Source organism: Pongo pygmaeus, chromosome 1, assembly GCF_028885625.2.
Source record: "Pongo pygmaeus isolate AG05252 chromosome 1, NHGRI_mPonPyg2-v2.0_pri, whole genome shotgun sequence".
Classification (NCBI taxonomy): Eukaryota; Metazoa; Chordata; class Mammalia; order Primates; family Hominidae; genus Pongo; species Pongo pygmaeus.
The window spans coordinates 187,437,218-187,581,396 of NC_072373.2; the positions used below are offsets into that span (position 1 = coordinate 187,437,218).

At 44.0% G+C, this 144,179-nt stretch overlaps 1 protein-coding gene and 1 long non-coding RNA gene across 2 annotated transcripts; one reads left to right on the forward strand and one right to left on the reverse strand.

Annotated features, from left to right (window-relative positions):
- Positions 1 to 8,552: 8,552 nt before the first annotated feature.
- Positions 8,553 to 64,347, reverse strand: LOC134740164 (uncharacterized). The gene is made up of 3 exons (XR_010127430.1): positions 64,110 to 64,347; positions 56,528 to 56,649; positions 8,553 to 8,644 (listed from the first exon to the last, which is right to left on the reverse strand). It is a non-coding gene; the product is annotated as an uncharacterized LOC134740164 (long non-coding RNA).
- Positions 9,346 to 10,281, forward strand: LOC129006050 (olfactory receptor 2A12-like). Its single transcript, XM_054435287.1, has one exon. The coding sequence runs from the start codon at positions 9,346 to 9,348 to the stop codon at positions 10,279 to 10,281; it is 936 nt and encodes a 311-aa protein (XP_054291262.1).
- Positions 64,348 to 144,179: the final 79,832 nt, after the last annotated feature.

Sequence of the window (144,179 nt, forward strand, 5' to 3'; positions counted from 1 at the left end):
AGAGACTCAGGTGTTACTCCCAGCATGTTACTCTCCCCACCTCGCAAGCAGAGTACAGTCAAGGTACTTTACAAAATCGGTCAGACCTAGATGAGATCTCAGCTACCTTGAACAGCTAGAATAACAGCTTTGACTTGGAGTAACCATTTCACCTCTCTGATCTTCAATGTCCTCACCTATTAAGTGGAAATAATACGTTTCTCTCACAGAGCACAGAGTTGTTGGAAAATTGAATGAAACGGTGCGTGTGAAGTGCCTGGCGTGGCACACTAAAAATGTTCAATAAATATTGGTCCCATTTATCTTTTCCTTCCAGATTCCCAGGAGAGTATGTATTTAGCAAAAGCCCTAGAAGAAACTTCTGCCTTCACAGATTTCTGCTCTTAGGTCTCGAGTTTGTTTAGTCAACCGCCTCCTACTCCTGGACATTTCCACATGTGATTCTGTCCTTCCTACCCAGGAGCCCTGGTGGCTCCTGTCTCTGGCCTGGCTTGTAGTGGATCATGACACTGGATTAAGTATTGGTTAAGGGCACAGCCTGTGTGGTCAGACAAAACTGTGTGCATAATCCCAGCTCCACACAGACCACTTGATGCTCCAAGTTTCCAGCTCTGTATCTGTAAAATTAAAACAATGCCACAGGATGTAGTACATATTCAATGTCTGGTCTGTAATGACAATATTAAAAACAAAACAAAAACAAAAATGAATTGCAGGTATGATTATGACATAGGGAACATGGGTCCATTTTATAGAGGAAACAGGGGCTCTGGGAAGCTCCATGACTTCCCAGGACACAGTGACCAAGTCTGACTACAAATCCCCTGGTCTTATGCCACACCAATCACTTCCCCAGAGGTTGATTTTCAGAGCTCTTAGCTGTTGAGGAGAGGGTGTGGGGATCCCTGTGGCTGTCAGTGGTAACTGTCTGCTGGGTCTGCTGCCTGACCCTAGAGACATTACGTGGAGGCAAGGATGCAGCTCGGGAATTATGGGTGGAATCAGGACAAGTAATGTAACCCAGGAATCCCACATCCCTCCTAAGGAAAGGCAGGAGTATGTAGGCGTCATTGCATTGTAACACAGACTGGGGATTCTGGAGGAGAGAGGAGAGTGTGGTTAGAGGTGAGAGGGTGGAGCAGAGTATGGGGGTGTGGGGTGCTTTAGAGAACTCATCATTGAAGTCAGAAGGGACCAGTACTTACTTTTAGCTCAGTACAATAAAGGATTTTATGAAAGGCAGAGTCACGGCCACCTAAGCGGCCTTGAGAGAGGGAAACTCCTGTCCCTGGAAGGATGTGAACAGCAGCTGGAACATCCTTGCCAGGGAGGCAGCAGAGAAGTTAGGGGCTTGAGTATGGGCTGGGTTTTTCAAGACTGCCACCAGCCCCAAGGTTTGGTGAATTCCTGAGGTTATCCAGAGCAGATTTGTGGGTGCTGCTAAGGTGTCAGCAAGGGGCTTGCAACCCAGAGCAGATGACAGCAAGATTCAGAGCCTGCTGGCTCAGGACCACTGCCCAGGTCTGGCCACCTTGGATGCAGAGCCCTCCCAGACACCGAGGCTCTGTGGAGGACTGTGGCTGCCCTCCTCACCTGGGAGGAGAAGACCAGAGTTGGGGGATGATGGGCTGGGGCAGCATCTTACTCTGAAGGCAACATTTGCTTGTGATGTCCAAGGAGGCTGCAGGTTTCAGGCAGCTTTGCAAGGTATACTCCTGCAGGAAGGGCATGAGAATGTGGCAGCTGCTCCAGCCCAGTTGACAGGGGACCCTGGGGCCAACACTTGCTCCCTGGGGCCAGGCTCCAGGCTCCTCTCTGACCTTCTGATTCTCTCTGTTTTCAACTCTTTACAGTCTACTGAGTCTCTTTCCTGCCTCTGTGTCTCCTGTCTGCCCATCTGTGTATGTTGATTCTTTCCAGCTCTGCCTCCATGTCTCCATTCTGTCCAGCCTGGATCTCTGGCTTGTACCCTGGTCCATTCTTGCTGCCCTTGGGTGGTGACCTGCCGCCTTAGCCCTCTCCACATTGCTCTACGTTTTGTCTCCTAGGACAGTGCCGGGCTCCTATAACTCACCCCTATCACTTGGTATAGCAGACCCCCTTCCCTTGGAGAAGGGTACTCCCCACTTACCCTTATGCCCCTGAAGCAGTCCTCTATCCTCTTCCCAGACAGCTCTGAGGCTTCCTGGGGCTGCCTGGACATGGCAGGAGGAGGACATGTGGGAAGGACCAGCTCTAGCATTGCCCTCCTAGCCTCTGACCTTTCATCGGGATGCCCATTTCTACCACATGCAGCCCATTAGGAAGATCATGGTATGAAGGGCTGGGGGACAGAGGTGGACACACAGGTTCGGATAGAACCAGCATATGGCCATTCCCCTGTGTGCAGAAGCAGCACCAGCAATAAGCCTGGTATTGTCTCCTCCCTGCATCTGCTTGGCTTGATCAACTGTTTGCCCTGGCTTCACTCGTCCTGCTTTTGGGTTATGCTTTCTGTTCCTTCTGACTCCTTTCATTCAGCTCCTACCTGGGAGGAGGCAGGGAATGAGCAGGCAAGTGAGTGAGTAAGTGGTGTGGGGGGACAAGGACCTGTTTTCTAGCAGGTCAGCCCAGCCATTCTTGCTATAGATGCTCAGGGAGGTTTTGCTGCCTGTGATCATGAGTACAGGCTCTGCAGAGCTGCGGCCCTCGGCAAGGTGTGCCACCTCTTTCCTTATCTGTAAAATGGGTATAATAATGCTGCTCACTATACATGGTGGCATGCACGGGTGTCCTGTTCAGCTCACAGGCAGGCTGCTACAGCTTTCCCTGCTTCCTGCGGCAGGGGTCTGCTCTGATTGGATGGTGCCTGTACTCGTTGGTAAATCTTTCACCTATCACCCAGTTATGGGGATAAAACACAATAATGAATGTAAAGCACATATTGCAGTGCCTGGCACACAATAAACTGCTATCACTAGAATTATTAATATTAGCTGGGACAGGGACATAGTAGAAAAATTCACAGCATTCAGCACCAGTTCTCGCAGTGCCCCATCCACCATTGACTTGTGCCCTGGTTTCTCCTGAGGGGCTTCTCAGACACAGGTGATTCTTTCCTGACCTCCAGGGAAAGGAGAGAAAAGTGTAGGGAGAGAGAGAAGGTAATAATTCCTTTCTCCTTTGTTCTGGCTTCCCAGGGTCTTCCGGTATGCACATCACTCTGCAAACATTTATTGGGTCTTATGATGCACCAGGCTATGTATTAAGTAAGAAGGTTACAGAGGGCAGCAATAAAGCCATGCATAAAGTGGAGCTGTGCTGCTTGGTGAGGATGTGTCTGACCTGCAGACTTTTCTTTCTCCCTTTCTTTCCTTTCTCTTTTCTTTCTTCCTTTCTTTCTTTCTTTTTCTTTTCCTTCCTTCCTGTCTTTCTTTCTTTCTTTTTTTTTTTAATATTATATCATATTTATTTGGGAATGGGCATTGCAATGGGAATACACATGCCATAGTAAACGTGCATATTCAGGGAGGTAAAGGAAGATAAAGATTTTTAAAGGATAAAAGAGGGGGATTACATAATTGTTTTGAATCAATTATCCTTGGCTACAAGGATCAATCACACTAGTGGCACCAGTCCCAAGTTGAACAGGCAGTTGTTGGCAGATGTCCTCACAAAAGTATTTTTTTGTGTAAGTTTGCGATGACCTTTGTAAAAGATTGTGGTTTTTGCAGATTCTTTTCTAATAGTTCTCGTTATCAGGCATTTGTGCATGAGAACCTTCCCCAGCTCCATTTGTGAGAATTTTTAACACGAGTGATTCAATTTTGATTCTTTTTTTTTTTTTTGAGACAGAGTCTCACTCTGTAACCCAGGCTGGAGTGCAGTGGCATGATCTCAGCTCACCGCAACCGCCGCCTCCCAGGCTCAAGCAATTCTCCTGCCTCAGCCCCCCAAGTAGCTGGGACCACAGGCAGGTGCCATCACGTCCAGCTAATCTTTTGTATTTTTAGTAGAGACAGGGTTTCACCATGTTAGCCAGGATGGTCTCGATCTCCTGACCTCATGATCTGCCCGCCTCGGCCTCCCGAAGTGCTAGAACCGCAGGTGTGAGCCACCACGCCCGGCCTCAATTTTGCTTTTTTTTTTTTTTTTTATTAAGTATTTATTGATCATTCCTGGGTGTTTCTCGGAGAGGGGGATATGGCAGGGTCATAGGATGATAGTGGAGAGAAGGTCAGGAGATAAACACATGAACAAAGGTCTCTGGTTTTCCTAGGCAGAGGTCCCTGCGGCCTTCTGCAGTGTTTGTGCCCCTGGGTACTTGAGATTAGGGAGTGGTGATGACTCTTAAAGAGCATGCTGCCTTCAAGCATGTGTTTAACAAAGCACATCTTGCACCGCCCTTAATCCATTTAACCCTGAGTTGACACAGCACATGTTTCAGAGAGCACGGGGCTGGGGGAAAGGCCATAGATCAACAGCATCCCAAGGCAGAAGAATTTCTCCTAGTCAGAACAAAATGGAGTCTCCTATGCCCACCTCTTTCTACACAGACACAGCAACAATCTGATCTCTCCTTCCTTTCCCCACACTTCCCCCCCTTCTTTTCAACAAAACTGCCATCGTCCTCATGGCCTGCTCCGGATGGTCGCTGTCTCTTCGGAGCTGTTGAGTACACCCCCCAGACAGGGCGGCCGGGCAGAGGCGCTCCTCACTGTGCAGACGGGGCGGCCGGGCAGAGGCGCTCCTCACAGTCCAGACGGGGCGGCCGGGCAGAGGCGCTCCTCACCTCCCAGACGGGGCGGCCGGGCAGAGGCGCTCCTCACTGTGCAGACGGGGCGGCCGGGCAGAGGCGCTCCTCACAGTCCAGACGGGGCGGCCGGGCAGAGGCGCTCCTCACTTCCCAGACGGGGCGGCTGGGCAGAGGCGCTCCTCACCTCCCAGACGGGGCGGCCGGGCAGAGGCGCTCCTCACTTCCCCGACGGGGCCGCCCGGGCAGAGGCGCTCCTCGCTTCCCAGACGGGGCGGCTGGGCAGAGGCGCTCCTCACATCCCAGACGATGGGCGGCCAGGCAGAGACACTCCTCACTTCCTAGACGGGGTGGCGGCAGGGCAGAGGCTGTAATCTTAGCACTTTAGGAGGCCAAGGCAGGCGGTTGGGAGGTGGAGGTTGTAGCGAGCCGAGATCACGCCACTGCACTCCAGCTTGAGCAACATTGAGCACTGAGTGAGCGAGACTCCGTCTGCAATTCCAGCACCTCAGGAGGCCGAGGCGGGCAGATCACTCGAGGCCAGGAGCTGGAGACCAGCCTGGTCAACGCCGCGAAACCCTGTCTCCACCAAAAATACAAAAACCAGTCAGGCGTGGCGGCGTGCGCCTGCAATCCCAGGCACTCGGCAGGCGGAGGCAGTAGAATCACAGGAGCCCGAGGCAGGGAGGTTGCAGCGAGCCGAGATCACGGCAGTACAGTCCAGCTTTGGCAACAGAGGGAGACCGAAAAAAGGAGAGGGAGACCAAAGAAAGGGGAGAGAAGGAGAGGGAGAGGGAGAGGGAGAGCTTTCTTTCTTTTCTTTTTCTTTCTTTCTTTCTTTCTTTCTTTTTCTTTTTCTCTCTTCCTTCTCTTCCTTCCTTTCTCTCCTTCTCTTTTCTTTTCCTTCCTTTCTTTCTTTCTCTTTCTTTCTTTTTCTTTCTCTCTCTCTTCCTTCTCTTCCTTTCTCTTCCTTCCTTTCTCTTTCTTCTTTTTCTTTCTTTCTCTCTCCCTTCCTTTCTCTTCCTTCCTTTCTTTCTTTCTTTTTTTCTTTCTTCTTTCTTTCTCTCCCTTTCTTTCTTTCTTCTTTCCTCCCTCTCCCTTCCCCTTCCCCTCCCCTCCTCTTCCCTCCTCTTCTCTTCTCTTTCTTTCAACAGGGTCTCACTTTTTTGCCCAGGCTGGAGTGCAGTGGCACAATCATACCTCATTGCAACCTTGACCTCCAGGGCTCAAATGATCCTCTTGCCTTGCCCTCCCAAGTAGCTGGGACTACAGGCATGCACCACCTTGCCCGGCTATTTTGTTTTTATTTTTTATGGAGATGAGGTTTCACTATATTACCCAGGCTGGTCTCAAACTCCTGGGCTCAAGTGATCCTCCCACCTTGGCCTCCCAAAGTGTTGGGATTACAGGCATGAGCCACAATGCCCACCTATGACCTGCAAAATTTCTAAGTTAGCTTGGGCTTTACTTGAGCTAAGACTGAGCCTGAGGAGCTGACCAGCTGGGAGCCAGGAGTTCTGGATCCTAGTCTCAACTCTGACACAAACTCCCACTGTGACCTAGAAGACAGCTCCTTCCTGCAGTAAATCCGTCTTCACACCTCCTCTCTGGAGATGACCTCCAGGGCTTCTGGGATGCTTTCTATGTCAGCTCTAGAGCAGCAGATGATCTCTGTAAAGTGTCAAGCCCCTCAACCTTCCTTGGAGCCTGGGAACCAAAACTAAGTCTGGCTTTAAGGAGTGAAGCCAGGGAATTGGCTTAAATTTGTTAGACGTTTCCCTGCAGACAAGGGAGTCGTGAAGAAGTGGCCCAATCAGATTTTTGTTTTACGAAGAACACTCTGAAGGACAGGGCAGAGAATGGGTTGGGAAACGGTCCAGTGGGAGGACTGAGATGTGACAGATGCTGAGTGTCTGAGCTGATCATTGCAGCGGGATTGGAGAGAGACAAGATGGGTGGGAGAGGCATTTTGAAGGTGGCAGCGATGGAACCAGGGGACAGATAGGATGTAGAGACAAGAGCTGAAGGATTTTCCAAGATTCTGACTGGTCTGACTGGATTGATCTGACAAATGACATTGATTACTGTGTGTGCATGTGTGGGTGTGCATACGTGCATGGTGTGTGCGTGCATGGTTATATACACGTGTGTGTGTGTGTATATATATGTATATATATATATATGAATATATAAATATAATCAAACCAAAGCCAACTCAAGACTCTTTTCCCTTAAGATTTGGCTTTTTTATCCTAAGAATCAAGGACAGAAAGTTTCAGTAAGTTGATGACTCAGATTAGTTGAGCTCTGGCTAGCTCTGGTTTTGCTGCACATGGGAAACCCTATGGCTGTTGAAGAATGAATGAGATTCAGTTTCTTCTATATATTCCCTCTCTGAGCCTCAGTTTCTCCACCTGTGAGATGATGATAATAATCCCTCCCCTATGCTTCTCACAGAGTCATCAGGAGGCTCAAAGCGAGAATGAATGTCAAAGCATTTCGCAAGGCACAGCTCAAAAGGTGAATTCTATATTTTTGGCCCAAATGGAGGCACAGAGGCTGGGCTCATCATGATAGATGATGTCGCTCCTGGGTCTCCCTCACATGGGCTTTCTGCTTACAATATCTGAGAGTCAGGCAGTTTTTTCCCAAGTACTTTGCAGAGCCTATTGTACACCCTCAGGAGAGTTAGGGAGAAGTGATGGGGACTCTGGGGTTCAGGAAACCAAGGTCCTGGCTGTAGAATGGCATCTGCAAGCATACTTCACTGGTTTATAGACAGCTTGTCCCAACTGACCACAGCCTGCCTTCATGGTTTGACCAGGTTAAACACTCTTTAATACCAGAGGCTAAAGAAAAATCCCATTCATTGGCTTCATGTAAATAATAAATAGTGAGAAACGGCGGCACATTTCCCCACACAATGCCCAAGGTGGAATAGTCCAACCTCTTTGGGCTGCTTCTCCACAAGAAGAATGTGGCTTTCAAAGTAGGTATTTTGAATACGATTTTATAGCTGAGGAAATAGAGGCCTAGAAAAGTGAACTAACAGCCCAGGTCACACAGCAAGTCAAGTCAAAGCCAGAATCCAAGCAGAACTAGCTGTCTCTTAAACCCCATGCCCATTCCACCCTGTCATGTGGTTTCTCTCCCTTCAGGACCACCTGGCCCCAGCACCATTATCTTTTGTTCAGAGGAAGAAACTCAGGCCAACCTAGGGAGACAACGTGGCCTGCAACAGCTCTTTGGTGAAAGGTAGATTTTGATAAAAATAGTTGTCTGCCAGCTATGTGACATCTATCAGATTAACATCAGTGAAGGTCCTGGAAAGGTGCCTAGCACAGAGGAAAGTCAAACTGTGCAGTCCTTTTGACCAAAATTAATAAACCATCTAATGGATTGAAGGTAGGCACAGGTTCTTGTGAAGACTCGTTCATGGCACTCTGAAGGAGAGCAAGCAAACTGGGGAACACATAGGTTGAGATCAGACGAATTGGTGCCAGGAGGAGTAACACTGAGAGCATCAAGATAGCTCCATTTCCTAAGTGCTGATGATGCTTATGATATCTCTTCAGAGAAGCTTCCCTTTCCCTGTTCCCATGGAGAAACTGAGGCTCAGGGAGACAGAGCTAGGGGTCAGCAAGAAGACAAAAGTGTTAACAGAATGTTGACTTTTGTGGGGAGAAGGAACAGAGGGTAGATATCTGGGGCGGTGAAAATTGATGCTGGGCATCAAGGATGATGGAGTGACTTCTCAAGACATCTGCTTGCACAGCTTGGACCTGAATACCAGTCTTGTGTATGGAAAGCCATGCAGAAATGCAGTTAAGATTTATTGAACACATATCACATGTTAGGCCTTCTTCTGTGATAATTTCCATGCCAAAATATTATTCAATCTTCACAGCAAACCTGTAACAGAGAGACAATTATTCTCATTTTGCACTCGTGGAAGCAATCTCAAAGAGGTGGGGGGAAGGGTAAATGGCTTGTTCAAGGTCATTCACTCAGCAAATTGTACTGGCCGGATTTAGAAGTCAGTGTTCTTTCTAATACACCGTGGCCTGAGATCGGGTGGGTGGGTAATCAGAGAGCTGTCCTGGCCTGTAGACAGACTGAGGGTAAAATTAAAGTGGTAAAAAAAAATAGACATCTTCAAAGGATAATGTGGGTATTCTCATTGTTACAGGCCTCTGAAATTTTCCAACTTGCATAGAGTCAATACACCAATATTTATCTCAAAACACCTGGTGGCATGAAGGAACTCCAAGTGCCTCACTAAGGAGAGGATGATGCTAAGGGGAATTAGAGATGGGCTAGTCCAATGCTTTCATTTCACAACTGGAGAAACTGAGGCTGAGACGGGTAAGTGTTGGTGGTTTGGAGGTACAGCCAGTGTTAGATGTGACTCCTCTTCATAAATCTCCTGGGAGTGATGGCAGTGGACAAGAGCAGGAAAAATGGGCTGTATTGTTGGGGATTACCACATTGTTTCATCTGAACTGGGCATTGACCATTACCCAACCCCACCAGTGACTCCAGCTCGAGTGCAAACCTTAGCTAGTTCCCTGTCTGAATTGGTGCCTTTCTTTTTTGTTGAGAGGTGGAACATAATGCAGGAGCCCAACCAGTCCTTTGTGACTGAATTCATCCTTCTGGGCTTCTCCCTCAGCCCCAGGACCACTCCTCTGCTCTTCTCAGCCTTTCTGATGATCTACCTGTTGATTATTCTGGGCAATGGCTTGATTGCCATCCTCATCTGCCTGGATTCACACCTTCATACTCCCATGTACTTCTTTATTGGCATCCTGTCCATGTTGGACCTGGGCTACACTACTACAACTGTGCCCCAGATGTTGGCACATCTGGCCAGTGAGAAGAAGACAATCCCTTTCGCTAGCTGTGTGGCCCAAATGTACATTTTCTTGGTGCTAGGCATCACTGAGTCCTGGCTCTTTGCCATCATGTCTATAGACAGGTATGTGGCCATCTGCCACCCACTCAGGTACAAGGTCATCATGAGCCCATGGCTCTGTGGGGTAATGGTCATTTTTTGTGAACTCTGGGGTGTCATCTCTGCCCTTGTCCACACCATCTTTGCCATGCAACTGCCCTACTGTGGCCCCAACAGGATCAACCACTTCTTCTGTGAAGTCCCTGCAGTCTTAAAGCTAGCTTGTGCGGACACCTCAGTCAATGACCGAGTAAATTTCATTCTCGGTTTCAGTGTCATCCTGATCCCACTTTCCCTCATTCTTGTAATTTATGTCAACATTTTCATTGCCATCTTAAAGATCCGTTCAGCACAGGGGCGGCTAAAGGCGTTCTCCACCTGTGCCTCCCATATCATTGTGGTCACCATGTTCTCTGTGCCAGCCATGGTCATGTACATGAAGCCTGGCTCTAAGGCCTCCCCAGAAGAGGACAAGAAGCTGGCTCTGTTCTACAATGTCATCTCTGCCTTCCTCAACCCCATCATCTATAGCCTCCGGAACAAGGACGTGAAGAGGGCTTTCCTCAAGGCGACAGGCTGGGGAAGGGCCTTATAATGAGTCCCTGGAATGATAGCTGGGGGTCAGAGAAATAAGACTCATGGTGCACAGTCACTGCCTCACACACTCATCACATGACCAGCAGCACCAGTGGACACTCCTACTCAGCTCCCAATCTCAACTCCACACAGGTCTGTGGGAGACAGCCCACTGTTTGGCAGACTAGACCCTGAAATGTCTTCCAGGAACACCAGGAACAGTGTTAAGCCACTTCACATGTACTATTTCAATTAACCATCAGGACAATCCTTTGAAATAAGTACTATTATTATCACTGGTTTCTAGAAGAGGATGTAGGCACACAAAGCTTAGATAACCTGCCCTTGGGGTACATAGTAAGTGTATATTTAAAAAAAATAAAATAAAAGATAACTTGCCCAACGTCACTCTGCTAATTAGCAGTAGATTTGAGACTGGAGCCCAGGCCTGATTCTAGTGCCCATGCTCTTAACCATTATCCTGTCTTTGATGTAAAGTAATGGGTCCATGGTAAGTGCTCAATGAAAATGCATTCTATTCCTGCCCCATTTCCCACTGTAATGCCATTTCAAGTGACACAGACTAAGACTGAAAGAGAAGCACATTTGAGGAAGATAATTTAAGAACTGTTCATGTGTTCTTTATTTAATTTGTCCTGCTTTCCATTTAACTTTGTTCATTTCAGTTAACAAATTGCCAAAGAGAGGACTGTGGTTGTGGTGGAGTAGACAACCTGGGTAGAAGTCCTCAAGGAGTAAGACCTTAAGAGTAGTTCTGAGAGATAAAGTGATAGAGAAGCCATTGTACTAAAAAATCATCTTTGCAATAAACTCACTCTCATATGATTGGCATAACTTCATAAAGTCATTAATCAAGTATTTATTAACCCCTACCCATACCCTGTGCTAAGGATTGAAGAAAGGTAGGACATTGTTCTCCTCTTTAAGGAATTCCACAAACAAGAGTATGCACCAGTATAGGTATGAGAAGTAATAGAAGCACCTTCAAGGAAGACTTTTATGATTAGAATTTTATCAAGAGGAGAAAACAGCGTAGAGAATTACAACCAGAGGAGTAATTTAATAATAGTAGTAAAAGTAAATTATGTTTGTTACTATAGTGTTACATACATCTAAAGTCTCATTTAATCTTCACAAAAAACTTCAAGGTATGTGTTATTCCCCCAGTTTTACAGACGATAAATTGGAGGCTTGTTAAGGTTAACACCTCTCTAGTTTGTGCTGTTGGTTAGTGGCAAGACTGAAGTTGAATTTTCTTTGACCCCAGAGCCTCTACTGCCTCCTTGATACAGTCTGCCTCATAGATCACACCTTTGTGAAAGTATCTGGAGTATTTGGAGTATGGGAATGAGTTGGTTTGTCTTGAGCTGCAGTCAGTAAACCTTTCTTATAAGGGGCCAAATAGTAAATATTTTTGGCTTTGTGGGATACATATATAGTCTCTATCACAACTTGTCAACTCTTGTTGGAGGGCAAAAGCAGACAAAGACATAATGAATAGTATTTGCAACCATATCAAAATTCAAAAAACCATTCCAAGCTAGAAATCCATATAAAAACATGAGCATTGAGCAGGTCTTGCTGAGAAGGCAGAAGAGTAAACCTTTCTAGGTACCAAGTATAGCCCCCAAGGGTGCTCCATATTTGCAAAAATAAAATAAGACAGTAGAAACTTCAAATTTTCATTACAATTGACCAATATGTTATTTCAGGCTTACTCAGTTCCCATTATTACCATATTACTTTGTTTTGTCTCTAGATTCCACTATGAGGTTGGGAACCTACTGAGAAGTCACCCCTAAAATTATAAATTCTGTGAATCTTCATGTCATCGGGCTTTAGAAATTCAGGATGTTTGTGGTAAATGGGACTTTTAAAGTCATCCGGCCTAACTTTACATCCAAAATAATGATAGTACTTTTGAATAATATGGCCCTGTAGCTTATTCTTGGACACCTCTAAAAGTGGAGAGCTCACTATTTCACTCTCTTCCCAACAGCAAAATGTTCCATTATTAGACAGTGTGAATCACCAGGGGTATTTTTTTTCATAAGTTGAGCTTACAGTTTGCCTCCCTGCAACTTTTACAAATCATTTGTAATTTTTCCCTCTGGACATGTACAATACACGTCTCCCTTTTTTGCATGACAAACTTTGAAATATTTGATGAGATCTCTCAAGTTCTTCATAAGTCTCCATGTTCAAATTTCTCAGTCTCTTTTCTCTTCTTTAAATAACATGGTTTCATGGGTCCTTTATTGATAAGCTCTCTTCTCTGGATAGGCAAACTCTAGCTTGTCATTTTTACTTTTAAATTATAGGTACAAGAATCAAAACAGTACTCTGGGCACCATTGGGCTCTTTGCCTAACATTAATTAAATCTCACTTTCATCAGTTGTAAGATGCAGTCAGGAGTGGGTATTGACTTTTTTGGCTTTATGGGATGACTATGGAAAATGTATGTAAATGGCATGGGCTAGTTCCTGTTTAGAAATCTGGTAAGAGCTATATAAATCTAAGGAAAAGCCCCAAAATGAGGTCCGCACAATGGGAAGTTGCATAAGAAGTAAGGTTCAGCATCAAGGATAACTCCACCACAAGAAACGCCAGTGCTTGCGCCTTGGGGCACAGCTCAGTTCCGTTGGCTCATTTATCCAACGTGTATTTTTCCAATGTGCACTGTCCTAGCATCTGGTAACACACAATGAATCAAGAAGACAGAATCTTTCTATTCTTGTGAGGGAAACTGATCATTTAGAACCTATATAGTACATTGGAAGATGCTAATTGCTATCTTTATGAAAGATTAAACAGGAGATAGGTATAGGGAGTATGAGATGTTTCCACATGCAGAATGGTCAAGTCTTCCCTAAGAAGATGACATTTGAGCAAACACTTGAAGGAGGTGAGAGTATGAACCACAAAGATATCTTGGGAAACAGAATTTCCAGCAGTGGGAACAGAAAGTGCAAAAGCTCTGAAATAGGATCATGTCTTGTGTGAGGAGCAACAAAAGACTGCATGGAGAACAGGCAGTGAGGCAGGAGAACCAGGTTCGGAGGCAGGGAACCTAAAGCCGATTCTTGCTGGCTTCCTAAAACTAAATCAAAAGGAAAAACCCCATTTTTCCATGCGGAAGTAACAAAAGGATCAGAGGCTACTCCTTTTGCAACCCCCTTCCCCTTTCCATTTCCTGGCAGAGAAAACATGGAAAGTACCTCTGATTGGTCCCCTCCCACAACCAATCAGACTGGTCACAATCCTAGTCTTCATTTGTATATTGATGTAACTTTGTAACTTCACTTCAGCCTCTGATTGTTCACCTCCTACAACCAATCAGACTAGTTGGGGGCCACTACTTCATTTACATAGGGTGTGACCAAGTAACCAATGGGAAACCTCTAGAGGGCATTTAAACCCCAGAAAGTTTTGTAACCAGGACTCTTGAGCCATATGCTCAAGCCCGCTCCCACTCTGTGAAGTGTATTAATACATTCAGTTCAACAAACCTGTGCTTTTGTTGCTTCATTCTTTGTTGCTTTGTGAGTTTTGTCCAATACTTTGTTCAAAACGCCAAGAACCTGGACGACTGATAGTCAAGACCCTCCACCAGTAACAACAGGGTGAGAAGTGAGAGGTAGGAGGTGAGGACAAGGAGGTGACACATCAGGACTTTGGCTTTTCCTGAGTGGTACAAAAAGCCACTGGAGGGTTTTGATAAGAGAATGTACATTTTCTGGCCTATATTTAATAGGATCACTCTAGTAACTCTTCTAAGAATAGACTGTGAGGAAAGAGAGTTGATGCTATGGGACTATTTGGAGGATATTGCAATATTTCTGACAAGATGGCAATTTGGACTGGTGGCAATGGTGGAGATGGAGAGGTGATTTTTCCTGGGATATATCTTTGAAAAGGAACCAATAATATTTGCTGATGTATTGGCATGGGAGTGGTGGGTATGGGAGCAAGGGAAAAGTTCAAAAGACTCTGAGGTGCTTTTTTTTTGTTTTCATTTTAGCCACTGCAGGGGATAAAATTGCCATTAACTGTGCTGAAGAAGACTGTAAGAGGAGCAGGTTTATAGGGGAAGACTTGAAATCTGATTTTAGAAAATGTTTAACTCACCTGTTAGATGTTCCAATGGAGATAGATATCAAGTAGGCAGTTGAATAGATGAGTTTAAAGAAAAGATCTAGAATGGAGGTATAGTTCAGATTTATCAGCACACAGTTAGCATTCAAAGTCTAGGTTGTATCCATAATTAGAGTGAGAATTCAAACTCAGATCCTGCTAATTCTTATGCTATGGCATACTGCCTCTAACATGAGCATTAAATCATTTTCCTCATCCATCTGAGCTGGTGTCCTGTCCCAGACTTTATGAGGTATTATTTTAACTCAAATTGATAGCTATCAGCCTTTCAGTTTCTGTGTAATATTTCGGATATTGAAATTCTGATCCAAGGTTTGTGGGTTTTCTATGGAAAAAACTGATACTCTGCAATGCTGTGCAATATGTACTTTCTGTCCTCTAAAACTGTGACTACACAAGTCACTTTTCTCAAATAATGTCACCTAAAGTGGGCCTATTTTGTGTTTTGTCCTGCTAAACCCTACATGAAATTTGATGGTGTGAGAGACACATTTCATCTTAATGTGGTGGTGAGAACATGGGACTTGGAGTTTAAATCTGAGGTCTATCACTTACTATAATATCTATCTGAACTTGGATGGCTGATTTTGAAATTTTCATTTCTGAAAATGATAATAGTGGTACTGACCTCCATGGGTTGTGGTAATAATCTAACGGGATCACATTTACTAAAACATTTTATAAATGACCATTTCTTCCTTAGGATAAGGAAAATGTGGCATATCCAGATGATAGAACTCTGTTAGAGCCACTTAAGGACTAGGGGAAGGATAAAGAAAAAAAGGACTGGTCAGTAACATGCCCTGTTGTCCGGGCTGCCAACCTAGGATCAAGGACTGAGTCCAGATCAGTCTGAAGATACATTCTCACCCATCACTCAGCTCTATCCTGTGAACAACATGGCCGTGGAAGATTCCTTACTCGGCTTTACAAAAAGCTTCCAGACACGCAGTGATATGGTTTGGCTGTGTCCCCACCCAAATCTCATCTTGAATTCCCACATGTTGTGGGAGGGACCCAGTGGGAGGTAATTGAATCATGGGGGGCAAGTCTTTCCCTTGCTGTCCTTGTGATAGTGAATAAATGTCATGAGATCTGATGGTTTTAAAAAGAGGAGTTTCCCTGCACGAGCTCTCTCTTTGCCTGCTGACATCTATGTAAGACGTGACTTGTTCTTCCTTGCCTTCCACCATGATTGTGAGGCTTCCCCAGCCACACGGAACTGTAAGTCCAATTAAACCTCTTTCTTTTGTGAATTGCCCAGTCTTGGGTATGTCTTTATTAGCAGCATGAAAATAGACTAATACACACAGGTATCTCATTTCCAGGAAAATGTGTTTCACCGTTTTGAGCAATACCAAGGGCACATAAATTTTCTCTATGTTTAAATTCTTGAGTCTCTGAGACAACTTTACATGTCAATTTGTTATTTACAGTTGTAATCACTGCAGGTAGGACTGGGAAAGTGTGGATGAGAGGATAAAGGTTCTAGGAAAAAGATTCCTTTCTCTTCCCAAAAACATTTATTTAAAGTTTCCCTTTTTTTCTGAAAATTTATAGTGTGTGAGAAGGGTACAGCATTAGAGAGAAAGCAAACAAAGTGAAGAAACTGGATTTTCTATTTGCTTGTTTTTTATTTACTGTCGTTTGTAGCACCTATAGTCTTGATACTTGAAAGAATGACTTTAAAAACTACAGATAGGTCTGAACTTTCTGGCTTGCTATAAAACATTTTGTATGTTCCTAGCCTCCTCACTTTGACTGATTTATGCTGTGTGTGTGTGTGTGTGTGTGTGTGTGTGTGTGTTCTTCAAAGTAAGACTTCTCTGTACAACTCTCACAACAGAGCCATTGGAATTTTATTGGAGTTAGTCAGTTAGACAAACCAGCAAGTATTAATAGAATTCCTACTAAGTGCCTAGAGCTATGCTAGGCCAATTTGGAGAAAACATTCTCCTAGTGTGGAGGTAGGTATTTTGGCTGCAGTCCTTGCTTCTATGATCTTACACAGTGTTCTCCCATTGCAACTGCAAGGGCATCAGGAATATGTCCTCTTCTTTCCTCAGAAGGAAAGTCATGCATAGTGAAGTCTGGAGAAATCATGGCTCTGTAACTGAGTTGATCCTCCTGGGCTTCTCCAGAAATCCCAGGACCAACTGGATTCTTTTTCTTTCTCTTCCTCTATTTATTTACAGTCCTGGGCAATGGGCTCATTGTTATCCCGATCAGAGTAGACGCATGCCTCCACATCCCCATGTATTTCTTCTGGATCTCAGCTATGCCACCACCACAGTGCCACAGATGTTGGTCCATTTTGTAAGTGATAATCAAGCCATCTCCTATGTTGAGTATGTGGTCCAGATGTACATTTTCCTGACCGTAGGCATCACTGAGACCTAGATTTTTGCAGCCATGGCCTTTGACAGGTACATTGCCATATGCTATCCACCCAATTATGGGGTCCAGATGAGCCAAGCCCTGTGTATACTCCTGGCAGTCAGCTCTGCCTTTTGTGGTCTCTTCTTCTGTGACCTTGTACACAGACTTTGCAGTGAATCTGCTCCAATGAGATCAACCACTTAAAAAAAAATTCCTGCTGTCTTGAAGTTGGTCTGTGCAGACACATCCCTCAATGACCAAATAGACTTTATCTTTGGTTTCATATTGCTCCTAATCCCATTATCCCTCATCCTGGCCTCATATGTTTGTATCTTCATGCTGTTCTAAGGATTCACTCCACCAAGGGCCGATTATGGCTTTCTCCACCTGTGCCTCACATATCACTGTGGTCACCATGTTCTGTATTTCATGCATGCTTGTGTACATGAAGCCTGGCTCTGAAGCCTCTCAGAGGATGACAAGAAGCTGACTGACTGTTCTACAATGTCGTCTTTGCCTTCCTTGACCCCATTATCTACAGCCTCTGGAAGAAGGATACAGAGAGGGCTTTCTTCAAGTTAATCCAAATGAGTGAGGACATTCAATAGATCATGGATAAGACTGTCTGCAGTGCTTCTGGTCTCTTCTCTACACCCCTCACACTTTCATCGAAGTCATTAGAGTGAATAAGGACTCTCTGGATCAGCAAGATATTTAGAAAAAAAAAAACACTTTCATATTAACTTGCCAATGAAAACATCAAGGAAGGACTTAGAGAATTCTGTTCAAGGTCATTGACCTTCTGTGGCTTTGAAAATTTATCTAACTTCTCTGGGATTGAGTTTCCATATCTGTAAAATGTGTTTTATGAAATTCATTGTGCCTAAATAATAATAGCTAACTTTATTGAGCTTTTCTATATGACAGACACTGTCTAAGTGCTTTATATGTACTTATTTTCATTCTTATAATAACTCTAGGCAGGGTGCAGTGGCTCACGCCTGTAACCCCAGCACTTTGGGAGTTAAAGAAGCAATGTATACAGTGCTCCATTTCCAAGACTAAGTGCCTTGAATTGGCTTAGGTCAAAAAACTACAGAAGAAATAGGATATACTAAGCCTCTACTTGGATAGTTGATGCCTGCTTGTCAGTGCCCCCTTCTTAGTTGCCATCACTTGAACCAAAGAAGTTTAGTCTAAGATGAAAGTTTACTAGCCTGCAAAATAGCTCACTTTGTCTGTTCTTATCAGCCTGCCCAGCTACTTAGGTCATAAGTCAAATACTTGAAGAGCCCCTGAGCTGACTAGGATTGCAATGTATTGTAGGTTGCAACAAAATGCAGCAGGACAACCCTAAAGAAAAACACCTAAAGTCCCAATAACCAATAGGTGATGTCTGGGAAGATTATGACCCTATGGTATGCAGCCTATGAGGAACCAGGGGAGGGACCTGCACACTAGGGGATAAATTGCTTGTTGAAACCATGCTGGCTGTGCCTGACCATCAGACACTGATCTTGCAAGATCGGGTCCCATCAAAAGTCTCACTTTTGCTGTTCTCTGGGTCTCTGAGTCCATTCTTTGGGTTTGTATGGGTGAGTTTGTTTCTTACAACTTGGTGGCCCATACAGGGATCTCTGTGCCTGTGTGGAGGGAGACTCCAGCTGAGAGGGGACACGTGTCCCACCCGATTTAGGTGGCCCACTATGTCCAGGTGTCCCAGCACCCCACAGAAGCCACAGACAAACCCAAGACTGTTATTCAGGAGACAATGGAAGTGACACAGGGAGAAAAGCAGGCACCCTGACAACCAGGCAGCCTCGTGCATGAGCCAAGTTAGGAAAATTGGACGATAAGTACTGCCTTGGTGGTTGGGCATTTTCAGAGGTTGAGTGTGTGTGGCTGAGACGTATCTTAGATACAGAGCTAGTGTGAAGTCCCAATCCGTGGTTCTCCTGTGAGGGAAATGGCCGGAGATGGATGAAGCTATTCTCAGGGTGTGCAAGAAACCTCCAGTAGGGGGGAGCTGAGTACTCAGGGAAAAGTTCAGACACGGAGACTAACTGAAAATGGGAAATAAGAATTATAGGCCTAGGGAACAAAGGAAAGAGGGAGCTAAAGAGACTCCCTCTGAAGTTCCCCCAGATAGTCCATTGGGGAGAATGCTGCAGGTTTGGAGGGATAATGCTCAAACCAGAGACAAGGAAAAGCAAAAGATGATTAAGTATTGCTGTTTTATCTGGCCCAAAGTGCCCATTTATCAGCCTTCAGTCTTTTGGCCTAAGTTTGGCTCAGATGAGGATTGGGTGTGCCAAGATTTAATTCTCTAGGTGAATGATAAAATCCCATCCTCACAAGAGAAGATGGATTAGGCTCTTTGTTGGATTAGTGAATTAACCCCTATGTTCCCACTTAAGGAGAAAGAAAAAGAGCATAGTAAAGAGCCCTCACTGATCAAAAAGCCCTGGGATCCCCTAACATTCTTGCCCCCCCATACATCTCATAATGTAGAGGACAGGGAGATGGAAGGGGCAACCGGAATCTGGGGATCATGAAAGAGCTAAACCCAATGCTCCCTTAAATCCTTACCCAAACTTGAGGAAAGAATTAGAACAATGTAAGGACATTGATAATTTCCCTATTCCTTCTAAACAGCAGGTGTCTAACATGTACCCGCTTAGAGAAGTCCCTACGGGACAGGGAGAAGTTGGATTTGTGAGTGCGCCCCTAACAAGTACTGAGATTAGGAATTTTAAAAAGGAAACGAGGCCATTCTTGGAAGATACCTTTGGTTTAGCAGAGCAGCTAGATCAATTTTTAGGACCCAATTTTAATACTTGGGCTGAGATGATGTCAATCATGAATATTCTGTTTACTGGGGAAGACAGGAGAATGATTAGAAGGGCAGCCATGACCATTTGGGAGAGATAGCATCCTCCTGGGAAAGGAGTCCTGCCAGCTGAGCAGAAATTCCCAAATGCAGATCCAGATGGGATAATAAGGACCCCAGGGATCGGGTCCAAATGCAAGACCTTAGGGAGCTAATAATTAGAGGGATTAAAGAGTCCACTCCTAGGACACAGAATGTCTCAAAAGCATTCAAGATTCAACAATAACAACAACAACAACAAAAAAAAAAAAAAAAAAGAGAAGACTCCCTCTGCATTTCTGCAGAGCCTCAGAAATCAAATGAAAAAATATTTAGCTCTCCCTCTCCCTCTCCCTCTCCCTCTCCCTCTCCCTCTCCCTCATCCCCCTCCGCTTTCTTCGGTCTCCCTCTCCTTCTTTTTTCGGTCTCCCACTGTTATCGAAGCTGGACTGTACTGCCATGATCTCGGCTCGCTGCAACCTCCCTGCCTCGGGCTCCTGTGACTCTCCTGCCTCGGCCTGCCGAGTGACTGGGATTGCAGGCGCGCGCCGCCACGCCTGAATGGTTTTTGTATTTTTGGTGGAGACGGAGTTTCCCCGTGTTGATCGGGCTGGTCTCCAGCTCCTGGCCTCGAGTGATCTGCCTGCCTCGGCCTCCCGAGGTGCTGGGATTGCAGACGGAGTCTCGCTAACTCAATGCTCAATGGTGCTCAGGCTGGAGTGCAGTGGTGTGATCTCGGCTGGCTGCAACCTCCACCTACCAGCCTCCTGCCTTGGCCTCTTAAAGTGCTAAGATTACAGCCTCTGCCCCGCCGCCACCCCGTCTAGGAAGTGAGGAGCATCTCTGCCTGGCCGCCCATCGTCTGGGATGTGAGGAGCCCCTCTGCCCGGCGGCTCTATCTGGGAAGTGAGGAGCGCCTCTGCCCGGCCGCCCATCGTCTGGGATGTGAGGAGCGCCTCTGCCCGGCCGCCCATCGTCTGGGATGTGAGGAGCGCCTCTGCCCGGCTGCCACCCCATCTGGGAGGAAGTGAGGAGCGCCTCTGCCTGGCTGCCCCGTCTGGGAGATGAGGAGCACCTCTGCCCGGCCGCCCCGTCTGGGAGGTGAGGAGCGCCTCTGCCTGGCCGCCACCCCGTCTGGGAGGAAGTGAGGAGCGCCTCTGCCCGGTTGCCCCATCTGGGAAGTGAGGAGCGCCTCTGCCTGGCCGCCACCCCATCTGGGAAGTGAGGAGCGCCTCTGCCCGGCTGCCACCCCATATGGGAAGTGAGGAGCTCCTCTGCCCAGCCACCCCTTCTGGGAGGTGAGGAGCGCCTCTGCCCAGCCGCCCCATCTGGGAGGTGAGGAGCGCCTCTGCCTGGCCGCCACCCCGTCTGGGAGGAAGTGAGGAGCGCCTCTGCCCAGCTGCTCCATCTGGGAAGTGAGGAGCGCCTCTGCCCGGCTGCCACCCTCTATGGGAAGTGAGGAGCGCCTCTGCCCGGCCGCCCACTCTGGGAAGTGAGGAGCGCCTCTGCCCGGCCGCCCCATCTGGGAAGTGAGGAGCACCTCTGCCTGGCCGCCACCCCGTCTGGGAGGAAGTGAGGAGCGCCTCTGCCCGGCCGCCCATCGTCTGGGATGTGAGGAGCCCCTCTGCCCGGCCGCCCTATCTGGGAAGTGAGGAGCGCCTCTGCCCGGCCGCCACCCCGTCTGGGAGGAAGTGAGGAGCGCCTCTGCCTGGCCGCCCATCGTCTGGGATGTGAGGAGCCCCTCTGCCCGGCCGCCCATCGTCTGGGATGTGAGGAGCGCCTCTGCCCGGCTGCCACCCCGTCTGGGAGGAAGTGAGGAGCGCCTCTGCCCGGCCGCCCCGTCTGGGAGATGAGGAGCACCTCTGCCCGGCCGCCCCGTCTGGGAGGTGAGGAGCGCCTCTGCCCGGCCGCCACCCCGTCTGGGAGGAAGTGAGGAGCACCTCTGCCCGGCCGCCCCGTCTGGGAAGTGAGGAGCGCCTCTGCCTGGCTGCCACCCCGTCTGGGAGGAAGTGAGGAGCGCCTCTGCCTGGCCGCCCATCGTCTGGGATGTGAGGAGCGCCTCTGCCCGGCCGCCCTATCTGGGAAGTGAGGAGCGCCTCTGCCCGGCTGCCCCATCTGGGAAGTGAGGAGCGCCTCTGCCCGGCCTCCACCCCATATGGGAAGTGAGGAGAGCCTCTGCCTGACCACTCCGTCTGGGAGGTGAGGAGCGCCTCTGCCCGGCCGCCCCGTCTGGGAGATGAGGAGCGCCTCTGCCCGGCCGCCCCGTCTGGGAGATGAGGAGCACCTCTGCCCGGCTGCCCCGTCTGGGAGATGAGGAGCACCTCTGCCCGGCCGCCCCATCTGGGAGGTGAAGAGCACCTCTGCCTGGCCGCCACCCCCTCTGGGAGGAAGTGAGGAGCGCCTCTGCCTGGCTGCCCCATCTGGGAAGTGAGGAGCGCCTCTGCCCGGCTGCCACCCCATATGGGAAGTGAGGAGCGCCTCTGCCCGGCTGCCACCCCATATGGGAAGTGAGGAGCGCCTCTGCCTGGCCACTCCGTCTGGGAGGTGAGGAGCGCCTCTGCCCGGCCGCCCCGTCTGGGAGGTGAGGAGTGCCTCTGCCCGGCCGTCACCCCGTCTGGGAGGAAGTGAGGAGCACCTTTGCCCGGCTGCCCCGTCTGGGAGATGAGGAGCACCTCTGCCCGGCCGCCCCGTCTGGGAGGTGAGGAGCGCCTCTGCCCGGCTGCCACCCCGTCTGGGAGGAAGTGAGGAGCACCTCTGCCCGGCCGCCCCCTCTGGGAAGTGAGGAGCGCCTCTGCCTGGCCGCCACCCCGTCTGGGAGGAAGAGGTGAGGAGTGCCTCTGCCCGGCCGCCCTGTCTGGGAGGTGAGGAGCGCCTCTGCCTGGCCGCCACCCCGTCTGGGAGGAAGTGAGGAGCGTCTCTGCCCGGCCGCCCCGTCTGGGAAGTGAGGAGCGCCTCTGCCCGGCCGCCCTGTCTGGGAGGTGAAGAGCGCCTCTGCCCGGCTGCCCTGTCTGGGAGGTGTACCTAACAGCTCCGAAGAGACAGCGACCATCGGGAGCGGGCCATGAGGACGATGGCGGTTTTGTTGAAGAGAAGGGGAGGAAGTGTGGGGAAAGGAAGGAGAGATCAGATTGTTGCTGTGTCTGTGTAGAAAGAGGTGGGCATAGGAGACTCCATTTTGTTCTGACTAGGAGAAATTCTTCTGCCTTGGGATGCTGTTGATCTATGGCCTTTCCCCCAGCCCCATGCTCTCTGAAACATATGCTGTGTCAACTCAGGGTTAAATGGATTAAGGGCGGTGCAAGATGTGCTTTGTTAAACACATGCTTGAAGGCAGCATGCTCTTTAAGAGTCATCACCACTCCCTAATCTCAAGTACTCAGGGACACAAACACTGCAGAAGGCCACAGGGTCCTCTGCCTAGGAAAACCAGAGACCTTTGTTCATGTGTTTATCTCCTGACCTTCTCTCCACTATCATCCTATGACCCTGCCATATCCCCCTCTCCGAGAAACACCCAAGAATCATCAATAAATACTTCATAAATTAAAAAAATATAATTAAAAAAAAGAAAAAAAAAAAAAAGAAAAAATATTTAGGATTAGATCCGGAGGACCCAGTAGGGCAGGGCCTTTAAAAGGTTAATTTTGTGACTAAAAGCTAGCCTGATATTACTTAAAAAACTGCAAAAGATTGATGGATGGAATGAGAAACCAATTGAGGAATTACTGAGGGAAGCTCAGAAGGTTTTTGTAAGAAGAGAGAAAGAGTTAAGCTGCTGACCCTGAAGGCAGGGGAGAGCCGGAGGTGCAGCAATGTGTGGGAGCTGGTTGCTGAAAGCTGTTGATGAAAGCTGTGGCTAAATCTTTGTTGTTTTGGCAGAGCTGTCCATCTTTGCAGAGGACAGGAGGAGCCAGGGCACAGGACAGCTCAGCTCTTGCTCAGAGAGAGAAAGGGGAAGAAACTGAGTGTGAGGGAGAAAGGAAACGGGATGACAGAGAGATAGAAAAAGAAAATTAGCAAGAGAGAGACTGGAAAAGACAGAGATCAAAGAGTGATACAGAAGGTGAGACTAGGGAGAGATAATGTAAAAGGAAGAAAGAGTGTGTGAGAGAGAGAGAGAGAGATACCATAAAAAATGGGAGAAAAAGAGACAAAAGTGCAAATAACCAGTAGGTGCCACGGCCCTGCTGGTAGAGAAGAGTTGGAAGTTGACCTTTGGTGGGGCCCTGGTAGTGAGCACCCCACATCAGGTTAGGAATATATTAAATCAAAGAGCTGGGAGATGGTTGACTGATTTCCAAATTTTAAAATATGAAGCCATATTGCTAAAAAAATTTAATAGTTTGGTCTTAGCAACAGATATTTGCTTGAATCCAGCCAGTTTCTTATGGAAAAAAGAGGAGAATAAGAAGCCATCATTGTTTAGTTTACAGATCACAGAATATCAAACTAAAATTAGACCAGACCTTACAGAAATTCCACTACATGATGGGATAAGGCTGTTTGTGGATGGGTCATCCCAAGTAATAGATGGTAAAAGACACAATGGCTATGCTGTCATTAATGGAAACAAACAATCCTTATGTAAAAAAGGTAAATTACCCAATAACTTGTCAGCCCAAACCAGTGAATTATATGCTCTTAACCAGGCCCTAAACCTCCTAGAAGGCCAAGAAGGCACCATATATACTAATTCCAAATATGCCTGTGGACTAGTACACACCTTTGGAAAGATCTGGACAGAGCAGGGCTTAATAAATAGCAGGCGGAAAGAATTGGTACATAGGGAACTTGTTAAACAAGTTTTAGAAAGCCTCCTGCTTCCAGCAGAGGTAGCCATAGTTGATGTAAGTGGCCATCAGAAAGGAAACACTATAGAAGCTGTAGGGAACAGGCTTGCAGATAAAGCTGCTAAGCAAGCATCTCCCTGAAGGAAGAAGTTAAACTGTTTAGCCTAACCCCAGATATCCCTAAGGTGGTATTAAGACCCCAATTTTCTAAAGAGGAGGAGGAAGAGCTGGGCAAGATAGGGGCCACTCAAACTGAGGATGGGAGGTGGGTGCTCCCTGATGAGGGGGAAATGATAAGCAAACTTATAATGAAAGAACTGATGTCCATACTGCATAAGGGAAGTCACTGGGGTTCCCAGGCCATGTGTGATGCAATACTCAAAAATTATGGGTGTATAAAACTTTATACCCTTGCTAAACAAGTGTGTGGGAGTTGGGTGACTTGCCAGAGAATAAACAAAAATGTAGTTAAAAAACAGACTACCAGAGGGAGACCTCCTAGGTTAAGGCCATTTCAAAGCATTCAAGTAGATTTTACAGAAATGCCCCAAATAGGGAGACTAAAGTATCTACTGGTAATGGCAAACCACCTCTTCGGCTAGGCAGAGGCCTTCTGCCTCCCAACTGCCACCACCAGGAATGTGGTCAAAATAATCTTAGAACAAATTATACCAAAATTTGGCTTGGTAGAAAATATTCATTCAAACAATGGGAGCCACTTTACCTCAAGGGTGCTAAGGGGAATTATGGAAGGTTTACACATTAGATGGAATGACCACACCCCTTGGCATCCCCTTCCTCTGGGAGAGTAGAAAGAATGAATCAGACTCTCAAAAAGCATATTACTACACTAATCTTAGAAACTAAAATGTCTTGGACCAAATGTCTCCCAATAGCACTCCTTAGGGTTAGGACAGTCCCAAGGAAAGACCTGGGATTGTCCCCTTATGAGTTATTATGACTCTGGTATTTAGATAGGACTACTGACCCTCTTACTATGGAAACCAAAGACCAATTTTTAGAAATTATATACTGACCGTATCCTCCACCCTGTTATCCCTTAGGTTGAAAGGACTTCTGTCTCAAACCCTGCCTTTTGAGTTCATGGTTCACCACTTTCAGCCTGGTGAGTTGGTGCTAATTAAGACTTGGGAAAAAAAGCTCCACCCAAGCTGGGAAAGTCCCTATCAAGTGCTCCTGATCACTGAGACAACCATCCGAACAGCTGAACAGGGGTTGACACATTACACTAGGGTCAAGAGACTGGTAAAAGAACCCCCGAAAGGAACGGAAAAGGGTGAATGGGAAGTGTATAGATCACCTAAGGAACCCTTAAAGCTAACTCCAAGGAAAACCTAGAAGGAAGCTATAAGCAGGCTCCATCATTGGGGGTGGATGTGGTTAGGATTAATCCTACTACCAGGGGTGACAGGGTACACAATTATTGGATGGAGCCCGGTAGAAGAAGAATATCCAATCAAACTAATAGTCAACATAACTAGAACCTCCACCCCCAGACCATGAAGTTCGATGCCTGCCAAGTCTTACATTGTGGGAATTTAGAGAACCAAAGGCAGCTGTCACGAGCAGACAAATATCTATGTTCTGAAACAAGTCGCTATTAGGGAAAGCCCTGTGCTAGCTGAAATAACATCTGGGGGACCACACAATTTCAAGGCTGGGTGAGCCATTCTTCTAAAACAAGCTTTTAAAGAATAAAATACATTTGTATAAAGGCCCCACACCACATAAATGTAGAAATTTATAATGCAATCCTATATTAATTACCATAAATAACCCAGCTGCTCTAGACCAGGAACCTTGGAGGTATGGATTAGGAATAGGTATCTCAGGAAGGGATCCCATAGGATGGTTAGCTGTTAGACTAGTCACCAACTCCACCCTGAGACCACCCAGGATTACTATAACTCTCAGTCCCAATACTGCTTTTAACCCATCAGACAATGACCCTAAGAGAGTAAAAATAATTATGGTAACTGACTTGAATCTGACTTTAGAAATTAAGACTGAATATGGGGATGTAAATGCCTGGGTTGAATGGGCCAAATTTTCAGTACTAGTCTTAATAAGAGAGACTGTAATGCATGCTCTGCTGGGCAGCCTCAGGCACAAGTGGTTCCATTTCCCCTAGGATGGGATACCAATCCTGATGGAATGTGTTGCATGTTGGCTATATACCAGGATAGGCATGCATGGGGAAACGAGACTTGCAAAAGTCTATCATTGCTCTTTCTCACCTTGCGGAGATCAGACCCTAGAGCAATCCCCTCATTCTCCATAGGCAATATGAACCACTCCTCTTGCCTCTATAGGCAGGGGGTAGAGTTCAATAAGCCCGTAGGAGAACTCTCAACTTTTACCCACATACTAAATGTTACTGGTGAGTCAAACAAAGGCGACTACTCGGCTATTCATATACCCTGGGCTGATGTCTGCTGGTATTGTGGAAAGAGGAACCTCCATGACCTATTACCATCCAATTGGACCAGGACTTGTGCCTTAGTTCAATTGGTCATTCCATTCACCCTGGCATTCCATAAGATCCTCGAGAATCCACGTGGCCACTGAAGTCGGAGAGATCTAAAAATTCTTTTGATCCCAACATTTATATTGACTTAATAGGAGTCCCTAAAGGAGTACCTAATAAATATAAGGCCCAAAGCCAAACAACTGCTGGGTTTAAATCAGCAATCTTCTGGTGGTCAACTACTAATAAAAATGTGAATTGGATTAATTACCTCTATTATAATCAACAAAGATTCATCAACTATACTTGAGATGTTCTCAAAGGAGTGGCTAGTCAGTTCGATGCCACCAGCCAAATGGCCTGGGAGAACAGACTTGCACTAGACATGATCTTAGCAGAAAAAGGGAACGTATGCATCATGCTGGGTGGAAAAGTGTTGCACTTTCATTCCTAACCATACTCCCCCAGATAAAACCATCACAAAGACATTATAAGGGTTAAGAACTTTAGCCAATGAATTGGCAGAAAATGCCAGAATTAATGACCCATTTACTGATTGGCTAGAGAGTTGGTTCGCGAAATGGGAAGGAATGTTACCCTCCATTCTAACATTCCTTATAATAGTGGCTAGAGTCCTAACAGCTGTAGGGTGTTGCATTATCCCGTGTTAGAGGGTTAACCCAAAAATTAATCGAAACAGTCATCAACAGACAAATGCCCATAACATATCAACTATTATTAGAAACTAAATCAGATCTACTCTCTTGTAATGAAGAGAGTCAACAGCTCTTGAAATGATTTCAGGACCAAAGGACTCAAAAATAAAGGTGGAAATGGGACCAATAGGAGTAAAAAGAAAAAGAGGAGGGAATCGAAGGAAATAATGTACACAGTGGTCCACTGTCATGATAAAGTGCCTTTCTCACAGGAGGACAAGACAGGCAGATCTCCTGAACCCAGGAATTCAAGACCAGCCTGAGCAACATAGTGAGACCCTGTCTCTACAAAAAATATTTTTAAAAATTAACTGGGCATGGTGGCACATGCCTGTAGTCCCAGCTACTCAGGAGGCTGAGGTGGGAGGATCATTTGAGCCTGGGAGGCAGAGGTTGCAGTGAGCCGAGATCGTACCACTGCACTCCAACCTCGGTGACAGAGTGAGCCCTTGTCCCAAAAAAGAAAAGAAAAGAAAAAAACCCAAAAGCCCAAAACTCTAGAGGTAGATACTATTATCTCCTTTATACGGATAAAGAAATAGAGGCATGAGAAGATCGAATAAATTTCCAAATGTGCCCCAGCTAGAAAGTTACATGGGTGAGAGTTGAACCCAGGTAGAATAGTTCCAAGGCCCAGGCTCTTATCTATTATATTGTGCCACATCCCAAGTAGCCAACTGAGATTTCTGAAACTTAGCTGGCATAATGGATGGGATACTACTGAGGAAAGTTGAAAAGACTTAGGATTATTATTCTAAGTCACAACTATTGGGCCAGATTCTTGACATTCAGATGTGTTTCTTGGGAACTTGTTAAGAAAGTTGCTCTGATGGGTGCTTTAGATCATCCTCACCAGCATTCTGTAGCCTAAACAAACAGCACTGTAGAATGGAACATTAACTTCACAATAAATGTTTGTTGAGTGATTTTTCCCCAGCTCCACCCCCATTCTTAGTCTGCAGTCTCCCAAACTCTTCTTTCAGATCTATTTCACTTTCATGAGCTCCTCTCCTGTTTCCATTATGTCTACCCCAACTGTGATTTCCAGTAACTCAGACTTTTATTTACAAGGAGAGTGTCTTGGTTTCCACAAATGACTTAGCCTTAAACTTTCTCTGCTACCAGAAATCTTGAAGACAGTGGGAAATGCCCTGAAATTTAGCCTTGACTTAATTTGTGAAGATCTTAGAAAAAACACCTTATCTCTTTGGAGCGCAGTTCTCCCATATTTAAAATGGAGTTAATGACCATATCTGACTTTGGAGGTGACAGAGCAGGAGCATCGCCATCTTGGACAAGCCCCTTATTTTAAAATTCGCCTTAATAAATAACCGCCTAAATCTAAAGGGCATCTGCCTAATGGCTAAGGTCAGCACAGCCATAAACCACAAATAACATCTCCAACCAGAAACATTCCAAACTCCTCCCTGACCAGAGACATGCTAGCCGAGATAACTCCCCTCTGAGCTGGAAAGATATCTGCCCCAAGATAACCTCCCCTTCTCCCAGAGAGATTCCAACCCCGCCATAAACTTCTCCACACACATAAACATTCCAAGCTTCTGATAAGCCCCCTCACCCTAAAACCAATGTATACTCTTAGTCTATAAGAGAAAGTGCTCTTGACTGAAATCAACCAGGAGCACCTCTCAGGTTTTATCTAAAGAAAACCTGGCTTTAACTGACAGCCCTGTTTCATGTTTCTTTTCCTCTTTCTTTAACTCTTACAGGAGGTATAATAAAATTATTTTTAAGCTCAAAAGGTAACAGGACTTAAAAGTTAAATAATTGTATATGTTATCATCAAAGACTCACTAACTTCAAACTATTATCTTAGAAAATGTTCATTATTGATAGTAGCTTGTATTTGTCAACTTCACATGTTAAGATCAGGCTTATTGGGAAGTCAGGAGGTATGGGTTGGATACTCATGGTGACAATTGACTGCATATCCAGAGAGTCATGTCTTCAACACACAACACACATACACACACACACCCAAATTAGTGAGACACAATCACATCAGATGCCACATTAACCAGGAACTAAACTATTTCTACTGCTGTTAAAGCAAATCAAATTTCTATAGCTCAAGTTTCAGATATTAAATTGCTTTGCAAAAGGTGACACAGGGTGAATCTTTTAAATTAGTTTAGTCTTTACATGTTTTTCTGATAGGATTCTGTTTTTTAAATATTCCAGTTGTTTTTAACTGCTTTGAAAGAAGTTTTATCTGAAAACCCAGAATGATCTGAATGTGAAGAAAACCCAAAAGATTAATAAATGCTAAGACTGTAGTTTGTTCATTAACAATTTTCTTCAGAAGATAAATTTAGGGAAATTGCCAGCCTAGAGAACTCTTAGCATTCCCCAAGCATTAGAGGAATACAAGTTATAAGAGTGATGTGTAATTTTGAGAAGGGAAGAGTCTCCAGTGCCAGAGTTTCCTGCCTGAACACCACAGCCCCTAAGGAGATAAGCCCTAGGGTAAAAAGAGCCTTGATTTTCTGAAGACAGAATTGTCAGCAAATCATGCTGATTGTGTTTCTTGGGGGCTTGTTAAGAAAATTGCCCTAGGGTCATTAGCGGAGGCATATGAGAATCATTTGCTAGAACTAATGGGGTTTCCTTCTTAGAGCTCTGAGAGCAGTAGAAACCCACAGCAGGCCCACCTAATTTTCCCACCTCCCAACATGATCGTTCTACTCCAGCCAGTCCTGACTTTTCAGGTCTTTGTACAGGCTGTTCCACGTGGAATGCCCTCTCCTCCCACTTCCCAACTGTCTCCTTACTCATTCACAAATGTCTCATAAAGGTCTCTTCTTCAAGATGTTTTCTAACTATGTTTAGTTCAGATGAAAGCTTTTGCATCCCCATGAACTCTCGGCACCTAACTCTGGCCTCAGAAACAAACAGAATACCAGACTGGAAGAGATCTTCTACAGCCCAGTCCACATCTTGGCCTTGAGTCCCCTCGAAAAAAAGAACTGCTAACTTGTCATTCAAATATATTTGCATAAGGCTATTTCAAATGCTTGTGGCTTGGACTGTGCATTCTGTCATTCATGATAAACACACACAAAAAAACTCCATAAACTGGGTATAGAAAGAAACTTCTTCACTCTGATAAAGACCATCTACAAAAATTTCCCGCAAACTCACACATTATGATGAAAGACTGAACGCTCTCCCCCTAAATCAGTATGCAGACAAAGATGTTTGCTGTCATTGACCTTTATTCAAAACAGTACTGGAAATTCTAACCAGTGCAATAAGGCAAGAAAAGAGATTGAAAAGGAAGAAGTAAAACTCTTTCTATTTGTTTGCAGCTAACCTAATTGTCAACGTAAAACAAAAACAAACACAAAAAATCTACATAAACACTCCTGGAGTTAATGTAGCAATGTAACTTACCAAAACTTATGAAAAAGTCTGAATCTCAAACTTTTTGTTTATGTAGTTGCAAGCTATCTATCCACTAAAGATTTATTGATTATAAAGGTTAAAAATAGTAGATCTATAATAGAGAAACTGGACAACATCTAAACTTAGTGATCACAACAGCACCAGCAAGGAATAAATAGATACAGTGTATGTCCAGATGTGGAATCCTAAGAAGAGTACACCATTTATATTTAGCCAAAAATGTAAAACCTGAATCTAATCATGAAGAAACATCAAAGAAACCCAAATTGAGGAATGTTCCATAAAATAACTAGTTTCTAATCTTAAAAAAGTCATGAAAAACAAAGAAATGTTGAGAATCAATAATAGAGACTAAAAGAAAAATCACTAGTGCAATATATAATCTTGGAAGAGAGGGATGCTATAAATGACATTATTATGACAATAGACAAAATTGGAATATAAATTAGATATTAGATTATATAAATATATTATTTCAATATTTAACTTCCTGATTTTGATAACTCCTATATAAGAGAGTATTTTTGTTTTTAGGAAATATTCACTGAAGTATTAAAAGGTAAAGGAGCATGATATTTGCAAATTACTCTAGAATGGTGCTGAAAATTATAAAAACAACAATAATATGTTTATATAGATAGAATGATAAAGTAAATGTTATAAAATGTTAAAAATTAATAACTCTAGGTATGGGGCATACAGGATTGCTTTGTACTATTCTTTCAACTTTTCCGTAAGTTTGAAGTTATTTCAGAATAAAAATTATTTTAAATTACAATGTTTTAAATGTGAAATAAAAATTTTTCCAGACAAACAAAAAGCGTGATAATTTAAAGGAAGTTCTTCAGGCAGAAAAAAAAGGAAGAAACACAAAAATGCAAAAAAGAATAAAGATTACCTCGGGGGCAGGGAAAATATGTATGTGGATATAAATTAATAATAATTACAACATAATAATAAGATCTTGTGGGACTTAAAACTATTGAAAATGAAAGATTATGACAAAAATAGCATGAAAAATAAAGACAGTAAATGAAGTTAGAGTAACCTAATTATTTATCAAAATTAGAAAAGTATAAAACTAATCATTTGTGTTGAACTGTGCTAAGTCAAAGATTTACGTTTTAATATCTAGAGAAATCATTAAAAAAATGTTTAACAAGCTAAAATAAGATACATGAACTGATAATGCATTTTACCCCAAAATAATGCTCTTTTGAGAGAAGGAGAAACCAAACATAAAACAAGTAGTTCAAATAGAAAATAGAAAGATGGCAAATATGACTTCAGTATATAATTACTTTAAGTGCAAATAAACTAAGTATTTTAATTAAAAAAACACATTTCCAGATGGAGTTTTTAAAATCCCTACAAATTACCCACAAAAAGCACATTTTAATATTAAGGACATAAGCACTTTGGGAAGATAGTATGGGAGAAAATACACCATGTACATACTAATTAAAAGAAACATGTAGGCTGGGCGCGGTGGCTCATGCCTGTAATCCCAGCACTTTGGGAGGCAGAGGTGGGTGAATCACCAGGTCAGGAGTTCAAGACCAGCCTGGCCAATATGGTGAAACCCTGTCACTAGTAAAAATACAAAAAAATTAGCCGGGTGCGGTGGCAGGCGCCTGTAATCCCAGCTACCTGGGAGGCTGAGGCAGAGAATTGCTTGAATCCGAGAGGCAGAGGTTGCAGTGAGCCGAGATAGCACCACTGCACTCCAGCCCAGGCAACAGAGTGAGACTCCATCTCAAAAAAAAAACAAAAAAAAAAACCATGTAGCTTCATAAACATTTGCCAAAATTGGTCATATGCTGCATCATAAATGTGAGCTCAAAAAAAAAAATTCGAAAAAGAGAAATCATTTGGAATAGATTTTCTGATTATAATGAAATTACCCAGAAATCAAGGTTACACTAAATATAATGGGAAAGTACCTCACTCCTTTGAAATTAGTGATACACTTCTAAATAATTTATGGAATAAAGAAAAATCAAAATGGAAATTAGTACATTGACCTAAATGATTATACATTATTAATGCTGAGCAGGTATCCCTGCTCTCTTGGGGGCCAGCTTTTGCAGATTCAGAAATGCCTGCTCCCACTGCCTGGCTTCTCCCTGCTATTGGCCTCCACTCTGATCATGGAGCAAAGTTGGAGCTGAACCCCAGCACTGTCACAGCCCAGCTGGGTGTGCACATGCTTGCGGCAGGGCTGACACACCAGCTCCCTGCCGCCTCAGCCCCTCTGACTTTGGGCACAAACAAGCATAGAAGGGAAGCCAATGGGGGGGCTGAAGGAAGCTCAGCACTGGCCTGTAGGTGACCCTTGGCACCTACAACCTGGGTGCCATGAATGACAGGAGGAAGCAGACAGACTCCTGGGTGGAAGGGGGCAGATCTCTGGTGAGGCCCCATCAACAGGCCAGGGAGGGCCTGAAGGCTGGTGGCTGGGCTGCCACTCCTCCAGATGGAATAGGAACTTGTGGTGCTTTTTCCTGGCCCACCCATGACTGTCCATAAACCAATCGGCATGCCCTTCCTCCCCTCTGAGGCCCATAAAAACCCTGGGCTCAGCCAGAGGTGAGCAGACAATGGAGCAACCAGCTGCAGAGAGGATCTACCCAGTGTAGGGCCTCCTGTCTGCTGAGAGTTGTGCAGACAATGGAATGACCAGCTACAGAGAGGAGCTACCCTCTCTGCTGATAGCTGAACACTTGTCAGGATGACTTGCCTAGCAGAGAGGACCTACCCTATCCACTAGGAGCTGAACACTCATCAAGACACCCTGGCTGTGGAAAGGAACTACCACCTGCAGGTCTCCTGTGAGCAGTTCCATTGTTCAATAAAGCTGCTCTTCATCTTGCTCACCCTCCACTTGTCTGAGTACCTCATTCTTCCTGGTTGCAGGACAGGAACTCAGGACCCACCGAATGGTGAGGCTAAAAGAGCTGTAACACAAACAGGCCTGAGACATGCTCCTTACTCACCACATTGCAGGTGGAGAGAAGGAAAGAAGAGCTGCAGCCCTTCAGGGAGCCCAGACCTGGAGGCTCTGCTCTGCAGTTCCTGGCATCTCCAAGCTTCCAGGTGCCACTGTGTTCCCCAGTGCCAGCTACGGAAGCTGTTTGTGGTACACCTGGGCTGTCCACAGCCTCACAGAGAGCCAGCACTCATGCTGGCACCTGGAGCTGCCCACCCTGCTACAGCAGCTGGCATGTCTGACTGTGCGCAGTAGTGGGACCCCGTGCTCACTCACACACCCCTCACCATTCCACCCCTGACTCACCCTTGGCAGGTGTGGGACCCAGGCCAGTAGTGTGAGCTGAGCACAGCCTGCCAGGCCAAGTGAGCAAAATGACCCCAGCAAGCCTGAGCAAAACTTGGGCAAAGGCACCACCAGCCACAGAGGTTTCTGGCCAGAAAAATGACACCCCAAGGATCCTGCAACAATACCTTGTCTACGCAGGCCCTGTACAGTTTCCTGACCTGTGGCAAGAATGTCACTTTCTGACAGGCCCAGGAGCCCAAAGTTTTCTTGGGATCTCAAAGTGAGGAATTCACCCAATTAATACAGGTATTTGCAGGCACAGGCTGGGCTTAAGGCATTGAAGTTGAATCTGAGATTTCTTATGAAATAAAGTTCCAGCAAAGCCAATTTAAAAAAATGAGCTGCCGGGCGTGGTGGCTCACAACTGTAATCCCAGCACTTTGGGAGGCCGAGGCAGGTGGATCACGAGGTCAGGAGATCGAGACCATCCTGGCTAACACGGTGAAACCCCGTCTCTACTAAAAATACAAAAAATTAGCTAGGCATGGTGGCGGGCGCCTGTAGTCCCAGCACTTTGAGAGGCTGAGGCAGATGGATCACAAGATCAGGAGATTGAGACCATCCTGGCGAACACGGTGAAACCCTGTCTCTACTAAAAATACAAAAAATTAGCCAGGCGTGGCGGCGTGCACCTGTAGTCCCAGCTACTAGGGAGGCTGAGGCAAGAGGATGGCGTGAACCCAGGAGGCAGAACTTGCAGTGAGCCAAGATCACGTCACTGCACTCCAGCCTGGGCAACAGAGTGAGACTCTGACTCAAAAAAAAAAAAAAAAAAAAGCCTATTTGGCAAATGATTATTCTTTCTGACTTTATGCAAATACTCAGGCCAAGTATAATAAGACTAAAACTTATTTTGCAAATGAATTTGTACTACAACTTGTCTTTAGTGAAAATGGAAAATGGAGAGAGAAAAATGATGCTTCAAAATAAACTATAGTAGATCTGTTATTAGATTCGAGTTTTGCTTAATGTTTTCCAATTTTTGTTATTTTCTACAACTTTGACTGAATTCTAAAATTTTTCCTGGCTACAAGTCTCTAAAACAATGTTTTCCATTTTTTTTCTTCTTCTTTTCCTTCCCCCCTCCCCCCCACCATTATTCCTAATTTGAAATCACTGAAAACTAAGCTTTGCTTTCTTAAAATCCTGCAAACTGATGCCAGACATCTTAAACTTCAAAGAAAATAACCACAACCTATTTACATACACAAGCTACTTTCATACCTGCCTACTGATGTATGGGCTTCAGAGTAACATGGCCTATATTGATTTTCCAGAATTGTTCTTTTTGTTTGTTTGTTTGCTGCTGTTTTTTCCCTTCCTTTCTCTATTTCTCTTCATAGGATGTGGGACTTCACAATCTGCTGAAAATAAGCTTTCCTGATAACATGGGAACCTCCTATCTATGAATAAACTGTCCTAGCTATGAGAGATCAGATGAAACCTGAGACCAGAGACTTATTTTCTTCTAAGATGCTTTCTCCAAAAGATTTTAAAAAGAAAAAAGGAGATATGCGAAAGAAAATAAATCTTGAGACCCCAAAATCACTAAGCTAAAGAGAAAAGTCAAGCTGGGAACTGCTTAGGGCAAATCTGCCTCCCACTCTATTCAAAGTCGTCCCTCTGCTCATTGAAATAAATGCATATCTGATTGCTTCTTTTGCAAAAGCTAATCAGAAACTCAAATGAATTTGTCTCTTATCTACTTACGGCCTGGAAGCCCTTTCTCCGCTTCAATTTGTCCTGCCTTTCTGGACCAAGCCAATGTACATCTTACATATATTGATTGATGTCTCATGTCTCCCCAAAATGTATCAAAACCAAGCTGTATCCCAATCACCTTGGGCATATGTCATCAGGACCTCCTGAGGCTGGGTCATGGGCGCGTCCTTTAACCTTGGCTAAATAAACTTTCTAAATTGACTGAGATCTGACTTAGATATTTTGGGTTAACAGTATCTTAGACTTTCAAACTCTCGATAAACTATTTCATTACCCTAGACAGTTGCCAGCTAAATAACCCTAAATTTGCATATTAAAGGAAACAACTCTTAGGTGAAAAATCAGGTAGCAAAATTTACATCTCAAAGTACAGAGAGAAAAAGTCTGGCGTGCTAGAGGGAAATTAAAATTGGTTTAATTGTCAGTTAAACAAAATTATAGAAATCTCTCATAAAGGTCTTTTAAATACACACACAGGGATGGTCACAGTGGCTCATGCCTGTAATCCCAGCACTTTGGGAGGCTGAGGCAGGCAGATCACCTGAGATCAGGAGTTCATGACCAGCCTGGCCAACATGGTGAAACCCCATCTGTACTAAAAATACAAAAATTAGCTGTGTATGGTGGCGGGCACCTGTAATCCCAGCTACTCGGGAGGTTGAGACAGGAGAATCGTTTGAACCCAGGAGGCGGAGGTTGCAGTGAGCCAAGATCGTGCCATTGCACTCCAGCCTGGGTGACAGAGTGAGACTCCATCTCAAAAAAAAAAAAAAAAAAAAATTATTAGACGTGATAACAGCATTATCATTATGTAGAAGAATATTCTTGTTCTTGGGAAATAACATGACAGAAAATCTAGGTGTAAAATACTATGACTTTTGCAACTTACTTTAAACTGGTCCAACAAAATAGGAGCAATGAAATAAATTTGGCAAAATATTAAGAGTTGGTAAATCTAATTTACCATGCCCAGGTGAAAGGTGGGGAATATGCAGGTGTCCCCTGTATTATTCATTCAACTTTTTCATTGGTTTGACATTTTTCAAAGTCAAAAGTTCTAGAAAATTTTAATATACAAGTAAACAGTCTGACTTAAAAAAAAAAAAGACATTTACATTTTGATATATTGGCTCTGTAAAGAAAAATTGTGTCCAGATTGGCAGATGACAATCATTAAGTCAGACATGAGGTTGCAACAACTGGCAGGGCTTGAGCTGCTCCCACCAACCTGCTCAGCATTGTTAGGGGGAAAAAAAATGTAATTAATTGCCAGCATTTAAGTATCAGATTTCACAAAGAAAAATACTGTGATTTCTATCCTCTCTTGAAAACTAAGAAGACCTGGCAGCATTGGGTCTGCTTTACTGCCTGAAACCAATCAGCTTAGGACTGAGCAAAGCCTTGGTCCACTTCAGTTGGCAGCTCTCCCTGTGGCCGACGCCTGGCCAGGGTCATTCATCGTCTGCATTAGGCTGTTGGGGTCTTATTCCTGTGTGCACTGAGGTCATTAAGGTTTATGGTTTCAAACAGTAATTATTTGCTAAACACAACCTACTACCCATGTACACAACTACTGTATACACAAGCAAATACTTCCTGATGAGGAAAAGCAGAAATGTTTCCCAAAAAGGAAAAGAAAAAAAGTCACAAAGAAACTTTTCTGGCTGGGCTTGGTGGCTCCTGTCTGTGATCTCAGCTACTCAGGAAGCTGAGATGGGAGGATGGCTTGAAGCCAGAAGTTGGAGACCAGCCTGGGCAACATAGCAAGATCCCCATCTCTAAAAAGAAAAAAAAAATAAAGGAAGAAACTTTTCCAAATTCTAGGGAACCTAATCCTGAAATTTTTTTTCAAACTTTGTAATAATTTTAACTCTTTTTTCCCCACTTCTAACACAGGAAGGATACAAGAATTCTTAGAGGGAAAAAAAAAAACATTTTTCTCATAAGGTCAAAAGGCTCTGGATCAAAAGTTACTCTCCTTTAATCAGATAATATCAATTATCTGGTTAAAACAATTATCTCTTAATATCATATAAAGACCCCAAATGAGCAAGATAAACTTTGAAAATTCTATGATAAGGTAAATAAGCAAAGAAAAGGCAATATTTTACTCACTTTGAACTCACAAACCTGACAACATGAGGAAATTCAGTTACTAATTACATGTAGAAATTTGAGAGCCAAACTTAACAAACAACTTGAGAAAACACTGAAAACAAAAATCAACTATCTTTTGCTTCTGCTAGTCTGCCAGATTCCAAAACATCAGCCTGATGAAGCCAAGGCTAACGGTTCATCAGAAAATGTATGATTATTCTTGGAATAATCACAGGAGAGGGAATCAGGGAAATTTGGTAGAAAGCAGGCTTTGCGACGTACATGTAAAAAGGTCTGGAACTAGGAAGACCTAGATTTGATTGCTATCATCATCATCACTCACCAATCCTGTGATGAAGAGCAAGTGTCTGATCCTGAATCCATTTTCTTATCTGTAAAATGTAAATAGCACCTCCTGGCAAGGATACTAGGGGACAATGTAAAGTTCAGTCTGTTCTGCTCTAAAACATGTGTCTGTAAATTAAGTTGGCTTAATCTGACTAACATACATATAGGAAAACGAAGCCATAGTTATGCAGAAGTTACACTGGTTCATATATTATTTTTCCGGAATGTTAATGCTTTGTACCACCAACAAACAGCATCTGAATTGAAGCACTAACATGACTGAATGTAGCAAGCTAAGGAGTAATTGTATACGACGCACCATGTACATCATACTCACTCACTCCACATTCTTCCTTTTGGCCACAGCTCTGTCATGAAAGTAACTGATGTGAAGTTTCCCCTAGTATTTGTGCGTTTTGCCTTTATCTCCATAAGTCAGCACCTACATCCCTTCTTTACATCCTCTTCATCAAGCTACCTTCACCTTTTTAATAAGCTGAAGTCCTAAATTCAGTCATTTCTTTGTTCAACAGAAGTTTAACAAGTCTTAAGTATTTACATTTTGTCATTAGGATCATTCTTGCATTTGTTATTGCCGGGATTACAAAGCTGCAACAGTTTTTTGTTTGTTTGTTTGTTTGCTTTTTGAGATGGATTCTGGCTCTGTCTCCCAGGCTGGAGTGCAGTGGCACAATCTTGGCTAACCGCAACCTCCGCCTCTCAGGTTCAAGCAATTCTCCTGCCTCAGCCTCCTGAGTAGCTGGGATAACAGGCGCCCTCCACCATGCCCAGCTAATTTTTGTATTTTTAGTACAGATGGGGTTTCACCATCTTGGCCAGGCTAGTCTTGAACTCCTGACCTCAGGTGATTCGCCCACCTCAGCCTCCCAAAGTGCTGGGATTACAGGCATGAGCCACTGCACCAGGTGATGGTGCAATAGTTTTTGAGAGGTTTTCTCCACACCTATTTTCCCCACACATTGCTATGTTCAGTACCTGATTTTGTACAATGCAAGAATTTTCAGGATGTGGCATTGCAGTAGAAGTGCCTACACTTGACTGACACAAAAATGTGAGTTCTCTTCCTCCCTTCCAGAAAAAGAATGAAAATGATGCAATAATAATAACAGCTAATTTTTTTAGTACTTACTATATACCTGACACAATTCTAAGTGCTCTATTATGTATTGCTGCATTTTATTAGATCTAAGACATGATCAATTTTAAGATGCATCATTATTTTATATACCACTAAGAAAGAAAAAAACCCTACCTTTCCCTACCTAGTATTGTAAAACAGAAGACATGTAAATCCTTCAAGTAACACTAACTGGACATTTTCAATGAGAACCAGTAACATTGCCCAAGCCCACACAGTGTAGAATAGAAGCTGGGGTGGTGATATAGACAAATTCTCTGTTTGATAGTTCCGTGCAGAACATAGATTGGGGCTTATGGCAAAAGCCTGTAAGTGCCTCCCAGTGACAACTACTGGCTCTTTGGACTAGAGAATTTCCACTGGAGGGGCATTTACCACTTCACTGTGGGACATTAACTGAAGCTACTCACATGAATAAAGGACATAAAATAATCCTGAAACCTGAAATACCCACAATGTCTGGGGTGATGTTAGAGAAATACCCCAATGAGGATGGCAACGCCTGGAAGAGTTCCATCACAAAACGCAAATGGTTAATACAGGATCATGATACCTGAGGAATGCAAGGAGGAGACACTTAGAAGCAAGAAGCCTCTTTTCCCCTAGGACTGCTGGATTCTACAGTTCCCTATAAACAGCTCTGGACTTATTGACAAGAGCTGCTTGGTTTGTGGATGGCAGTTTCAAGATAAATGGACGACATCTTTCTTTCTTTTTCTTTTTTTTTTTTTTTTTGAGACAGAGTCTCACTGTCGCCCAGGCTGGAGTGCAGTGGCACCATCTCGGCTCACTGCAGGCTCTGCCCCCCAGGGTTCACGCCATTCTCCTGCCTCAGCCTCCCGCGTAGCTGGGACTATAGGCATCCGCCACCTCGCCCGGCTAATTTTTTGTATTTTTAGTAGAGATGGGGTTTCACCGTGTTATCCAGGATGGTCTCGATCTCCTGACCTCGTGATCCACCCTCCTCGGCTTCCCAAAGTGCTGGGATTACAGGCGTGAGCCACCGCGCCTGGCCAAGACATCTTTCTTGGAAGGATACCACTCTGCCAGTTTTTGCAACCTCATATTTGACTTAATGACTGCCACCTATTAATCCTGACACAATTTTCTTTCTTTTTTTTTTTTTATTTGAGATGGAGTCTCACCTGTCACCCAGGCTGGAGTGCAGTGGTGCAATCTTGGCTCACTGCAACCTCCGCCTCCCTGGTTCAAGCAACTCTCTTGCTTCAGCCTCCTGAATAGCTGGGATTACAGGTGCCCGCCACCATGCCTGACTAATTTTTGTGTTTTTATTCAGATGAGGTTTCACCATGTTGGCCAGGTTGGTCTTGAACTCCTGACTTCAGGTGATCCGCCCCCCTCGGCCTCCCAAAGTGCTGGAATTACAGGTATGGGCCATCGCGCCCGGTCACAATTTGTCTTTACAAAACCAAATATATCAGAATGCAAATGTCTTCCTTTTATTTTATTTTATTATTATTATTATTTTTAGGTCAGACCAGTTTCTTGTGTATTAAGGACTTAAGGACTATCCATATATCGCTGTTCCCTGAACTCATTCTCACCAGTTTTCTAATAACATCCCTGACCATCCAGCTAAACCATTGGCCACAGTCCATTAATCAATATAGACTTTTATCTTGGTCCATTTCTCCTTCCAGACAAAATAAACAACTAATGTTTGTTGATGTTCTGCTCCCCAGGAGGATTCCTCTTCACCGTTGTCCTTCAGGGACGTCCCAGAAAGGAGCTTTAGTACTACAGCTGTCCACCCTCAGGCAGTGCCCACACATCATGCCTAACCAGGCCTGAGTTTTCTCTTCTTTGTCAGTTCCTAATGTTGGGGAACACCCCAGAAGACAATAGGTACATACAATGGAGGGTAACGTAGCAAGAGTAGGGCATCTGGGCCACTTCCCCATGCAAACTTCTTGTGTTTTCAGGGACTACCAGAGCCCAATTTTGTACATACCACTTCCATTTGATGATGGAGTGCATGCCAGCTTTATGACTTGGTAAGTCAAACAACACCTAGTTCCTGATAGGCACTCAGACCACGTGGTAATTTGGTGGCTCATGATAGTTCATGGATCAGAAGACTTAATGTTGTTAAGGCTGGGCATGGTGGCTCAAGCCTGTAATCCCAGCACTTTGGGAGTCCAAGGCAGGCAGATCACAAGGTCAGGCGTTCAAGACCAGCCTGGCCAACATGGTGAAACCCCGTCTCTACTAAAAATACAAAAATTAGCCAGGCGTGCTGGTGGGCACCTGTAATGCCAGTTACTTGGGAGGCTAAGGCAGGAGAATCACTTGAACCCAGGAGGCAGAGGTTGCAGTGAGCCAAGATCACACCATTGCATTCCAGCCTGGGTGACAAGAGCAAAACTCCATCTCAAAAAACAAACGAACAAACAAAACAAATGTTGTTAAGACATCCGTACTCCTTATATTGAACTACAGATTCAACATCATCCCTACCACAATCCTAGATGACAGTTTCATAGAAATCGACAAGCTGTGAATCCAGGAAGTCAAGACCAGCGTGGACAACATAGTGAGACCCCGTCTCGACAAAAAATTTAAAAATTACCTGGGCATGGTGGTATGTGCCTATAGTCCCAGCTATTCAGGAGGCTGAGGTGGGAGGATTCTTTGAGCCCAGGAGGTTGAAGCTGAAGTGAGCCATGACAGTGGCACTGCACTCCAGCCTGAGTGACAGAGAGACACCCTGTCTCAAAAAAGAAAAAAAAAAAAAATGAAATTAACAAGCTGATCTTAGAATTCCTATGGAACTTCAAGGGACCCAGAATAGGTAAAACAATCTTGAAAAAGAAGAACAATGTTGAAGGACTCACACCTCAGAATTTCAAACTTACTGTAAACTGCAATAAACAGCAAAGAGAGAGACAGAGACAGAAAAGACAGAGTCCATGGCCTGCGTCTAAAGCTCAGTTGTTCGCACAGTAACTCTCTATGTGCTCTTTTACTCGGTCCTCCCAGCCACCTTGTGGTGGAGAAATTACCTCCGTTTTCAAGATAAGACGGTTGTGTGCGGTCTGGTCTCCACCCAAAACTGAGCTCCAGAAGAAAGAAGCAAACGAGCTTGTATAATTACCAAGTGTAAGGTGCTATGCCAGGCTCTTCCCATACAGTATCTCAGTTAATCCTTGAAACACCTTATGAAGATGATATTATTGCTCCCATGTTACAGATAAGGAAACCCAGGCTCAGAGAGGTATAACCCACGTGGCTAGGACACAACACAGCAGGATTCAATTCCAGTTCTGTTGGATTCCATTGTTAGTGCCCTCTCCTCTATGCCACTTTGAGCCCCGGCTGCTGAGTGCCACCACTGGCCCTCTCCTGCCCTTCTCCTGCTCCATGCTGTGAATGCTTTCTGCCCACTTCTCTGGCCATCCACTGCACACAGATGGCAAAGAGCTAGCCTTGGCACCATAGCCAGCTGGCCCCACTCCTCTGGGGAAGAAATTTCAGTGCCAGAGATGTCTGCTTGTGCCTTAGGAATCCCCATGGGAGCCCAGAGGATAGGGAAAAAACACTCTTTTTTCTGAGACGGAGTCTCGCTCTGTCTCCCAGGCTAGAGTGCAGTGGCGCGATCTCGGCTCACTGCAACCTCTGCCTCCCAGATTCAAGCGATTCTCCTGCCTCAGCCTCCCTAGTAGCTGGGACTACAGGCACATGCCACCATGCCCGGCTAATTTTTTGTATTTTTAGTAGAGACGGGGTTTCATCATGTTAGCCAGGATGGTCTTGATCTCCTGACCTTGTGATCCACCTGCCTCAGCCTCCCAAAGTGCTGGGATTACAGGCGTGAGCCACCGTGCCCGGCTGGGAAAAAACACTCTTTATGGCAAATGGGCCAGGCAAGAAACCTCTACCCTGCCTGCCCAGTGAGCCCCTGAGAGGGGCAGGGGGGGACACAGTTCTCCCACGGAGCCCTGGGCCATAATCTCCCCCCTGAACAGACTCCCAGAGGAGCAGAAGACTCCACAGTGGGACAGCAGTGGCAGCAGCAACATTTGCTGGGGGCATCAGCCAGGAGCTTCGGCCTGTGCTGACAGCCCAGACACTGGACTTCCAAATAAGCCCCGATGCTCAGTCCCAGCCCTCACTCTTTCCTTGGGGGTGATCCCAGCAGGTTTGGGATGGCCTACCTGGCTCCCATAACCCTGCTCCCCCTTAGCACCAAGTGTAAGGTCTGAGCTGGGAGGAGTGGCTTTCCCTAGTTGGGGAAACACTCAGGAGGAAGTGAAGATGCAGAAGATGAGGCTGAGGATGGTATGAGTCACTGTAATCATCTCGCTTGAGAGGCCAGGCTTTGAGGGCAATGCTTCCCTGCTTGGTCCAGCCAATAGGACTGGGGGCAGGTAGTGGGACAGAGGCCAATTACTGCAGGGCTGGAGCTGGCTTCTCATAAAGAGAGGGAAAGCTGCCTAGCTCGCCATAAGCTGCAGGGCCAAGGTCAAGATGAGTAGTAAGTGGGGTCTCTGGGCCTCAGAGACAGGAGCCCAAGGAAGGAGGTGCTGGACATTGAAATGGGAGAGGAATTAGACTGGGGGTGAGAATGGCCAAAGGGTCTGAGACGGGTCTGAGGAGGAGGTTGCAAGGCAGGCCTTGCAAGGGGAAGGAAGGTGGGGACTGAGATAAAGATAGGAGCTCAATTGAAGGCCAGGGATAGAGCGAGGGATTGAAAGCGGGTCTGGAGAATAAGTTAGGGGTTCAGTCCATTCAAGGGGAAGGACATGGGGACTGAGACAGAAATGGCAATAGCTCAAAGAGATGGGAAAATTTTCAAGGACTGAGAATGGATTAGGGAAGTTGAGGTAAGTCTGGGGAATGGAGTGAGGGGACGAGGTTTGGGGAGTCTCTCCCATGGGCATGTGTACCCCTCTCCTCTTTCCTGAGGAGTCACCCCACAGAAGGCTTTGTCAGCACTGAGAAGGGCCTGCCCTTGGAGCCAGCTAGGTCTTCCGCCTTTCCTCAGCAGCTGGTTCCTGAAGATCTGTTTCTTTCTGGGAGCTTTGGCTGGTTCACTTGCACAAAGACTGGACTAAAGGCGTTCTTACCCACTCAAAAAACCTAGGGATAGTGGAAAGGAGTACACTGTGTCATAGTTCCTGGCTGCTCCCCTTTGAAGTGGGGACATAGGAAACCCCACAGCCCCTTGTTTCAGACTCCCAGATGAATTTCTCTGTCCATCAGAGCATTTCATCATGGAGAAGAAAGTCAAGTCACTCAGAACTTGTTGCATGGTAGTTATTAACTATCTGACCAATGGTTTTCAATCTTGACTTTCCATTAAATAACTGAAAAGCTCTGAAAAAAAATATTGTGAGGTCAGAGAACAATAGAGCTGTCAATTTCCCTTGGGTCACTCCTCACTCATCCCCTAAGAAAACCATGCCCACCTCATTCACATACTCTTGCTGACACACACACAGACACCACAGCTCCTCCCCCCAAACCCACACATTCTCTCACAAACTCATACATTCCCAAAGAATGGAGATACCTTCAGGCTCTCCCACCCAGCCTCACACTAAAAGTGCACACACAGACTCAAACACAAGAGCGCAGGCACTCATTTTCTCATTCGAGCTCAAGCAAATGTGCATATTCCATCACCCTCACCCTTCCAAATCCAAGACAACAGACACTCAGTTCTGCAATCTGTCTCACCTTCCCATGCAGATCCCTACGCACATTGACTCAGGTGCCCACCCACAAACACGCCCCTCACGTACAATCACAGACCACACAAAATCACATAGGGCAGCAATCACAAACTCATACTCACAGAGGCTTATATCACAGTCTCACACTGAAACTGACCCACACACAGAACCACAGTCCCTTTCACACTCAAGCCTACACAGACAAGCTCACATACACACTCACCATGAGGTACATTTACAGTCAAATACAAACGTGCACACACCCATGAGTTTCCAAATGCAGACACAGTCACAAATACACGTATTCACAACCACACATTCACCAGCCACTGCCCTGACCTGACTGTCCTGTATCGGTTCACACAGCCAAGCTTATCCTGGGAAGGGCGGGCAGGGCTCACAGTCTGAGCCTCCAAAAGCCACCCCCATTGTCTTCTCTGCCCATAGAAATCCTGATCTTGGGGCTCCTCCTGGCTACCCCCAGCTGCCTTGCCTACTCTGAGGACCTGGCCAACTGCTTCCAGGACCCCGATTATGAGTCCTTCCTCGTCACAGCCCAGGAGGGGCTCCATACCTCCCCGCTGCCCAAGCATGTGGTGGTAGTGGGAGCCGGCATGTCAGGCTTGGTAGCAGCCAAGACCCTGAAGGACGCTGACCACCGTGTGAGGAGGCTATGGAGGGGCCTCAATCACTTGCTTCCAGTTTGCTTCCTTGGGTGGGAAAAGACAAGAGCCAGGTTACGGCCAACTCTTGGAAAACTGTACATAACCCCTGGGTCTTTTAAACCCTTAACCTTTAAATATTGTTAAGTACAATTTGTGTTCTATGCTAACAGGCAAGGGCCACGTGGTGCTCTGTCCCCAGCCCATGGAGAGAATTCAGCTTCACCTACATTCGTCAGGGACGCTTGGGGCAGGGGCGGGGGCGGGGAGCAGCCCTGGTTTGGTTATCCTGCACATTCAGGGATGCCAGAGCGTGTGGAAGGTGGGAGTGGGAGGAGAAGGTGGGGAGAAGGGACAGCATGTCTCTGGAAATGACAGAAGCGTCTCTGCACTCCAGGTGGCCATCCTGGAAGCCAGTGACCACATTGGGGGCCGAGTGGTGACATTCAGGAATGAGGAGGAGGGCTGGTATTATGATCTGGGGCCCATGCGCATCCCCAAATCCCACAGGTAAGTCCTGGGAAAGGGAGGGAGCAAAGGGCAAGGAGGAGAGATGAGGAAGCGGCAGGAGGGGACCTGCTGCCATCAGGTCAAGGCCCTTTCAGATTTACTGTGCTACATGATTCAACTCTACGGGCCAGGTCTAACACTCATCTCCCATTTAACAGAAGAGAAGACAGAGGCTCAGAGTCCAGCATCACACAGAAAGCCGTAGATTCCCAAACTAACAATCATAATAGTTACCATTAACTCAGCAAATTGTGTGCTTTAAATATGAACAGTTTCTTATATGTCAATTATGCCATGTTAAGCTGTAAAATAATTATTGACAATAATAGCTAGCACTTTTTGAGCACTTACTATGTGCCAGGCCCTGTGCCAAGTGCTATATGTATATTATTTAATTGATCCTCCCAGCCCTACAGTTTGATACTCTCTTATTGTTGCTATTTACAAATCAAGAAACTGTGTTCAGAGATATTAAGTGACTCACCCCAGGTTCTCTTAGGAGAACATGACAAAGCTCCTTCAAAATCAAGGAGGTGCCTGGCACAAAAGCCTGTGCTGAACCCTAGACTGTATCAACTCATGGAAGGGTCTCTGGTTCTGAGGCTTCCAAAAGAGAAAAGAGCCCTGGGACGGCATCCCACATGCCTCCACAAATATCACCTCCTTTTTTGTGTGTGAAAATGAGATTTATTATAGTCTTAATGAAGTATAAGGAGTTGTTTCTTACGATGCTAAGTAAAATCTGACTAAATCCATTATGTCATTTGCTTAAAACAATAATTTAAAATAGTATCTTTTCTGAATCCTTTTCTTTTTGTTCAAATTTTATTTAAAAAGGAAAGCAACCATTAACTCTGAAATCAGCAACTTGTGTATGTAGTAATAATCCTTGGCTATTTCTGTGTGCTATAAAGATGTGGGCCTGGGAATTTTCCCTGGATTGAGGGTAGATTTTTATTTTCATTGACACATAAAAAAAAATCATTGAGTTTGATTTAAGGAAAGCTGTAACTGTTAGTATTTCGATTGACATAACATACATACTTCAAGGTTTCATTCAGTCTCTTGACACAATAAATAAAATAAAATTATCATTCCAGATGTGGCTTTACACGTTGTCATGACAAAAATAAAAGAACTAAAGATGAATGAGAAGGAAGAAGAGAAAAATTAAGAAATGGAAAGAGAGAAGGAGAAAGAGAAAAAAGCAAACATGAGCTTCATGTTCTTGAAGGAAAACTTGACTTTGGGATTAGATTTTTATTGCCATAAAAGTACAGTCATCATTCCAAGGTAAGAAGAACTTATGAACACAAAGAAGAAAATAGCAGACACTGGGGTCTACTTGAGGCGGGGGTGGAAGGAGAGAGAAGAGCAGAAAAAATAACTATTGTGTACTGAGCTTAATATCTGGGTGACGAAATAGTATGTACAATAAACCCCTATGACACGTGTTTGCCCAAATCTTCACATGTATGCTCAAACCTAAAATAAAAGTTAAAAAAAAAGAACTGGAGATAGACACAGTCTTGGGGAACAAACGACAACTTCTATGCAATTCAAAATTTCTGCTTGTTTTTTTTAAACTAAAATTGACCACCACTGCAGCCTAGGTAGCTTAACAGTGCTTGAACCATAGGAAACACTCATTAAATATAAATCTTGATTGACTGAGTGACTGAGGACTTTGAAAAGTCAATATTTTATCTACGTTGGTATTTATATTATCACTTTTTAACTTCTGATCTGTGGAAATTAGTTATGTCTGGGACTTACCCTGGGATAGTAACCATATAAAAGCAGTGACCATCTAGTGACTTTTGGTAAAATAAACCCTTGAGAAAATAATGCATGTTCTTAACTTTTAAGAAATGTATAAATAAAAATATATTTAATAATATTAATACCTCAATGAAACATTTGACAGATAATAAGGAATTTGAAAGGTGCATTTAAATGTTTTCTTATTCTATTTATCATCGGTGAAAACAAACCTCATCAACATTTTCTTTTAAAACAAGTTCAAAAAAGGCAGTGCCATAATTAATTTTTAGTGCCTTATGACTAGATCAGGTTTTTAGCTTTATTTAATTTAGAAATTATAATCACAGACCTCAGAAACTTCACATCATTTCTCAGGAGACTAAATTCTTCTAATATATAATTTTATGATTTCATCTTTTATTTCAGATTCAAGGGGTACATGTGCTTGTTTGTTAGGTGGGTATATTACATGATACTGAGGTTTGGGTTATGAATGACCCTGTTACCCAGGTACTGAGCATAGTACCTAATATGTAGATTTTCAGCGCTTTCCCCCTTCCTCTCTCCCACTTCTACTAGTCTCCAGCTTCTATTATTGCCATCTTTATGTCCACGTGTACCCAATATTTGGCATTTACTTATAAGTGAGAACACGTGGTGTTTGCTTTTCTGTTCCTATGTTAATTTGCTTAAGATAGTGGCCTTCTGTTGCATCCATGTTGCTGCAAAGGACATAACTTTATTCCTTTTATGGCTGTGTACTATTCCATGGTGTATATGTACCACAGTTTCTTTACCCAGTCCACCATTGATGAGAACCTATGCTAATTCCATGTCTTTGCTATTGTGAATAGTGATGCAATGAACATAACAGTGCATGTGTCTTTTGGGTAGAACTCATTTTCCTTTGAGTATATACACAATAATGGTATTGCTAAGTTCAATGGTAGTTCTGTTTTATGTTCTTTTTTTATATATATACTTTAAGTTCTAGGGTACATGTGCACAAAGTGCAGGTTTGTTACATAGGTATACATGTGCCATGTTGGTTTGCTGCACCCATCAACTAGTCATTTACCTTAGGTATTTCTCCTAATGCTATCCCTCCCCCAGCCCCCCACCCCCCGACAGGCCCCAGTGTATGATGTTCCCCACCCTATGTCCAAGTGTTTTCATTGTTCAATTCCCACCTATGAGTGAGAACACGCGGTGTTTGGTTTTCTGTCCTTGTGACAGTTTGCTGAGAATGATGGTTTCCAGCTTCATCCATTCCCTTGCAAGGGACATGAACTCATCCTTTTTTATTGCTGCATAGTATTCCATGGTGTATATGTGCCACATTTCCTTTATCCAGTCTAGCATTGATGGACATTTGGGTAGGTTCCAAGTCTTTGCTATTGTGAATAGTGCTGCAATAAACATACGTGTTCATGTGTCTTTATAGTAGAATGATTTAAAATCCTTTGGGTATATACCCAGTAATGGAATCGCTGGGTCAAATGGTATTTCTAGTTCTAGATCCTTGAGGAATCACCACACTGTCTTCCACAATGGTTGAACTAATTTATACTCCCACCAACAGTGTAAAAGCATTCCTATTTCTCCACATCCTCTCCAGCATCTGTTGTTTCCTGACTTTTTAATGATCACCATTCTAACTGGCATGAGATGGTATCTCATTGTGGTTTTGATTTGCATTTCTCTGATGGCCAGTGATGATGAGCATTTTTTCATGTGCCTGTTGGCTGCATTAATGTCTTCTTTTGAGAAGTGTCTGTTCATATCCTTTGCCCACTTTTTGATGGAGTTGTTTGTTTTTTTCTTGTAAATTTGTTTGAGTTCATTGTAGATTCTGGATATTAGCCCTTTGTCAGATGAGTAGGTTGAGAAAATTTTCTCCCATTTTGTAGGTTGCATGTTCACTCTGATGGTAGTTTCTTTTGATGTGCAGAAGTTCTTTAGTTTAATTAGATCCCATTTGCCAATTTTGGCTTTTGTTGCCATTGCTTTTGGTGTTTTAGACATGAAGTCCTTGCCCATGCCTATGTCCTGAATGGTAATGCCTAGGTTTTCTTCTAGGGTTTTTATGTTTTTAGGTCTAACATTTAAATCTTTAATCCATCTTGAATTAATTTTTGTATAAGGTGTAAGTAAGGGATCCAGTTTCAACTTTCTACATATGGCTAGCCAGTTTTCCCAGCATAGTTGTAGATTTGTGGTGTTATTTCTGAGGCCTCTGTTCTGTTCCATTGGTCTATATCTCTGTTTTGGTACCAGTACCATGCTGTTTTGGTTACTGTAGCCCTGTAGTATAGTTTGAAGTCAGGCAGCATGATGCCTCCAGCTTTGTTCTTTTGGCTTAGGATTGTCTTGGCAATGTGGACTCTTTTTTGGTCCCATATGAACTTTAAAGTAGTTTTTTCCAATTCTGTGAAGAAAGTCATTGGTAGCTTGATGGGGATGGCATTGAATCTATAAATTACCTTGGGCAGTATGGCCATTTTCATGATATTGATTCTTCCTATCCATGAGCATGGAATGTTCTTCCATTTGTTTGTGTCTTCTTTTATTTTGTTTAGCAGTGGTTTGTAGTTCTCCTTGAAAAGGTCCTTCACATCCCTTGTAAGTTGGATTCCTAGGTATTTTATTCTCTTTGTAGCAATTGTGAATGGGAGTTCACTCATGATTTGGCTCTCTGTTTATCTGTTATTTGTGTATAGGAATGCTTGTGATTTTTGCACATTGATTTTGTATCCTGAGACTTTGCTGAAGTTGCCTATCAGCTTAAGGAGATTTTGGGCTGAGATGATGGGGTTTTCTAAATATACAATCATGCTGCAAACAGGGACAATTTGACTTCCTCTTTTCCTAATTGAATACCCTTTCTTTCTTTCTCTTGCCTGATTGCCCTGGCCAGAACTTCCAACACTATGTTGAATAGGACTGGTGAGAGAGAGCATCCTTGTCTTGTGCCAGTTTTCAAAGGGAATGCCTCCGGTTTTTGCCCATTCAGTATGATATTGGCTGTGGGTTTGTCATAAATAGCTCTTATTATTTTGAGATATGTTCCATCAATACCTAGTTTATTGAGAGTTGTTAGCATGAAGGGCTGTTGAATTTTGTTGAAGGCCTTTTCTGCATCTATTGAGATAATCATGTGGTTTTTGTCATTGGTTCTGTTTATATGCTGGATTACGTTTATTGATTTGAGTATGTTGAACCAGCCTTTCATCCCAGGGATGAAGCTGACTTGATCGTGGTGGATAAGCTTTTTGATGTGCTGCTGGATTTGGTTTGCCACTATTTTATTGAGGATTTTTGCATCCATGTTCATCAGGGATATTGGTCTAAAATTCTCTTTTTTTGATGTGTCTCTGCCAGGCTTTGATGTCAGGATGATGCTGGCCTCATAAAATGAGTTAGGGAGGATTCCCTCTTTTTCTATTGATTGGAATAGTTTCAGAAGGAATGGTACCAGCTCCTCTTTATACCTCTGGTAGAATTTGGCTGTGAATCCGTCTGGTCCTGGACTCTTTTTGGTTGGTAGGGTATTAATTGTTGTGTCAATTTCAGAGCCTGTTATTGGAAATATGATCTCTTTCTTTTTTTGCCTTAAATGTAAACTGAACCCAAGATTTCCCTCCAAACACCACTCAAAACAAAAACCAGCTGAACTAGCCCAAACCAGGAGTCTTTACATTTGGCCTTAGACCTACTCAGAAATGGAAAATTAAATTTCAAATTCTGTCTGAAACAAAAGGCATCTATGTCTACTTTGGAGTTCTATAAACTGAGATTTCCTAAAGGATCTTAATTCAGAGATGGGTGAACTCCCCACCCCATATCCCTCCAGGCCATGACAGAAGGAAAAGAAGGAATGCCCACAGCAAGTGGAAACAGGATGAGAGCTAAGGAAGGAGTTGGTCTGAAGTCCCTGGGCACACAAAGAAATTGCTTTTGCTGTAACTAGTTTCTGTTGTGAGGCCAGCAGGAACAAGATGCCATGGGGAAGGGGATCATGTTACGCCTGTCTCTGCTCCAGCCTTGTCTACACCTATATCTAGAAGCTTGGTCTGAAGCTGAACAAGTTCATCCAGTATGATGACAACACCTGGTACCTCATCAAAGGACGATGTTACTGTAGCTGGGAGGTCAAGGCCAACCCAGATCTCTTGGGCTATTCCGTAAGCCCCACAGAGAAGGGCAAGAGTGCTATGAATCTCTTCTACGAGTCCATCGACAAGGTGCCTTCCGCCTTACCCCAGCATGGGTCGGGGAGGAAGAGGGTTTGGCCTAAGGTCACCTGGCAAGTTAGTGGACCAACCCAGGTCATCTGACTCCTATTCAGTGCTCTTGTGATTGGGCCACATTTCTTCTAAGAATCTCCAAGAATGTTGCCACCAATCCCACTGCCCAGTCCCCTCTCTTCTCCTGTCCCTGGGTGGTTTGATTAGTGGCATTGGGAGGAAAGGGGACCACCAGATAACCCAATTCTTGGTAATGAATTAGTCCTCCTGGGTAGCAGTGAATGCCTTCACCTTAAAGTTTAGTCTTCAAAAGGTCTTTAAATGAAGGTGAGATACTTGGGAAAAGAGGAGCTCCTGAAACTACACTTGCCCTGGTTCTTCAACTCCCATCTCCTTGCGCCCACCCAGGAATTCTGCTCTAATCTAAAGCTCCTTCTCTCTCTTACCCTCCTGCAGTTCAAACATAGTCTGAAAACATTCAACTGCAGCCACCTGATGTCCTTTTATGATTCTTACTCCACCAAGGTGTGTGAGGCAAAGAAGCCCCAGAATGGGGATAAGGGGAGGGGTCCATGTTCAGCCTAGGCCCTGGGGTTGTCCCCTGCCTATCTGGATGTTCTCTTCCCACTGTCAAAACTGTCACATTTCTGGAGTCCTGCCCCACCCTTGCCTCGCCCCGTCCCCTGCTGAAGCCCCACCCTACCTACCGGGCCCTCCACCCTACACTTCCATTTACTGAGACCCGTCTCCACAGGCTTATCTGCTGAAGGAAGGGAAGCTGAGCCGAGGAGCAGTTAACATGATTGGAGATATGATGAACCAGCATGCTGGATACTAAAAGTCCTTCTTGGAGTCCCTGTGGGCTCAGAACCTCGTAACCAAGAATGACAAGTAAGGCTGATCTGGGGTTGAGACTGGAGTCAGCCTCTCATCCAGCACTCAGAGCAGAGAAAGAGACCTGGGATTTATTGAGTACTTACCGTGTGCAGAAGCTGTGCTGAGCGCTTGCCAAGAATTGTGGCCTTTAATCCTTATGAGCCTCTGTGAGGCAGGCCCTATTGTTCAGAGCCATTTCAGAGGTGGAGCTGCTGACAAGCTATGGAGCCTCCCCAAGTTCAGACAGCTTGGGCAAGGTCAGCGCACTCCTCCTGGGAAGCAGAAATGCAAGGTGGCCGAATCCATGGGCTGTGGAGCTGGGCTGCCTCTGTCATCCTGGGAAAGTCACTTCTCTCTGGGCGTCATCTTTCCAAACGATCAAATCCCTCTCTGGCCAAGGGCTGTATATTAATTAAGGCGATGCATACGAAGTGTCCCGCACAGGGTGCAGGGAGCCAGTCCATCCCTTTCCAGGCCAGGAGCACTGCTGGTATCTGGCCCGCGGGCGCAGGTGCCTCCCACCCTCACTACCCCGTTCACCCCTGCAGCTTTTTCGAGATCACTGGTGGCTTTGAGCAGCTCCCCAAGGCCCTCGGCGCCAGCTTGAAGCCCGGCACCCTCCACCTGAGGTCCAAGGTGGAGACGGTGGTGAGGGACGGGCCCAAAGTCCGGGTCTCATACCGGGCGGACCCGCCCGCCTCTGTGCAGCGCAACCTCACAGCCGATTACGTGGTGGTCTCCGCCTCGGCCAAGGCAGTGCGCCTCATCGCCTTCCAGCCGCCCCGTCCACGGACAAGACTGATGCCCTCCGCTCCGTGCACTACACCGGCGCTACCAAGGTGGTTTTGGCCTCTGACCAGCGCTTCTGGGAATAGGAAGGCATCCGGGGCGGAGTGTCCATCACCGACCGTCCCTCGCGCTACATCATCTACACCAGCCGCAGCCTCCTCGACGGCAAGGGCGTCCTGCTGGCCTCCTACACCTTGGATGACGACTCCCTCTTCTTCACGGTGCTGAAGCACGACCAGGTGGTGGACATCGTCCTGGACGACCTGGCGGCTGTGCACCAGATACCTAAGGAGGAGCTGCGGCGCATGTGCCCCTCCTCCGTGGTCAAGCAGTGGTCTCTGGACTCCCTCGCCATGGGCGCCTTTGCAGATTTCACACCCTACCAATTTGTGCATTAGTCGGAGCAGCTCTCACAGCCAGAGGGCCGCATCCACTTCACCGGCGAGCACACCGGCCTGCCACCTGGCTGGGTGGACACTGCCATCAAGACCGGCCTCCGGGCCACCAGGAACATCCAGGCTGCTGTGGACCAGGAGGCCATGGCAGGGCAGGGACAGAAGCTCTTCACCAATCTCCAGAAGGGTTCCTCCCCCGAGAGCTATCCCTGAAGGAGTCTGGCAGGTGCAGGCTGGGAGGTAGGCGGAGGAGGCAGATACCTAGGAGAGAGGTCACTTTTAGTCCCCCGCCCCGGCCCACAAACAGGAACCCGAAATCCCAAAGAACCCAGTTGACAAGTCCTCAGGAAACATCACCCCCTCTCCTTTTTCTCCTCTTTTCTTGCAGGAAGGAAACAGCAGAGCCAGGGTATATGGAGAGGTAAGGAAAAAAAACAAGGATGGAGAATGATAGAATCCGCCTGTGGCTTGGAGGAGATTGTCTCCTGCTATAACAAGAGGCAAAATTCTTGTCACCTACAAGCAAAAGCCCCTAAAGAAACAGACAAAAGCAAATCCACAGCATTCAACCACAAACTGGCCACACGGCCACAGCACACACCCCACAGCACACACTGCACAGCACACACCCCATAGTACACACCACACAGCACACACCCTACACTACACACCCCACAGCACACACCCCACAGCACATACCTCAGCACACACCCTACACTACACACCCCACAGCACACACCACATAGCACACACCCCACAGCACACACCACAGCACACACCCTATACTACACACCTCACAGCACACACACTTCACAGCACACACCCTACACTACACGCCCCACAGCACACACAGCACAGAACACACCACACAGCACACACCCCACAGCACACACCCACAGCACACACCACACAGCACAAACCCCACAGCACACACCCCACAGCACACGCCACACAGCACACACACCACAACACACACCACACACCCCACAGCACACGCCACACAGCACACACCCCACAGCACACACAGCACAGAACACACCCCACAGCACACACAGCACAGAACACACCCCACAGCACACACCACACAGCACACACCCACAGCACACACCACATAGCACACACCCCACAGCACACACCACACAGCACACACACCCCACAGCACACACACACCGACAGCTCACACATACCTCACCATTGTGTGCCTGAGCCAAGGGCATCATGTCTTGGACCAACATGGAGTCTAGGTGGATGAGAGTGATGAGGGTTGTTTTTTGCTCTTTTTTAGTGTGCAAGACTGGGATATTGGCTCCTTAGAGATGACTCCTGTCTAATAGACTTTTCCTGTCCACCTTCATCCCTCCATCACCAACCAGAAGACCCATCTCTGCCTGCCTAGCCCACACATGACCCTGGGAGGACACCATGCTTGTTCTACATGCTCCTTCCCCACTCTTATCCTCTCTAAACCCAGCCTGTCCTTCCAGGCCCAGTCGAAGTTCTTTCCCCTCCCCCAAAATCTTCCCCTAACATTCCCACCCAAACCCCAGGGACCTCTCCTTTGAACCACAACCCTTTTCCCCCAGAGTTTCAAATATTTGGCCTGCAGATCTTATTATGCTGCTATGTAATTCCTTCATAAAGGTGTATTATTTTGCCAAGGACTGGGACTATAGCTTGTATGCCTTTTTGTGTTTTCCTCAATAGCCATGAAACACGTATTATTTCCTGCAGCCTCTCAATAAATATTTGCTACACACCTACCATATGTCAGGCACTGTGCTGAGCACCAGAAATACAAAGAAGGAGCCACATTATTACCTTGAATGAAACTTTACAGCCACCTGGGTCCCCATGCCTCCAAGGACCAGCTCCCAAATCTGGATCATTTGTTATCAGAAATCCTTGGGGACCAAGGGCCATTCTTCAGTATTTGGGTCCAACTAGACAAAAAGAAAGAATAAACAATGTCATAAACCCTCTTCCTGGAGAATATCCCCTCTAGGAAGCCCCTGGAGGACTCTGGAGACTAGCACAATAAAGTATTGGGATAGAGTGTTGTGGATTAAGACTATGTATGGTACGGGAGGAAAGCGGTTAAAGAAAGGAAACTCACATTTCATTACTACAATTTGGTCTCTTGTTAAAAGCCTGCATTCTGGTCTTCCATTTGCCCCTATTTTAGTCAAGACTTCTTTAGTTTCAAGTGACAGAAATCAAAACCAGCTTAAGGAAAAGGAAGTGTTTTGGCTTGCACACCTGGGAAGTCTAGGGAGAAGCTGGCTTCACCCAGTGACTGGATTCAGGAACTGAAAGACGTCATCAATGTTCTCTCTCATTCCACCTCTTGGCTCTGCTTTCTCAAAGCACCTCTGTATTGGGTTGAATAGTGTCCCCCAAAATTCAAGTCCACTCAGAACCTGTGAATGTGACCTTATTTGGGTCTTTGCAGATGTAATCAAGTAGAGATGATGTCATAATGGATTAGGGTGAGCCCCAATTCAATGATTGGAGAAAGAGAAAATTTTAATTACGAACATACACAGAGGGAAGACAGCTATGTGAAGATGAATGCAGAGTGATGCATCTACAAACTAAGGAACATCAAAGATTGCCAAAAGCTATGAGAGAGGCATGGCACAGATTATCTCTTAGAGCCTCCAGAAGGAACCAACTCTGCTGGCACCTTGCCTTTGAACTTTTGGGCTTCAGAACTGAGAAAATAAATTTCTGATGTCCAATTTTGTGCTGATTTGTTACAGCAGCCCTAGAAAACTAACACCTTCTTTATTTCTTCCTTTTTTCTTCTGGCAAGGAACATAGAAGCAATTCCAAGATCATATCTTTATAGGTTGCCATCCAAGAGAAAAGAAAGGGTCCCTCTTTCCCAGAGTCTTCGCATTTATTTCCATCTTGCCAATCCACCTCTGGGCCTAGAAAGTAGGTCTTGTGACCAGCAGCCCCAGGGGCCACCATAAAGGGGGAATGGGACAATCTATTAAGAAGAGTATCCTGAGCAGATAAAAACAATGGATGTACACTACAAACTTCAACTCTTCTGGATCCCAAGGTAGGCTAAGGAATTCAGCTGAGATTCAGGGCCTAGTTAAACTGGCTCCCAGGCTGGGCGCAGTGGCTCATGCCTATAATCCCAGCACTTTGGGAGGCTGAGGTGGGCAGATCACGTGAGGTCAGGAGATCGAGACCATGCTGGCCAACATTGTGAAACCTCGTCTCTAAAAATACAAAAAATTAGCCGGGCGTGGTGGCATGCGCCTGTAATCCCAGCTACATGGGAGGCTGAGGCAGGAGAATTGCTTGAACCTGGGAGGCGGAGGTGGCAGTGAGCCGAGATCACGCCACTGCACTCTAGCCTGGTGACAGAGCGAGACTCCATCTCAAAAACAACAACAACAAAAACAAACAAACAAACAAAAACCCAGCTCCCTTGCAGCTTCCAAAGCTGGATGGCTCACCACCAACAGAGGCACAATAGACACGAGGAACTAGAAGCATAGTAAACCATATTGTAGAAGCTGGTTCCATTCAGGGAGGAGTCTTCTTCTAAACCATCTCCTGAACTGTTTAGATTTGGTATCCCCTTTAGTGTCTTGATAAAAGTCATCCCTTTCTGAGACTCTCCAAGCCAGCCTGGGAGGAACCCTGACCCAATTCAGTCCAGGCAGAGAAAGTGGCAGAAGGCAGAACAGGGAAGAACAAGGGCCCTGAGGAAGAGCTTACCATGAATCTCCATGAATTCTTAAGAACAGGATCCCAAAGAAACAAGTCCATGAAGAGCACAGACAAGAAGCTGGGCAGCAGGTTTTCTTTGCTAACCTCCATCCATTAGCTATAAAAACGAGGCCCCGGGGGAGACAGCTGTGCAGAGAGGAAGGAACAGAGGGAGGAGAAAATCGATGGTGGAAGCCTGATTCAACTTGTGTTTTAGAGGCAAATGATGCCTAGCATTTGTGTGGGAGTATTAGACATAGATTAAAAGACTCAGAGACTCCAGAGACCATTGCTGGGTCCACAGAGCTGCCACATGGGTTTCTTCATTACAAACAGCAGAAACCAAATCTGAGTAACTCAAGTGAAAAAAAAATTGAGAAAGAATATCAAGAAGCTCACAAAATTAACAAGAAGTCTCAAAACCAGTCTTGGAGAGTTGTCGGAAGCCAAAGGAGACTCAGTGATCTGAGCCACAGCCAAGGTCATGCCCCAGGACCTACACAGGTGGCATCATGGCAACTGAGCACTGGGCCTGGCTGCTGAGACCACCACCAGCCAAAAGATGCTTCCATTGCTGCTAGAACTAATTCTCAGCTGTCCACTGCTTCTTAAGGTCATTTCAGCGAGTTTCAAAGTCCCAGATGAGCACCTCCAATCTAGGTCAGTCCCCACTCCCTGGCTGCCAAGCGTCAGGGAAAGAATGTAACCAGCAACACTCTTTGGCTTTTGAAGTGGGAGGTGAGGCATTGCCTGTCATAAAACCTTGGATCATAGATTTGCCAAACACAGAAAACAGATATTGACGTTGGGCAGACATAAGGTATGGCCCAAAGGGATGAATAGAACACAGCGTACCTCTGCTATGTTAGCTATTTAACCCCTCTAAGACTCATTCGTCATCTGGATGATAAGAATGACATCCCATTATATCATGGCTGAAGGGACTGGAGATCCTGTATAAAATGCACATAGAGATTTTAGGTGTATAAAACACACAGTAGGTCCTTGCCCTCTCATGCTCTGAGAGAGGAATTATTTTCAGTCTAAAGAGGAGGATACCCAGACTCAGTGAGGTTGAGGGACTGGCTAAAGCTTTGACAGTGAGTGGTGGGGAGAGGATTTGCAGCCAGCGCTGCCTGACTCAGAAGTCTAGTTCTTCCCACAGTAAGATGCTGCTGCCAGTCTAGTTGGAGAGAGGAATGGCTGGCCTGAAAGAGATGAAGCACATTTCAGACCAAGCAGATGCCAAGGCAGGTAAGGTGGTGGGAGCTCCGTGAAGGTTGAGATGAATATGGGCCAGAACTGACGGCTTGCCTGGGTGACATTATCTACATAATGTTACACTCTGTCATGTCCCTTCCTACATACTGTCTTGAGGGGGAAAAAAACAGAGTTGAGTTATAGCTCATAAAACCAACAGATTCTCTAAAAATCTTTGCTACAAATTTGAGTGACTATTTTAATGTTACTACATTAAAATTGGAGAACCTTCATGGAAGCATGAGCACAAAAAACAGTCATGCATAACATATGCCTTAACAGAAACAACCGTCGAGAATGACTCCAATAACTATCAAGAGATAAAAGCATCCCCCAGTCTCTCCAGAAAGCACCATCCACATGATCCATTTGAAGGTCTGACTCTGGGAATTCCAGGCTGCTGCTGGCTGTAAGAGCATGAAGAGTCTAGAACAAACCCTCACTTGGAGCACCTGGGCATGACATCTTCTCTTCCTGCCCCCAGGGCTGTTCTTAGAACCCAGTGAACGAGGCAAGAGCCAGGTGCCAGATAAAGAGGCAGCTGGACTTGGAGCTGGGCCCCTTTGGCTGCCAAATATTCACTAATAGGCCCCAGGGAAAAGGGCAAGGTAAATCCTTCCAGGAGCAGCAACTTAGCCTCTCTTCATTCTCCCTTTCCAAGCCCTTCTATAGTCATCATTGAATTTTCTCTCCCTGCTTGACAGATAAGGAAGTAAGGCTCTGAGAGGGAGATCATCTGGCCCAGGGCTACCAACCACACAAGTGGAAGAGCCCAGAGGAGATGAAAATAATAATAGCCATCATTACTGAGTCTTACTTCGGAGGCAGTGAGTTAAGAGAATACAACCATTTTCTAACTGAATCCTCACCCCCCACGAGGAAAAAAAAACAACTCTATGAAATAAGCATTATTATCATCTCTATTTTACAAATGAAGGAACTTTCTGAGAAACATTGGATGTTAAATATGGAAAGAGGAACGGGTCAAGACAGTATGCCTAAAAATTCTACAAGAAAAACTTCTCCAAGTCTTTTCTTTTACTTCTTTTTTTTTTTTTTTTTTTTTGAGACACAGTCTTGCTCTGTTTACCAGGCTGGAGCGCAGTGTTGTGATTTCGGCTCACCACAACCTCTGCCTCCTGGGTTCAAGTGATTCTCTTGCCTCAGCCTCCCGAGTAGCTGGGATTACAGGCGCCCGCCACCATACCTGGCTAATTTTTGTGTTTTTCTGTTTTTGGTGTTTTTTTCAGTAGAGACAGGGTTTCGCCATGTTAGCCAGGCTGGTTTTGAACCCCTGACCCCAGGTGATCCACCTGTCTCTGCCTTGCAAAGTGCTGGGATTACAGGCGTGAGCCACTGTGCCTGGCCTCCAAGTCTTTTTTGACACATGACTGAGCTATCAGGAAAGAGAATTATTTAGAAACTTTAAACAATAGGAAAAAGGCAAATCCACCAGAGAATTTAAGTGCTGGAGCTGAACTTTGCTCTGAGGGTGTCTGTCAATACCTGGTGGCCTCAGGTCTGGGTTTAATAGACGATAAATGAAGGGACCAGAAGTTAAAGCCAAAGTCCTGAGCAGACGCAGGAGGCTGAGGCAGGAGGATCACTTGAGCCCAGGAGATCGAGGCTTCGGTGAGCCATTACACTCCAGCCTGGAAGAGAGATACCTCATCTCTAAAAAACAAACAAAGTCCTGAGTAGAGACAGGTCAGACCAGACTGTCACCTGAAGGTATGATCTGCTCCTCCCCGGTCTTCCCCTGCCAATAGTTGATAATCTCAATGGATAAACTAAAGAAAAAAACAAAACAAAACCAAAAAAAACCTGCTCCACAAAGTAAAATGGATTTGGTGTTAGTCTTGGCTCTGAGAAGAGCAGGAAAAGAAAAAGAAAAAAGAAAATTTATTCCATAAGAATTTTCATACATAAGCTCACATTTACGTAGATTTAGCTGAGGTAATTATACTACTACGTCCTAAAAAACCCAAAGCCAAAATTTTAGTTTAAAAGGGTCCCAGATGGGTTATGTCCTTGGATCCTGAACAAATAAAAAGTAAATCTTCTTTAAAGGAAAGAACCTTTAAATCCAGGCTTCAAAGAATGCTGCGGATAAAGTCCCAAGGAACAGGAGCTCAGGATTTAAAAACACCTAAATATATGAGGAAATAAGCCACCATAAGGAAGAATCAGAAGAAAAAATGCAAATAAAACCCATTAAAAACTGTTGATATTAGAATTATCAGATAGAAAATGTAAGATAAATCTGTTTAATATCGACAAAGAAATAAAAGAGGAAATGAAAACATGATGAAGGAAATGAGGGTGTCCAAATTTGCCAATCTCATTTGAAAAACAACATTTAGATGTGAAAAAACATAACAAATGAAATAAAAACGTAAAGGTTAGGTTTAACAGAAAGTTAGGCTTAATTGAAAAGGTAATTAGTGGCCAGGCATGGTGGCTCATGCTTGTAATCCTAACATTTTGGGAGGTCAAGGCAAGTGGATCACTTAAGCTCAGGAGTTTGAGACCAGCCTGGGCAACATGGTGAAACCCTGTGTCTACAAAATATACAAAATTAGCCAGTCCTGGTGGCACGCACCTATAGTCCCAGCTAACTAGGGGGCTGAGGCAGGAGGATTGCTTGAACCTGGGTGGTCGAGGCTGCAGTGACTTGTGCCACTGCACTCTAGCCTGGGCAACAAAGTAAGACCTCCATCTCAAAAAAAAAAAAAAAAAAGAAAAAGAAAAAGAAAAGGTAATTAGTAAATTGGAATAAAAAACTGAAGAAATTACTTCAAGACAAAGAGATGAACAACATGAAAAAGAACTTAAGAGCCACATACGATTGGAGAGAACATGTTGTATAAATTTGATGTAGCAGGAGAGAGTAGATAGGAGAAAGATAATACTTGAAGAAATTTCCCAAAATTGATGAAAGACAAAACAACAGATTAAAGAAGTCTGACAAATTCTCAAGCTGGATAAGTAAAAAGAAATCCACATCTGGATACAACATGGTCAATTGCTGGATGAAATCAACCCAATAGTCCCATAGACACTTTTTCTGTTGTTTTTTTTTTTTTGTTTGTGGATAAACATAGAAATGGACCCTTCTAGTCAATTTCTCTTTTTTTTTTTTGAGATGGAGTCTTGCTGTGTCACCCAGGCTAGAGTGCAGTGGCATGATCTCAGCTCACTGCAAGCTCCACCTCCTGGGTTCACACCATTCTCCTGCCTCAGCCTCCAGAGTAGCTGGGACTACAGGCACCCACCACCACGCCCAGCTAATTTTTTTTTTTTTTTTTTGTATTTTTAGTAGAAACAGGGTTTCACCATGTTAGCCAGGATGGTCTTGATCTCCTGACCTCGTGATCCGCCTGCCTCAGCCTCCCAAAGTGCTGGCATTACAGGCGTGAGCCACCAAGCCCTGCCCAGTCAATTTCTTAAAGCTTGAAACTTGCATTTGTTTTATCTGAGTTCCTTCTTAGCAACACCCTCAGGCCACTCAAAAAAAAAGTATCAAAGAGCTGAAACTCACCAGGTCACAGCATCCAGATAATGAAATGCCAGACCCCTCATTCATCACTATTGCTTCCTTACCCCTCCCTATACATTGTTATACATTGTTACATTTCTTCCCTGCCATATAAACCTCCAATTCCAGTCATCAGGGGAGACAGATTTGAGACTGACCTCCCATCTCCTTGGCTACAGCACCCAATTAAAGCCTAAAGTCTTCTTCCTTGGCAATAATCCTGGCCTCAGTGATGGGCTTTCTCTGGGGCAAGCAGCAGGACCAAGACCAAGCTCCTGGTGTTGTGGTAACACTGAATACCAAAGACAAACAAAAGGTCTTAAAAGCAGCCAGAAAAGAGAGATTACCTATGCAAGGCTGCCAATTAAATTGATAGCTGGCTACTCCATAGCAGCAATACAGGTCAGAATACAATGGAATAATACCTGCAAAGTGCTGAGAGAAAATAATAGCCTAGAGTTCAAGACCCAGCAAAATGATCTTTCAATAATAAGGGTGAAACAAAGACATTTACAGGCAACAAAAATTGACAAACAAATATCAAGTGTGTAAAGTAATAATAATTATTATTGTTTGAGACAGTCCCCCTCTGTCACCCAGTTTGGAGTGCAATGGCACAATCATGGTTCACTGCAGCCTCAGCTTCCTGGGCTCAAGTGATCCTCCCACCTCAGCCTCCTGAGTAGCTGGGACTATAGGCACGTGCCACCTTGCCCAGCTAATTTTTAAATTTTTTATAGAGATGGGGTCTCCCTATGTTGCCAAGGCTGGTCTGGAACTTCTGGGCTCAAGCAATCCTCCTGTCTCAGCCTACCAAAGTGTTGGGATTACAGGTGTGAGCCACTGAACCCAGCCAACAATAATATTTATTACCAAATTTTGAAGATGGCCGAATAGGAACAGCTCCGGTCTACAGCTCCCAGAGCCGGCGACGCAGAAGACAGGTGATTTCTGCATTTCCATCTGAGGTACCGTGTTCATCTCACTAGGGAGTGCCAGACAGTGGGCGCAGGTCAGTGGGTGAGTGCACCGTGCGCCAGCCGAAGCAGGGGCGAGGCATTGCCTCACTCGGGAAGCACAAGGGGTCAGGGAGTTCCCTTTCCAGGGGTGACAGACGGCACCTGGAAAATCGGGCCACTCCCACCCGAATACTGTGCTTTTCCGACGGGCTTAGGAAACGGTGCCCCAGGAGAGTATAGCCCGCACCTGGCTGAGAGGGTCCTACGCCCACGGAGTCTCACTGATTGCTAGCACGGCAGTCTGAGATCAAACAGCAAGTCAGCAGCGAGGCTGGGGGAGGGGTGCCCGCCATTGCCCAGGCTCGCTTAGGTAAACAAAGCAGCCGGGAAGCTTGAACTGGGTGGAGCCCACCACAGCTCAAGGAGGCCTGCCTGCCTCTGTAGGCTCCACCTCTGGGGGCAGGGCACAGACAAACAAAAAGACAGCAGTAACCTCTGCAGACTTAAATGTCCCTGTCTGACAGGTTTGAGGAGAGCAGTGGTTCTCCCAGCACGCAACTGGAGATTTGAGAACGGGCTGACTGTCTCCTCAAGTGGGTCCCTGACCCCTGACCCCTGAGCAGCCTAACTGGGAGGCACCCCCCAGCAGGGGCAGACTGACACCTCACACGGCCAGCCAGGTACTCCAACAGACCTGCAGCTGAGGGTCCTGTCTGTTAGAAGGAAAACTAACAGAAAGGACATCCACACCAAAAACCCATCCGTACATCACCATCATCAAAGACCAAAAGTAGATAAAACCACAAAGATGGGGAAAAAACAGAGCAGAAAAACTGGAAACTCTAAAAAGCAGAGTACCTCTCTTCCTCCAAAGGAACGCAGTTCCTCACCAGCAACGGAACAAAGCTGGACGGAGAATGACTTTGACGAGCTGAGAGAAGAAGCCTTCAGACGATCAAATTACTCCGAGCTACGGGAGGATATTCAAACCAAAGGCAAAGAAGTTGAAAACTTTGAAAAAAATTTAGAAGAATGTATAACTAGAATAACCAATACAGAGAAGTGCTTAAAGGAGCTGATGGAGCTGAAAACCAAGGCTCGAGAACTACGTGAAGAATGCAGAAGCCTCAGGAGCCGATGCGATCAAATGGAAGAAAGGGTATCAGCCCTGGAAGATGAAATGAATGAAATGAAGCGAGAAGGGAAGTTTAGAGAAAAAAGAATAAAAAGAAACGAGCAAAGCCTCCAAGAAATGTGGGACTATGTGAAAAGACCAAATCTACGTCTGATTGGTGTACCTGAAAGTGACGGGGAGAATGGAAACAAGTTGGAAAACACTCTGCAGGATATTATCCAGGAGAACTTCCCCAATCTAGCAAGGCAGGCCAACATTCAGATTCAGGAAATACAGAGAACGCCACAAAGATACTCCTCGAGAAGAGCAACTCCAAGACATAATTGTCAGATTAACCAAAGTTGAAATGAAAGAAAAAATGTTAAGGGCAGCCAGAGAGAAAGGTCGGGTTACCCTCAAAGGGAAGCCCATCAGACTAACAGCGGATCTCTCGGCAGAAACCCTACAAGCCAGAAGAGAGTGGGGGCCAATATTCAACATTCTTAAAGAAAAGAATTTTCAACCCAGAATTTCATATCCTGCCAAACTAAGCTTCATAAGTGAAGGAGAAATAAAATACTTTACAGACAAGCAAATGCTGAGAGATTTTGTCACCACCAGGCCTGCCCTAAAAGAGCTCCTGAAGGAAGCACTAAACATGGAAAGGCACAACTGGTACCAGCCACTGCAAAATCATACCGAAATGTAAAGACCATCGAGACTAGGAAGAGACTGCATCAACTAACGAGCAAAATAACCAGCTAACATCATAATGACAGGATCAGATTCACACATAACAATATTAACTTTAAATGTAAATGGACTAAATTCTCCAATTAAAAGACACAGACTGGCAAATTGGATAAAGACTCAAGACCCATCAGTGTGCTGTATTCAGGAAACCCATCTCACGTGCAGAGACACACATAGGCTCAAAATAAAAGGATGGAGGAAGATCTACCAAGCAAATGGAAAACAAAAAAAGGCAGGGGTTGCAATCCTAGTCTCTGATAAAACAGACTTTAAACCAACAAAGATCAAAAGAGACAAAGAAGGCCATTACATAATGGTAAAGGGATTAATTCAACAAGAAGAGCTAACTATCCTAAATATATATGCACCCAATACAGGAGCACCCAGATTCATAAAGCAAGTCCTGAGTGACCTACAAAGAGACTTAGACTCCCACACATTAATAATGGGAGACTTTAACACCCCACTGTCAACATTAGACAGATCAACCAGACAGAAAGTCAACAAGAATACCCAGGAATTGAACTCAGCTCTGCACCAAGCGGACCTAATAGACATCTACAGAACTCTCCACCCCAAATCAACAGAATATACATTTTTTTCAGCACCACACCACACCTATTCCAAAATTGACCACATACTTGGAAGTAAAGCTCTCCTCAGTAAATGTAAAAGAACAGAAATTATAACAAACTATCTCTCAGATCACAGTGCAATCAAGCTAGAACTCAGGATTAAGAATGTCACTCAAAACCGCTCAACTACATGGAAACTGAACAAACCTGCTCCTGAATGACTACTGGGTACATAACGAAATGAAGGCAGAAATAAAGATGTTCTTTGAAACCAACGAGAACCAAGACACAACATACCAGAATCTCTGGGACACATTCAAAGCAGTGTGTAGAGGGAAATTTATAGCACTAAATGCCCATAAGAGAAAGCAGGAAAGATCCAAAATTGACACCCTACCATCACAATTAAAAGAACTAGAAAAGCAAGAGCAAACACATTCAAAAGCTAGCAGAAGGCAAGAAATAACTAAAATCAGAGCAGAACTGAGGGAAATAGAGACACAAAAAAACCTTCAAAAAATAAATGAATCCAGGAGCTGGTTTTTTGAAAGGATCAACAAAATTGATAGACCGCTAGCAAGATTAATAAAGAAAAAAAGAGAGAAGAATCAAATAGATGCAATAAAAAATGATAAAGGGGATATCACCACCGATCCCACAGAAATACAAACTACCATCAGAGAATATTACAAATACCTCTACGCAAATAAACTAGAAAATCTAGAAGAAATGGATAAATTCCTCAACACATACACCCTCCCAAGACTAAACCAGGAAGAAGTTGAATCTCTGAATAGACCAATAACAGGAGCTGAAATTGTGGCAATAATCAATAGCTTACCAACCAAAAAAAGTCCAGGACCAGATGGGTTCACAGCCGAATTCTACCAGAGGTACAAGGAGGAGCTGGTACCATTCCTTCTGAAACTATTCCAATCAATAGAAAAAGAGGGAATCCTCCCTAACTCATTTTATGAGGCCAGCATCATCCTGATACCAAAGCCTGGCAGAGACACAACAAAAAAAGAGAATTTTAGACCAATATCCTTGATGAACATTGATGCAAAAATCCTCAATAAAATACTGGCAAACAGAATCCAGCAGCACATCAAAAAGCTTATCCACCATGATCAAGTGGGCTTCATCCCTGGGATGCAAGGCTGGTTCAATATACGCAAATCAATAAATGTAATCCAGCATATAAACAGAACCAAAGACAAAAACCACATGATTATCTCAATAGATGCAGAAAAGGCCTTTGACAAAATTCAACACCCCTTCATGCTAAAAACTCTCAATAAATTAGGTATTGATGGGTCGTATCTCAAAATAATAAGAGCTATTTATGACAAACCCACAGCCAATATCATACTGAATGGGCAAAAACTGGAAGCATTCCCTTTGAAAACTGGCACAAGACAGGGATGCCCTCTCTCACCACTTCTATTCAACATAGTGTTGGAAGTTCTGGCCAGGGCAATTAGGGAAGAGAAGGAAATCAAGGGTATTCAATTAGGAAAAGAGGAAGTCAAATTGTCCCTGTTTGCAGATGACATGATAGTATATCTAGAAAACCCCATTGTCTCAGCCCAAAATCTCCTTAAGCTAATAAGCAACTTCAGCAAAGTCTCAGGATACAAAATCAATGTACAAAAATCACAAGCATTCTTATACATCAATAACAGACAAACAGAGAGCCAAATCATGAGTGAACTCCCATTCACAATTGCTTCAAAGAGAATAAAATACCTAGGAATCCAACTTACAAGGGATGTGAAGGACCTCTTCAAGGAGAACTACAAACCACTGCTCAAGGAAATAAAAGAGGATACAAACAAATGGAAGAACATTCCATGCTCATGGGTAGGAAGAATCAATATCATGAAAATGGCCATCCTTCCCAAGGTAATTTACAGATTCAATGCCATCCCCATCAAGTTACCAATGACTTTCTTCACAGAATTGGAAAAAACTACTTTAAAGTTCATATGGAACCAAAAAAGAGCCCGCATGGCCAAGTCAATCCTAAGCCAAAAGAACAAAGCTGGAGGCATCACGCTACCTGACTTTAGACTATACTACAAGGCTACAGTAACCAAAACAGCATGGTACTGGTACCAAAATAGAGATATAGATCAATGGAACAGAATAGAGCCGTCAGAAATAATGCCACATATCTACAACTATCTGATCTTTGACAAACCTGACAAAAACAAGAAATGGGGAAAGGATTCCCTGTTTAATAAATGGTGCTGGGAAAACTGGCTAGCCATATGTAGAAAGCTGAAACTGGATCCCTTCCTTACACCTTATACAAAAATCAATTCAAGATGGATTAAAGACTTAAATGTTAGACCGAAAACCATAAAAACCCTAGAAGAAAACCTAGGCAATACCATTCAGGACATAGGCATGGGCAAGGACTTCATGTCTAAAACACCAAAAGCAATGGCAACAAAAGCCAAAATTGACAAATGGGATCTAATTAAACTAAAGAGCTTCTGCACAGCAAAGGAAACTACCATCAGAGTGAACAGGCAACCTACAAAATGGAAGAAAATTTTCGCAACCTACTCATCTGACAAAGGGCTAATATCCAGAATCTACAATGAACTCTAACAAATTTACAAGAAAAAAACAAACAACCCCATCAAAAAGTGGGCAAAGGACATGAACAGACACTTCTCAAAAGAAGACATTTATGCAGCCAAAAAACACATGAAAAAATGCTCACCATCACTGGCCATCAGAGAAATGCAAATCAAAACCACAATGAGATACCATCTCACACCAGTTAGAATGGCAATCATTAAAAAGTCAGGAAACAACAGGTGCTGGAGAGGATGTGGAGAAATAGGAACACTTTTACACTGTTGGTGGGACTGTAAACTAGTTCAACCCTTGTGGAAGTCAGTGTGGCGATTCCTCAGGGATCTAGAACTAGAAATTCCATTTGACCCAGCCATCCCATTACTGGGTATATACCCAAAGGACTATAAATCATGCTGCTATAAAGACACATGCACACGTATGTTTATTGCGGCATTATTCACAATAGCAAAGACTTGGAACCAACCCAAATGTCCAACAATGATAGACTGGATTAAGAAAATGTGGCACATATACACCATGGAATACTATGCAGCCATAAAAAATGATGAGTTCACATCCTTTGTAGGGACATGGATGAAATTGGAAATCATCATTCTCAGTAAACTATCGCAAGAACAAAAAACCAAACACCGCATATTCTCACTCATAGGTGGGAATTGAACAATGAGAACACATGGACACAGGAAGGGGAACATCACACTTCGGGGGCTGTTGTGGGGGGGGAGGAGTGGGGAGGGATAGCATTGGGAGATATACCTAATGCTAGATGACGAGTTGGTGGGTGCAGCGCACCAGCATGGCACATGTATACATATGTAACTTACTTGCACGTTGCGCACATGTACCATAGAGCCTAAAGTATAATAATAATAATAAGAAGAATAATAAAAAGAAAAAAAAAGAAAACTCTTTAGAGAAGTTCTGGTATAAGTAGGGAGGAAAATGGAGTGATAGCTGGAGGGGTGCATGAGGTAAGGGGAGGTTTTATTGAGAGTGACTCCAAATGTAAAGTTTGCCAAGGCCAAGTAATGTATGAAATTAAAATGTAGTTTCTGTTTAATTATTTATCCTTAGCAGACAATCTAAATACCCTGGTTTCCCTTTGGTGTTTTGACATTTGGCTTTTGCTAGTATTCATTAGCATCTTACCCAGGCGAGGAAGAACTCAAATCGGTCTCTTTGGATATTAGCGAAAATAATTTAGTAAAGGCTTCAGCTGGGAAAAAGTTGGAAACCACTTATTTAAATGACATTTGAGACTATTTGTGGATTAATAATGATAGAACATTGAACAAAAACGTTACACAAAATGTGTAAATTATTTCAGATGCTTTAGAGTACATGGTTTCTGGAATTAGGGAGGTTGTTCAAAATGATATGTAAAAGTCATTGATATCCATAACTTTCAAGAAAACTTCTCGAAGAAGTTAGATTTGAGGAGGCTTTTCATGTGATTGTTATTTTGCATATAAGATCTATTACCATTAAGGAATGGGTATTGGGTTTTTGTTTTTGTTTTTTTCCTAGTAACTGTTGTGGATTTATAAAAATCTTTTCACCTTATCTCCTGGAGCCCATTTAGACCAAGGATATATCTCCCCATCAGCAAGATAAGAGTTATAACAAAATACATACGTATTCTAAATACAACTTGCAATCTATTGTGTGCCATTTACTGTTTTAGACATTAGGGAAGATTTTATGCAACTTTTACAACCTCCGTGCAAAGTAGGTTTTATTATCCTGATTTTACAGACGAGGAAACCGAAGCAGAAAGGAGTTCCACAGGTGCTTGGGCGAATCTATTCAGGGAAATGACAGGGTTTAAGAGGCATCTTGACTCTAACCTTAAGGAGGAACCACCCAATGCTTGAAAGTCTGTGATTGAAAACTTCCCCTCAGCTTCCCATAGCCTTTGTTTCTACCCATCCCACATACTTTGTATCAAAAACCAAAGACATTTCTGTTTCCCAAAGTAGCTCTCTTTAGAGCATGCTGAATTTCAAGAAGAAACTTATGTGAAAGGTGTGTGTCCACTTTATGATCAACTGCCTGTGAGAATTAAAGCCATCTTTGAATTTCCTGCCAAGAAAGAAGTGGCAAAATTGTTGCCTAGGGCAGCCTTTATTTTTATTTGTGTTCACAGGATGCTCCAAATCATAATACAATCCATCCATGACTTCAGACAGATGAAAACAGTTCCTTCTAAAAAAAGAGGCTGATGTTTTTAAAAGACAGTAAGAGAAGAATGTCAGCTCCCCATGGCTGCAGTAGAAAGTGCTGGATGAAAGGAGCATCTCCAGAGCATGGAAGACAAAGCAGCTTTATCCTCACCTTTTCCACCTCAATTTCCATTTTCCTCCAAGGCAAAACTCCCACTACTGGCAGATTAAATGAAATGAAGACACTGAGCTCTGCAAGTACACTGCTTTTTGAATCCCAGAGGGGATGGTGTAGCAAGAAGGCACTCACCAGATGCTGGCACCTTGATGTTAGACTTCCCAGTCTCCACAATGTGAACTTGCTTGTCAAATGCCTCTTTAAAAAGCAAGTGAAGATAATTACAAGTCAGCTGGAAGTGCTGCCAAGATATGACCTCCAGGAAGGCCCAGAAGACAAGTGATATTGTGTGGACTGCTACAGTGCAATGTCTAACTGATGCAAAATGAAGAATCAATTTGAAATTAAGATGAGTAAAGGCATCCAGCACTTACAGCAAAAAACATTGTCACCAGGCCCTGGGAAGATGAGGACACCTCCCTTCCCTTGTCAGGCTCCCTTTCCCTGTCAGACTCTAGCTCTTAAAGGCTGTCATCCTCCAAGGGTATTCCCTAAGTACAGCATAGCATCTCTGTTACCCTTTGAATTCAACAGTATTGATCTCCAACATTCATTCATTCGTTTAGTCAAAAGTCAGCTGTCAAACACAAGGCACAAGTGCACATTTAAGGAATTCATGGCCAATATTTGTCATGTCATTTCATGAATTGTCTGCAGGCACATAAAACATACAATGAGGATACTGATCCAAGATACATGGCACACAATTAAATTGCAAGAAACATGACTCTGAGTCCAAAAGTTCTTATTTTTTCACAGTCTTCAGAGTATCGTATAGGCCCCTTGAAAAATAAATTTGCAGAGTGTGAATGTTAATTACTGTCACCTTCAGAAAAGAGATTTTCCACATTTATAAAAGAGAAATAGTGACTATTCTAGATAATAGAGCACAGCAAGAATTCTCAAACTAGTATAATCCTATTTCTCTATACCACAAAGACATCTTGTAAGCATGTTCCTCCGAAGGACTTGAGAATTATGCTTTTTTTCTTCCTTGTCTCTCTAAAAGCAAAAAGCACAGTAATCTTGCTGAAGTATAATCAAAACAGAGCCTGATGTGAAACCAGAGCCTTGAGTTTTCATCCTTCATTTGTTACTTAAAAGCTGACATAAGAAAAATTATTTAACTTCTCTTAACCTCAGTTTCTTATCTATAAAATGGGATTATAAAATGTATCTCACAAGGTAGTTATGAGGATTACAGGAAATGAAAAAATGCTTATTTGGTTTTGAATCCTGGTTTGGTCTAGCTATCAATAAAACTCATTAAGATGGAAAAAAAATAGTTATTACCAAATTTTGTGTTAAAAATTTTAAAATAGCACTAAAATTCTGAACAAGAATAACCTATAAGTCAGGAGGAAGGTGACTGCAGATGAACTATACTGTGTCCCAAGGAAAAGAAATAACAAAGTATGGTCACAGATAAGGCTTGGTAAAATCCCAAGAAAAATACTATGAATAGCTTTATCCTAATAAATTTGAAAATAGATAACTTTTAAATTGATGAAAAGGACAATTTTATATAAAAATATAATTTAGATGAAATGGACAATCTTATGTAAGGATATAATTTACCAAAAACAGTCTTAAAACCTACATTGATCTATAACCTTTAAATAGATGGTATTAATAGGTTGTAATAATCTGCCCCCCTCCCCACTAAAAAAAAGGACCTTGGATATTTTAAAGGCAAGTTCTGTCAAATATTCAAGTGGCATATGATTCTGATTTTACACAAGTTATTCCAAATAATCCAAAAAGGGGGACACTGGGCAGGAAATGCTCTCAAATTCATTTAAGGTAATCAATCTAATTTGATACAAAAGCCAGAAAAAAGCTGAAGAAAGAAAATACATAGACCAGTTTCATTTACGAAGAGAGATGTAAAGAGCCTCAATACATTAGCAAACCATATCCCGTATGTACAAAAAAAAAAATCTTAGCAAATAAGGATTAAAGGAAGCTTTCTTGGCCAGGTGCAGTGGCTCACATCTGTAATCCCAGCACTTTAGGAAGCCCAGGCAGCTGAGGACAGAAGATCACTTGAGCCCAGGAGTTCTAGGCTGCAGTGAGCTATGACTGTGCCACTACATTCCAGCCTGGGCAACAGAGCAAGACCCATTTCAAAAAAAAAAAAAAAAAACCACCACCACCACCAACAACAAAAAAAACCAGCAGCAACTTTCTTAAACCTAAAAAGGATGTCTTCTAAAAATCTATAGCAAACATCAAACTTCACGGTAAAATACTAGATATAATTTAAGTCAGAAACAAGACAAAGATGCCCATAATTACCACTTCTCTTCACATTGCACTAGATGTCCTGACTAGTGCAATAAGACAAGAAAAACAAACATAGAGTTTAAGAATTGATGAGTAAACAAAGTTGCTAGCATTCATAAATAATTGGGTTGTGTACATAGAAACACCAGAGAAAATACAAAGTATGATGTAAATTTACATAAGAGTTTATCAATTTTATGAATGAACAGAAAGGTCAATTTTTAAAGATATTAGTGTTTATTTTTAAATTATAATGATTAAAATTGTGTGGTATTTGACCAATGAAACAGAATAAAGACACCAGAAACAGACCTTCATATATGGGACAGTAATATGACAAAAGGAAGCACTACAAATCAAAGTAGAAAAAATGGTCTATTCAATATTTGATCTTAGGACAATTGGTTACCCATATTTTAAAAAATAGAGCCTTATATATCACACCATACATATAGATCCATTTCAGGTAGATAATCAGTTTGATGTGAAAGCAAAACTTTAAGCTTTTAAAAGAAATTATAATAATGATCTGTTTATGAGCTTGGGGTAGGGAAGGATACAGAACATATAAAATGTAAATTATGTAGGATAATAAATTTGACTACAAATAAAATGTATCTATGTATCTAAAGGTACAACAAACAAATTGAAAAGTTATGGCATAGTCTGGGGGAAAATATTTGTAGCACAAATATCAGCTGAAATAGCATTTCACTTAATCTTCATGGCAACCCTGTGAGATGGGTGTTTTATGTCCACCTTATAAATGTAGAAATTGAAGCTAAGTGAAGATAATACATTTGCTCATAATTGTGATAAAGATTCAACCTAGGTCTGTCGTCTTCTGAAGCTTATGCTTCTAATCCCTCTACCACAGCTCCTTGCATAAACACGAAGCATCACTGAATGGGTGCAGAGATGAGGGGCAGAGGAACAGAGACTCTAGCACAGGAGAGAAGCCAAGAAGGCATCCCCAAAATGAGAGAAAAGTGAGATTTCAGGATGATAACAGAGTAACCAAACCAGGTTCAAGCAACTCAGAAGGCTCCAGAAAAGAGCTCTTCAACAAGATAAGGTTTTAAGAAAATCTTGTGTGTCTAAATTTGGGAAAAAACTTAGACAATAGCAGGGAAAGTATGAAGATGAATTAGTAATAAATAAATATAAAACTAAAGAAGAAAAGTAAATGGAAATTAAACACTATCTATACCGTGTGTGTGTCCTTCAGTAGGTGAGTGAATAAATAAATTGTGGAATATTTAGGGGATGAAATTCTATGCAACAGTTAACAACGAACCCACTACAACGATCCATGTATCAGCATAGATAAGCCATTAACAAGAATGTTGAGTGAAAAAAACAAATTGGAAAAAGTAAAACATATATTATTTTATATTTAAAATATGAGAACAAAATAATACTATATATAATATTATTTTTTAATAAATCCATATTCAATAAAAGACTATAAACATCAACAGAAGAATACACACTAATTTCAGAATAGTGTCTACTTCTGGGGAAGAATGGATTGATACAATTATAGCAAAAAGTTAAAAGTTGTTAAACCTGGATAATGGATACAGGATGATTGTTATATTTTTGTTATATTCATTTGTATATTTTTCTGTATTTAAAAAATATTCCAGAAATTTTTAAAATTAAACACACACACACACTCCCCCATGAGGAAGAACTGCTTAAAGTGAATCAACTCTTTTCCAAACTGCTTTCAGCCTCCAGGCTTTGGAAATTTAATACCATTGCCTGGTCCATGTTTTGATCAAAATTCTTGGGGCAACTGAGTACAGAGGCCCATCTAGGTTCTAGCAAATGTTAAGCAAAATAATGGGTCTTGCCCCAGGAAACACATCAATAAGGAAGACTCTGAAAGTTTCTATAAATTGAGCTGATAAATTGATCAACAAAAATATTGACATGAACACTGTGTATCCAAACTGGCATGCTAGTACAAATAAGGAAACAGAAAAGAGGGAGGAGACTAATATTTATTTAGCACAATAAAGTCCACTGTTCAAACATGAGCCTGCTTTTCTCAGTACACCCACCAGGCCAGTACAATACTCAAGCAATGCTAAGTGATAAAGTTAAGCCTTTTATCAGACCTAATTAGGTCAGTCCCCTCTGATCTTCCAGAGCACAAGTGGATCCAAAAACTACAGAAATATTAATGGCAAGTAACATTTATTAAATGTACTACAGTATCCCCTCATCTGTGGTTTCACTTTTTATAGTTTTAATTACCCATGATCAACTGCAGTCTGAAAATAGGTAAGTACAGCACAATAAGATATTTTGAGACAGAAAGGGACTACATTCACATAATTTTTATTATGGTATATATATATGTATGTGTGTGTATACATATTTTTTGAGACTGTCTCTCTCTGTCTCCTAGGCTGAAGTGCAGTGGCATGATCTCGGCTCACTGCAACCTCCATCTCCCGGGTTCCAGCAATTCTCCTGCCTCAGCATCCTGAGTAGCTGGGATTACAGGCACGCACCACCTCACCCAGCTAATTTTTGTATTTTTAGTAGAGACAGGGTTTTACCATGTTGGACAGGCTGGTCTCAAACTCCTGACCTCAAGTGATCCACCCACCTTGGCCTCCCAAAGTGTTGGGATTACAGGCGTGAGCCACTGCGCCCAGCCTATTACAGTCTATTCTTATAATTGTTCTATTTTATTGCTAGCTATTGTTAATCTCTTACTGTGCCTAATTTACAAATTAAACTTTATCATAGGTACCTATCTATAGGAAAAAACATAGTATATATAGGATATGGTGCTATCTGTGGTTTCAGGCATCCACTGGGGATCTTGGAATGTATCCAGTGTGAATAAGGAAAAAAACGACAGTATTTTTCAGTCATGTTTCTAAGTTCTTTAGATGTAAATGCAGAATCCTCCCAATGCTGTTTTGCCCCTCATCTTACTGATGAAGGAACTGAGGACCAGAGAGGTTAAGGCCACATTGAAATAACATGGTGGAGTTACAATTCAAAACCAGGTATTCATGCAAAAATCCAATTCAAATTGGATCATAGACCTAAATGTGAACGTTTTTAAAAAGACAAGACTTGGAAGTCTAAAGAGTTATGTTATAGTGATGTCAGCAAGATGGCAGAAGCTCCAGGTCCCCATTCTCCCATGGAAACATCAAGTAAACGATAACATATTTACTAAAAATCAGAGGCCAGGTGCGCCGACTCACGCCTGTAATCCCAACACTCTGGGAGACCAAGGCAGGCAGATCACTCGAGGTCAGGAGTTCAAGACCAGCCTGGCCAACATGGCAAAACCCTGTGTCTACTAAAAATACAAAAATTAGCTGGGCATGGTGGCACATGCCTGTAGTCCCAGCTACTCGGGAGGCTCAGGCACGAGAATTGCTTAAACCCAGGAGGCAGAGGTTGCAGTGAGCTGAGATTGTACCACCGCACTCCAGCCTGGGTGACAAGAGCAAGACTCTGTCTAAAAAAAAAAAAAAAAAAAGGTGTTGTAGGAGCTGTAGAAACCAGTCAAGGATCTGCAGCAACCAATCAATTAAACACCCAATCAAGACAAAGCAACACTTGACACAGTAGGAAATTGTGTAGCTTTTTTTTTTTTTTTTTTTTTTTTTTTGAGCCCTTGCCTACCTTCTCCCCAGTGCAACACAGTCAGGAGGAAGTCACACAATTCCCCTTTCAGAGGGAAAAGACTGGGACTTGTTTGCACTGTTCTGTCTTGTCTGGAGGCTGCCTGAGGAACTGATTTTTATTTCATCTGACTCAGTTTAGATGGGAACGGTGGCATAGTTGGATAGCAGGTTGGACCCCACTGAAAGCAGTAGCAGGTGCCATGGCACATGAAAACTGTCAGAGAACTGTAGACCCAAGGGCACTTGGAGTGGGAGATTACTGGCAGAGAAATACAATGGAACATCTAAGACCCTGAGAAGAAGCAGGGGTGAAAGTCTTAGGAAAATCAAGACATTTAAAAGCAGCTGTGTATATCTTTGAAAAGCCCACAGCTAACATCGTACTCAATGGTGAAAGACTGAAAGCTTTCCCTCTAAATTAGAAGCAAGATTGTCTCTTTTCATCACTCTATTCAACATAGTACTAGAAGTCTTAGCCAGAGAAATTAGGCAAGGAAAAGAAATAAAAGGCATCCAAGTTGTAAAGGAAGAAGTAAAATTATCTCTGTTCACAGACAATTTGGTCTTATATGTAGAAAACCCGAAAAATCCCACCAAAAACAGTGTTGAAACTAATAAACCAATTTAGCAAAGTTACAAGATATAAAATCAATGTGCAAATATCAGTTGTCTTTCTATGCACTAACAACGAACAATCCAAGAAGGAAATTAAGAACAAAATTTTATTTACAATAGCATCAAAGGAATAAAATACTTAGGAATAACCTTAGAGGCAAAAGACTTGTTCACTGCAAACTACAAATTTTGGTGAAAGAAATTAAGGAAGATACCCTTAAGTAGAATATCCTTTCCAATCCATGTTCATAGATTGGAAGATATAATATTGTTAAGAAGTCAATATTACTAAAAGGGATCTACAGATTTGATATAATGTCTATCAAAATCCCAATGATTTCTTTTTAGAAATTAAAAAATTACCTGGGCAATGATTCTATGAAAAAAAAATCCACCTCAAACTAAGATAAAATCTCAAGGGACAAAACAATCTTGAAAAACAAAGTCAGAGGTCTCTTGATTTCAAAACTTACTATAAAGCCACAGTAATCAAAACAGTGTGGTACTGGCATAAAGATAAACATATAGACCAATGGAATAGACTGAGGAGCCCAAAAATAAACCTCTATGTGGTCAAATGATGTTTGACAAGGGTGTCAGTATCATTAAACAGGAAAAGAACAGTCTTTTCTGCAAATGGTGGTGTGAAAACTGGATATCTACATGCAAAAGAATGAAGTTGGACCTTAAACCACACACAAAAATTAACCCAAAATGGATCACAGACCTAAACATAAGACCTAAAACTATAAAACTTGTAGAAGAAAACAAAAGAGGAAGTTTCATGACATTGGATTTGGCAGTGATTTCTTGAATACTACATCAAAAGCACAGGCAACAAAATAAAATATAGATCACTTGGACTACATCAAAATTTAAAATTCCTGTGCCTCAAAAGACACAAGAAACACAGTGAAAGGGTAACCAATGGAATGAGTGAATATATTCGCAAATCATATATCTGAAAAGGGGTTAATATCCAGAATGTAAAAAGAATTTCTACAACAACAGCAAAAACTCCAATTTAAAAATGAGCAAAGGAGGGCTGGACGTGGTGGCTCACACCTGTAATCCCAGCACTTTGGAAGGCCGAGGCAAGCAGATCACCTGAGGTCAAGAGTCCAAGACCAGCCTGGCCAACATGGTGAAACCTTGTCTCTACCAAAAATAAAAAAGTTAGCTGGGGATGGTGGCAGGGCCTGTAATCTCAACTACCTGGGAGGCTGAGACAGGAGAATGGCTTGAACTCAGGAGGCGGAGGTTGCAGTGAGCCGAGATCATGCCACTGCACTCCAGCCTGGGTAACAAAAGCAAAACTCTATCTTGAAAAAAAAAATGGGCAAAGGATATGACTAGACATTTTTCTAAAGAAGATATACAAATTGCTAATAAACATATGAAGAGATGCTCAACATCCCTAACCACTAGGTAAATGTAAATGTAAATCAAAACCACAATGAGATATCATCTTACATCCATTACAGTGGCTATTATATTTTTTAAATAAACAGAAAATAACAAGTATTGGCAAGGATATAGAGTAATTGGAATCCTTGTGCACTGTTGGTAGGATTGTAAAAATGGTGCAGCTACTATGGAAAATGATATGGCAGCTCCCCAAAAAGTTTAAAACAGAATTATGGACATACCATAGCAATTCCACTTCTAGGCGTATACCTAAAAGAATTGAAAGTGGGGTCTCTCAAACGTGTTTGTACACCCATGTTCACAGTAGTATTATTTACAATAGCCAAAAGGTGGAAGCAACTCGAGTATCCTTCAACAGATGAACAAATAAACAAAATGTACATACATACAATGGGATATTATTCAGTCTTAAAGGAAGGAAATGCTGACACATACTTCAACATGGATGAACCCTAAGGACAGTATGCTAAGTAAATAAGCCAGTCACAAAAGGACAAATACTGTATGAATTTCACTTATATGAGGTTCCTAGAATAGTCAAATTCATAAAGACAGGTGTAGAATGGTGGTTGCCAGAAGCTGGGGGGAAGATTGCTTTTTTTTTAATGAATATAGAGTTTTAGTTTTGCAAGACAAAAATATCTATATGACCTCAAGATAGGCAAGATTTATTTAAAAACACACAAAAGGCATTCACCATAAGGAAAGGAAAAATATTCTTAAATTTGAGTTTTGATTGTTTGAAAATTAAGAAATTGGCCAGGCACAGTGGCTCATGCCTGTAATCCCAGCACTTTGGGAGGCCAAGGCAGGTGGATCACGAGGTCAGGAGATTGAGACCATCCTGGCTAACATGGTGAAACCCTGTCTCTACTAAAAATACAAAAAGTTAGCTGGGTGTGGTGGTGGGCACCTGTAGTCCCAGCTACTCAGGAGGCTGAGGCAAGAGAATGGCGTGAACCTGGGAGGTAGAACTTGCAGAGAGCCCAGATCGCGCCACTGCACTCCAGCCTGGGCGACAGAGCGAGACTCCGTCTCAAAAAAAAAAAAAAAAAAAAAAAGAGAGAGAAAAGAAAGGATAAGAAAATTAAGAAATTCCAAAGGTGCCATTAAAAGAGTGAGCTAGGCACAGTGGTGTGTGCCTGTAGTCACAACCACTGAGGAGGCTGAGGTGGGAGGATCACCTGAGGCCAGCCTAGGCAACATAGCAAGACTCCCATCTCGAAAGAAAGAAAGAAGGAAAGAAGGAAAGAAGGAAAGAAGGAAAGAAAGAAAGAAAGAAAGAAAGAAAGAAAGAAAGAAAGAAAGAAAGAAAGAAAGAAAGAAAGAAAGGAGGGAGGGAGGGAGGGAGGGAGGGAGGGAGGGAGGCAGGGAGGGAAGTAAGGAAGGAAGGAAGGAAGGAGTAAGAGAAGAAATTTGTAATACATGTATAGTATCTAGCAAGAGTCCTATCTAGAATATCTAAAGGATTCCTTCAAATGAATAAGAAAAAGACAAACTTCTTTTAAAATGGATAAAATATTTGAGCCAGTATTTTACAATAGAGGAATTCAAATAACCAATAAACATGTAAAAAGTTGTTCAGCATCATTAATCATTGGGAGAATAAAAATAAAACCACAATGAGATACCATTACACACCCACCAGAATGGTTCATAGTGTGTGAAATTGGCAATACCAAAAGTTGTTAAGAACATGGAGTAACTGAAACTCTCATGTCCATCTGGTGAGAGTAAAACTTGATAAAATCACTTTAGAAAATTGTTCATCAGTAAATAGTAAAGCTGAACATATGTATACCTTATGATTCAGTAATTCCAGTCCTAAATATATACCCAATAGCAATTAATTAATGCATATGCACACCAGAAGATATGTAAAAATGCTTATAGCAGTATTATTTGTAATAGCCAAAATAATCCAAAACTAAGTTGAATACACATCAATAGTAAAATGGATACACAAATTATAGTACAGTCACATAATAAAATACTACACAGATTATCTATTCAGGACAATTAGGCAAGAGATTAAATTTTATTAGACATTCAGAATGGAAAGGAAGAAGTAAAATTATCTATATTTGCAGATGACATAATCTAGTATATAGAAAATTTTAAAGAATTGGATAAAAAACTATTAGAACTAATAAATTCAGCAAGGCTGCAGGATGCAAGATTAATATACAAGAGAGCAATTCTGGCAATAAGGAATCTAAAAATGAAACTAAGAAAATCTATTATAATGCCATCAAAAAGAATAAAATCCTTAGGAATAAATTTAACAAAAATACAAAACTTATTCTGTGAAAAGTGCAATACATTATGTAGGAAATTAAAGATTGAAATAAATGGAAAGACATGTCCTGTTTATGAGCCAGAGGACAATATTATTAAAATGACAATATTCTCCAAATTTATCTATACCTGCAACAAAATCCCTTTCATAATCCCAGCTGACATTTTTGCAAAATTTGACAAACTGATTCTAAAATTCATATGGAAGTTCAAGGACTTGGAAGAGGCAAAACAATCTTGGAAAAGATTGGAAGATTCATACCTCCTGACATCAGAACTTATGCAAATTTAATGTAATAAAGACAGTGAGCTGTGGCCGGGCACGGTGGCTCACTACTGTAATCCCAGCACTTTGGGAGGCCGAGGAGGGAGGATCATGAGGTAAGGAGATCGAGACCATCCTGGCTAACACGGTGAAACCCCATCTCTACTAAAAATACAAAAAATTAGCAGGCATGGTGGTGGGCACCTGTAGTCCCAGCTACTCGGAAGGCTGATGCAGAAGAATGGTGTGAACCCAGGAGGCAGAGCATGCAGTGAGCTGATTGCACCACTGCACTCCAGCGTGGGTGACAGAGTAAGACTCCAACTCAAAAAAAAAAAAAAGACAGTGAGCTACTGGCATAAAGATAGACATGTAAATCAGTGGGCTAAAACTTATAGTCCAGAAATAAATGTACTAATGAACAGTTGATTTTAGACAAGGGAGCCAAGACAATTCAATGCAAAAAGCATAGTCTTTAAATAAATGGTACTAACATAACTGGATAGTGACATGTAAAAGAATGAAGTTGGACCCTGATATGGTTTGGATTTGTGTCTCCACCCAAATCTCAAGTCCATTTGTAATTCCCAGTATTGGAAGAGGGGCCTGGTAGGAGGTGATTAGATTATGGGGGTGGATTTCCCCCTTGCTGTTCTTGTGATAGTGAGTTCTCACAAGATCTGGTTGTTTAAAAATGTATAGCACCTCCCTCTTTGCTCTCTTCCTCCTGCTCCAGCCATGTAAAACATCCCTCCTTCCTCTTTGTCTTCCCTGCTATGATTGTAAGTTTCCTGAGGCCTCCCCATCCATGCTTCCTGTATAGCCTGCAGAATCATGAACCAATTAAACCTCTTTTCTTTATAAATTACCCAGTCTTGGGTAGTTCCTCATAGCAATTCAAGAACTAATACAGAAATTGGTACCAAGAGTGGGACATTGCTATAAAGATACCTGAAAATGTGGAAGTGGCTTTGGAACTGGAAAACGGGCAGAGGTTGGAACACTTTGGAGGACTTAGCAGAAGTTTGGAACTTCATAGAGACTTGTTACATTGTTGTGACCAAAATGCTGATAGCGATATGGACAATGAAGTCCAGACTGAGGTGGTCTCAACTAGAGATGAGGAGCTTATTAGGAACTGGAGTAAGGGTCACTCTTGTTATGTTTTAGCAGAGACTGGCAGTATTGTGCCCCTACTCTAGGGATCTGTGTAACTTTGAACTTGAGAGTAATGATTCAGGGTATCTGGCAGAAGAAATGTCTAAGCAGCAAAGTGTTCAAGATGTGCCCTGGCTGCTTCTAGCAACCTATGCCCATATTTGTGAGCAAAGAGATGATCTAAAACTGGAACTTAGATTTGAAAAAGAAGCAGAGCATAAAAGTTTGGAAAATTTGCAGCCTGACTATGTGGCAGAAAAGAAAAATCCATTGTATTAGTTCTTTTTCATGCTGCTGATAAAGACATATCCAAGACTGGACAATTTACAAAAGAAAGAGGTTTAATTGGCTCACATTCCCCGTGGCTGGGGAGGCCTCACAATCATGGCAGATGGCAAAAGGGCACATCTCACATGGCAGCAGACAAGAGAAGAGAATGAGAGCCAAGTGAAAGGGGTTTCCCCTTATAAAACCATCAGATCTCATGAGACCTGTTCACTACCACGAGAACAGTATGGGTGAAACTGCCACCATGATTCTATTATCTCCCACTGGGTCCCTCCCACAACATGAAGGAATTATGGAAGCTACAATTCACGATGAGATTTGGGTGAGGACACAGCCAAACCATATCACCCATTTTCTAGGGAGGAATTCAAGCTAGGCTGCAGAAATTTGCATAAGTAAAGAGGAACCAGATGTTAATAGCCAAGACAATGGGGAAAATGCAATTAAGACATTTCAGAGACCTTTGCAGCAGCTCCTCCCATCACAGGCCCAGAGGCCTGGGAGGGAAGAATGGTTTTATGGGCTGGACCCAGAGCCCCACTACCCTGTGCAACCACAGGATGCTGCTCCCTATGTCTCATCTGCTCCAGCTCCAGCCATAGCTAAAAGGTGCCCCAGATATGTCTCAGGCCACTGCTCCAGAGGGTGCAAGGCACAAGTCTTGACAGCTACCACATGGTAAGAAGTTTGTGGGTGCACAGAGGGCAAGAGTTGAGGCTTGGGAGCTTTCACCTAGATTTCAGAGGATGTATAGAAATACCTGGAGGTCCAGGCAGAAGTCTGCTGCAGGGGTGGTGTGCTCATGGAGAGCCTCTACTAGGGCAGTACAGAGAAGAAATGTGGGATTGGGGCCCCCACACAGTGCCCACTAGGGCACTGCCTAGTGAGAAGAGGGCCACCATCCTCCAGATCCCAGAATGGTAGATCCAGTGATAGCTTGCACTGTGCACCTGGAAAAGCTGCAGGCACTCAATGCCAGCCTGTAAAAACAGCTGAGGGAGGCTGTATCCTGCAGAGCCACAGGGGCAGAGCTTCCCAAGGCCTTGGGAGCACACCCTTTTTGTATCAGTGTGGCCTGGATGTGTGACATGGAGTCAAAGGAGATTATTTGGGAGCTTTAAGATGTGATGAGCGCCCTTCTGGGTTTTGGACTCACATGGGGCCTGTAGACCCTTTGTTTTGGCCGATTTCTCCCTTTTTAAACAGGTGTATTTACCCAATCGCTGTACCCCTGTTGTATCTTGGAAACAACTAACTTGTTTTTGACTTTACAGGCTCATCAGTGGAAGGGATTTACCTTGTCTCAGATGAGACTTTGGACTGTGGACTTTTGAGTTAATGCTGAAATGAGTTAAAATGTGGGGGACTGTTGAGAAAGGATGATTGGATTCTGCAGTGTGAGAAAGACATGTGATTTAGGAGAGGCCGCAGGCAGAATGATATGCTTTGGATTTGTGTCCCTGCTGAAATCTCATGTCAAATTGTAATTCCCAGTACTGGAGGAGGCGCCTGCTGGGAGGTGATTGGATCATTGGGGCAGATTTCCTCCTTACTGTTCTTATGATAGTGAGTTCTCATGAGATTGGGTTGTTTAAACGTGTTTAGCACTTCCAACTTTGCTCTTTTCCTCCTGTTCTGGCTATGTAAGATGTCTCTCCTTCCACTTCACCTTCCGCCATGATTGTAAGTTTCTTGAGGCCTCCCCCACCCATGCTTCTGGTACAGCCCATGGAACCACGAGCCAATTAAACCTCTCTTCTTTATAAATTACCCAGTCTCAGGTAGTTCTTCATAGCAATGTGAGAACTGACTAATACAGACTCCCACCTCACATAATATATGAGAATTACCTCAAAATGGATCAAAGACCTCAATGTAAGAGCTAAAAATAGAAAGCTCTTAGGTAGCTGGATGTGGTGACACGCACCTGTAGTCCCAGCTAGCTGGGGGCCTGAGGAGGGCGGATTGCTTGAGCTCAGGAAGTCAAGGCTGCAGTGAGCTGTGTTCATACGACTGCATTCCAGCCTGGGTGGCAGCAGGAAACGGTCTCAAAAAAAAAAAAAAGTATATATATAATATACATACACACACATATAAATGACATAAAATAAAGCTCTTAGAAGGAAATAAAGGGTAAATCTTCATGGCCTCAGATTAGGCAATAATTTGTTAAATCAGACCCAAAAGTACAAGCAAAAACAAACAAACAAAATAGACAAATTGGATTTCCTCAAAATTAAAACTTTTATGCTGCAAAGGACACTATCAAGAAAGCGAAAAGATAACCTATAGAATGGGAGAAAATACTTGCAAATTATATATCTGATAAGAAACTTATATCTACAATATAGAAAGAACACTTACAAGTCAATAATAAGGAGACAAACAAATGAAAAAGTAGGCTAAGGATCTGAATAGACATTGTTCCAAAGAAGATATGCAGATGTCCAGCAAACACATGAAAAGATGCTCAACACCATTAGCCTCCAGTAAAATGAAAATCAAAAACTCCATGAGATACCACTTCACACCATTAGGATGGCTATAATCAAAACCACATATAATAATACTTATTGGCAGAGATAAAAGAGAAATTGGGACTTTCACACATTACTGGTGGAAATGAAAATGGCACAGCCAACTTGGAAAAATGGTTCCTCAAAAGGTTATAGAGTTACTATATAACCAGCAATTCTACTTCTAAGTATATACTGAAGCGAGATGAAAACATATGTCTACACAAAATCTTGTACATGAATGTTTAGAGCAGCATTATTTATAATAGCCAAAAATGAAAACAATGCAAATGTCCATCAACCGATAAATGGAGCAAAAAAAAAATGGTCTATTCATAAAATGGAATATTATATGACCATAAAAAATGATTGAAGTACTTGATATATGTTACAACCTGTATGAACCTTGAAACATTATACCTTTTTTTTTTTTTTTTTTAGATGGAGTTTCACTCTTGTTGCCCAAGCTGGAGTGCAATGGTGCGATCTCAACTCACTGCAACCTCCACTTCCTGGATTCAAGAGATTCTCCTGCCTCAGCCTCCCAAAAGTAGTTGGGATTACAGGTGCCCACCACCATGCCCAGCTAATTTTTGTATTTTTAGTAGAGACGGGGTTCCACCATGTGGCCAGGCTGGTCTCGAACTCCTGACCTCAGGTGATCCACCCTCCTCAGCCTCCCAAAGTGCTGGGATTACAGGCCTGAGCCACCATGCCCGGCTGAAACATTATGGCAAGCAAAAGAAGCCAGACCCAAAATACCACATATTGTTTGATTCCATAGATATGAAATGTGCAGAATAGGGAACTCAATTGTGGCAAGGTGATTGGGAGATGACTGATAAAGGATACAGAGTTTCTTTTGGCAATGTTGAAAATGTTCTAAAATTGATTGTGGTGATCGTTGCACAACTCTGAATATACTAAAAAAAGCATTAAATCATTCACTGTAAACTGTTAGATTGTATGATATGTGAATTACATCTTCATAAATCTGTTACCCTAAAAAAACTAGATATATTGTTCATAAGATATATCTAAAACATGAGAATATAGACAGCTTGAATATCAAACAATGGGAAAGAGCTACCATGCAAACTTAACCAAAGGAAGCTGGGTTGTCTTTAGTGATATTAGACAGGATACACTTTAAGAGAAAGAAAGTAGTATTAGAGGTGAAGAGAGATATTTCATAATGATAACAGTTTTAATTTGCCAAAAAGTTATAACAATTCTATTGTGTATGCATCAAAACATGGTTTCAAAAACATATAGTGTAGAAACTGGCAGAATTACAAGGAAAAATAGATAAATCTACAATTAGTGTGGGAAATTTCAACACATTTCTCTTAGTAACTGATACTAAACCCAGACCAAAAAATTCAGTAATATATGAAGGATTTTAAAAGAGCAATTAATAATCATGCCCAATAGAAAATACATAGACTTTGTCTCTCCAAAACTGTGGAATATATATTCTTTTCAAGCATCCTTGGAGCATCTGTAAAACCTGACCAAATACGGAGACATAAAGCAAATCCCAAATTTCAAAGGGTTGAAATCATATGGAGTATTTTTTTTACCACAATTAGTCCAGAAATCAATTTTTAAAGATAACTAGCAAATAATCCTCATGTATTTGAAAATTTAAAAATACATGACAAAAAAAATTTCTAAATCCCCACTGGCCAAAGGAGAAAAACCACAGCTGAAAATGAGTATATGTTGAACCTTATGATAATGAAAATTCTATAAATCTAAATTTGTGGAAGCAGAGCTAAAACAGTACTTAGAGGAAAATTTATGGTTTTAAATAAAGCTATTTTAAAATGATGATAATGAAATCATCATTTTAAAATAGCTTTATTTAAAACCATAAAGCTTTTAAAATAATGAAATCATTATTTTAAAATATTGAAATCAAGAAATCAGTAAAAGAATAAAATATAAACTCAAGAAAAGTAAATAATTAAAAACTAGAAATTCATTAAATGAAAAGCAGACATACAATAGAAAGGCTCAACAAAACCGAAGGACTAATTGGTAAACTTTTTGGAAGACTAATGAAGACAAAAGAGAGAAGGCAAAAAAAGAAAGCAAAACAAAAAAGACCTCTAAGGAAAAGAAAGACATGGTTATAGATATTAAAAGGCATAAATTTGTACAGTTTGATGAAATGAAAAAATTTCTAGAAAAATACAATATAGAAAAGCTGGCACAAAAAGAACTTAAACTGTGAATGGTCCTATAATTATAATATAGATCAAATTCATAATTTTAAAATCTTCACACAAGGAAGACTCAATGTATAAGTGCCTTCAATAGTAAATTCTACCAACTATTCAAGGATGTCAATCTCTAGCCAAATAGGTTTGCAAACTCCCTGAGAGTATAGACCAATGTATTCTGGGTTTTTTGTTTGTTTGTTTGTTTGTTTTTGGTGGTCTCAAGTGATTCTAGGCAGATATGGATTGATATCTTTTGAAGGTTTCAGAATAAACTGTGAAGGATATAAATGCAAAAAAGTAAAAATACTAAAGGTTTTCAGTGTGATGCTGAACAAGGAGTGTGGGGAAGAAGTACTGGGCCATTTAACAACATACAAGACATTATGCTGCAACTTATGCAAATGTGAACTCAAGCTTCGTAACTCCAGAGGCACCTTGAAGGTTTTGGAAAAGAGCTCTGGCTTCAACATCATGAACATGAATAATAAGAACAAAAATTTTTTTCAAGCATTATTTTGTATTCAGGTTCACAGAGAAACCTGTGATGACATCATATTCACCAATCCTATCTCTACACCTGATTTCCAAATCAGAGACAACTTTGGATCAACCTCAACCTGTACCAGTTTCAACTTTCTCTGCAGCAATGTAGTTGGCCACAAGGATGAAGTCATATGCAAAATTCACAGAAAAAGTTGCACTCAGAGAATCTAAGTGTCTAAAGGGTATATTCTACATTAACTTAGTCATTAATTACCAACAGGAGAATTTATGTGATTTATGTAATACAGAGAATCTATAATGCTGGAATATATGCACACAGACTTAAAACAGATACAGTAGGCCAGGGGTGGTGGCTCACGCCTGTAATGCCAGCACTTTGGGAGGCTGAGGGGGGCAGATCACCTGAGGTAAGGAGTTCAAGACCAGCCTGGCCAACATGGTAAAACCGTGTCTCTACTAAAAAATACCAAAAAACCAGCTGGGCATGATGGCGCATGCCTGTAATCCCAGCTACTTGGGAGGCTGAGGCAGGAGAATTGCCTGAACCTGGGAGGCAGAGTTTGCAGTGAGCCGAAATTTTGTCACTACACTCCAGCCTGGGCAACAAGGGCGAAAACCCCATCTCAAAAAAAAAGGTAAATTAAAAAAATTAAGCTTTCCCTAATAAAAAGGTTTATAATGTGGCATATTTTTAAAATAAAATAAAATAAACAGATACAGGATTTAAAACATCCTATTACATACCTGCTGTATTAGTCTGTTCTCACACTGCTATAAAGAGATACCTAAGACTGGGTAATTTATAAAGAAAAAAGGTTTAATTGCCTCGCAGTTCCACAGACTGTATAGGAAGCATGATGCTAGCATCTGCTTGGCTTCTGGTGGGGCCTTAGGAAACTTGCAATCATGGCAGAAGGCAAAGGGGAAGCCAGCACTTCACGAAGCAGGAGGAAGAGAGGCGGGACGGTGCCACACGCTTTTAAATAACCAGATCTCATGAGAACTCATTCACTAACACGAGGACAGCACCAAGGGGGGACATCCACCCCCGTGATCCAATCCCCTCCCACCAGGCTCCACCTCCAACATTGGGAATTACAACTGGACATGAGATTTGAGTGGGGACACAGATCCAAACTATATCACTAGCTTATATTTCTACTGTACTGAGTGTGTTTTGTTTCTTTGTTTGTTTTGTTTTGTTTTGTTTTGTTTTGCTTTGAGACAAAGTCTCACTCTGTTGCCCAGGATGGAGTGCAGTGGCACAGTCTCAGCTCACTGCAACCTCTCCCTCCCGGGTTCAAGCAATTCTCATGCCTCAGCCTCCTAAGTAGCTAGGATTATGGGCGCCCGCCACCACAGCCAGATAATTTTTGTATTTTTATTAGAGACAGGGTTTCACCATGTTGGACAAGCTTGTCTCAAACTCCTGACCTCAGGTGATCCACCCGCCTCGGGCTCCCAAAGTGCTGGGATTACAGGCATGAGCCACCACGCCCAGCCAAGTGTATTTATACAGATATTGTCTAAGAGAACCTGTAAGAGTAAACAGAGATAGCAAAACAGTTTTTGTATGAGAATTATAAGTAACTCAGTGATTTCTGAGGCTTTGAGGACCAATGGTTTTGGTAGATTCTATGAAGGAATAGGAAATCTGAAACTATACTCAAGGACTCTCCAGACTTTCAAATATTCAGCCCTGTGTCAGATTATACATCTCAACCTTAAGTTTGTAAAACACTGAGGACGGAAGAAGCAAGCTTTCTTCTAGCAAGGAGAGATGAAGGTTTATGAGGAGACAGCATTCTTCCCAGAGGGTAGAATACATTGCTTCCACCAAGCTCCTTCTCCTGCCCACTAACCTAGTCTAGGCTAAGTTCCACAAAACAACCTCCCTGCCCTATCCAGTACCACCCCACACATAGGATTACTACTCAAGATTCAATAGCATCAGAACAAAGCCACAACATCTGTTCCCATGTAGACAATATGGATGAGAGAGTCAACTACCTCTATCCTGGTCAGAAAAGTGAACAAAGCAACTCATCAGTGCCTCAGCTGTGGTCAGGGAAATGAATGCTGCCCTAATAGAGGTACCATGACTCAATTTAGGAACGTCATCTTTGCTTCATGGCTGATCCCCTGGTTTTCCTGTTTCTCACCAGCCTCATCAGGAAGGGATATTCCCTACCTCACCATAAATACATTAAGAAAATGAAGTAAAGACCTCATGGGCAACTTGGTGTGTGTAAAAATCTTTCTCTAAATATCCACAAAGGCTAACAAAAGTGTTTCACAGAGAGGGAGAACTTAAGATGGCAGTTTGAAACGGAATCAAGAGTAAAATCCAAGTCCCCTTGGATAATCAATAAGCAAACAACATCAGATGTAAAACATCTGGGAGATCAGTTAGAGTGGTGGGAAAAACTATAGGGAAAGGACGCAAACCTTCTGAAAGGTTGGAAGGTTGCACAGAGCCCTGGGGGAGAATAGCTGAAGGCAGCTGTTCTATAATCTTGAGGCAGAGGGGCAAGGAGTAGGTATAACGGAGTGTGGGGGAATTTATCTTAAACAGGCTTGTTTACTTAACGTTGACAAGGAACTGATTTTTGATTATCCACGTGCATGACATTCCCTGGAAGGGGAACTACAAATGTTAATTACCTACAGGTTGTGTGGGCTCCAGGTTTTCCGCACTGTGCCTGCACTGAATAAAAACAAGCAGCTCCAGCTTCTCAGGGTTGCTTTCTGGCCACTAGAGCCAGACAGTCACCTTGCTGCTCTTACACTGCATACCTGTGTCTGAGTACTCATTTCATCCATTGGCCAGGGTCTGTGGGACAGACACAGCAGCAAAAGAGGTGAATATTATAATTCAGAGGCCTGGTGCAGTGGCTTATGCCTGTAATCCCAGCACTTTGGGAGGCCGAGGCGGGCGGATCACGAGGTCAAGAGATCGAGACCATCCTGGCCAATGTGGTGAAACCCTGTCTCTGCTAAAAATACAAAAATTAGCTGGGTGTGGTAATGCACACCTGTAGTCCCAGCTACTGGTGAGGCTGAGGCAGGAGAATCAGTTGAACCAGGGAGGCGGAGGTTGTAGTGAGCCGAGATCACGCCACTGCACTCCAGCCTGGTGACAGAGCAAGACTCTGTCTCAAAAAAAAAATTTTTTTTTTTAAATTCAGAAACAGACTTTTTACACAGGTTTGAGAGAGAGATACACATTGTCTGACTCTAAATCAGTCTGGATTCCCCCCTTCCTACCCCATAACCAGTCAATTAAGGCACTAGTTGTTGCAAGGCCTTTTTCCATATTGGTCATATAACACTTTTTTATGAGTTTTCTGATGAGTGATACAATTAAAACTGTTGCTGAAACCTTTCCCACAAGTGGGACATTTTTAAGGTCTCTCCCCAGTATGGGTTCTCTCATGAGCGATGAGACTTGAGCTCTAACTGAAGTTTTTCCCACATACTAAATGCTTGAAGGCCTTTCCCCTGTGTGGGCTCTTTTATGCATAAAAAGAAATTAACTGGGGCTGAAGCTTTCCCCACACTGGAAGCAATGATACAGTTTCTGTTCTGTGTGGGTTCTTGTTCTTGTTCTTGTTCTGCAAGTTGGGAGCTATGACTGCATCTCCAACCACACTCTGGGCATTTATGAGGCATCTCCTCTGCATACATCCTCTGTCCAGGAGCAAGCTGGACCTGTAGCTATAGTCTCCCACACTCCTGACACTCAAGTTAAGAATATACCCCACTGTAGAGTGAGATAGCCTAGATTCACACCCTTATCTACCCATATTAGCTGTGTAACCTTGGACAAATGAACTTAAAAAAAATCTTATAATATGGTTTGGCTCTGTGTCCCCACCCAAATCTCACCTTGAATTGTAATAATCCCTACTTGTCAAGGGCAGGACCAGGTGGAGGTAATTGGATCATAGGGGCAGTTTCCCCCACGCTTTTCTCATAATGATGAGTGAGTCTCACGAGATCTGATGGTTTACAAGTGCCTGGCATTTCTCTTGCTTGCACTTATTCTCTCTCCTGCTGCCCTGTGAAGAGGTGCCTTCCACCATGATTGTAAGTTTCCTGAGGCCTTCCTAGCCATGTGGAACTGTGAGTCAATTAAACCTCTTCTCTTTATAAATTACCTAGTCTTGGGCAGTTCCATATAACAGCAAGAGAAAGAACTAATACATCTTATAAATAAAAAAAAATGTTTTTCAATTGTGACGAACAAATAGCCTAATGTATGTTAAGGGTTTTACATAGTGCCTAACCCAAGTAAGTGCTCAGTAAATGGTTGCTATTATTAAATATAATACAAACTAATTTAGAAAATGAAATGGGAAACAGCAGAGCACAGAAAAAGGAAGAACATTTCAAAGCTAATGCTTTGAGAAAAACATAATTTTTTTTTTCTTTTGAGATGGAGTCTTGCTCTGTCACCCAGGCTAGAGTGCAGTGGTGCAATCTCGGCTCACTGCCAGCTCTGCCTCCTGGGTTCAGGCCATTCTCCTGCCTCAGCCTCCAGAGTAGCTGGGACTACAGGCGCCTGCCACCACACCTGGCTAATTTTTTTTGTATTTTTAGTAGAGACGGGGTTTCACCATGTTAGCCAGGATGGTCTCGATCTCCTGACCTCATCATCCACCCGCCTTGGCCTCCCAAAGTGCTGGGATTACAGGCATGAGCCACTGTGCCCGGCCGAGAAAAACATAATCTTTATATTAAAACTGGATGATAGCACACAAAAACAGAAAATCATAGACTAATTTCACTTATGAATATAGTTGTAAAATTTCTGAAGAAAATTAAAGCAGGAAAATTAAAATCAGCAGGGTTCTAAAGGAATAATAATGTCATGGCCAAAAGGTGGCTACGTAATTTAGAGACAAGTTTTTACGTTTTTCAGTACCTCATTTTCTTCATTCATAAATCAACATGGTAATAATACAATAGTAGCGGTGCTCCAGATGGCCTGCCTTTGCCATCACTTGGACTGCAGCAGGGAGGCGCCACTGGGACTGCATGCGCCATGGAGCCCAAAGGAGCTGGGGACAAATGAGAGCCTCACCCCTTCCGAGTTGGGGCAGGAGCTCACCAGGTGCTCTTGCAGCCCCCTAAACAAGGGCTGCAGACCCGGGCCTCCTGCTCCATGTAGCAGGCAGGATCTCTGCCCTACTGGGCACGGCTGTAGCCACTCAAAGCCACCCAAAACACACTGCAGACCTGGGCTTCCTACTGCCTTTCTGGGCTGGGCTACAGCTGCTCAAGTTGTGGCTGCAGCCCTCCATGTTATGGCTGCAGATCCCAGCCTCCCTGCACTCTCAGGTACAGCTGCAGCCACTCAAACCATGGCTACCCATCCAGGTCTCCCCCTCCATGGAGCAGGCAGGATCCCTGCCCCCCTCCCCAGTTCTGCGCAGCTGCAGCCACACAAACTGCAGCTGCAGACTCAGGCATCCTTGTACTCTTGGGTGCCCAGGAAGGTACCCCTGCCCTTGCAGGCTCAGAAGTGCCTGCTCCTGCTGCCTGGGTTCTCCCTGCTGTCAGCACTGGCTCTGATCTCAAAGCAAATTTGCTATGAGCCCAGAAACCATGAATGGTGGCAGGAGGCAGACAGAAGATGGTGGAAGGGGTGGGCCCGTGGTGAGGCCCCACCTTCAGGCCAGTAAGGGCCTGAAGGCTGAGGGCTGGGCTGCCAGTTTCACAGACTGGAGTGGAAACTTGTGGTGCCTTTTCCTGGCCACTCATGGCCACCCATGGACCAAGTGGCAGGCACTTCCTCCCCTCTGAGGCCCATAAAAGCCCTTGGCTCAGCCAGAGCTGCAGAGACCAGCTATAGAAAGGAACTAACCCAGGAGACTACCAGAAGGCCTGCCTGCAGAAAGAAGAAACCCACTCCAGGGCCTTCTGTCTGCTGAGAGCTGCAGAGATGACAGGATGACCTGCCTGCAGAGAGGAGCTTTCCACTCCAGGGTCTCCTCTGCTAGGAGCTGAACACTCGTTGGGACACCCCAGCTGCAGAAAGGAGCTACCCCCTGCAGGTGTCCTGTGAGCTCATCCATTGTTCAATAAACCTTTTCTTCATCTTGCTCACCCTCCACTTCTCTGCCTACCTCATTCTTCCTGGTTGCAGGACAAGAACTCAGGACTGATCTAATGGCAGAACTAACAGCTGTAACACAAACAGGGCAGAAACATGCCCCTTGCTTGCCACATTGTGGGCAAAGAGAAGGAGAGAAGAGCTGCAACCCCTTGGGGATCCCAGACCTAGGAGCTCCCTGAGCCAAAGCTGTGACTCCCTCTTTGTGGTCCTGTGGTGCCTGGCATCTCCAAGCTTTCGGGCACTACTGCATTCCCCAGTGCCAGATGAGGAAGCTGCTTGCCATGCACCTGGACCTGCCACAGCCTTGCAGAGCTGGCACCCATGATGGCACTTGGAGCTGCCTGCCCCACAGCAGCAGCTGGCATGTCTGACTGTGTGCAGTGGCTGGACCTCACCCTCACTCACACACTCCTCACCACTCCATGCCTGGCTCGCCCTTGGCAGGCATAGGATCCAGCCGGGTAACATGAGCCAAGTGCAGCCTGCCAGATCAAGTGGGCAGAATGAGCCCAGCGGCCCAAGCAAAAATTGGGCAATGGTGCCATGGGCCACAGAGGTTTCTGGCCAGAAGAGTGACATCCAAAGATCTTGTAAAAGAGTTATGATGCTAAGTTGAGCATAAAGAACTAAGAATACTGAATGGCATAATAACACTTAAAAAACGTCAAGTATCAATGCTATGATTACCACTACTATCAACACTGAAATGTTAGGATGGTTTAACCTTAGGAAAAGAGAAAAACCATGATCAACTTAATTGTTGCTGAAAAGACATTCCATAAAATTCAACACTGACTTCTTTTAAAAATGCTTAGTAATCTAGAAATATAAGTAAGCCTTATATGTACCCAAAACTAAAAACTACAGCAAATCTCATTCTGTCACTCCACTATTTCAGTATTTTTCTGGACGTCTTACTCAATACAAGGGCAAGAAGCAAGAGGCACAAATTTAAGAAAATAAGAGACAAAATTTTCTCTTACTTATAGATTGTTTGCAGATAATCTGAATAGCCAGAAATTCTGAGGCAGAGTAATCAACGGAGAAAACTATTAGAATTAACATTCAAAATTCAGGACAAGCATTGAAACTGAGTTTTTAGTGAGATGGCCTGATATAAATATAACATATAAAGCCTGTCATGGTGGCTCACAGCTGTAATCCTGGCACTTTGGGAGGCCAAGGCAGGAAGTTGCTTGAGTCCAGGAGGTCTAGGCTGCAGTGAGCCATGGTTGCACCACTGCACTCCAATCTGGGTGACAGAGTGAGACCTTGTCTCAATAAAATAAAATAAAATAAAATAAAGTATAGAAGTCAATAGTTTTGCTATATATACCAGCAATAATTGTATCAGGGCTCTTGATATGAAAGAGCTTTTTTTAAGCAATAAGGGAAGTTATTGGGGTTAACAGAAATAATAAAAGGCTGGAGAATGAGGATTGGAAAATAGGGAAGAATTGATGCTAGGCAGCAGGAATCATAATAAATAATCACATAGCAAGAACAGGCTAAAAATAAAGAAATACACACATATAAGAAGAAAAAAGAGAGTAAACTAACCTATGCGACAATATTCTTTGCTGCAATGAACTCACCTCTGATCACCTCCAAATCTTCAATCAATATCAAAGTTCCTAAGAACATCTCATTTGCAAAAGCTAAACCAAATGCCAACCCCTTGGTAAGCCACACTCAGGGACATTGCTAAACACAACCTACTACCCATGCAACTAACTATTGTATATACAAACAAACTTCCTGATGAGAAAAACCAGAAATGTTTCCCCCCAAAAAAAAGAAAAAAAAATCATAAACAAACGTTTCCAAATTCTAGGGAACCTAGTCCCGAGATTTTTTTTTCATATGCTGTAACAATTTTAATTCTTTTTTTTTTCCTGCTTCTACCACAAGAAAGACACAAGAAGTCTAGAGAAATCTCAGCTACTTGGGAGGCTGAGGCACAAGAATCATTTAAACCCAAGAGGCAGAGGCTGCAGTGAGCCAAGCTGGTGCCACTGCTCTCCAACCTGGGTGACAGAGTGAGACTCCGTCTCAAAAAAAAAAAAAAGTCTAGGGAAAGACAAACATCTCCTTTTTCGTAAGGTCAGAAGGCTCTGGATTCAAAGGAGAATTACTCTCAGGGGCCTAATATCACTTGAAGGCCCCAAGTCAGGAGTTACGACCAAGATAAACTTTGGAAATTCTATAATAAGGCAAATAAGCAAAGAAAAGGCAATGGGTTCTACTCACTCTGAATTCACAAACTTTATACAATGTTAGTAAATTCAGTTACTAATTAAAGATACCAATTTGAGAGCCAGTTTTAACAACTTGAGAAAACACTTAAAGCAAAACTCAACTCTCTTTTGGCTCTGCTAACCTGCCATGCTTCAAAACCTTAGCTTGAGGAAGCCACGGCTAAGAGTTCATCCAGGAAAGGTTGGATTATTTTGGGGTATAATCGTGTGAGAAGAGGATGTGAGGAATCAGAGAAATTTGGTTGAAGTGGGCTTTGCAATGTAAGTGTAAAAAGCATGGGCTATGGAGCTAGGAAATCCTGGATCTGATTCCTGGTGTCATCATCACTCACCAACCATGTGATGCAAAGCAAGTTTCTGATCCTCAATTCATTTCTTTCATTTTAATTTTTATTTTATAGATTTAGAGGGTAGAAGTGCACTTTTGTTACATGAATATATTGTGTAGTTGTGAAGTCTAGGCTTTTAGTATACCCATAACCCAAATAGTGCACATTGTGCCCAGTAGATAATTTTTCACCCCTCACCTTCCTCCCACCCTCCCACATTTTGGAGGGACCAATGTCTATGATTCCACTCTGTATGTCCATGTGAAAGTATTGTTTAGCTCCCACTTATAAGTGAGAACATGTGGTATTTGACTTTCTGTTCCTGAGTTATTTCATTTAGGACAGTGACCTCCAGTTTCATCCATGTTGCTGCAAAAGACACCATTTCATTCATTTTACAGCTACATAGTATTGCATGGTATATATCCAGTCATTACTGACGGACACTCAGGTTGATTCCATGACTTTGTTATTCTGAATAGTGCAGTGATGAACATACAAGTGCAGTTGTTTTTTTTGTAAAATTATTTCTTTTCCTTGGGTAGATACACAGTAGTGAGACTGTGGATAGAATGGTAGTTCTATTTTTAGCTCCTTGAGGAATCTTCATACTGTTTTCCACAAAGGTTGTATTAATTTACATTCCCACCAACAGTGTGTAAGCATTCCCTTTTCTCCACACCCACATCAACATCTGTTCTTTTTTGTCTTTTTAATAATAGCCATTCTGACTGGTATAAGATGGTATCTCATAGTGGTTTTAATTTGCATTTCTCATCTTACTAGTGATGTTGAGCATTTTCTGTATGTTTGTTGGCCACTTATATATCTTCGTTTTAAAAATGTCTGTTCATGTCTTTGCCCACTTTTGATGGGGTTGTTTTTTTGTTGTTGAATTGTTTGAGTTCCTTGTAGATTCTGAAAATTAGTCCTTTGTTGGATGCATTGTTTGAAAATATTTTCTCCCATTCTGTAGGTTGTCTGTTTACTCCATCGATTTTTCCTTTTGCTGTGCAGAATCTTTTTAGTTTAATTAAGTCTCATTTGTCTATTTTTTGTTTTGTTGCATTTGCTTTTGAGGTCTTAGTCATAAGTGGTTTGCCTAGGCCAATATCCAGAAGAGTTTTTCGTGGGTTTTCTTCTAGCATTTTTGCAGTTTCAGGTCTTACATTTAAGTCTTTAACACATCTTGCATTAATTTTTGTATGTGATGAGAGATATGGGCCTTCTTCCATTCTTCTGCATGTGACTATCTAATTTTCCCAGCACCATTTATTGAACAGGATGCCATTTCCCCAGTGTATATTTTTGTTGACTTTGTAAAAAATCAGTTGCTTCTAGGTATGTGGCTTTATTTCTGAGTTCTCTGTTCTGTTCCATTGATCTGTGTGTCTATTTTTATATCAGTACCGTGCTGTTTCAGTTACTATATCCTTGAAGTCAGGTAACATGATGCCTTCAGCTTTTTGCCTTTTGCTTAGAATTGCTTTAGCTATTCAGGCTTTTATGGGGTGCCATATGAGTTTTAGGATTTCTTTTCTAATTCTGTGAAAAATGACATCGGTAATTTATAGGAATTGCATTACAGATTGCTTTGGGCAGTACGGTCATTTTAATTATATTGATTCTTCCAGTCCATGAGCCTGGGGTACTTTTGCATTTCTTTCTGTCATCTACAATTTCTTTCATCACTGTTTTATAGTTTTCATTATAGAGATCTTTCACCTTGGTTAAATGTATTCCTAGGTATTTTTGTAGCCATTGTAAATGGATTGAGTTCTTGATTTGGTTCTCAGCTTGATTGTTATTGATGATAGAAATGCTAGTGATTTTTGTACATTGATTTTGTATCCTAAAACCTTACTGAAGTCATTTATCAAATCTAGGAGTCTTTTGGAGGGTTATACACACACACACACACATATATACTTTAAGTTCTGGGATACATGTGCAGAACCTGCAGGTTTGTTACATAGATATACATGTGCCATGGTGTTTTGCTGCACCCATCAACCCGTCATCTACATTAGGTATTTCTCCTAATGCTATCCCTCCCATCGCCCCCAACCCCTCAACAGGTCCCAGTGTGTGATATTCCCCTCCCTGTGCCCATATGTTCTCACTGTTCAACTCCTGCTTATGAGTGAGAACATGTGGTGTTTGGTTTTCTTTTTCTGTGTTAGTTTGCTGAGAATGATGGTTTCCAGCTTCATCCATATCCCTTGAAAGGACATGAACTTATCCTTTTTAATGGCTGCATAGTATTCCATGGTGTATATGTGCCATATTTTCTTTATCCAGTCTATCATTGATGGGCATTTGGGTTGGTTCCATGTCTGCTATTGTGAATGGTGCTGCAATAAATGTACGTGTGCATGTGTCTTTATAGTAGAATGATTTATAATCCTTTGGGTATATGCCCAGTAATGGGATTGCTGGGTCAAATGACATTTCTAGTTCCAGATCCTTGAGGAATCGCCATACTGTCTTCCACAATGGTTGAACTAATTTACATTCCCACCAACAGTGTAAAAGCGTTCCTATTTCTCCACATCCTCTCCAGCATCTGTTGTTTCCTGACTTTTTAGTGATCACCATTCTAACTGGCATGAGATGGTATCTCATTGTGGTTTTGATTTGCATTTCTCTAATGTCCAGTGGTAATGAGCTTTTTTTCATATGTTTGCTGGCCACATAAATGTCTTCTTTTGAGACGTGTCTGTTCATATCCTTTGTCACTTTTTGATGGGGTTGTTTGTTTTTTCTTGCAAATTTGTTTAAGTTCCTTGTAGATTCTGGATAATAGCCCTTTGTCAGATGGATAGATTGCAAAAATTTTCTCCCATTCTGTAGGTTGCCTGTTCACTCTGATGATAGTTTCTTTTGCTGTGCAGAAGTTCTTTAGTTTAATTAGATCCCATTTGTCAATTTTGGCATTCGTTGCAATTGCTTTTAGTGTTTTAGTCATGAAGTCTTTGCCCATGCCTATGTCCTGAATGGTATTGCCTAGGTTTTCTTCTTGGGTTTTTGTGTTTTTAGGTCTTACATTTAAATACTTAATTAATCTTGAGTTAATTTTTGTATAAGGTGTAGGGAAGGGGTCCAGTTTCAGTTTTCTGCATATGGCTAGCCAGTTTTCCCAACACCATTTATTAAATAGGAAATCCTTTCCCCATTGCTTGGTTTTTTCAGGTTTGTCAAATATCAGATGGTTGTAGATGTGTGGTGTTATTTCTGAGGCCTCTGTTCTGTCCCATTGTCCTATATATCTGTTTTAGTACCAGTACCATGCTGTTTTGGTTACTATAGCCTTGTAGTATAGTTTGAAGTCAGGTGGTATGATGCCTCCAGCTTTGTTCTTTTTGCTTAGGATTGTCTTGCCAGTTTTGGTCTCATCTTAGTTATTTCTTGTCTTCTGCTAGCTTTTGAATTTGTTTGCTCTTGCTTCTCTAGTTCTTTTAATTGTGATGTTAGGGTGCCAATTTTAGATCTTTCCTGCTTTCTCCTGTGGGCATATAGTGCTATAAGTTTCCTACTAAACACTGATTTAGCTGTGTCCGAGAGATTCTGGTACATTGCATCTTTGTTCTCGTTGGTTTCAAAGAACTTATTTATTTCTGTCTTAATTTCGTTATTTACCCAGTAGTCATTCAGGAGCAGATTGTTCAGTTTCCACATAGTTGTGTGGTTTTGAGTAAGTTTCTTAATACTGAGTTCTAATTTGATTACACTGTGGTCTGAGAGATTGTTGGTTATGATTTCCATTCTTTTGCATTTGCTGAGGAGTGTTTTACTTCCCATTATGTGGTCAATTTTAGAATAGATGCTATGTGGTGCTGGAGAACAATGTATATTCTGTTGATTTGGGGTGGAGAGTTCTGTAGATGTCTATTAGGTCCTCTTGGTCCAGAGCTGAGTTCAAGTCCTGAATATCCTTTTCTGTCTTGTTGATCTGTCTAATATTGACAGTGGGGTGTTAAAGTCTCCCACTATTATTGTGTGGGAGTCTAAGTCTCTTTGTAGGTCTCTAAGAACTTGCTTTATGAATCTAGGTGCTCCTGTATTGGGTGCATATATATTTAGGATAGTTAGATCTTCTTGTTGCATTGATCCCTTTGCCATTATGTAATGCCCTTCTTTGTCTTTTTTGATCTTTGTTGGTTTAAAGTCTGTTTTATCAGAGACTAGGATTGCAACCCCTGCTTTTTTTGCTTTCCATTTGCTTGGTAAATCTTCCTCCATCCCTTTATTTTGAGCCTATGTGTGTCTTTGCACGTGAGATGGGTCTCCTGAATACAGCACACCAACAGGTCTTGAGTCTTTATCCAATTTGCCAGTCTGTGTCTTTTAACTGGGGCATTTAGCCCATTTACATTTAAGGTTAATATTGTTATGTGTGAATTTGATCCTGTCATTATGATGCTAGCTGGTTATTTTGTCCATTAGTTGATGCAGTTTCTTCATAGTTTCAATGGTCTTTACATTTTGGTATGTTTTTGCAGTGGTTGGTGCCAGTTTTTCCTTTCCATGTTTAGTGCTTCCTTCAGGAGCTCTTGTAAGGCAGGCCTGGTGGTGAAAAAAATCCCTCAGTATTTGCTGGTCTGTAAAAGATTTTATTTCTCCTTCACTTATGAAGCTTAGTTTGGCTGGATATGAAATTCTGGGTTGAAAATTCTTTTCTTGGGCCAGGTGCGGTGGCTCATACTTGTAATCCCAGCACTTTGGAAGGCCAAGGCAAGCAGATCACCTGAGGTCAGGAGTTCAAGACCAGCCTGACCAACATGGAGAAACCCTGTCTCTACTAAAAATACAAAATTAGCCGGGCATGGTGGCGCATGCCTGTAATCCCAGCTACTCAAGAGGCTGAGGCAGGATAATCACTTGAACCCAGAAGGCAGAGGTTGCAGTAAGCTGAGATTGTGCCATTGCACTCCAGCCTGGGTGATGAGACTGCAACTCCATCTCAAAAAAAAAAAAAAAAAAGAAAGAAAAAAAATTCTTTTATTTAAGAATGTTGAATGTTGGCCCCCACTCTCTTCTGTCTTGTAGGGTTTCTGCAGAGAGATCTGCTGTTAGTCTGATGGGCTTTCCTTTGTGGGTAACCCGACCTTTCTCTCTGGCTGTGCTTAACATTTTTTCCTTCATCTCAACTTTGGTGAATCTAAAAATTGTGTGTCTTAGGGCTGCTCTTCTTGAGGAGTATCTTTGTGGTGTTCTCTGTATTTCCTGAATTTGAATGTTGGCCTGTCTTACTAGGTTGGGGAAGTTCTCCTGGATAATATCCTGAAGTGTGTTTTCCAACTTGGTTCCATTCTCCCCGTCACTTTCAGGCGCACCAATCAAACGTAGGTTTGATCTTTTCACATAGTCCCATATTTCTTGGAGGCTTTGTTTGTTCTTTTTCATTCTTTTTTTTCTAATCTTGTGTTCATGGTTTATTTCATTAAGTTGATCTTCAATCTCTGATATCCTTTCTTCTGCTTGATCGATTCGGCTATTGATACTTGTGTATGCTTCACAAAGTCCTCATGCTGTGTTTTTCAGCTCCGTCAGGTCATTTATGTTCTTCTCTAAACTGGTTATTCTAGTTAGCAATTCCTGTAACCTTTTATCAAGGTTCTTAGCTTCCTTGCATTGAGTTACAACATGCTCCTTTAACTTGGAGTAGTTTGTTATTGCCACCTTCTGAAGCCTATTTCTGTTCATTCATCAAACTCATTCTCTGTCTAGTTTTGTGCCCTTGCTGGCGAGGAGTTGTGATCCTTTGGAGGAGAAGAGGCATTCTGGTTTTCTGAATTTTCAGCCTTTTTGCGCTGGTTTTTCCTCATCTTCATGGATTTATCTACCTCTGGTCTTTGATGTTGGTGACCTTTGGATGAGGTTTTTGCATGGTCATCCTTTTTGTTGATGTTGATGCTATTGCTTTCTATTAGTTAGTTTTCCTTCTAACAGTCAGGCCCCTCTTCTGCAGGTCTGCTGGAGTTTGCAGGAGGTCCACTCCAGACCCTGTTTGCCTGGGTATCACCAGTGGAGGTTGCAGAACAGCAAAGATTTCTGCCTGTTCCTTCCTCTGGAAGCTTTGTCCCAGAGGGGCACCCACCAGATGCCAGCTGGAGCTCTCCTGTATGAGGTGTCTGTTGACCCCTGCTGGGAGGTGTCTTCCCATCAGGAGGCACGGGGGTCAGGGACCCATTTGAGGAGTCAGTCTGTCCCTTAGCAGAGCTAGAGCACTGTGCTGGGAGATCCACTGCTCTCTTCAGAGCTGGCAGGCAGGAACTTTAAAGTCTGCTGAAGCTGTGCTCACAGCCACCCCTTCCTTCCCCCAGGTGCTCTGTCCCAGGGAGAAGGGAGTTTTATCTATAAGCCCCTGACTGGGGCTGCTGCCTTTCCTTCAGAGATGCCCTGCTCAGAGAGGAGGAATCTAGAGAGGCAGTCAGAGTACAGTGGCTTTGCAGCGCTGTGGTGGGCTCTGCCCAGTCCAAATTTCTTTGTGGCTTTGTTTACACTGTGAGGGGAAAACTGCCTACTCAAGCCTCAGTAATCATGGACGCCCCTCCCCTCACCAAGCTCGAACATCCCAGGTCAACTTCAGACTGCTGTGCTGGCAGCGAGAATTTCAAGCCAGTGGATCTTAGCTTGCTGGGCTCTGTGGGGGTGGGATCTGCTGAGCAAAACCACTTGGCTCCCTGACTTAAGCCCCTTTTCCAGGAGAGTGAACAGTTCTATCTCACAGGCATTCCAGGTGCCATTGGGGTACAAAAACAAAACAAAACAAAACAAAACAAAACACTCCTGCAGCTAGCTCAGTGTCTGCCCAAATGGCTGCCCAGTTTTATGCTTGAAACCCAGGGCCCTGGTGGTATAGGTGCCCAAGGGAATCTCCTAGACTGGTTGCAAAGACAGTAGGAAAAGCATAGTATCTGGGCCAGAATGCACCATTCCTCACGGCACAGTCCTTCACGGCTTCCCTTGGCTAGGGGAGGGAGTTCCTCGACCCCTTGTGCTTCCCAGGTGAGATGACACCCCACCCTGCTTTTGCTCTCCCTCCATGGGCTGCATCCACTGTCTAACCAGTCCCAGTGAGATGAACCAGGTACTTCAGTTGGAAATGCAGAAGTCACCCACCTTCTGCATTGGTCTCACTGGGAGCTGCAGACTGGAGCTGTTCCTATTCGGCTATCTTGCCTGGGAAAACTGGAGGAGTCTTTAGGGTTTTCGAGGTATAAGATCATATCATCAACAAACAGAGAAAGTAATTTTACATCCTCTTTCCCATTTGGATGCCATTTATTTATTTCTCTTGCCTAATTGCTCTAGCTAGAACCTCTAGTACAATTGAATAGGAGTGATAAAAGTGGACATTCTTCTTTGGGAGGCCGAGGCGGGCGGATCACAAGGTCAGGAGATTGAGACCATCCTGGCTAACACGTTGAAACCCTGTCTCTACTAAAAAAATACAAAAAATTAGCCAGGCATGGTGGTGGATGCCTGTAGTCCCAGCTACTCAGGAGGCTGAGGCAGGAGAATGGCGTGAACCTGGGAGGCGGAGCTTGCAGTGAGCCAAGACCACACACTCCAGCCTGGGTGACAGAGCCAGACTCTGTCTCAAAAAAAAAAAAAAAAAAAAAAAGTGGGCATTCTTGTCTTGTTCCAGTTCTTAGGAGGAAAGCTTTCAACTTTTCCCATTCAGTGTGATGTTGGCTATGGGTTGTTGCATATAGCTTTTTTTATTTTGAGGAATGTTCCTTCAATGCCTAGTTTATTGAAAGTTTTTATCATGAAGGGATGCTAAATTTTATTGAATGCTTTTTTTTTCGGCATCTATTGGGATGATCATATGGTTTTTGTTTTTAATTATGTTTATGTGGTGAATCACATTAATTGATTTATGTATGTTGAATCATCCTTGCAACTTTGGAATAAAAACCACTTGACTGAGTGTATTTTCTCTTGGATGTGCTGTTGGGTTCTGTTTGCTAGTATTTTATTGAGGATTTTTACAACTATGTTCCCGAGGGATACTGGCCTGTAGTTTTCTTTTCTTGTTGTGTCTTTGCCTGGCTTTGGTGCCCCCAATCCATTTTCTTGTCTGTAAAATGTGAATAGCACCTACTTGGCAAGGTTATCAGGGTACAATGCAAAATTCAGTCTGTTCTGCTCTAAATCAAGCATCTGTAACTCAGATTAGCTCCATGTGACTAGCATATAGGGGAATGAAGCCATTATTAGGTAGATATTACACTGGTTCATATGTAATTTTTCCAGAATATTAATGCCTTCCACCACCAACTAACAACATTTGAATTTCAGCCCACTAACGTAACTGACTGCAGCAAGCTAAGGAGACTCTGATCCGTCTTGTATATCATACTCATTTGCTCCACAGTCTTCCTTTTGGCCACAGCTCTGTCATGGAAGTAACTGATGTAAAGTTTCCCCTGGTATTTGTGTATTTTATACTTATCTCCATAAATCAGCACTTATATCCCTTCTTTACATCCTCTTCATCAAGCTACCTTCATCTTTTAAGCTAAAGTCCTAAATTCACAGTTATTTCTCATTAGGAGTTTAACCTTTTTTAAAGTATGTGAGTTTTTTTCATTAGGATCATTTTTGCATTTATCGTTGCTGTGATTACAAAGCTGCAATGGTTTTAAGAGGTCTTCCCCGACCCTATTTTTCCCATACTTGACTAACACACAAAAAGTGGGAGTTCTCTTCCCCCTCCTCCAGAAACACAACTAAAATGATACAATAATAATAACAGCTACAATTTTTTTGCATACACTATGTAGCATATATCATTTTAAGTGCCCTGTATATACTGCTGCATGTAATTAAATCTAAGATGTCAGTTTTTAAGAACATCATTATTTTATGTACCACTAAGAAAAAACTCTACCAATTAAACTATAACATGCTTTTTATCACATTGAATTTTCACTGAATAGGTATTAAAAGGAATTTCTTAAATTGTTATTATATATCACTTCTGTGCCTACATGAAGAGGAAATAAATTTGCAAGTTCATTATCAAGTGAAATACATATGTAAAAGTAGTCCTAAAATGCCTCTTTATAGTCTGACTCTTCTGAGCTGCATTTAAATTCAGAGTTGTCCATTTACAATATTTCTCTCTGTACCATTGTTATCACTGAGATACAGCATTTCTTAAAAGAAGCTGTGAAAGTTGCCAGTACCAAAACGGAGTCATTTATGTCAAACTGTAACAAAATGGAGTCAGGGGAGGCCATGAAAAAGAAGCCCTTATGCATACATCCTCATAACAAGACTTATCACAAGAAATTCCTGCACATAGACCAGTAACAGGACTCATCACAAGAACTTCCTCAAGACCGCTGGATTCCAGGTAAGCCACTTGCACAAGGACATTTATCTAGCAACAAGTGTCTCCACCAATGAACTGATGCCAGCTCCTGCAACAAGCCCCCATAACCTATGGTCTTTGTTTCAAAATACCTTATGTGGACTTCTTTTTTTGTCTTTAAAAGTTTCCTGGAGGGGCATGGTGGCTCACGCCTGTAATCCCAGCACTTTGGGAGGCTGAGGCGGGCAGATCACTTGAGGTCAGGAGTTCAAGAACAGCCTGGCCAATAGGGTGAAACCTGTCTCTACTAAAAATGCAAAAATTAGATGGGCATGGTGGCGTGCACCTGTAGTCCCAGCTACTTGGGAGACTGAGACAGGAGAATCGCTTGAACCCAGGAGGTGACGTTGCAGTCAGCCGAGATCACGCCACTGCTCTCCAGCCTGGGAGACAGAGTGAGACTCCATCTCAAAAAAAAAAAAAAAGTTTCCTTTTGCCCCAGCCTCCCCAGATATGCATATGGTTGCCATAGTATGTGTATCCCAGATTGCAATCCCTTTGCTATTCCCAAATAAACTCTTTGCTTTGCAGAGTTGGTCTCTTTGTCACTCATTATAGGTTGACAATCTGGTGTCAGAAGTGAGAGGGAAGCAAGCTCACCTTGGAGAGACTGGTGGCCCCAGAAATAGAGTACAGTACCCACCTGAGCTCCTTGTGCTCTTCATTTTCATGAATCATCTCTTTGTTTCTGTCAGTCTCCTCATAGATTTTGGACTCACTCCTTTTGGTTGAGCTCTGACTTTATTCAGGATCCGGTTTTATAAAGGCCTTAGGGACATCATCCATCTGGTGAGTACTCTTTTGATTTCTGCACACCTAATTTAAAATTTAGGTTAGCTAGATTTTTCTTGTTTCTGAACATCTTCCAAGAGCAAAATTACATTTTAACAGGCATGAGTCAACACTATTTTGACTTTCTGTCTATTGGAGGCACACAGGTATTGGAGCTGCATGTGCAGGCACCAGACCAAAAGGTTAGAAGCACCTCAAGAATAACCAAACAGAAATGTTGTTTGTGTTCCATTTGCAGCTAATACATGGCAAGACAGAAATGTAGGTTGCACCCTGTTTGCAGCTAGTGTATTTGTAGAGCTTTTCCTTTTGCTCTTGAGAGATTAATAAGAAACACAATGGGATCCCAGATTCTAAGGTATACAAAGATAGTGCTCCTTCAGAGACTTTAGCCGGCCACACGTTCAAACATTATGGCCCATTATCTTGCATATTTTTAAATTGATGGGCGAATTATGCCAAAGAAAATTTAAAATTACAATGACCATTATGTAGAACATTCCATATGAACAACACTGCACTTTAAGAAGGGCATTTAAAAATGAAGCCTCCCAAATTAGGCCCACCAGGGATAACTGCTGAGGCGCAGAAGCTCCTAAAAAGATTTCAAACATTTTTATTGCCTCTTTTAAAAGACTCTTCGCAGAAGACAAAGAGCTTGAGTAACTAACTTATTTTTTTAAGACACAAAACAGTATAACAGCTAGCATTAGGGACTCTCTTAACAAGATTAAAAATCTAAAATCAGAACAAAGTTCATTTCATGCGTGTCCATGTGGAGAGACCACCAAACAGTCTTTGTGTGAGCAACATGGCTGTTTATTTCACCTGGGTGCAGGTGGGCTGAGTCCGAAGAGTCAGCGAAGGGAGATGGGGTGGGGCCATTTTATAGGATTTGGGTAGGTAAAGGACAAAGGGGGGTTGTTCTCTGGTGGGCAGGGGTGGGGGTCACAAGATACTCAGTGGGGGAACTTTTGAGCCAGGATGAGCCAGGAGAAGGAATTTCACAAGACAATGTCATCAGTTAAGGCAGGGCAGAGCATTTTCCCTTCTTTTGTGGATCTTCAGTTACTTCAGGCCACCTGGGCGTATAGGTGCACGTCACAGGGGATGCGATGGCTTGGCTTGGGCTCAGAGGCCTGACATTCCTGCCTTCTTATATTAATAAGAAAAATAAAACAAAATAGTGTTGAAGTGTTGGGGCAGCAAAAATTTTTGGGGGGTGGTATGGAGAGAGAATGGGCGATGTTTTTCAGGGCTGCTTCAAGCGGGATTAGGGGCGGCGTGGGAACCTAGAGTGGGAGAGATTAAGCTGAAGGAAGATTTTGTGGTAAGGGGTGATATTGTGGGGTTGTTAGAAGAAACACTTGTCATGTAGAATTATTGGTGATGGCCTGGATACGGTTTTGTATGAATTGAAAAACTAAATGGAATAAGAGAAGGAGGAAAACAGTTAGAAAAGGTCTAAGAATTGGGAGGACCTAGGACATCTAATTAGAGTGCCTAAGGAGATTCAGCACAGTCCTGCCAGCAAAGATGATTTATTTACTTCAAGAGTTAAGAGTGGCAGTTTGGGGATAGCACCAGGAGATATCAGCTGTGATGGCTGGAGAAACAGTGTAAACCAGCAGTGTAAACAAGAGCAGGGCATGTATGAGTAGTTGAGAATGGTGAATAGGAGTATGACTAGATAGAAGATAGTAGGGATGACAAGTTTTTTTGGGACACAGTCTAAGTTGGTCTGGTGTCTGTAATGAGACTGGGGCCTAATAAAAAGGAGCGTCTATACAGGAGCTCAAATGGGCTGTACTCTGTAGCATTCTGAGGCCAGGCCTGAATTCTGAGAAGGGAAAGTGGTAAAAGTATTGTCTAGTCCTTTTTAAGTTGGTGGCTGAGCTTGGTGAGGTGTGTTTTTAAAAGACTATTAGTCTGTTCTACTTTTCCTGAAGACTGAGGACTGTAAGGGATATAAAGGTTTCACTGAATACTAAGAGCCTGAGAAACTGCTTGGGTGATTTGACTAGTAAAGGCTGGTCTGCTATCGGACTGCATAGAAGTGGGAAGGCCAAACCAAGGAATTATGTCTGACAGAAGGGAAGAAATGACCACGGTGGCCTTCTCAGACCCTGTAGGAAAGGCCTCTACATATCCAGTGAAAGTGTCTACCTAGACTAGGAGGTATTTTAGTTTCCTGAATTGGGGCATGTGAGTAAAGTCAATTTGCCAGTCTTGGGCAGGAGCAAATCCTCGAGCTTGATGTTTAGGAAAGGGAGGAGGCCTGAACAATCCTTGAGGGGTAGTAGAATAGCAAATGGAACACTGAGAAGTGATTTCCTTGAGGATAGATTTCCAGGATAGAAAGGAAATGAGAGGTTCTAAGAGGCGGGCTAGTGGCTTGTACTATAGCATAGCCTGCCTTTGCTGGTGTGTGGATTAGGCCTGGTGGAACTGCCATCAATAAATCAAGCGTGATCAGGGTGAGGAACAGGAAAGAAGGAAATATGGGGAAATGGGGTGAATGTCAGGTGGATCAGAGAGATACAGTCATGGGGGTCAGGTGTGGTATCAGGAATAATGTGGGAGGCCAGATTGAAGTCCGGGCCAGGAACAATGGTAATTGTGGGAGACTTAACAAAGAGTGAGTACAGCTGAAGGAGCCGGGGAGCAGAAAGTATATGTGTCAGGTGTGAGGAAGAAAATAGATTTTGGAAATTATGAGAGCTGTAGAGAGTGAGTTGACCATAGTTTGTGATTTTGAGGGCCTCTAAAAGTATTAGGGTGGCAGCAGCCGCTGCATGGAGACATGATGGCCAGCCTAAAACAGTAAGGTCAAGTTGTTTGGACAAAAAAGGCTACAGGGTGCGGTCCTGGCTCTTGTGTAAGAATTCTGACCGCACTAACCATGCCTAGGAAGGAAAGGAGTTGTTGTTTTGTAAGGGATTGAGGTTTGGGAGATTAATCGGACACCATCAGCAGGGAGAGCACAGGTGTTTTTATGAGAATTATGCCCAGATAGGTAACAGATGAGGATGAAATTTGGCCTTGACTGAAGTAATGGGGGCTGTCTGTGAAGGCTTGTGGCAGTATAGCCCAGGTAATTTGCTGAGCCTAATGGGTGTCAGGGTCAGTCTAAGTAAAAGTGAAGAGAGGCTGGGATTAAGGGTGCAAAGGAATAGTAAAGAAAGCATGTTTGAGATCCAGAACAGACTAATGGGTTGTAGAGGGAGGTATCGAGGATAGGAGAGTATATGGGTTTGGCACCATGGGGTGGATAGGCAAAACAATTTGGTTGATAAGGTGCAGATCCTGAACTAACCTGTAAGCCTTGTCTGGTTTTAGGACAGGTAAAATGGGGGAATGGTAAGGAGCGTTTATAGGCTTTAAAAGGCCATGCTGTAACAAGCGAGTGATAACAGGCTTTAATCCTTTCAAAGCGTGCTGTGGGATGGGATATTGGCATTGAGTGGGGTAAGAGTGATTAGGTTTTAATGGGATGGTAAGGGGTGCATGATCGGTCGCTAAGGAGGGAGTAGAGGTGTCTTATACTTGTGGGTTAAGGTGGGGAGATACAAGGGGAGGATGTGAAGGAGGCTTTGAAATGGGGGAAAAGGCGGCAATGAGCTGTGGCTGTAGCCCAGGAATAGTCAGGGAAGCAGATAATTTAGTTAAAGTGTCTCGGCCTAATAAGGGAACTAGGCAGGTGGGGTTAACTAAAAAGGAGTGCTCAAAACAGTATTGTCTAAGTTGGCACCAGAGTTGGGGAGTTTTAAGAGGTTTAGAAGCCTGGCCGTCAATACGCACAACAGTTATGGAAGCAAGGGAAACAGGCCCTTGAAAAGAAGGTAATGTGGAGTGGGTAGCCTCCGTACTGATTAAGAAGGGGACGGACTTACTCTCCACTGTGAGAGTTACCTAGAATGTCTGTGATGGTCCTGTAGGCTTCTGAGGTGATCGGGCAGTGTCAGTCTTCAGATGCTAAGCCAAGAAGATCTGGGAAGGAGGCAGTCAGAGAGCCTTGGGCCGGAGTTCCAGGGGCTCTGGGAGTGGCTGCCAGGTGAGTTGAACAGTCCAATTTCCAGTGGGGTCCTGCACAGATAGGACACAGCTTAGGAGGAATCCTGGGCTGGGGGCATTCCTTGGCCTAGTGGCCAGATTTCCAGCACTTGCAGCAAGCTCCTGGGACAGGAGGTTCTGGAGGAACACTTGGCAGCTGCGGTTCAGGTGTTTGGAGTTCTTGTGTGCTAGAGATGTGGCTGGGGTTTGTCTCACAGTGGAGGCAAAGAATTGCAACTCAGAAATATGTCGCTACTTGGCTGCCTCTATTCTATTATTGTACACCTTGAAGGTGAGGTTAATTAAGTTCTGTTGTGGGGTTTGAGGGCCAGAATTCAATTTTTGGAGTTTTATTTAATGTCAGGAGCAGATTGGGCAATAAAATGTATATTGAGAATAAGACGGCTTTTTGACTTTTTAGGGTCTAGGGCTGTAAAGCGTCTCAGGGTTGCTGCCGAACAAGCCATGAACTGGGCTGGGTTTTTCATATTTGATGAAAGAGCCTAAATGCTCACTGATTTGGGAGAGGTCTGATAAGGAAAAAGGAGCATTAACCTTGACTATGCCTTTAGCTTCAGCCACCTTTTTAAGAGGAAATTGCTGGGCAGGTGGGGGAAGGCTAGTCGCGGAACGAAACTGTAAGCTGGACCAGGTGTGAGGAGGGGAGGTGATAAAAGGATTATAGGGTCAGGGAGCAGAGGCTGAGGAAGAACTGGGACCTGGCTTGGCCTGGCGAGGAGGGGAGAGGTCAGATGGGTCTGTAGAAAAGGAAGATTAGAAAGAATTAGTGACGCTTGGGGTTGGGACTGAGGGGACAGGAGGGAGGGAAAGAAGGAGGATCTGGGATGAGTCACATTGGGAACAGAGACTAGGGAGGGAACAATGTATAAAAGAATGCCTGGACGTCAGGCACCTCAGACCGTTTGCCTATTTTATGACAAGAATTATTTAGATCTTGTAGGATGGAAAAAATTGAAAGTGCCATTTTCTGGCTATTTGGAACAACTGTCGAGTTTGTATTGGGGTCAAGCGGCATTGTAGAAGAAAATAAGGCATTTAGGTTTTAGGTCAGGTGAGAGTTGAAGAGGTTTTCTGTTCTTAAGAACACAGGCTAAGGGAGAAGAAGGAGGAATGGAGGGTGGAAGGTTGCCTATAGTGAAGGAGGCAAGTTTAAAGAAAAGGGAGAGTAGAGATACGGAGGGAAGCGGTTCAGGGGTTCTTACCCTCCAGAAAAGCGGAAAAGGGGTCCAGGCGTGGAAATAAGGGGTTGGGGTGCAGAGATAAGAGGTCGGGGCAGAGAAATAAGGGAACAGGGCACAGAGATAAGAGGTCGGGGCACGGAAATAAGGGATCGGGGTGCAGAGATAAGAGGTTGGGGTGCAGAAATAAGGGATTGGGGCACAGAGATACGAGGTTGGGGTACTTGCCCCTTCCTTAGAAAAGCGGGACTTGCCACTGAGGGTAAAGGAGACGGGGTTGGGGGTTTCTTGCCTCCCAGAAAGGTGGAAAAGGGGTAGAGACATGGAGAGAAGGGGTTGGGGTACTTGCCCCTCCCCCAGAAAAGTGGGACTTGCCGCTAAGGGTGAAGGACCAAGGCAGGCGTCCCTGTGTGGTCTGACACCTCTGAAATGTGGATGAATAATCAGAGAGGTGTCCCTGCAATGATTAAACACCAAGGGAAGGCTGCCTTCCCAGTCTGCGACCGGCGCTGGAGTTTTGGGTCCATGGATAAAACGTGTCTCCTTTGTCTCTACCAGAAAATGAAAGGAATTGAAATTAAGAGAAGGGAGAGATTGAAGTGTGGCACCAAGATTGAAAGGAGAAAGAGATTGAGGGATAGTGAGGGAGGTTGGAGAAGAGAGTAAAAAGAGGCCGCTTACCGGATTTGAAATTGGTGAGATGTTTCTTGGGCTGGTTGGTCTGAGGACCTGAGGTCGTAGATGGATCTTTCTCATAGAGCAAAGAGCAGGAGGACAGGGGATTGATCTCCCAAGGGAGGTCCCCCGATCCGAGTCATGGCACCAAATTTCATGCGCGTCCGTGTGGAGAGACCACCAAACAGGCTTTGTGTGAGCAACATGGCTGTTTATTTCACCTGGGTGCAGGCGGGCTGAGTCTGAAAAGAGAGTCAGTGAAGGGAGATGGGGTGGGGCCATTTTATAGGATTTGGGTAGGTAAAGGAAAAAGGGGGGTTGTTCTCTGGTGGGCAGGAGTGGGGGTCTCAGTGGGTACAAGGTACTCAGTGGGGGAGCTTTTGAGCCAGGATGAGCCAGGAGAAGGAATTTCACAAGACAATGTCATCAGTTAAGGCAGGGCAGGGCATTTTCACTTCTTCTGTGATTCTTCAGTTACTTCAGGCCACCTGGGCGTATAGGTGCAAGTCACAGGGGATGCAATGGCTTGGCTTGGGCTCAGAGGCCTGACAGTTCAAATCCTTTAAACCCACCATAAATTCTTTTTTCAGTAAATTTATTTAGCTTAGGAAAAAAACACTTGCAAAAATTAGTTTGAATTATTTGTATATTTGCAGCTTGATAGGAAGGTCTTTTTTGTTTGTTTGGTCTTCTCTCCTAAGCTGAAATGGAACCATATACTCAGGGCGGAAAAAAAGGAATTTAATATTGCCAGGAATATTTGCTGTTTGTCCCAGCTGAAACCTGATTATAAGATATTTTTAAAGGACTTTTTAAGAGCTCTATCATCATAAGTCAGCTTAATTGGAAGCTTGTAATTTTGGTGGGGATGGGGAGAGGGGGTAGCTTTCTGTTCTCTCTATTGGATCCTGCTTCTCCCATGAAAAATTCTCAGTCAACTAAGCCCCTCTTCTTGGACCCCTGCTAACTATATGCTCTGCCCCATCTGTCTACTTTCTTTCTCGTGGGCATGATTTTTGGCGATTTAAAAATTGAGCAAATGAAATATCTTAAAGGTCTTTTCTACTAATATTTATAAAAGCATCATTTGAATTGACTTAGAAATAAATGAGCAATACCTAAAACTGCTAGAAACATAGGAACTAACCCAACATGCTTGTCAAGTTCACGTGACTTAGATAAATCTTTGGCAAATAAGACTAGCTTAATATTATTGGTTTAATGAAAATAGCTGTGTCTTCTGGGTTATCAATGAAATACCCATGTATTTTACTTTAGGGTTCCTGCTTCAGCAATGACTGCCTGATATGCTCATGATGTATAAATGGTTAATGGGGAAATAACCTGAAAAGATGGCTAACTTTGTCTCTAATGGCTCATTTAATTTTCATGAGTGTTCTAGGCATAATTGTTAAAAAAAAAAAGTGATCTAAATAGCTATATCTTGGATAAAATTTATAAATGAACTTTTTAACAACAATTATGTTTTATAATATGTCTGCTTAAAAACTGTTTCCTAAGGCTGGGCGCGTGGTTCATGCCTGCAATCCCAGCACTTTGGGAGGCCGAGGAGGGTGGATCATGAGGTCAGGAGATCGAGACCATCCTGGCTAACGCAGTGAAACCCCGTCTCTGCTAAAAATACAAAAAAAAAAAAAAAATTAGCTTGGCGTGGTGGTGGGCGCCTGTGGTCCCAGCTACTCAGGAGGCTGAGGCAGGAGAATGGCATGAACCCCGGAGGTGGAGCTTGCAGTGAGCCCAGATCGTGTCACTGCATTCCAGCCTAGGTGACAAAGTGAGACGCTATCTCAAAAAAAAAAAAAAAAAGTTTTCTAAATCTCTTTAGTACTGCACCCTTAGAGTTTTGCTAGGTCAAATTAAATGATAGCTATTCATTGAATAACTATGTTATTTCCAATTAGCATAAAATACTAAAACATAAATTACTGAACACAAGTTTAATTTTGTTTTTGGCTTTTAAAATTTTATAAAAAGACTAAATATATTTGGGTCTGTTAGCAAACATGAAAAAATTGTTCTATGAGGAAGCACCTGTTTCTAGAAATTATAAAATGATAAGACAGTTTACAATACTTGCTAGTTTTTATTGAAAATTAAGGTTTCTAAGTGTTTGTAAAAATACTAATCAATATATGGCAATTAAAATTAAAAAGGAAAAGGAGAATAACTCCATATGTGAAGAAAGTAAGACATGTTTTTGGTAAGTAAAGCTATGAGATATGAAAGATGAGCTTTTTGGTAAGGGAGGACTAAAGGTATTTGGATATTTTGTTTTGTTTAGGAGGATCCATAGGAGTTTGCATTTACATAGGACAGTTTGCATTCACAGGTTTCATGTTTACATTCACAAAATTCACATTTCTCCAGGGCTATGTAAATTCTTCTTCTCCCTGTTATAATAGAATCCAAAGAATCTTGAACTGTTTGGCCACCCCACAGACCACTTTGATGATGTCATGTTAATTGGACCTAGTGAGCAAAAAGTGTCCAGAACTCTGAATGCCTTGGTAAGACACATGTGCTTCAAAGGGCAAGGGACGACTCCTACAAAGTTCAACTTCTTTTAATGGAAAAATCTTTCACAAAGTTAGAAATAGAAGGGATTTTTCTTAATTTGATAAAAACCTATAGCACATTATAGACTTAACATAGAATTTTAGATCCATTCCAGTAAAATCAAGAACAAGGAAAAAAATGCCTGGTATCCCAGTTAAGTGTTTAACATGATGCTAGAGGTCCTGGTCAATACAATGAGAAAAATAGTAAGAATAAAAATGGGAAGGAAAAAATATATTATTACTATTTACAGATGATATGAGAATACACAGAAAATCCAAAATAATCAAGAAACAAAAACCCATACAAGAGTTAAGCAAAGTGTCCAGATATAAGATCAATTGACTAAAAAAATCTGTGTTATTTCTTCCAAAAGTGCATAACTTGAATCTAATCATTAGGAAGCATCAGACAAGCCAAAATTAAACAACATTCTAAAAATAAAGTGGCTTGTTGTGGTGGGCAGATGTCCATGTCCTGATCTTTGGAACCCATTAATATGTTATATTACATGGCAAATGGGCAATAGGATTGCAGATGGAATGAAAGTCGCCAGTCAGCTGATTGTGAGATGGGGATAATCCTGGATTATCCAGAAAGAGCGCCTAATGTAATCACAAGAGTCCTTATAAGTGGAAGACGGAGACAAAAAAGAGAACCAGATCAATGGCAGCATAACGTTGCTGGCTTTGAAAATGGAAGAATGGAGCCTTGAGCCAAGGAAAGGCAGTGGCCTCTAGAAGATAGGAATGGATTATCCTCTAGAGACTTCAGAAGGAATATAGGCCTGCCAGCACTTGATTTGAGCCCAGTGAGACCTGCTTCAGACTTTACACTTCCAGAACTGTAAAATAATTAGTGTCATTTTAAGCCACTAACTTTGTGGTAATTTGTTACAGCAGCAATAGGAAGTTAATGTACTAGGGCCTTCAAACACATCAAATATTTTATGAAAAAGAAAAAAAGATCTGGCCAGGTGCTGTGGCTCACACCTGTAATCCCAGCACTTTGGGAGGTCAAGGCAGGCGGATCATGAGGTCAGGAGTTCAAGACCATCCTGGCCAACATGGTGAAAACCCGTCTCTACTAAAAATACAAAAATTAGCTGGGGTGGTGGTGCATGCCTGTAATCCCAGTTACTCGGGAGTCTAGGGCAGGAGAATCACTTGAACACGGAAGTCGGAGGTTGCAGTGAGCTGAGATGGTGCCACTGCACTCCAACCTGGCGACAGAGCGAGACTCCATCTCAAAAAAAAAAAAAAGAAAACAAAAAACTAAAGAGCTGAATGCGGTGGCTCACACCTGTAATCTCAGCACTTTGAGAGGCCAAGGTGGGTGGACCATGAGGTCAGGAGTTCAAGACCAGCCTGGCTGACATGGTGAACCTCCGTCTCTACTAAAAATACAAAAATTAGCCAGGCTAGTGGTGCGAGCCTGTAATCCCAGCTATTCGGGAGGCTGAGGCAGGAGAATTGCTTGAACCCAGGAGGCAGAGGTTGCAGTGAGCGGAGATCGCGCCATTGCACTCCAGCCGGGGTGACAGAGCAAGACTCTGTCTCAAAAAAAAACAGACTAGGCCAGCCACGGTGGCTCACACCTGTAATCCCAGCACTTTGGGAGGCTGAGGCAGGCTGATCACGAAGTCAGAGATTGAGACCATCCTGGCTAACATGGTGAAACCCCGTCTCTACTAAAAATACAAAAAATTAGCTGGGCATAGTGTCGGGTGCCTGTGGTCCCAGCTACTTGGCAGGCTGAGGCAGGAGAATGGCGTGAACCTGGGAGGCGGAGCTTGCAGTGAGCCGAGATCGCGCCACTGCACTCCAGCCTGGCAACAGAGCAAGACACCATCTCAAAAAAAAAAAAAAAAAGACATGGCAACTGGAATCAATCCTTGAATAAAAATCTTCTTTTGCTATAAAGAACTCTGTTAGAAAATCTGGAGATATCTGAACAAGGTCTGTAGATTACAAAATAGTAGGTATTGATGTTAATTTCCTGGTTTTGATCATTATATTGAGGTTATTAAAATAATGTTCTTGTTTGGGGCCTACATATACACTGAAATATTTAGGAGTAAAGGAGCATCATTTCTGCAACTTACTCTTGAAAATTCAGAAAAAATATACACACACACACCCCCCAGCACACACACACAGAGAGAGATAAAGAGAGAAATATGTGAAGTGTTCATTGGGTTTTTGTATTATTGTAGCTTTGTTGCAACTTTTCTGTAAGTCTAACATTATGAAAAAATTAAGTTAAAAGACAAAGCTTTTAGTCCAAGTTGTAACAAAACAAAGACAACAAAACCCAGAATACTTAGATTTGCAGACATCTGGATTTATTTCTAATAACTGGAGGAATGTCTACCTTCAGTAGGAGAATTCCAAAGTTTTATTGCATACATAAGCCTTTTATACTAAATATTGACACCGGTAATCTAAGATCAGTTAACTTTAGGGGTCAAGTTGTTCATACCAACATTTCCAGATATCATACTTTCATACAGAGACAATTTGCTTCTATTTCAGGTTTTGTCCAATCACATTCATTCTTGTATCTGGCTATAAATATTTTATACCAATTTTTATCTAATAGTAAAATCACAAAGTAGCAGGATAATTTCCAAGAATGCAGTCTGTTAATAGGTTTTGCCTAGTTATGTCTCTTGGGTTTCAAGAATCCTTCACACTTAATACCAAAGATTCTCAAGCATGTCCTCATCATTCATTGAATTTCGATTGTGTGCTTTGTAGGATTCATTGCTCACCACTGTCTCCGGTATTATTCAGCTTCTCTATCTTCAGAGTCTCAATTCCCGTAATTCATGATATGAGATATACAGATGGCCAACAAAAACATGGAAACATGTTCAACCTCACAAGAAAAAAATTGCAGACTGATATGGTTTGGATTTGTGGCCCCTCCCAAATCTCATGTCAGATTGTAATCCCTAGTGTTGGAGGTGGGGCCTGGTGGGAGGTGATTGGAGCATGGAGGTGGTTTCTCATGAATGGTTTAGCACCATCCCCCAAGTGCTGTTCTCTTGACAGAGTTCTCATGAGATCTGGTTGTTTAAAAGCCTGTGGCACCTGCCCCTTCTCTCTCTTCCTCCTGCTCCAGCCATGTAAGACATACTTGCTTCCCCTTCACCCTCTGCCATGATTGTATAGTAAGTTCCCTGAGATCTGCCCAGAAACAGAAGCCACTATGCTTCCTGTACAGCCTGCAGAATTATGAGCCAATTCAACCTTATTTATTTATTCATTTTTTGAGATGGAGTTTCTCTCTCGTTGCCCACACTGGAGTGCAGTGGCATGATCTCAGCTCACTGCAACCTCCACCTCCCCGGGTTCAAGCGATTCTCTTGCTTCAGCCTCCCAAGTAGCTGGGATTATAGGCATCCACCACCACGCCCGGCTAATTTTGTATTTTCAGTAGAGACAGGGTTTCGCCATGCTGGTCAGGCTAATCTCGAACTCCTGACCTCAGGTGATCCACCCACCTCGGCCTCCCAAAGTGCTGGGATTACAGGCGTGAGCCACTGTGCCCGGCCTAAATCTCATTTCTTTATAAATTACCCAGTCTCAGGCATTTCTCTTTTTTTGGCAGGGGGGCCAACAACATGGATCAGGCATTTCTTTTTTTTTTTTTGAGACAGAGTTTTACTCTGTCGCCCAGGCTGGAGTGCACTGGCGTGATCGCCGCTCACTGCAACCTCTGCCTCCTGGGTTCTAGCAATTTTCCTGCCTCAGCCTCCCAAGTAGCTGGGATTACAGGCATGTGCCACCACACCTGGCTAATTTTTGTATTTTTAGTAGAGATGGGTTTCACCATGTTGGCCAGGCTGGTCTCAAACTCTTGACCTCAGGTGATCCATCTGCCTCAGCCTCCCAAAGTGCTGGGATTACAGGCATGAGCCACTGTACCCAGCTGGCTTTTCTTTTTAGCAGTGTGAGAATGGACTAATACACAGACTTAAACAATAAGATGTTATTTTCCATCCATTAATCTGGCTCTTTCTGCCTTCTTCAGGATAGTAGCAACGTTAGCAAAGATGAAGTGAGAAGGCTACTCTTGTATGCTATTGGTGGGAGCACAGATTGATGTATTTTGGGAAAGCAATTTGGGTTTATATTCAAAAAGCCTTAAAAATACATACACTGCATTCCAGCCTGGGTGACAGAGCGAGACTCCGTCTCAAAAAAAAAAAAAAAAAAAATATATATATATATATATATATGTACACTCTGTGTAGAGGGTATTGTTTTTGCCTGCCTTGCAACCATTGTCCCTTAATCTCGCAATAACATCTTAATTTCCTTTGAGGAAATATAGACTTGGTGGGATTTCTTATCAAAGTGCCCTGTTCTCCCTTACCCAAGAGGAGAGCATATAACCCAAGAGAAGTTAATCATATTCTCTTTCCTGAGAATTTGAATCTTGAGATTACAGAGCGAGAAGTCAATAGATGTTAGTAGCAGTAGCAGCTGCAGTACTATCACTACGGCTAATATCTACTAGTCAGTAGATATCCTCACTCTGTCCTAGGCACTATCTTGAGTATTTTATATCCTTATAAACAACTGTATAAATAAGGTACTATTATTATCCCTATTTGCAGATGGGGATGATAATGGTGACACAAAGATCAATAATCACTGAGGATACCTTAACGATACTGTATTAGTTATTTGCTGCTTCACAACAGATTACACCAAAACTCAGTGGCTTAAAATAACAAGTATTTATTATCTCACAGTTTCTGTAGGTTCTTAACTGATAGTTCTGGCCCGGGGTCTCTTGTGAGATTGTATTAAAGATGTCAGCCAAGCTGAAGTCATCTGCAGTCCCAGCTTGACTGAAACAAGAGGATTGACTCTGAGATGGTCCACTCGTGTGGCTGGTGGCAGGAGGACTCAGTTCCTCACCCCATATCCCCCACCTCCCACCTCAGGGCTGTTTCACTGTCTTCCTGGCATGGCAGCAACAGGTGATGAAAGACAGAGGAAGGTGAAAGCCACAATGCTTTCTAGGGCCTAGCCTCAGAAGTCACACATTACCATGTCTAAGATATCTTATTCAGTAGAAATCAGTCACTAGGTACAGTTCACACTCACCTATAGGGGAATTAGATTCCACCTCTTGAAGGCAGGAATATAGAAAGATTTGTGCACATCTTTTAAAACTACAGGTTGAATATTTCTTATCTGATAGGCTTGAGACCAGAAATGTTTCAGATTTTGGATTTTGATTTTTTGGCAGATTTTGGAATATTTCTATATACATAATGAGATATCTTTGGAATAGGACCCAAGTCTAAACATGAAATTCATTTATGTTTCATATATACCTTATACACATAGCCTGAATATAATTTTATAAAACATTTTAAATAATATATGCAACCCATCACATGAGGTCAGGTGTGAAATTTCTACTTGTAGGAGCTCAAAAAGTTTTAGGCTTTGGAGCATTTTAGATTTTGGATTTTCTGAGTAGGGGTGTTCAACCTGTACCACTAACACCATCCATTGGTTCTGTTACATAGATCAGCAGATTTTCCCTGCTTCCCATCTTATCTATGGACTTGTTCAGTCTTTTCTTTGATTCTTTGAATTACATTCCCTTAAAAAAAATTATCTCCTTTTTATCTTAAGCTATTTCTCTTGCTTTCAGCAACAACAACAAACAAAAACAAAAAACAAACCAAAAAATACCCACTTTTGGCTCAGTCACTGCACTTCTGGAGTTCTCCTGTCTTAGCCCAGGTCCCTTAAAAAAGACAACCTGAGGCAAAGTTTACATGCTAAATCTTTCTTGGAAAGGACAATGAGAGTGAGGGGAAAAGGGAAGTGAAGCAGGGAGAAAAGAAAGCAAATACAAGATGTTGCATCACCGAACTTCACAAGAAGGCCCAGGTAGCTACTTGGTCATGCAGAACAGCTTGCCAACAGTTTGTACTGAAAGCCACACCCTGATACACACCCTGGTGGTGTTAGCAGATGAGGCATGGTGGGTGGGGGAGGGGCGGGGGACAGGGCTCTCCATTGAACAAAAGGTGGAGTCCTGGAGCAAGCAACATGAGCAAATCTAAGGGGGCACCTAAACTGGGTTTGACACAACCCACCCCTGGCATCACTCAGATCTGTTCATGTCCTCTTATGATATGTGGCTGTCATATCCATGTTGGAAAAGGGGATACTGCGAGTCCATGGGATGCAGCATTAACGCAGTTACTTAAATTATTACCTATAAATGGTTAAAATCAAGGGCCTATCAATGACAAGGCTAGCAATAAGTAGCTTAATCCAAAATCGTCTAACGCCTAGAACTTTTTGAGCTCTGATATGATGCCACAAGAGGAAAATTTCACACCTGACCTCACATGATGGGTTGCATATATTATTTTAAATACTGTGTAAAATTACCTTAATAAGCTACTTATTACTAAGTAGCTATAGTAATAGAACATTATCATAAAAATTCCAGGCCAGGCGCGGTGGCTCACGCCTGTAATCCCAGCACTTTGGGAGGCTGAGGCAGGCGGATCACAAGGTCAGGAGATCAAGACCATCCTGGCTAACATGGTGAAACCCCATCTCTACTAAAAATACAAAAAATTAGCCGGGTGTGGTGGCGGGCGCCTGTAGTCCCAGCTACTCGGGAGGCTGAGGCAGGAGAATGGTGTGAACCTGGGAGGCAGAGCTTGCAGTGAGCTGACATCGCGCCACTGCACTCCAGCCTGGGAGACAGAGCAAGACTCCGTCTCAAAAACAAAACAAAACAAAACAAAAAATTTCCAGTGCTGCTTCTTGGTTGGCAAAGAAAGGAGGAATAAAAAATAGATTTTAAAAAGAACATTATGATAGAAATAAGGAATACAAAGACTATAGGAAGCGCTGGCTGCTTCTGAGCATGTAGGAGACACAATATGGCAAGGTCAGAGTTTTAAATTCTCAGCTGGCTACATAGGTAGAAAGCCAGAAAATATGACCATCTTGAGGGAATCCCTTATTTTTTGTAGTGCAAAGTCTAGATTTATGAAAACCAGAATCTGTTCCTGTGGTTGACCAAATTACATATAAATTAAATTCACAGCCTTTTTAAATATAAAGTTATATTGTTGATAGAAAAAGACAGATTCTGAGAATTGTAATGGGGCATTTGGGTAGATTTAAACCCCCTTGAGCCCCCAATTATACTAGTTCTCTTTTGCCATAAAAAGCAGCCCTTCCTCTCATCTGAAGGTGTTAGCTGCCCCTTTCCAGAAGATTCTATAGTTATCTTGCTAGAGGTAGTCACCTTGAAGAGGCATACTGATTCCTTTCAAAATCCATATGCATGATCCATCATTCCTTCCAGGCACGTAATAATACTCAAATCACGATAGATCCAAAGAGAAAGAAGGACTACAGGACTACAAAGTGTGACTCAAGAATAGGAACCAAATGGATGACTGAATAAAGAAAATGTGGTATATATACACAACGGAATACTATGCAGCCATAAAAAGAATGAAATTGGCCAGGCGCGGTGGCTCACGTCTGTAATCCCAGCACTTTGGGAGGCCGAGGCGGGTGGATTATGAGGTCAGGAGATCAAGACAATCCTGGCTAACATGGTGAAACCCCGTCTCTACTAAAAATACAAAAAATTAGCCAGGTGTGGTGGCAGGCACCTGTAGTCCCAGCTACTCGGGAGGCTGAGGCAGGAGAATGGCGTGAACCTGGGAGGCGGAGCTTGCAGTGAGCCGAGATCGCACCACTGCACTTCAGCCTGGGTGACAGAGCAAGACTGTCTCAAAAAAAAAAAAAAAAAAAAAAAAGAATGAAATCATGTCTTTTGCAGCAAAATGGATGGAACTAGAGACCATTATCCTAAGTGAAACAACTCCAAAACAGTCAAATACCACATGTTCTCACTTATAAGTGGGAGCTAAATAATGTGTACATATGGGCATAGTGTGTGGAATGATAGACATTGGGTGGAGGGGTGGGAGGAGGGTGGGGGATGAGAAATTACTTAATGGGTACAATATACACTATTCAGGTGATGGATACACTTAAAGCCCAGATTTCACCACTATTCAAAATATCCATGTAACAAAACTACACTTGTACAGCCTTAAATTTATACAAATTAAGAAAGCATAGGGGGCCAGGCACAGTGGCTCATGCCTATAATCCCAGCACTTTAGGAGGCTGAGGCAGGTGGATCACCTGAGGTCAGGAGTTCGAGACCAGCCTGGCCAACATGGTGAAACCCCGTCTCTACTAAAAATACAAAATTAGCCAGGTTTGGTGGTGGGTGCCTGTAATCCCAGCTACTCGGGAGGTTGAGGCAGGAGAATTGCTTGGACCCGGGAGACGGAGGTTGTACTGAGCCAAGATCGCGTCACTGCACTCCAGCCTGGGTGACAGAGCAAGATTCTGTCTCAAAAAAAAAAAAGAATAGATATCAAAAACACCAAAAGAACTGCAAGGTTTTGCCAGTATACAATTTGCAAGGCTATACTAGTAAAAGCCTGGGAAATATTTATGGAAGTGGATTACAATAGTGTTATACCAGAGAGAGAGAAAAATGTAATTTTGATTGCACTGAATTCATTGATATAGATATGTTAGCTCAAGAAACTGAGTGGCTGTAACAACTTACTGGGCTGGCTAATTGAAACTTGGACTTAATGGTGGCCTACATTACATTAAGGAGAAAGGCCAACACATCCTTGGTACACTATAGAACAAGATATCCAAAGACAGAGAGCTAAGAATGTCAGTCAGTAGGGACCTCTAGAAACAGAATGCATTTACCTGGTGGAGTTAATAATACACCTTCACTTTCTTCACTCAAAGCTATATCAACTGTCCAGCCCTCTATCAAACTCTAGCCTGCTAGGACCTAATCATTTCACCATTTCCTAGGAGATCATGTTGGCCTACTACACTGATAAAATCATATTGATTGGACTAGGTGAGTACTACTTGATACCCTAGACACACTGGTAAGACACATATGTACCAGATGGTATGGAACAAATCCCAAACAAAAACTAAGGAATCTACCACCTTAGTGAAATTTCTTGCTTCCAGGGCTTTCTAGCACATCAAAATATCCTTTATAAGGTGAACACGAAAATATCCCTTGCAAGATTAAGGATAGTTGTTGCATCTGGCATCTCCCATCACAAAGAAAGGAGCATCACATATTAGATTTTGGAGGCAACATGGATCTGGTTTGGGCATGCCACTATGGCCTATTTACTGAGTGAGCCATAAGGGCTGCCACAAGGGGGCAGTGTGGGATTCTGGAAAGTTTCCTGGTTTCAGACAGGTGGATGGCGGGGTCGGGGGAATCTTGAGCCTATTTTCTCATATGTAAAATGAAAATAAATACCTTCCTTGGAAGGCTATGGTACTGTAAAATGAGGTAACAGGTGAAAAAGCCCTTTAAAGTACACATCTTCAGGTGTTGGCTGTACCACTCTGCCATTTGATGCTATGCCAATGACAAATTTTTTCAGCCCAGAGTAAAAATTATTCCCTAAGAATTGCCAAAAATCCTATTTTTTCTATTGAGTTGTATCATAGATACAGAAGTGCATATGAAACATTAATGGAGAGTTTAAATAATAATTATGATATAACACCCTTCTAACTAGCACTTGAGTCAGAAATAGAATATTGTCAAAGTGGCCACTAACCCTGTACTAGGGCACCCAGATAAGGAGCAAGTAGGGGCTGAAATATACCAAGCTTCTACCCAGAACTGTTGGGTGAAATATGCACCCACCACCACCACCCCCACCACCACCCCCTGTCCCCACTCTAAAAGGACAAGCCGGGGTTATTCTGAGCTCGTTCCACCCCACTTTTATTGTGGAGCAAGCAGATTGCTAGCTCGCCTCCCTTCCAGGACATATCACATATAGAACACCAGGGGGCGGCAACTCCCCACAGATGTTGGTACCTGGGACGACAACGGCTAAACCGAGGATGAAGCAGCTTGACTTTCTACTCTTTTTTTCTCTTTTCCTGTTTTCCATGTCCCTCTACTGCTCTGCAGGCCTGCATCACACATCACAATGGTACAGTGCAAAGATTGATGGCTTTAGTAACAAGGAGAGCTAGGTTTGAATCCCAACTCTACCACTCACTACCTTTGACCTTGAGCAAGTGACACCATCTCTCCAAGCCATGGTTTCCTTATCCGGAAACATAGAATACAAAAACAGTACCTACCCCACAGGATTGTTGGAATGATTAAGTGAGGTAATGTGGGTAAACAGCAAAACATTGTCCAAATATTAGTTGTTTTTAGACATCATAATTAATCTAGGCCGGGCATGGTGGTCCAAGCCTGTAATCCTAGCATTTTGGGAGCCCAATGCGGGTGGATCACCTGAGGTCAGGAGTTCAAGACCAGCTTGGCCTACATGGTGAAACCCCATCTCTATGAAAAATACAAAAATTAGCCAGGCGTAGTGGTACATGCCTGTAATCCCAGCTTCCTGGGAGGCTGAGGCAGAAGAATTGCTGGAACCCGGGAGGCAGAGTCTGCAGTGAGCTGAGATCATGCCACTGCACTCCAGCCTGGGTCACAGAGCGAGACTCCGTCTCAAAAAATAATAATAATAATTCATCTAATTTGATTATCACCAATCCTGGCAGGCAAGGTAGGTAAACACGCTTCCCAAGTTTCAGATAAAGAAATTGACCTGCGGAATCGTGATGATAATGTGGTTTCATTTCCTTTCTGTTGTTTTGGGGGTTTTTTTTGAGACAGAGTTTCACTCTGTTGCCCAGGCTAGAGTGCCATGGTGTGATCTCAGCTCACTGCAGCCTCTGCCTCCTGGGTTCAAGTGATTATCTTGCCTCAGACTCCCGAGTAGCTGGGACTACAGACACATGCCACCATGCCCAGCTCATTTTTGTATTTTAGAGATGGGGTTTCACTGTGTTGGCCAGGCTGGTCTTGAACTCCTGGCCTAAGGTGACCTGCCCACCTTGGCCTCCCAAAGTGCTAAGATTACAGATGTGAGCCACCTTGCCCGGCGTGGTTTCATTTTCTAAGACTCTCCCTCAACCCTTTTGTCATGATGACAGCTTGCCTTGAGAGACTCATTGATAACCCTTTGGAGATATCTGGGATTTTGAGGCCCAAATACGTTATGTCTGCTGAAGGCCACATAACCAATCAGTGGACAAGTCAGGAGCCAAAGAGCCAGCTCACTGTGCTCCCAGTCCAGGGATCCAGCCACTTCCCCACCACCTCATGAATTTTGCTCGACTGCTTACTGTAGAATCCCATCTGTAAGTCTTATCTTCCTGCCTAGACTGTGAGCTAAAAGAGAAAAAAAAAATTCTCAAGGAATATCTATTCTTATGGAAAAACATTTATGCTATGTTGTTAAATGAAACAAGGGATTTTACAAAACAACTTGTGCAACAGATCCCAGTATGTATTTACGTATACTTGCAGAGGAAAAAAGTAGAAAGTCATGACACACAATGGTAAAAACACTTATCTCTGTGTGGTAGAATTACAGGTGATTTTTGTGTTTTTCTCTTACACTTTTGCATATGTTTCTAGGTTTCTCCCATGAACATGTTTTACTTCTATGATCAGAACTAATATCCATGTGTGTGTGTATTACACTATTTCAATTGTCCATTTAGAAAATTACTACATTAAGAGTCAGAGATCTTGGGCTGCCCTTCCCCAATGATTTATCGTGACTTTGCACAAGCTTCTTAACCCCCTGAGCCTCAGTTTCTCCACCGGAAATATGAGAATATCACCCCTGTCACCCCATCCCCAGAAGGCTCCAAACCTGCCCTGTCTGGCTGCCACAAGTCGTTCCCTCTTCTCCTCAGCCAAGCTTCTGAGCAGTCACAGGACACCTGCCTCTGTCTCCACTTCCCCATCCCATTAATTAATCCCTCATCTAGCCGCAGCTTGGGTTTTGTTCCCTCTTCTGCAAAGCAGATTCTACAGAGGTGGCCTCTTCAATACCAAAGCCCATGGCCTCTGTGCTGCCTTTTCCTCCACCTCTACCTCCTCGCCCGGCTGTTTCCCCAGACGGGGCTCTCTTGACTGCTCCCTCCTTGAAGCACATTCTTCCCTCACCTTCTCTGACCGCAGCTTGCCTTGGTCTCCTCAGCCCCTGTGGCTGCTGCTTCTCCCAAGGGTCTGGCTCAAAAGGGGTTCCCTGGGTTACGGGGCCCCTTTCCTCTCTCTTAGGCTGGTGCATGACCTCACCCAAAGCAGCAACTTCCAGCACCATGAGCAATGAGTGACCTGCGCTTCCCAAATCTCTCCTGGGCCCCACCCTGCGACCCTCAGGCTGTCAGAAGCTGAGCCCCATCTCTCCCCAGTCTCCTCCCCATCCCACCAATCCTCCTCTGAAAATGGTTTTTCAGGTGCTGGTCACCCAGGGACAAACTCAAGGCCACTCAGTGGAGGGGGTTCTGCCCACCTTCCTGCTGAGGACTTCAGCCAGTTAACCCAGGGGACAGCGTCATGGACCTTAGCGTGGCATCTCATCCACATGATTCTCATGGACTCCCCACCGGTGTCCCTGCCCTCTCTCTGTCCCTCCGGGCTAGCCTTAAATACAGGCCTCACCACCAGAAGCATCACAGCTGTTACTGAGCACTGACCAGTGTCAGGCATTGAGGGCTTTGCCTGTATTCTCGTTTATTCCTCAAGACAACCATGGAAGGGAAATACTATCATTATCTCCATTTCTTTTTTTTTTTTCTTAATAGAGACAAGGCCTCACTACATTGTCCAGGCTGGTCTCAAACTCCTGGACTCAAGCTACTGTCCTGTCTCGGCCTCCCAAAGTGCTGGGATTATAGATGCAAGCCACCATGCATGGCCTATTACCTCCATTCCAATGATGAGAAAAGTGAGGTATGGAGAGTTTAAGTAACCTGCTCAGGGATGTGTGGTTATACAGTTACCAAAGTCTTAGAGCTGGGATTGGAATACAAGATAATCTGATTCGACTGCAGATCATGTGCCCTAAACCACTTAGCTACATGGCAATTTTACCTCTTACCAGAATCACCTACAGGATGAAGCCCACATGCTTCCACCTGGTCTGCGGGTATCTCATGTATAGTTCAGACATGCCATTTCAGTCCTAGGACCCAGTGTGTCCAATTTTCCCACTCTCCATTCTGACTGCATTCCTCAGCTGCCCACTTCCACACCTTAACCCATGTCTTCTTGCCACCCAGAGTCTCAACCCCACCTCCATATGTCAAAATGCTCCCATCCTCCAAGGCCTTCTCAAATTCCTCTTCCTCTACCCAGGGTAGGTCATGCAGCATGATGGGGGACAGGCCTGTGGTGATGGGGAGACAACGGACCTGATAACATGGTCCTTGCCCTTCCAGAAGGTGATTGGGGGATCCAGATCCCTCACTCTGGGCCAGTGCCCTCCTCTGTAAGACGGAGGGGGTGGGACTAGATAATCTTTAGGAGCCCTTCTTGCTCAAACAGTCTGAGACCCTACTGCTTTCACCATCCCCCAAAATAGAGGTGAAGCTGCCTTTTTAAAATCCCTTTAACATTCACAGAATGGAGAGAATGTTGGGGCTGGGAGCACTTTAGAGGAAACTAATCTCACCCCCTCACTTTTCCCCCAGGCCTGGCAAACCATCTGGGGAGTGGTGGGAGGGAAGCCATGCTCTCTGCTCCACCAAGAACCCATCTCAGCAGGTCCCCAGCCCTGCAGAGAAAGGGTGGGAGGAGCCTGGAAGGGCAAAAGCTGCAGAGCCTGGCTCTAGGCCGGGCCTGGCCTGCCCAGCTCCAAGAGGCCTCAGTAGTTTTCCATAACCGGCAGGCTCACAGCCCAGGACATGTGCTCCCCTCTCCCTTGGCCCCCTACATTCCTCTGCACATTCAGGCAGCAAAATGGCATTCGGGGCTCTGTTGGGGGCGGAAACCCAGACACACACAAAGACTCATAGATACAGGTTCAGCTACAAACACACAGACCCAGAGAGATAACGCAGATCCTGGCAGGGTCAAGGTGCCCAGGCACGAACAGCACCCACAGACACAATACGCCCACCCCGCCAGAGGCACCACGATCCATTCTCAGAGGCACATGTGCATAAGAACATCACAGAGATATTCATTCTGTGCAGACACACAGGCACATGCATAGCGGGAGGTCACGTGTCCACTCAGCAGTCGCCCCCATGCCTCTGCCATCCTCCCTCCTCCCCTGAGCCCCCGCACTCCCTGTCTAGGTCAAATCTTGGTCAAGGAATGGAAAAAAGTCCCAAGCCGCCGCAGTTGTAGGAGTCAGGACAGAAGCCAGACAGTCCCGGGAACCAGCCGAGCTCCCTTCCCGCTGAGAAGGCGCCATTTTTTAATTCCATAGAATTCACGGGACAATCCCCATCCTGTTCCCGGGAGGCCAGGGTGAGGCTGGATCCTGGATGGTTCCCCAGCCCACCCTCATGGCCCTGTCTCCAGCCTCTGGGGTTCCAGCTCCGTCCCCAGCTGCAGGAGGAGGGCAGAGGGGCCTCTGGAAAGTCATTTCCCAGATGCATTGCCCTCCAGTCCCCTCTCCAGCCACCTGGCGCCTCCACCCTCACCCCATCTCCCTCCTTCAGCCCCACATCTGTCCTCCAGGAGATTAACGAAACTCATTCCCCGGGTCCACCACACTGAACCAACCAGACAGAAGGCCTTGAGCAGGGGGACCCTGTGACAGGCCCATGGCAGAGCCTCCGGCTGGATGTCAGTGAGTACCTGGGGTCAGGGGTCTGCTGGGACTGCCTGGCCCCCATGTTTGGAGCAGGCAGTCCTGGGCTCCAGTCCCAGCCTCACTCTCTTCTTGTCTTAGGACGTTGGGCTGGCGGCTTCAACTCTGAGCCTCACATTCCTTCATTTATAAACTGAGACTAATAACGCCACCTAACTCTCAACGACAAATACAGAGTTTATCATGGGGCCTCATTTAGAACTCCGGCTTTAACCAAGAAACAGGTTGTGCGACTTGGGCTAGTGATTGGATTTCTCTTAGCCTCGGCTTCTCTGTCCGGGAACGGCAGCCTTTGCTACCCTGGATGTACGGAGCAGAGGGCCTTCCGGGGGGCCTCCCGCCAATGGGCTCCAATCCTCAGCGCCCACCTCGCCCCCAACCCCGCTTCCGGTTCCCTTGCCTGGCGCCAGCCGGCAGGGCTGTCAGCCGGAAGGGATTTGCAGCCCGAGAGGAATCAGCTGGGTCGGCACAGAGGCCGCCTTGTCCCTGTGGGGACCCGAGCCCGCGCAGTCACGTTGCTCTGCGGGCGGTCGTGGTGCCAGCCCCCAGCCCTCCCCCGCCGCCCCCGCCGCCCCCTCCCGGCCCTGGTGCGCTTCAAGGGCCGGCGCCGGATTTCCTGGCCCCGCGCCCAGCGCCCCGCGGGCTGTTTGGGAGCGCCCGGTGAGGGGACTGCAGGGTCTCCGAGGGCGCACAGCTTCCGTCCCAGCTCCCGCGCCGAGTGGAAGCGGCCGGGGCGCACACCCCGCCTGCCCGCTCCCACCCTAGCACTGCAAACTGGATCCCCTCCCCTTTCCCCCAAAGGGAACAGGCCTGGCCTCCTGCCCCATTCCCCAGTCGCAGTCATCCCGATCGATGGTCACACATTTCGGCAGAAACAGTCTTAGAACTTGGAAGACCTCTTAGGATGAGCCTCGCCGAGTCTGGGTGGGGAGGAGAGAGGCCTGGGTGAGCCCATTCCCGGTGTGGGCTCCAGATCTGCGTCAATTGTAGGCATCTAATCGGGATGTTCTGGGTCTGGGTTGGAAGCAGATCCAAATGGACCCGGTTCGGGTGTTGGGATCTCCTCTTAGTGTTCAGGGTTTGGGTGCTGGGACCCTCTCTGGGTGCTCGCATTTGGATGTTGTGTTCTTCACGGGAGTTTCTGGATGGCGTTGTAGGGATCCAGTACTGAGTTTGCAATGGAAACTCAGCCTGTGTAGATGCATCTCGGCCAGGTGCTGGGACCTTTTCTCTGTGTTCAGAGCCCAGTTGTAAGTTCTCTCTGGGTCAGGTGGTTGGGGCTTTCTCTAGCGTGGGTGTTGGAGACCATCCGGCCTGGGGTTCAGTGTTGGCTTCTTCTCTGGGTGTCCAGAATCTGGGCTTGGGACATGCCTTGTGGATCAGGCCCAGGTGTAAGAAGCCACTCCGGGTTTGTTTGGGACCCCTGGACAGGGATAGAGTGTCCAGCCCCAGACCCTCCCATTGGCCAGAAGGCAGACATCACTGTTAAGCCCCTGCCCTGCGTCACCAAGACTACGATGGGACCAGCAAAAAGCTGGAGAAGGAGGGACTTGGCAGCTCAGCTTGACACCCCTGTCTTTAGAACCCAGGAATTGGAGGCAGAACCTGGACTTGAGCTGGAGTCAGTCAGGACCTCACTCTGACCAGAGACACATCCCTTCCCTTCTCTAGCTTCAACTTCCTCACCAATAAAATGAAAAGTTGGATTTTATATTCTCCAAGGCCCCTAGGACATGCTCTCCCTAATATACACAGACTCGTGCACACACATGTATGTTACTCAGTCCAGCCTTCCTACTTTGCCCATACTGATCTTCCTGCCTAGAACACCCTGTCTCTTTCTTCTCTCCCCAGTCTCTACTGCCCTTCCTTTTTCCAGGCCCGTAGTTGGAGCCCTCCTGCCCCGAGACCACGGGCAGCCACAGAGCCAGCCTGACTCTTCTGGTTCTCTCCGTCAGGCTGGAAGCTCTCTGAGGTCGAGACCCTGTCTGCTCCTGGCTCCCACGCTGAGACTTCGTTCTAGAGGGGCCTGGGGTCCCAAGATCAGCTCAGCCACCATCCCAGACTTACAGTTGACCCTTTAAGAAGAATCTCTTTAGTCTCTAACACACCGGATGGCGGGTGGGCACTAATCGGATTTGGGAGCCTGTCTCCTGCCCACCCCAATCCTCCTTTCCAGGCCACTGCACCCATGTGATGGCCAGTCTGGAGCAGCAGGGAGGCCTCAGGACCACGTGGGTCCAGACAGGTAGTTGGGAGACTGTCTACCCAAGGCTATCTCTCCTGGGTGGCTGTGTTCCCAGCAGACAGAAGTCAGAAACTGCAGAAGGCAGGAGTGATCTAGAGCACTTACCCTGTACTCTGGACCAACTGGCACAGTGGAGCATGTGCACATGAGTACCCACATGTGTGCATGTGGGGAACACACATATGCGCGCACACACGCACACACACACACATCTCAGAGAGGGAGCTGAGCCAGATTCTGGGCTAGGCACTTTACAAACAATATTTCGTAGCCCTCAAAGCAGCCTTATAGGAATCATTAGCCCTATCGGCAGAGGAGGAAACTGAAGCTTAGAAAGGGGAAGGGGCTAATCTGAGACCATACAGCTGATAAATATGGAATCAGAATTCCGAGCCATGCCCCTTGCACAGTACCACTCTGCTGCTCTCACACACACACACGCACAGGTGCACGCAGAGCCTTCACACACTTGTACACAACCCCTAAGCCAGTTGTTGCATATCAAAGCTGGAAGGGGACTTAAAAGATCATCTTGGCTGGGCACGGTGGCTCACGCCTGTAATCCCAGTACTAAAAAGTACAAAATTAGCTGGGCATGGTGGCAGGCGCCTGTAATCCCAGCTACTCAGGAGGCTGAGGCAGGAGAATAGCTTGAACCCGGGAGGTGGAGGTTGCAGTGAGCCAAGATAGCGCCACTGCACTCCAGCCTGGCCAATAAGAACAAGACTCCGTCTCAAAAATAAAAAAGTCGTCTTATCTTGTCCTGTTCATTCTATTTTATTAAAAAAGAAAGAGGAAGGGATTTGTTGAAGTTTTCAACAGTTATGAAACGGCAGAACCAAGATGACATTCACGTCTTTGTTGTCACATGGAGTCACATGTATACACATTCACAAACCACATAGTTTACTCATAGACTCTCACGCACAAACCCGTGAGCATACACATTAACATACACACACCCCCCTGAGCATACCCACAGACATTCACCCTTCACACACATACATACATACATGGTCATAGAGTCACACGCCATCCACATGCACATACACTCGTTCTCACACAATCCTCATGCTCACAGATCTATTCACACACACAACACATACCCATGTTCCCTCACTCCCACTGTCACATGTACCCACCCTCTTGATGCAGAAGAGATAAGCTGACCCTGATTGGAGCCCTGCACAGCTAAGGCTGGACCCTGGGGTGGGAGTACACACTGAGCCTTTAAGAGGGGGTGCCCTGGAACCAGCGAAGCATTGCGTGGGTGTGCCCTGCCGTTGCCGTCTGTAGCCCTGGGGAGTGTATTCTGCCAGCAGCTCCCCACAGGCCCAGGCAACTCATCCCACATCGCCTTGGCCAAGCCCAGCAGGTAGCCCCTGCAAGTGCCAAGTCATGGGCCAAGGGTGTCTGGGCCAGGCTGGCAGCAGGGCTGGTTCCGGCTTGTTCACTAATATTTGTCTTCTGCCTGGAGCCCTTTTGGGGATGCTCCTCCCTCCATGGGCCAGACCCTGAGTCACGAGGCCTCTTCCTAGACCCAAGTGAAGATGAGGATCGAGGCACCAGGATTTGGGGGCAGAGACCCAGAGCTGCTAACGGGGTTTACCAAGGTTGGTGAGCTAGCTAACTCAGGCAGGACACTTTTGAGATGGGCCAGTTAAGCTAACTAAGTGTTTCTCGGTGACTGAAACACTATGTACATATCAAATACAACTAATCTCAAAACCTAGTCTATGAAGAAGGATAGTTGTCAACATCTTCTAATAGATGAGCACTGGGCAGGAAGCAGACAAGTTGGACCAGAGATGAGGCCACTTAAGCAGTTTCTTGAGGGGTGAGTAGGGGTTCACCAAAAAGCTTTTGAGGCAGAGAGAAAAATGTTTCAGAGAACAGCTTAAGTGTGAACTGAAGTAGAGGGTAGGGTGAAGGCATAGAAGATGAGGCCAATTAGAGTCAAGCACTCAGCAAATGTTTACCAATAATCTGCTGTGTGCTAGATGATGGCATGTAAAATACAAGGACCTGGTCCCTCAAGGAGCTCAGGCTCAAGGGTCCTAAATTTAAGTGCTTTCAGGTGCCAGGAAGGTAATATAGATGAGTAAAAATGGAGGGCATAGGTTAATAGGGAGTAGTGGTGTTTGTTTCTAACAGGAGAGTCCATGCCCTGTCGAAAGCTTTTACATTCAAGAGTATTTGTCACCTATAATCCCAGTACTGTGGGAGGCCAAGGAAGGAGGATCACTTGAGCCCAGGAGTTCAAGACCAGCCTGGGCAACATAGCAAGACCTCATCTCTACTAAAAATATAAAATAAAAATTAGCCTGGTGTGGTGACACGTGCTTGTGGTCTCAGCTACTCAGAAGGCTAAGGTGACAGGATCCCTTGAGTCCAGGACTTTGAGCCTGCAATGAGCTATGATCTGATCACACCATTGTGCTCCAGCCTGGGTGACAGAGTGAGACCCTGCCTCACCACCACCACCACCAACAACAAAATCTGTCAATCCTGTGGCAACCAGAAAAAAAAAAGAGCCTGAATTGTGGACTAGGTTCAGCAATAGACGTTGAATTGCAGGCCCAGGTTCTGGACTCCGGAATCTAGACCCTAGAATCTAGAGAAGCCTTGCAGGTGGAGCTGAGGAGTCCAAGCCCAGCTCTGTAGGTGGCCTAAGACCCGTGGAAGGTTCTTGCCATGAATCGACAGATGTCATGGGAACCTCCCAGAAAAAATCTTTCACACTGTGACTGTTGGACATGACAGGACAGTGTGTGTGTTGCCCAAGATACTAAGGACAAGGACAAGGTTTTGATTTGCCCTATCACAACTGTGTCCTGGCCAGGGCATGTCATTTTCACCACTTCTCCTACTCTGGAGCAAAATTCCTCCTTTTTCTACCCACACCTTAGGTAGAAAAACTGACTAAATTGTGTCCCCTCACATTTCTCTCTCTGACCTAAGGCCAGCACAAAAGGGCAACCCCCCTACGTGCACGCGCGCACACACACACACACACTTCCATCCAGGGGGAGAATGAAGAGTGCTCTGTCAGCCCTGTCCCTGGCCTTCCTCACAAAGCATCTCTAGCTGTGGGCACTGGGGAAGCGGCCTCCATTCTGCAGAGGTGGGCGGCCTGGGAGGAAAGGAGTGGCCAGGCCATAGAGGCAGAGGCCATCAAATAAACAACCTTGCATTTTGCTAATGTTTATGTGTGTTGTTTGTCTTGGTCTAAAAGTGTGAAAAGGTAGCTGGATGTCAACTGAGAATTTCTTGGTTCTAAGCCTGGTCCAAACTCAATTTTGCTGGGTGACCTTAGGCAATTCCCTGCCCCTTTCTGAGTCTCGGTTTCCGTTCTGTAAGGCAAGGGGGTTGGACTAGTTGGTCTAGAAGTGATTTTCTATGTGTTCCATCTCGTGGAAATGTCAGAACAGCTGTAGAGATGAAAATGCTGGACTTTGTGTCCTGGTTCCCCTGAAGTCTCATGGGACACCTGGGGACTAGGTTGGTGTCCAGGCAGGAAGCACAACACCAGGACTAGTTGGTGTCCTGGCATACCCAGGTTAGATGCAGTTCTGCCATTGCATGGGGCAGGAGGGGTCACGGCCAGGCATCCAACACAGCCATCTTCCCTTCCCAACACACACACAGACCCCAGATGCTGGGCTCTGGAGCCCGGAAACTGCACTGGGCAGAAATGGGCCCCCTTCCCACTCCCCACCAGCTGCAGCCTCCCTTCTGGATTCTCATTAAATTATTCTACCCCACTGGTCCCAGGCTTAGGCTGCGTTTGATGTATGTCCATCTAGCATCTGAGGCCAAGACCAGGCCTCTCACACCAGGCCAGGCTGATGGGCTCTGACAGCTTCCATGGGGCCCCATGGTGGCAGGAAGACCAAGGCCCACACTCACACCCACAAAGACACATGCTCAGACCCGTGCACAACCACAGAATTTTTCATACACAGGCACACTCACCTAGTCTCACAAAGACACGTGTGTCCTACATTGTGGCACAGACGTGCACCACAGCACACTCACATGCATCCAAGCACACCCACACACTCACCCATACACCGCGCTTGTAGCATGTGCACCCTCATGCACACTTGTGGTCACTCACACTCACTCACTCATCTCAATGGCACTCAGGCTCTGATTCAGGGCCTCCTGTTGCCTTCTTCCTTGCCCCTCAACTGGCATTTAAGGTCTTCTGCAGCCTCACCTCTGACCTCCTCACCTTCCTCATCTTTTGGAGGTCATAGCATTGTGATTAGGAACCCAGGCAGCCTGATGCAGTTTTGGGTACCTCATTTATAAGCTACGTGACTGTGAGCAAGTTACTAACTTCTCTGGCCCTCTGTTTCGTTTCCTGTAGAATGAGAATGATAATAGTACACTCTGTCAATCGAGGAAAATAACGAGGCAAGTCTCAATCATTTTAGGAGATTGATTTGCCAAAGTTAAGGACACACCTGGAAGACAGCTTTATGCCTTTCTTCAAAGATGATTTTCAGGGCTCCCAATTTAAAGGGGAAAGGGTGGGATATTGAGAAGTACACAGTTTTCCTGTAAGTGAATCTGCATTTTTTTTAGGTAAGATGACATAAACAAAGGGGCTGAGGAAAAATGGGAGGAATCTGCATTTTACATAAGATAACACAGACACAATGGGGTAGGGGAACAATCAGATATGCATTTACGTCTGGTGGGCTGGGGTGAGTGCCTTGTAAAGATAAGCTACCAATATGCATTGCCATTGTGAAGTTTTAACAGCTCACTAGGAATTTCCTTGTGGGCAAAATATGGGTACCTTTTCATCTTGTAGCTGGGATTACAGGCGCCTGCAGCCACACCCGGCTAATTTTTGTATTTTTAGTAGAGACAGGGTTTCACCATGTTGGCCAGGCTGGTCTCGAACTCGTGACTTCAGGTGATCTGCCCACCTCGGCCTCCCAAAGTGCTGGGATTACAGGCTTGAGCCACCGTGCCTGGCCAGCCATCTTACTTAGGAACTAAAAGTGGGAGGCAGGTTTGCGTGATCCAGTTCCCAGCTTGACTTTTCCCTTCGACTAAGTGCATCTGGGGTCCCAAAATTTAATTTCCTTTCACAATGCCTAGGGTTGTTGTGTGGCTTAAAAGAAATTCAGTACTTAATCACTTAGAACAGCACCTGGCACACTCAATAAATGCCAGCTGTTTTCTCTTGCCCTTCCTTTTCATACCACTTGCCTCAGCCACAACAAAATCATTCAATTTCCTAGACATGCTAAGCTGCTACATGCTTCCAACCCTTTTCATATACTGCTCCCTCTACTTGGAGCACCTCTTCCCATTTCCTCCTCTCTGCTATACACTTAGTGAGCTCTTATTCACCTTTTTTTTTTTTTTTTTTTTTCGAGAAGGAGTGTCGCTCTGTCGCCCAAGCTGGAGTGCAGTGGCATGATCTCGGCTCACTGAAAGCTCCACCTCCCGGGTTCACACCTTTCTCCTGCCTCAGCCTCCCGAGTAGCTGGGACTACAGGTGCCTGCCACCACGACCAGCTAATTTTTGTATTTTTAGTGGAGACGGGGTTTCACCTTGTTAGCCAGAATGGTCTCAATCTCCTGACCTTCTGATCCGCCCACCTCGATCTCCCAAAGTGCTGGGATTACAGGTGTGAGCCACCGCGCCCAGCCCTTTGTTTTTTGTTTTTTCTTTTTTGAGACTAAGTTTCGCTCTTGTTGCCCAGGCTGGAGTGCAATGGCACAATCTTGGCTCACTGCAACCTCTGCCTCCCGGGTTCAAGTGATTCTCCTGTCTTCCTGGGTTCAAGCGATTCTCCTGCCTCAGCCTCCCGAGCAGCTGAGATTACAGGCACGTACCACCATGCCTGGCTAATTTTTTTGTATTTTTAACACAGATGGAGTTTCTTCATGTTGGTAAGGCTGGTCTCGAACTCCTGACCTCAGGTGATCCGCCCACCTCAGCTCCCAAAGTGCTGGAATTACAGGCGTGAGCCACCACGCCTGGCCTTATTCACCTTTTAAAGCTCTGCTCAGGTGGCTCTGCCCTTGGGAAGCCCTCCCCAACCCCCTCCAGCAGAACTGATCACTGACTCCTTTGTGTCCCAACCCTGTCCTAAATTGTCTATTGCCCTAGCCTGTGAGCAACTCAAGGACATGGGCCTTGTAAAATTCATAGCTTGAATCTGGTACCCAGCGCTGGACATGGATCATCATGAGCATCAGTGGTATGTGGAGGAGTCAATTGTGCTACATCATGGTGAGGTATAAACAAGAAGCACTTGTGCAACTGATTGTTAACCAAATGCATATTTTATAAAGACAAACACATTTTAAGGGCACATTTTAAAACATATTGGAGTGGATTCCTAGAGTGAGTAAAGGAGTAAGGAATGAGCATGAGAATCTGGGAATAGGGAGAAAAATTACATTAGCACGGAGGAAGGAGTATGAGTTGCTCAACTCTATGCATCTGAAGTCCAAACAAGCAGAAACAAAAAACCAAATCCATGGAAGTGTACCATTTTAATCTCTTTTACAGTTGAGGCAATCAACTAGTTAGACAGTCTTTCTTTTGTTTAGATGTTGGTTTTACAGTCCCTACACAGCATCATTGTTGATAGTTTTCCTTAATGCAGAGAAAGTTGAATTGTCGTTTGATGTGCCATCCCCACCCCTCTGTTGCATGCACAGAATCATGTAATGAAGCCCTGATTGGAGCCTGAGCCATGTTCTCCCTAAGAGTGGGAACTTAGAGGCTTCTCCAGGGCAGACCCCATGACTTCCACGTCCTACAGATGAATGAATGAATGAATAAACGAATGAATGAATGAATGAGTGGTGAACAAGGAAGGGAAAGAAAAGAGAAAGAAAGGGAGCTAGGATGAAGAAATGGAAAAAAAAAAAGATTCCATGGAAATTTCAGGATAGGAGGATGCTCCCAGAACCTTCTCTTTCTTTCTTGATCCCTACCCGGGGCATGAGTACTGAGCAGGGCAAGGGGTGGGGGGCAAGAGGCTACAAACTGAACTGCTGATCTGCTCAAATCTTCCCACTCATGAGGAGTTACTTCTCTTGCGGAGAGGCAGCGATCACAAGATAGCACACTTTTAAGGATCCAAACCCCAGTAGGATACTCAAACCCCCCACTTCCGCTCCAGGAAGAATGCTGAAGCTGGTCCCTGTGCTAACGACAACAAGGATAGTAATAACTGATATGCTACTTTGTACAGGATGCTTTCATCCATTTAATCCATTTTAATTCTCATATCAAGTATGCATGTTAAGAAACTATCATCACTTTACTGGTGAGACTACTGAGTCTCAGAGAGCTTAAGAGTCTTGCTTAAAGTTATTCAACACTCAGTAGTAGCAATCATAGCAAACATTTTTTGAATACCCACTCCATGCCAGACCTTATTCAAGCACTTTGTAGGCTTAACTCATCTATCCCCACAACAGCCTCTGAGCAGCAGTCATTGTCCCTAACTCACAAATGATGAACCAAGATACAGACAGTCACACAGCTAACACATGGGAGACCTGGTGAAGGAGGTTAGACAGTCTGATTCCAGTTTACTCTCTCCACCCCCAGGCTATGCTACCTTTTGCGAAGCAGAACTGGGCAGGGTAGACCTTTTGTGAAGCAGAACTGGGCAGCCACGTGGATTGGGTTTGGGTGGGGGTAGGGTAGCTAGATCCCTTGATGTTTGGGGAGCTGGCTCCCTGCCAGCCAAATGGCAGCCCATTGAGAATGAGATCGAGGACATACAGAGTCAGTTACTGGTCCTGCTGGGGCCCCATAGACTGCCTGCCCTCTCCTCCAAAGGGCCCCTAAGCCTGGGGAAATGGGAGAGGCTGCCTCTCCCCCTTTCCCAGCCAGAGCTGTATGAGCTAATCCTGGGAGAAGACACATTAGTCGAAAAGAATCAGTTCCTGCCTGCTCTGCTGAGTCAGCAGGAAGTACAGTCCTGGCTCTGCCAGCTACGTGAGCCCCTGCACGCCGGCCACCACTGCCTCCCTGCCGCCCCAGCCCCAGCCCCAGCGTGGCCCCTGCCATCCATCAGCATACCCTCACGTGCCTCATTCCTGCTGACCTGCCCCTAAAGCACCCTCCAGCTCAGCAATCCTGAGCCTCCCTCTCTGTCCACTTTCCCAGCAACAGACCTGTTTTTCAGCACCATCCCCACAGACCCCCCAGAAAACAGCCATCTCTGCCTGCACAGAGAATTAATCCTCACCAGGATTGCAGCAGGCAGAAAGAAGGGCTTTGGGGGAATGTGGTGAGCCATTTTCCCCACGTCCAGCATGCTGTCAGCTCCAGAGAAGAGAGCTTGCAGTCGACTCGTGGTATCTAAGGGTATCATTGCCAGAACCCGTACCACTCTCTGTGTAATCCCCACCTTCCTGGTCATCATCTCTGCTTCTACCACCGCTACCACCACCGACTTCCCACCACCCTCCCTACTACTGCCATTATCGCTGGGACCACCACCTCTGGTGCCACTACCATCAGCCATGACAGCAAGACTACCATCAAGTTCACCACTCACACTAGCACCCATGCCACTAGCACTTCCATCAATGTCACCTACTGAGACAGGCAGGTGTCACCAATACCATTAAAAACATTACTGTAACTAACACAAACACCAATACCACCATTACCACCAACACGAAGCATCATTAAAATCATTTTGACCAACAACAGCTCCTTATACCAACCCCACTATCAACACCATTGAACATAATTGTCATTTTACCATCAAAACTATAACCATTCCTTGCAACACAAACACCATCACCCTACCTTTACCACTGTCACCCATATCAACATCATTATGCCCCCACCGTCACCATTACCACTACCATAAGCAAGACACCACCGTCATTGTCACACTACCCGCCACCACCCTCCTTACCATAACTGCAGTCAACATCACCACTAAATATCACCATCAGTATCACTACCACCATAGTTATAACCAATACCAGTGTCACCATAACCACAACCAACACCACCATCACTATAACTACAATATAGTTGTCACCAGTACCCCCACCACCATGAACACACCATCACCCCCAACATGGTCACCATGACCGTACCTCTCCGTTAGAATGAGAAACTGTTGCTGTTTATCTGTACCGTTTCTATGCCAGGCCGAATGTCACAACAACAGTGAGAGAAAAAAGGAAAGTTCTAAGTTATTGTTCTGATCATACAATGATATGCACACTTGCTTTCCCTTAATATCCCCCTTTGAACACACATGATTGTTTCGCTAAATTGGTTCATTTAGTGATTCATAGAGGAACAGCCATGCATGCCTGAAAAACACGGGAGTGGTCACGGGACTCATCCCCTATTGCCTGTGACATCAATAAGCCCAGCTCCCAACACACCCTTCTCCCTCCCACCTCCCTCCAGACATTCCAGGCCGCTGCAGATTTGTCTGCCGCTCCAATGTAGATTTTCTTCCCTTTGCTCTCTTAATTTTAAATTTCCTGTAGGGCAGAACAGCATGTGGAAAGAACCCATGCTTCTTCCAAGATGTGTTGCATGCTGTTTTATGACAGGGAATTGAACTGTTTCCCAGAGAACTCTGCAAACAAGTGTTTAGAACACGCCTTTGAAGGATGTTTCTTATCATCGTGTCTATGACTTATTGTGAGGGGATTACATGTACATGTTTAAAAGCTGAGAGTCAGAGCCACGCATTCTAGACTTGGTGCTACAACTAACTGTATGTGTGGCCTTGAAAATCTCACTTATTTTTCCCCCACCCCAGTTTCCCCACCTAGAAAAGTATGACCTTCTGACTCTAGTGCTCTAAAGATTTTTTTGAGCTGAGATACTCCTAGGATAGGTCTGAGTTCTTTTTCCAGAAGGTCCTTTTGAATGGTAAAACAGAATGTCAAGTCTGATTGGTTCCCCCATACCATCAGCCTTGATTCCCCTGGCCAGCATGTCCTGGGATCTCTAAGGACATCTCCATGAGCCCTGAGATGCTCCTGCCTGGGCCGGGTGGGGCCCAAAGGGTTAAGCCAGTCAGAGCTGTGCGTGAGCAAGTGTCTCAGATGAAAGGTTGGTCTGAGAGAGAACGCCATGTGGCTGTTGTGGTTGGCAGGTCTGGGGCAGTGGGACCAGGCTAGGTCCCGAAGGAAACCACCTCCTGGTCTCACCAGAACAAAGTGGTGTTTTGCAAAAACGCCATTGTTCTTGGGCAAGTCTTTCCCATCTCAACATAAACCAGGAAGCAGTGCTTCCTTTCCTTGGGCGAGACCCCAAGGTCCCCCCACCGTTGGGAGTGGGGGGAGAAGAACAGACTTTTTCCTGACTTGAATGATCTTCTGCAAAGTTCAGCTGAAGAGCAGCAGCCCCTACCTGGCTATATCCAAGGGGGTGTGTGCATCTTCACTACACAGGGAGAAAGAAACAGAGGGGGGTCGCCGAGTCCTGTTTCCTGTCTCCAAACAGGACTCTGTACCTAAGCCAGACTGTGAGCGAGATGTCACTGCCAATCCATCTCCCCTCGCCACTGTGCCACTCAGGCTTTCTCTGTTCCCCAAGCATGGCGGTAGTGTTTCTGCCTGTGTGTGGCTGCTCCCTCTGCCTGGAACTCTCTTCTGCCCTTCGCATGTGGGCTCCTTCTCATCATCGTGGTCTCTCTCCTAACCTCAGTGAAGTACTAACTATTTAATTCCTTGTTCAGTGTCTGTCCTTCCTGACATTCTGTGAGCTCCCCAAGAGCAAGGGCCAGGACCTGGGTCAGCACTGCTCATTGCTGCATCTCCAGCACCTGGCACAGGACGGCCTCCCATGCGTGTGACTGTACCTGTGTGTGCTCCCCACCCCACTCCCAACCCCACTCCCCCTAAAGCAAACAGATCCAGGCTGGACG

What these genes read in the sequence shown, in the direction of transcription:
- LOC129006050 (XM_054435287.1), top strand. Translation starts at nt 9,346, where the DNA reads ATGCAGGAGCCCAACCAGTCCTTTGTGACTGAATTCATCCTTCTGGGC.